General features: G+C 41.1%; 2 protein-coding genes across 4 annotated transcripts in view; one reads left to right on the forward strand and one right to left on the reverse strand.

Moving 5' to 3' along the window:
* Positions 1–2603: 2603 nt before the first annotated feature.
* LOC143022256 (dnaJ homolog subfamily C member 17-like) lies at positions 2604–62847 on the reverse strand. 3 transcript variants are annotated; one of them, XM_076180394.1, is made up of 7 exons: positions 62662–62805; positions 55249–55396; positions 39244–39364; positions 26334–26487; positions 23871–23971; positions 16453–16583; positions 2604–2831 (listed from the first exon to the last, which is right to left on the reverse strand). In XM_076180394.1, the coding sequence occupies exons 2-7, from the start codon at positions 55345–55347 to the stop codon at positions 2619–2621; spliced, it is 819 nt and encodes a 272-aa protein (XP_076036509.1). In that variant the 5' UTR covers positions 55348–55396; positions 62662–62805; the 3' UTR covers positions 2604–2618. The 3 variants fall into 3 exon arrangements, with proteins under 3 accessions (XP_076036509.1, XP_076036510.1, XP_076036511.1); XM_076180396.1 differs by lacking the exon at positions 2604–2831 and adding an exon at positions 16100–16203 and having other exon boundaries at positions 62662–62804; XM_076180395.1 differs by lacking the exon at positions 55249–55396 and having other exon boundaries at positions 62662–62847.
* A 44211-nt stretch (positions 62848–107058) lies between these two features.
* LOC143022415 (uncharacterized) overlaps positions 107059–130000 on the forward strand; it is a 24880-nt gene continuing 1938 nt past the window's right edge. Inside the window, exons 1-5 of the mRNA XM_076180594.1 lie at positions 107059–109310; positions 114204–114282; positions 118293–118471; positions 126467–126653; positions 126890–126982. Coding sequence (XP_076036709.1) covers positions 107261–109310; positions 114204–114282; positions 118293–118471; positions 126467–126653; positions 126890–126982 — 2588 coding nt within the window. The 5' untranslated portion in view covers positions 107059–107260. The remainder of the gene's footprint in view (positions 109311–114203; positions 114283–118292; positions 118472–126466; positions 126654–126889; positions 126983–130000) is intronic.

The raw sequence follows: 130000 nt of genomic DNA on the forward strand, positions 1-130000 counted from the left end.
GATAGTTGGTATCAGCGCAGTTTGGTTTCAAGCACCTTTTGCACCAGATAGATAGAGCAAGTTCTTAGGGACACCATAAACGCGCAGAAAAAATTATTTGGTGGATTTGGCAATGAGGAAGAGTGGTTGAAGGTGTATGAGTCTTTCTGTGCATGGCTGATTTTGTACACGCTATTGTGTAATGTGTTGCTTTTGCGCAACCACGCCCACACATACAAAAGCTTCCTCTTAGTTCCTTGAGGCATGTTTACACTAATATCACACTGATTGAGGTGGATAATCCCGATAAATAAGATGCAAAAAGCACTCCCGAATCACCATGTGTATCAACGCTCTACTGCATGTATGAAAGCACTAACTGGCATTGTAGCATTCTCTGGGCAGTGTTGACGACAAACTTCCCTAAAAGTATGAAAGCGCTACCAAATTTAGCGCAATTTCTGTAAGGGGTTGAATATCGTACCGCCCAGGCAGCATATCGGTTCTTCCCAGTGCTGCCTCCCGGGCAGCATATTGGAGTTAATGGGTTAAGGATAATACTCCTGCCCATCCTCCAGGTCTAGAAGATGACCTCCTTGAATTTCAGTTCATTAAGACCTTGTTCCTGCCTCCCAACACCACTCCTTTACTCCAGCCCATGGATAAGCAGGTCATCTCCAACTTTAAGAATCTTTACACAAAAGCACTCTTTGAGTGTTGTTTTGAGGTGACTGAGGGAATCAATCTCACACTCAGAGAGTTTTGGAAATGACCACTTCCACATTGTTGCCTGCCTCAAGATGATTGACAAGGCATGGGAGGGTCACCAAGAGAACCCATATTTCGGCTTGGAAGAAGCTTTGGCTGGACAGCATTGTTGAACACGACTTTGAGGGGTTTGAATAAGCCTGTGGAGCCTTATTTACCTAGTTGTATTGCATCAAGTTTGTTCTTAAATTCCTGAATAGTGTTTGCACACACTGTTGCCTTATCTAATTTATTCCAGGTATCCACCACTCTGTGTGGGAACCTATTCTTTTTCAGATCTCTTCTATAATTATCCTTTTTGAGTTTCTTTTCATGTCCTCTTGTTTTTATGTTGTCCCATTTTAATAAATCATCTCTATCTAGGTTTTCCATTCCTTTCATGATTCTATAAATAGTCAGTTGATCTCCTCTTTCTCTTCTTTGTTCCAGAGTTGGTAGTTCCAATTTGGACAATCTTTGTTTGTATGTCAATTTGGAGAGTGTTGGTGCTATCTTTGTCATTGCTCTTTGTATTCTTTCTGATATGGTTTAACGTCACAAACTCCTCCCTATCGGAAGGTTAGGATGATGCCCCTCACAGAGGACTTTGTAGTGTGGAATTTAATGAACCATGCCTTTGGTTCAGCTTCACCGGTGGTAGGCTTCAAACCGACATCCCCTTGACCTCCGCTGCACGTAATGACGCCCTAACCCACTCATTTCTTTATATTCTTTTTAGTAATGAGTATCCATATTGTTGCAGCATACTCCAATTTTGGTCTTACCAGTGTAACTAATATTTTCTTGACCATTTCCTCATCCAAATAGTCAAATGTCACTTTCAACCTTAGTAGGTTGAAGGTTTCTTTGGCCAAGGACATGGGGCTGGAAGTGGATAACAATAACATTGACAAGCTTGTGGAAGAGCATAGACAGGAGCTGACCACCAAAGAGCTTGTGGAGTTACATTCTGTTTCACAGCAACAGGTTGTGGAGGAAATTTCGCCATTGGAGGAGGAGGTAACAGCCTCAGCAGAGCAACAACCTTTCAGTGCAATAAGGGAGATGCTTAAAGCATGGGAAATTGTTTCATCATACATTGAGAAGTATCATCCTAATAAGGCAGTGACTATGCACACTACAAATTTATTTAGCAACGACACTGCTGAATTTTTGCCAAATTTTGAAGTGTACACAAAAACAAATGTCTCTAGACAGCTTTCTAGTATTTACCTAGTTGTGTTATACAGGAAGAGAGCTAAGCTGATGGTGACCTGTCTTTGTATCTCTCAGCATCAATTTTTTTTCTTAAAATCTTGAATAGTGTTTGCATACACTGTTTCATTGTCTAATCTATTCCAGGTGAAAGAGAATTCTAAAAAAAGTGCCAGTTGTGCCAATGTTTCTAAAAGATTCAAAGATAGTGAATCAGTCAAGACTATTGTAGCAGTAAGTGAAGAGGGATCTCCCTTGGTGGAAGATTCTCTTCTTTCACCTTAATAATCCTCCCACTGTCTCTGTCTCCCTTGCGCCAGGAGCTACCTTCTTTTTTTCATAAATTGCAACAGTATTTATATTTATTTCTATTTCATTTTAATAATTATTTATTTTTTCCCAGGTTCATTTACTGTACATTAAAACATTTCTATTCTATGTATTAATAATTTAAAAACTATTTTAGATATTATTACAAATGATTTTGGCTATTTTTTCCTCAGTATGAGCCGCATTATCGTGTCTTACATTGATTACTATGGGAATTTTTTTTCACTTGATGAGTATTTCGCATTACAAGTAAGATTTGGAATGAATTATTCTCATTAAGTTCCAATGTATATATATTTACAGTATATATGCATACATAAATATACATACACACCAAACACACACAATCACATGTATTTAGCTTTGGGGATGCTATCCAAAAGAACTAACTCTTTCAATGTATGTACAACTATTATGGGTTTGTTCTGAACACTGGGCCTTAAATTGAGAGGTTTCAAAATGCACACACTACTTACCGCTCCCAGTTTAGTGTCGTAGTCTAGAAGTGCAGTTCCTTTCTTCCCTTTCTGACTCACAACCAAGGCATTAATCTTACCCCACTGAAAAAGAATAACTTACAATTACTTTTAAGAGGATTAAAAAATATATAGAATAAAATTAAATAAATACATACATACATATACCAGGTTTATGAATACATTCAAAGCAATAACTTGTTCTATGATTTACAATCAGGCTTTCGAAAATCATATTCTACTGATGCATGTTTGATCAATTTAACTGATTACATCAAAGGTGAAATTGACAGAGGTAATTACTGTGGAATGGTTATGCTAGATCTCCAGAAAGCCTTTGATACTGTAAATCATGATATTCTATCAAACTACAAGCGTTAGGCTTCAAATCAGATGTTGTTAATTGGATGAGGTCTTATCTAACAGGTCGAGAACAGATTGTGAATGTAAATGGTTCAACATCAAAAGCAGCAAAAATAACATGTGGTGTCCCACAGGGTAGCATTTTAGGTCCACTGTTGTTTCTTTTGTATGTGAATGACATGAAAGCTGCTGTGAACTGTAAACTGCTGTTGTATGCCGATGATTCAGCCTTACTAGTTTCTGGCAAAGATGTAAATAGGATTGAGACGTTACTCAGTGAAGAGTTATTTAATGTAAGCAAGTGGTTGTTGGATAACAACTTGTCTCTACATCTAGGTAAAACAGAATCCATTCTCTTTGGCTCCAATCAAAAACTCAAAAATGCTCCCAACTTCAATATCCAATGTAATGATACTAGTATTCAACCTAGGTCTGTTGTCAAATATCTTGGAACAGAAATTGATCAAAATGTGTCGGGAGAAGTTATGGCACAAAAAATAATTAAAAGGGTCAGCTCCAGAACAAAATTTGAGGCAAGAATACAAAAATACCTAGATGTAGAGACAATGAAGTTACTAGCTTCGGCCCTGGTTCAGTGTCATATTAACTATACTTGTTCTTTCTGGTATAGCAACCTATCTAAAAAAATCTAAAAGTAATCTTCAAATATGTCAAAACAAACTAATCAAGACCGTTTTGAAAATTCATCCACGTACTCATCTAGATTATACGCATTTTAAATTGTTAAATTGGTTACCTGTTGAGAAACGTGTTGTTCAGTTAAAGCTTAATCATGTTCACCAAATTGTGAACGACTCTTGTCCCAGTTATTTGTCAGATATGTTTACACTTGTTAGAATTGCTCTTTCCCTGAGAACTCGTTCTAGTAGGTCATCTGTCATTGTACCTAGGTTTAATAGTTAGGGAAAAGTACTTTCAAATACACTGGTGCTATTGCTTGGAACTCTTTACCGACCAACATTCAATCAATTGTATCTAAAAGTAGTTTTAAAAAATCAGTTAAATGTTATCTTTTAGACACTGTTCTCTCTGAAGAAAATAGTTTATATGTTTAATTTACACTTCTTTTAATCCTAATTTACACTTCATATAACCTAGCTTTTCTATGATAATCCTTTCCTAATTGTAATATGAGGACCACAGTGGAAATAAGTCTTTTGACTTTCTGTGCCATCCTCGGATGTACAATTATATATACTGTGTATAATATTGAGTCTTGTATGTATTGTACTTATTGTATGTATGATTGTATCCGAATAAAATTCAATTAAATTCAATTCAGGCTTTTTCCCCCTAACAAGGGAAGTAACCAAAAAACAAAGGCATAAAATCCACTCCCACCCATTCCATTCCCACATACTCCACTCCCATCTACCCCCCTCCCTTCCTCTTATCTTGGCTCCTCCTGGATGACAGGTCATCCCTGCATCTCGCCCACTGTCCTGGGTCAGAAGCAGTGTTGCATAAGGTCTGGGTCTTTTAAATGTGCAAGGATGTGGTACAGATAAGAGTATAAAGTAAGAGAAAGGTAGTATGTTTGTGAGAAGATGGATGTGTTGGCACTGAGTGAAATTAAGTTGAAAGGGAGGGGCGAGTTTGAGCTTGGGAGTGTAGTTGGGAGGATCTCAGGAGTGAAGAGAGGACAAAGGGGAGAAGGGATGGCTATACTAGTAAGTGAAGGGATAGGTATGCGAGTGGTGGAGTGAAAGGTTTCTTCAAGGTTAATGTGGATGAAGGTGAAACTGGGAAGGGAGACGTGGATTTTTGTAAGTGCAATGGCCTGGTAGTGAGAAGAGTGTAGAAGAAAGGGAGGCTTTTTGGATAGATTTAAATGAGTGCATAGAGGGATTGGGGAGAAATGTCAATGAAGTGGTATAGGGAGACTTTAATGCTAGGGTAGGAAATGAACCAATAGACGGAGTGGTTGGGAAGTGTGGAGTTTCAGGAAAAAATTGTAGTGGGGAGTTGATGGTGAAGATGTGTCTAGAATGAGAGTTGAGGATAGCAAATACAGTGTTTAAGAAGTCAAGCATAAGTACAGATGGGAGAGGGTAATGGATGGAAGGGTGGTAGATAGAGCATTAATGGACTATATAGTGGTAAACCAGGAGTATAGAAGGAAGAGATAAGGATGTACATGTTCTAAGGGGAGAGAGTGGGGGAATATCAGATAAATTTTTGGTGGAAGTTGAGAGTGGAGGATAGATGGAGAAAGGAAAAGGAAGAAGGTAGGGAGGTACTTAAAGTGAACTGCTTAAATGAGAAAGAAAAGGAGTACAATAAGAAGCAGAGAGAAAAGTGTGAGTGAAGAATAGAGTAGAACTAGGAATGGATGACGAATGGGGATGATCCAAGGAGGGAGTCACAAGGTGTGCAAAGATGGTGTGTGGAACAAGGAGGATGGGAAGAAATAGAGGGAAGGGTAGTGAGTGGTGGGATGAGGAAGCAAAGAAGGTTGTAGAAGTGAGCTTTCACAGATTGGTTACAAAATAGGATAAGAGAATCATATGAGAGGTACAAAGAAAAGAGAAGAGAAGTAAAGCAGCATAAGATAAAGGAGGCAAAGAGGAGAGCAGATGTGAAATGGGGTAAGAGTACAAAAAAAGATTGAAAGGAATAAGATGTTTTGGAAGGAAATTAAGAGAGGAAGAGGAAGCAAATCAAGTAGAGAAGAAAAGGTAAAAGGTGCAGATTACATACATACATATACCAAGGCTTTTTCCCCCTTACAAGGGAGGTAGCCAAAAGGGAAAAAGCATAAAATCATTCCCACCCATTCCATCCCTGAATACACTCCACAACCCCCACCCTCCCTCTTATTGGCACCTCCTGGATGACGGGTCATCCCTGCACCTTGTCCACTGCCCTGGGTCAGAAGCAGTGTCACAAGACACAGCACATCCACAGCAAGGCCGCTTCATTAAATCGGCGACCCCCCCTCCGTCCCCCCATGCATAAAAGGAGAAGACGGGGAGAAATCCCTTTGGGCTGCATAAAAATTTTGCTCACACATACTACCTCACACCCATCCTCCCACCCATTCCACCTCATCCATATACAACCCATTCTCCATTCACCCCTGTCTTCTGTTCTCTCCCGTCATTCCTCAACAGACATTCCCCTCTTCCCCAAAGCCCCCTTCACCCCATCCATCCACCTCATCCTAGGATGTCCCCTCATGTTCACTCCCTTCACATCTGCCTTCCATACCTCTTTTACTAGTCTTTCTTCACTCATTCTTTCCATGTGTCCAAACCATCCTAATACTCTTTCATCAACCCTATCTCCCAACTCCCTTTCCACCCATTCTTCTCCTCACCTCCTCATTTCTCACTCTATCTAGCCTAGTAACCCACATCATACTTCTCAGACACCTCATCTCAAACACATTCAAACTCCTTCTCTCTTCCTCTCTTATGTTCCATGTTTCTGCTCCATACAGTGCTGTTGGCTTAATCACTCCTTCATATAGTCTCCTCTTAGCATCCATTCCCAAATGTCTATTCCTCATTACACTTTTTAATCCACCAAGGCATTTACTCGCTTCTCTCAATTTACATTCTACCTCCACCTCCACTTCCTCCAGTCACTCTCCCTTAATGCTCACTTCCAGTCTACTGCCATTTTCACCCTTTGTACATCTCATACCTTACTTTTACCCACATTTATCTTTAGCTTTCTTCTATCACATACTCTCCCAAACTCTGTCACCAACTTCCTCAATCCCTCCTCCGATCCTGCCACAAGCGCAGTGTTGTCCGCAAACAACAGCTGGCTCACCTCCCACTTTTCTCCATTTTCTTTAACCATCTCCAATCTCTGACCCACTACCCTTGCATTTACCTCTCGCATTACCCCATCCATGTATAAGTTGAACAGCCAGGGTGACATGACGCATCCTTGACGAAGTCCCACCTTTACCTCGAACCACTCACTCTCTCCATTTCTAATCCTGACACAAGCTCTACCACTCTCATAAAAACTCTTGACAGCTCCTAGAAGCTTTCCTCCTATCCTGTATATCTGCATAACCTCCTACAGTGCCTTTCTGTCTACACTATCATAAGATTGAGAGATGATAATGGAAGAGAAGGCTGTATGAGGAAAATGGACACAGTATTTTAGGGAGTTGCTATATGTGAAGGAGGATAGTGAGGAAGAGGTAGCTGCAGTGGGAAGTGCTAAGATAATGACAGTGATGAGTGAGGAAAATGGAGGAGAAATAAGGAAAGATGAGGTGAAGGCAGTTAAGTTGATGAGAGCAGGTAAGGCACCTGGGTTGGATGGGTGTCATGCAGAATGTCTAAAAATGGAGGTACAGTGATGGACTGGCTGGTGAGGTCATTTAATGTTTGTTTATGAGAGGTTAGAGTGCCAGAGGACTGGAGCAATGCCTGTATAGTTCTACTTTACAAGGGAAAAGGGGACAAGTGTGAGTGTAGTAACTTCAGAGGGCAGGTTGTTAAGTGTAGCTGGGAAGGCTTATGGGAGGGTCTTGATTGAAAGTATTAGGAGAGGAACAGAGGGAGTAATTGGTGAGAAACAGTGTGGGTTTAGGACGGGTAGGGGTTGCGTGGATCAGATTTTTGTGGTAAGACAGATATGTGAGAATTTTTTAGGAAAAGCTAAGGATGTTTTTTGGGCCTTTGTGGATTAGGAAAAGGCTTATGACAGGGGAGACACAAAAGAACTGTGGGAAGTATTGCATGTAGGATGGGAGGAAAGCTGTTAAGAGTGGTCAAGAGTTTTTATGAGAGTAGTAGAGCTTGTGTTAGAATCAGAAATGGAGAGAGTGAGTGGTTTGAAGTTAAGGTGGGACTTTGCCAGGGATATGTTATGTTGCCTTGGCTGTTCAATTTATACATGGATGGGGTGGTGCGAGAGGTAAATGAAGGGGCAATGTGTTGGGGATTGGAGATAGTTAAAGAAAACGGAGAAAAGTGGGAGATAAGTCAGTTGTTGTTTGCTGACAACACTGTGCTTATAGCAGGATCAGAGGAGGGATTGAAGAAGTTAAGTGTCAGAGTCTGGGAAGGTGTGTGAAAGAAAGAAGTTGAAGATAAATGTGGGTAAAAGTAAGGTGATGAAAAGTACAAGGGGAGAAAGTGGCAACAGACTGGAAGTGAATATTAAGGGAGAGATACTGGAGGATGTGGATAGTTTTATAGATACTTGGGTGTGAATGTGGCAGGTGGAAGAGTGGAAGTAGAAGTAAAATGTTTACTGAGAGAAGCAAGTAAATGTCTTGGTGGATTAAAAAGTGTAATGAGAAATAGACATTTGGCAATGGATGCTAAGAGGAGATTGTATGAGGGAGTGATTGTGCCAAGAGCACTGTATGGGGCAGAAACATGGAACATAAGAGAGGAAGAGAGGAGGAGTTTGAATGTATTTGAGATGAGGTGCTTGAGAAGTATGATAAGGGTTACTAGGCTGGATAGAGTGAAAAACAAGGAGGTGAGGAGGAGAAAGGGGATGGAAAGGGAGTTGTTGTTGTTGTTGTCGTTCCCTAGACTGTCTGTCCGAGCAGTCCAGTCTCCCCAAGGAATGCTACAGCCGAAACTGGGTTTTTCCACAAATCCTATATAGAGTGTATGCTGTGTTGTTTGTGTGCATGATTGTGTATAATGCAGTCTTCCATTATGTGTTGTATGGTATGGGGTGAAGTGTTACATCCTGGGCAGCTGTTCACAATGCGGTCATCCAGGCTCTTCTGGTAGCTTAGAAGTGCTGGGTGGTGGCTGCACCGTAGTCTGGCCAAGTGGACTCTGTCCTTTTGTGGGAGAGAGGATTCAGAAGGGTGGATATCAGGGGGTCTGGCATGCAGCAGTGTGTTGTCTTTCAGTGTGTTAATGGAGTCGTGAGTGATATGAATATGTTTCCGGAGGCTGGTATTTGGTGGTTGCGGAGGAAGAGAAGAGAGTATTTGTGCGTAATAAAGGTCTTTGGGTGTTGTTTTAATGTTTCTTGGTGTGTGTGAGTGTTCTGCTATGTAGTGTAGCGGGTGTGATGTGTTTGTGGTGGCTGTGGCAAGTGTTTGTGTGCCTCTCATGTCGAGGTGGTCCTTGACTTTGAGGACTTTTGTTTCATGGTGTAAATGGTCTGTTGGTGTTGTATTTGTGCAGCCTGTAATTGTTTTTAGGGCTTTGTTTTGTATGATTTGAAGGGTGTTGTGAGATATGGGAGTTGTTGTTGTTGTTGTTGTCGTTCCCTAGACTGTCTGTCCGAGCAGTCCCGTCTCCCCAAGGAAGGCCACAGCCGAGACTGGGTTTTCCCACAAATCCTTTATAGAGTGTATGTTGTGTTGTTTGCGTGCATGATTGTGTATAATGCAGTCTTCCATTATGTGTTGTATGGTATGGGTGAAGTGTTACATCCTGGGCAGCTGTTCACAACACGGTCGTCCAGCCTCCTCTGGTAGCTTAGAAGTGCTGGGTGGTGACCGCATCGCAGTCTGGCCAAGTGGACTCTGTCCTTACGTGGGAGAGAGGATTCAGAAGGGTGGATATCAGGGGGTCTGGCATGCAGCAGTGTGTTGTCTTTCAGTGTGTTAATGGAGCGGTGAGTGATATGATTATGAATATGTTTCCGGAGGCTGGTATTTGGTGGTTGTGGAGGAAGAGAAGAGAGTATCTTTGTGTAATAAAGGTCTTTGGGTGTAGTTTTAATGTTTCTTGGTGTGTGTGGGTGTTCTGCTATGTAGTGTAACGGGTGTGATGTGTTTGTGGTGGCTGCAGCAAGTGTTTGTGTGCCTCTCATGTCGAGGTGTTCCTTGACTTTGAGGACTTTTGTTTCATGGTGTAAATGGTCTGTAGGTGATGTATTTGTGCAGCCTGTAATTGTTTTTAGGGCTTTGTTTTGTATGATTTGAAGGGTGTTGTGGTGTGTCTCACTGAGATTAGGAGCCCATGCAGGACTCGCATAATTCATCACTGAGCGTATACATTGTTTGTATATTGTTATATTAGTTTCTTTGTTTTGTCCAAATGTTGTTCCAGTGATTGACTTAAGTGCGTTAAGTCTAGGTGTGCATTTGTTTTTTATGTTTGTGAGGTGTTGTTTGAAAGACATGGATGTATCGTATGTTACACCAAGAATTTTCGGTGTGTTTGTGTGTGGTATTAGAGTGTTGTTGATGTAGAGATGAGGTATGTATTTGTGTTCTTTTGTCCAGTTGGTGAGAAGTGTTGCTGTAGATTTGGTTGGAGCTATTTTGAGTCTGTTTGTGATGAACCATGTGTTGAGTGTGTCAAGGTAAGGCTGGATTATTTCTGCAGCTTTGTCTGTGTTTACAATGTGTGCATGTGATTGTTATGTCGTCTGCGTAAGAAGAGATTTGTATTTCTGAGGTGTCTGGCGTGGGTAAGTCATGCATGTATAGATTAAATAATGTGGGGGATAGAACTGAGCCCTGCGGTACTCCGTTCTTAATGTTTCTGATGTGCGATGATTGGCCATTATATGACACATGAGCATTCCTGCCTGCCAGATAATTGGCCAGCCATCTTTTGGTGTTATTGTGCATGTCTGTGTTATATATTTTATTTGTTAGGTTGTGGCGGGGGATAGCATCAAAAGCTTTACTAATGTCCAATGTTATAAGAAGTGTTCTGTGGTGGGGCCTATCTGAATTGATGCCATCAAAAATTCTTTGTGTGAGGTTTGTCAGAAGAGTGTTTGTGGAGTGTAGTGGCCTAAAACCGTGTTGTGAGTCAGCAAGGGGAATATATGGTGTGACAAGTTTAAGTATTAGGCGTTCAATGACTTTAGAGGGGGTGCAGAGAAGTGTGATTGGGCGGTGCGATGATGGGATTGTTGGGTCTTTGTTCGGTTTTGGGATGGTGATTATTTTACCATGCTTCCAGATGTCGGGTATAGTGTTGTGTGAATAGCTGTAGTTTGCAATGTTTGTGAGTGCGTGTATACCTTGTGGTCCAATGTGTTTTAGGTGGATGTTGCTTATGTTATCAGGGCCACAGGCAGATGAGTGCTTGAGACTATGCATTATGAGTTTTGTCTGACTGTCTATGAAGGGTGTATAGTCTGAGTCTGTGGGAAAGTCTTTCTTACGTCGAATGGTGCGTCGGTCGTCAGGGTGAGATGTAAGATGGCTCGTCTGTGCAAAATGACGTATGAGTGCGTTTGCTTGTTGTCTGTTTGAGGGTAGATTATCTGTTGTTGTGATTATTGCTGCGTGAGAGCGTGTAGTGTTAGTGTTGGATAGTGTGATGCTGTTGAGTGTTTTGTACAATTTGCTGGTGTTTGTTTTGTGATCAAGTGTATTGATAAAGTTTTGCCAATTTTGTGTTTTTTTGTTCATGTATTTTATTGGCAATCACAGTGTTTAGTGTTTGTATTTGGTCTGCTATGTTTTGAGGGATAGGTGTGGGGGTATCGTGTTTAAGTGTGTCACGTTGTCTGATGAGGCCTTGGATTTCTGGTGTGAAGTTGGGGTTGTGTGATTTTCTGTTGCCTCTAGGGATGTATCTCTTGTCTGCGTTTTGTATGATTGTATTAAAAGCGTGCACAGCATTGTTTATGTTTGTGATTGGTGTACTGTTAAGTGTTTCAAAATGGTCCTGGAGCTGCAACGTCTACGTCGTGGGACCACCCCCCAACCCCAAGAGTTGGGGGCCAAACAGCAGCATTTACCCCTGGCCATCAGCTCTACGCAGATGGCACCGATCCCCAAGGAGGAGCTACGCCTACCTGGGGGAGTACCACAATCCTTTTTTTCCAACACACAATGTTACGTTTTTTCTGCACTGAGGGGTCATTTTCCGGCGATCACCCCTCTTCTTCTACTTTTAGCCGGAGATGTAGAGAGCAATCCTGGGCCCACCACAAAATACACATGCCCAACATGCTCTAAACCCATTACTTCGAGCAAACAGACAAAGGGCTCAGTTCAGTGCAATATGTGCAAAAACTGGGCCCACCTCACTTGTACAACACTTGCTGACACAAACCAATACACAAACACTTGGACATGTTCTACCTGCCCTCCAGTAACCCCAATCCCACCTCCCCAACCACAGCCAACACCCTTACCCACTCCCAATTTCCCCTTGCCCTTACCCTTACCCCCGATTAGTACTCCCCTTCCTTTGTCCCCGATCTCTCCTTTCCCCCCCTCTGACCCAGATCCTACACCTTCCCCACTACCACCCCAACCTCAACCCCAAACGGCAACATACAACACATACAAAACACACAACATCAACATATTACAACACAACATTGACGGTATTAACACTAAAAAACATGAACTTGAACACTTTCTTAAACAACACAACATACACATTGCAATTCTACAAGAAACAAAATTAAGACACTCACACAAAACACCATCATTTCATAATTACACCACCATCAGACAAGACCGGACTGACGGCAATGGCGGTGGACTCGTCACCCTGATCCACCATTCCATCTGTTTTGTGGACACAAGTGCCACAACCAAAATTCTCCTCCCTACCACAGATAACACAACAGAAACCCAATCCATTCGTATCCGCACAGGCAACAATTCAACACTAACAATAGTTAACATGTACATTCCCCCCCAATCATCCCCCACAGTTCCAAACACCTTCAGACCTCAGCTCAGCCAACTAACCTCAATCCCCAACCTGATCATGGGTGGTGACTTCAACGCCAAGTCGTCTGCCTGGTTTGTCGACAACCCCGACACAGACAGAGGGCTTGATATACAGACTCAACTCGACTCATTGACTATCATGAACAACACGCATAATCATACACATATCCCATACCAAGCCCTCTACACTCCCTCCTCTCCTGATATCACCTTTTGCTCCCCCTGCCTAACCCCAACAACATCATGGAGAGTGGTCGGAGCCCTTGGTTCTGACCACCTTCCAATCATCATCACCACCAAAACAAGATGCACCCCAGCTGGCCACAGACACACTTACACCAATTACAAGAGAGCTAACTGGGAAGCCTTTAATGAAGATATGGGAGTTGGGAGATATGGCTGATGAAAGAGTATTGGGATGGTGTGGATACATGGAAAGAATGAGTGAAAAAAGATTAGTAAAAGAGGTGTGGAAGGCAGAGGTGGAAAGAGTGAACATGAGGGGGTGACCAAGGATGAGAGGGATGGATGGGGTAAAAGGGGCATTGGGAAAGAGGGGATTGTCTGTTAAGGAAGGATGGGAGAGGACAGAAGATAGAGGTGAATGGAGAATGGTTGTGTATGGATGATGCTGTGATGCATGAGGGGGAGTGGGTGGGGGATGGGGGGTGAGGGAGTATGTGAGAAAAATAAATTGATGCAGCCCAAAGGGATTTCTCCCTGGCTTCTCCTTTTCTGCAGAGGGGACGGAGAGGGAGGGGTCGCCAATTTAATGAAGCAGCCTTGCTCTAGATGTGCTGTATCTTGCGACACTGTTTCTGACCCAAGGCAATGGGCGAGATGCAGGGATGACATCATCCAGGAGGAGCCAAGATAAGAGGGAGGGTGGGCATGGATGGGAGTGGAATATGTGGGGATGGAATGGGTGGGAGTGGATTTCATGCCTTTGTTTTTTGGCTACCTCCCTTGTAAAGGTGAAAAAACCTTTGGTATATGTATGCATACACACACACACACAGATATATATATATATATATATATATATATATATATATATATATACAGTCGAATCTCGAAAGCCCAGACCCTTGTATGACCGGTCGAAATGAACAAAGGGCGTACTTTTCAAGCAAAGTTCCCTATTTGCCCGGTAGGTGGCAGTGACGGCCGTACACGTGTACTCAAACCCGATCCAGTCAAGCCGCCACCAGGGTGCCGTTTTGTAGAATTTTGTACCAAAACGTAGTAAAATAGCGGCATGTGGCAACTGCACAAGGACATGAGGAATTTTTTCTACATATCAGCGGGCTGTTAAAAACATTCAAAAACTCAAACTTTTGTTTAAAAATCATAGAACTATTTATCAAATAATAAAGGGTACATGAAAATATGACTTTTATTGGTAATTGTGTTACTTATAAAATATCATACCCCAAAAGAAACGTTTTTACGGTGTAGAAAAAAATTCTACGCTAAAGTTTCAGCTTTCTTTTAGCACCAGGGCTGCCGTTTCGTAGAATTTTGTACCAAAACGTAGTAAAATAGCGGCTTGTGGCAAATACACAAGGACATGAGGAATTTTTTTCTACATATCAGCGGGCTGTTAAAATAATTCAAAAACTCAAACTTTTTTTTTTAAAAATCATAGAACAAGTTATCAAATAATAAATGGTACATCAAAATATGACTTTTATTGGTAATTGTGTTATACAATATTATACCCCAAAAGATACGTTTTTACCGTGTAGAAAAAAATTCTACGCTAAAGATTCAGCTTTCTTTTAGCGATAATAATATAAAAAATAAATAATTTATATATCTTACTGAATATGTTAGGGCATGGGGGTCTTATATACATTCAAGAATAAAAAAACTAGAACCAACATTTTGTCAAGGTTTGACAAGTATATCTTGCTATGAAAGTCTGCAGACGCCCGAGAAAAATGTATGCCCCGGTATGGCAACACTCCCATTCTACACGGTAGTGTAGAAAATGCGGCAATCCTGGCCGCCACCGCTGTCCCGCGTGCATACCTTCCGATATTTACAGTGTACGTAATAAAAAATACAGTACAGTACACTGTATATACAGTACATTTACATGCCTGTATTACAGTTATTATTACAGAATTATTAGTATTATAGTATTGATATGACAGTATTGTTATTATTACAGTGTTAGAGTATTATTCTTATGTGTTTCTATGCCATATCATACATTATACGTATACATACATACATACATATACCAAGGCTTTTTCCCCCTTCCAAGGGAGGTAGCCAAAAAGGGAAAGGCATAAAAATACTCCCACCCATTTCATCCCTAAATACACTCCACACCCCTCCCACCCTTCCTCTCATCTGAGCATTATACGTATACCGCTACAAAAATCTACAGGTGTTAGGGCGACATTTTCAATGACCGGACCGCCCTTCCCCCCAATTAGCAACACACATCTATACAAAAACACACTCAGATCATAGAGCGAGCAATCTGAGGCTGACCACCAAATTCCTTATGCCACCAAATTCCTTCAGGCTAACTTTACACTGAAGCAAAAGCCATACTATAACCATCTAGGTTTTAAACATTACAAACACAGAATAGGCCTGGCTACAGATGCAATCAGTAGATGCAGGGGTGAGTGGAGAATGGCAGTGTATGGATGATACTTCGACGCAGCCCAAAGGGATTTCTCCCTATCTTCTCTATTTTGCACATGAGAGGACGGAGAGGGAGGTCACCAATTAAGTGAAGTGGTGTTGTTGTATATGTACAGTGAGACCTCTCATTCATGGACGTTAATTAGCTGTGTTTGTGGTGTTTTTGCTGTGTTTTCAGTGTTTTGGTGCTGTTGTTTAGTGCATGCAATCACTATGCCACCCAAAAACCACTCCAAATCAACAGATTATTCACATCAACGGACACCCCCTTTTAGTCTGTTAATGAGAGGTAGTACTATACTGTTTTGCTGCATTGCTTCTGACCGAGGCAGAGGGTAGGAATGGTATGGGTGAGAGTGGAATGGGTATTTACCTAGTTGTAATATATGGGAGGGGAGCTATGCTCGTGGTGACCCATCTTTGTATCTCTCTGCATCAAGTTTTATCTTAAAATCTTGTATAGTGTTTGCACATACTGTTTTGTTGTCTAATTTGTTCCATGTATTTATCGCTCTGTGTGGGAAACTGTTGCTTTTCAAGTTTTTTCTATAACTATCTTTTTTCAGTGGGAGTGGGAGTGAGTGCATGCTTTCGACTTGGCTACCTTCCTTCAGGAAGAAAAAGCCCTTGGTATATAGAAAGACAGGTGCAATCACCACACAAATGACACAAAACACCTCATTTGATACTGTCCTACTCTAACCTTAACCATACAACAACACAATATCTCTTTCATGAGTCACTTGTGGGTCAATCTGGTGTCTGCTGCTAGATATCTGGAAGTTATGGGTCTCTTGCTGAAGAGGCCTGGGGCAGTGAATTGAGTGAATTTTCTTCAGAAAAAACATGATAATCAAAGTGATTTCTTTTTCCACACATAAACATTATGTATGGAGTTCTGGCAACACATTAAAAGAATAAATTCACCCAAAAATTCACATGTATGAAATTTTGAGGCCCTTCTATAGCTATTGCAGTGATAAAGTAATATATATGTTCTGATTAACTTATGGTTTAAGTTTTATTCTTTTGTGGAAGAAACTTTTTTCATCTTACCTTGAAAAATAACTGATTTATTTCTTCTTCTGTATACCCTGGCCAGTCATCTGTAGCTATCCATTTAACACGTACTTTGTGGCTTCCTGGATCAGCTGGCTTAGCACTCTCTTCTTTTGGCTGGGTTTTCCCTAGAGAATAAATATATCATAAGTACTGGGGTAACATGCAGTAGTGACTGCATGGTAAAATATAGCTAATGCTTCAAAGACTGTTTTTGGGATCCCTACAGACTAGAGCCATACATCATTTGTCTGTTATAAATAAAATCTCTATCTATAGAGGAATGATGTTGTTTTTATACCACAACTGTCCCTCATTTATGCTGTCTCCTTGAAATTGGCCTTTACCATTTCTATGACTATCTCTTCTGGATCACCCAGTGGTGGGGGGCAAAAAGAGTCCAGCCATAGCAATTCCCTCATGTGTTGTAAAAGGTGTCTAAGTAGAATGGAGTGATGAGACTTGGGATCCCTCTCTGTATGCTCATCCTACAATAAGTGAAGGTATAAGAGGATCTAGGCCGCGGGTGGGTAACCACTGACATGCTTGCACCTACCATACTTCTCAAACACATTCAAATTTCTACTTCCTACCTCCTTCAAATTTCAAGTCTCTGTCCCACATAGTGTCATAGACACAATCATCTCTTCGTACAGTCTTCACATCCATCCCCAGATACCTATTTCTCATGACACAAAAACACACTACAGATATACATCAACAGAATCTTAAACAAACAAACGGAGCTCTTTCACTTCTTACACAAATACAATATTCACAGAACATTAATCCAAGCTACAAAGCTGATACCACATAAAATACTACCCACATTCACTGATAACACAACACTTGAAGAAGACAACAAACAACAAAATTGAATTTGTAGCACTAATACATGACAGCATACATAATAAGTGAAAAAGGAAAAAATAAAATAAAAATAAAATAAGATGAAGAAGAAGAGGAAGAAGAAGAAGAAGGAAAAAAAAAAAAAAAAAAAAATCAGGAACACCACAACAGAACTTATTAAAAATCCATATACTGGAAGGTGACCTCAAGTTCAAACTGGTTTAACACACATACATCAGACCAAAGAGGATGCAAAATACTTGAAAAACTCCCCAACTTCAGTTTTTGTCCTCAAAAAAATGCAAGCAAGCAAAAAAGTACTTGCCTAAATTTTCTCTGTGACTGCTAGGTGAGCCCTTTTTTTCATATTGTTGGAATTGAATCATGACACACTAAAAAGAGATGTCTTTTTTCTTTAACATGCGAATATTATTACGTGAGGTAGGCTTACTCAATGAATATACTGCAATGTTTGGCTTCATTGAGGCACATGAAATTTGAACTTTGATTTTTTGTAGGTGTGTGTTAATTTTTAGCACTCCTCATTTCAAATTTAGGCGCATTTTGGCACAGGCATGAAAAAGCACCCTTAAAAGACAAGCCCTGAACTTAAATATAATAAACTCTTGCAACAACCCCACTAGACAGCACCTTCTACAAACTAACATACAACATCACGACATAACTATGTGGTCAACCTTCCTAAACACATTATTGAGAACATTATAAGACCTCCCTTCAGACCACTTACGAAAAGGAAATACAACCTATATCCAAGAGAACATTCATAAATACATACATATACCAAGGGCTTTTTCCCCCTTACAAGGGAGGTAGCCAAAGTCAAAGGCATAAATCCACTCCCACCCATTTCATCCCCACATACTTCACTCCCATTCACCACCCCTCCCTCCCTCTTTTCTTGGTTCCTCCTGGATGACAGGTCATCCCTGTATCTTGCCCACTGCCCTGGGTCAGAACCAATGCAGCAAGAGAGTACATCCACAACAAGGTGGCTTCATTTAATTGGCAAACCCCCCTTCTGTACCCTCATGCAGAAAACGAGAAGACGGGGAGAAATCCCTTTGAGCTCCATAAAAATATCATTCACACATACTCACTCATGCCCCCATCCACCACCCACTCCCTTTCATGCATCACAACATCATTCTTCTGTCCTTCTTCGACAGACTTCCCCTCTTTCCCAATGCCACTCTTACCCCATCCATCCATCTTATCCATGGTCTCCCCCTCATGTTCACTCCATCCACCTCTGCCTTCCACACCTCATTTACCAACCTTTCTTCACTTATTCTTTCCATGTCTTCAAACCATCCCAATACTCTTTCATCAACCCTGTCTCCCAACTCACTTTTCACCTCCACTCTCCTTTCTCACTCTATCCAACCTAGTAACCCCTACCATACTTCTCAGGCATTTCATCTCAAACGCTTTTAAACTCTTTCTTATGTTCCATGTTCCTGCCCCATACAGTGTTGTCGGCATAATCACCCCTTCATACTATCTCCTATCCATTCCCAAATGTATATTTCTTATTACACTTTGCAATCCCCCAAAGCATTTAATTACTTCTCTCATTCTACATTCTACCTCCACCTCCATTCCTCCCTTTCCCGCAACATTCGCACCCAAGTATCTAAATCTATACACTTCCTCCAGTCTCTCTCCATTAATTTATTTACTGGGCTGGATAGAGTGAGAAACAAGGAGGTGAGGAGGAGAGCAGGTGTGGAAAGAGTTGGGAGATAGGGTCGATGAAAAAGTACTGGGATGGTTTGGATATATGGAAAGAATGAGTGGGGAGAGATTAGTAAAAGAGATGTGGAAGGCAGAGGTGGAGGGAGGGAACATGAGGGGGTGACCAGGGATGAGATGGATGGATGGGGTAAAAGGGGTATTAGGAAAAAGGGGAATGTCTGTTGAGGAATGAAGGGAAAAGACAGAAGATAAGGGTGAGTGGAAAATGGTTGTGTATGGGTGATACTGTGATGTATGGAAGGAAGTGTGTAGGAGATGGGGATGAGGAAGTACGTGTGAATGATATTTTGAAACAGCCTGAAGGGATTTCTACCCATCTTCGCTTTTTTGGCATGAGGGAACAGAGATTAAATGAAGTGGTCTTGCTGTGAACATGAGGGGACGTCCTAGGATGAGGTGGATGGATGGGGTGAAGGGGGCTTTGGGGAAGAGGGGAATGTCTGTTGAGGAAGGAAGGGAGAGGACAGAAGACAGAGGTGAGTGGAGAATGGTTGTATATGGATGATGTTGTGATTGCATGAGGAGGAATGGGCGGGGGGGTGGGGGGTGGGGTAGTATGTGTGAGTAAATTTTGACGCAGCCCGAAGGGATTTCTCCCTGTCCTCTCCTTATATGCAAGGGGGGACGGAGAGGGGGGGGTCGCCGATTAAATGAAGCGGCCTTGCTGTGGATGTGCTGTGTCTTGCGACACTGCTTCTGACCCAGGGCGGTGGGCAGGGTGCAGGGATGACCCGTCATCCAGGAGGTGCTCAGATGAGAGGGAGGGTGTGGAGTGTATTTAGGGATGAAATGGGTGGGAGTGTTTTTATGCCTTTCCCTTTTTGGCTACCTCCCTTGGAAGGGTGAAAAAGCCTTCGTATATGTATGTATGTATGTCTTGCTGTGGATGTACTGTGTCTTGCTACATTGATTCTGACCCAGAGCAGTGGGTGAGATGCAGGGATAACCAGTCATCCAAGAGGAGCCATGCTAAGAGGGAGTGAAGGGGGGGAGTGGGAAAAGAGTACGTGAAAATGGAATGGGCAGGAGTGGATTTTAAGCCTTTGTTTTTGGCTACCTCCCTTGTAAGGGGGTAAACACCATTGGTATATGAATGGATATATATATATATATATATATATATATATATATATTTGCCTTTTTTTCCAATAGATGGCATTGGGATTGGTTGATAATTATAACGTAATTATTATATAATTTATGACATCATCCATTACAGTATTACATAAATAATTGATGCCCTGATTTACCGGCATGTTTGGAATGTCTTCATGCCATGGGTATTATATTGCCCTTCGTTGTTTTTCCACAAACTTAACAGAAAAATAGTGCATAATTTGCACTTTCATAGAAAAAATATACTCATTTTCAGAATCTTATGGTTTATAGCAAAGACTAATATGAACACCAAGGAAGCATTTCTCTTCTCTACAAAGGCAAAACTATTTATCACACAAATTCAAAAAGAACAATACTTATCAAATGCATAAATTTGATCAAGTTCATAAAACGCAAATATCTGCAAAATTTATAATATTCCTGCAAAATCAACACACCTGTCTGCACTCAGGCATGCCTCATCTGAAAATTATCAGCTGTGAGGACTGACACTAAGCCTACCATATTCTGTTAATGTAGCCACCAACAGGCAGAAATGTACAATTTGAATTGGGGGTAGAGGAATGTGGTATGGGATGCCAGCATCTCTAGCATCAATACTTCTGGCCACAGTATTGGCTGGCAAGTTGAGAGGAGCCAATTAGGGCATATGATTCAATCAATCTTTTCTTGCTGGTGAGTACAGGTCTATTTTATTACAATTTTATGAGTTTATCATTATATTTCAAAAATAGTTGTTTAAAATTGGAGTATGAAAATTTATCTACATCACAAAATAACATAAGAGTGTTAAAACAAGTTTGCACAATTAAAAAGGGTATTCTAAGGCATTTTTAAAGGGTTCTTCCACTATCCGTGATTTTTCACTATTTCCAAGGGGTCTTGGAACCTAACCTTGGTGAACACAGGGGGATCACTGTACTAATAATCAAAAGGATGAGAAAGAATGCAGTTTTTCATACAATTGTGTAGACTCCTGGAACAATCTAGATCATATGACCCAAGCTGGCACCATAAACAAACTTAACCCCTACAGCATCAGCAGCACACATCGTATGCCACAAATTAAATTCATCAAAAATAGGCCCTATCCATTGGCTATAAAAATCACTCAAGTTTTCTTATTTATTGACAAAATGGCAACCCTGGCAGCAATTTTTTGGGGGTGACTTAGGGTATAAAATCAGCCTTTAGGACATAATTTAGGTGATTCTGGTGTACAAAACGAAGTATGAGGAGGTGAAGTTGTACTTTGACAGTTAGGCAGGCACTATTACATATTCAGGTGTATAGAACTGGCAATTTTGCACTGGCAATTTTCATAATAAATGTATAATACAAAAAGTGGCCAGGCAATACTGGTGTGATGGATGCTTACTAAAATATTTACCAAAACATAAGAAACACCACAATCACCTATCCTCCATGAAGAAGAAGAAGAAGAAGGAAAAAAAAAAAAAAAAAAAAAAATCGGCTTACTACATAACAGTGATAAATATATGCCAAAAAAATCCACAAAAACTATTTATAAACACGTTTTCCGTAAGTGCCAGACTATTATGGGCGACTGTACATTGACTTGAAACATCATAAATGTCAAATTCCTTCACTCTCTGAAATTCTAACGAAGCTTCCCCGAAAACATACGACGGACGTTCTTGTTCAACCCGCGTGAGGATCGAAAGAAAGTCTACGGGTTTTCTACAAAGCTTTCAGACACATATCTCAACAAAATCTCCACTTCTAGGTTATGGTGCGTCAAAATAAGCAAGATTTGTTGGCTTTACATAATTTTGAGTTGATTAAAAAAAAAAAAAAAAAAAAAATTGCTAGGGGGGGTTTATATACACCATTTACTAGGGGGGGGGGGGTTTATACACACCATTTGCCCAATGATGTACAGGTTAAAGCTAGATATTCTGAACAGAGAATAAGAGACAGGACCTATGAGCACAGCTCCTTTCCCGTATACTACAATTAAGTAAATACCACAATATTTCGCTATTTGCAAGGGGTCTTGGAACCTAGCCCTCAAGAATACTGGAGGATAACTGAATTAAAATCTAGAAAGATGTACAAAAATGCAGTTTTTCATATAAATGTGTAAACCCCTGGAATAATCTAGATCATATTGCCCTAGTTGGGACATTAAATCTGAAGCTAGGTATGATACATACATACATATACCAAGGCTTTTTCCCCCTTTCAAGGGTATAGCCAAAAAGGGAAAGGCATAAAAACACTCCCACCCATTTCATCCCTAAATACACTCCACACCCCTCCCACCCTCCCTCTCATCTGAGCACCTCCTGGATGACGGGTCATCCCTGCACCTTGCCCTTGAATGGAGAATAAAAGACAAGGACCCATGACCAGAACTCTTCCTGTGTACTACAATTAGATTAATATTAAGACTAGGAACCTTAATATAACCCAGTTTCTCCTTAGGCTGTGCACTACACTATACACTCAAACCTTGTTTTTCTGGATTAATTGGTGCAGCTACCTGTCCGGATAATGAAAAAATTCGGATATTGAAAATATTTTTATTTTAGTCCAAAATACAAAGTTATAAATCCAAATTCACCCTTCAACTAACCTGTTCAACTGTTAGAGCAACTCGCTTTCGTTTCACGACTTTATCAGGCATGATGACACAGGTGTATTTGTAGTACTGTATAGGGTAAATTTTTAGTTTCGACCATGGGCGCAATATAGCAATAGAAAATTAATTGTCAATTTTGTAAATTATAATGTATCAACGTAATATGCAATTTTTTGTGAGCGGAAATAAAAAACAAAAAAGGTGCTAAAACAGATTTCGTAAGTAACGAAGTCATGTCAGACGAATGGTACGCCATGTTTGTTATGATAGATGCTGATGTCGAAGAAATTAAAGGATGAGTTCGTCTAACCTAAACTAAACTAACCTAATCTGTGTTTAATAAATCATTACCTGCAAATTAAATGTCATCCGGCTCGTCCTCGTTGTTGTCGTCGTGAGAGACGTTGGCTGGCTTTTCAACCACTCTCTCAGCTTGCAGGGTATACAAAGTTCTTGCAGCTTGAAGGAATGCATGTATCTCCGCTCCATAACATTTCTTCATGAAAATGTACCTGGCGAGGTACTGTCAGAAGTATTGAGGCCGTCAATTGACAGCCGACAAGATGGCGTCCTGATCCTATGCTACCGACTTCGTTCATTAGCATATTTGCTTGTAGCAAGGTATTTTTTATTTTCATTTCTGCCCACAAAATTGCATATTACGTTGATACATTTTAAATTACAAAATCAACAATTAATTTTCTATTGCTATATTCCGCCCATGGTCGAAACTAAAAAAATACCCTGTATAGTAGTGTACTGTAAATAGGTGCTGTATGGCCTTCACCCCGTGACTAGCGTCGTTTATAAACCCCACTGCACGGCATCTGATGTTTACATTTCAAACTACTGTAACCCGGTATCGTTCGCCTCGCGTACATGGCGGTTTTTCGGTTTTTCGGGGAGCTAAATATTATTTTCCAAAATAATATTCAGCTGCCCAGCTGCTTCAAAACGTCCGGATAAACCGAAATCTGGATATGTGAAAGCCGGATAAACGAGGTTTGAGTGTATATTGCAAAATATCATCTATGCTAACAAGAAAAGAACTAATTTTACTTACCTCTTCTTAGTTCATCCTTGACTTCATTATTGACTCTTTTCAACTCTTCCTCAATGAGGCGCTCCCCTTCCTCCTCTAAACGTTTGAGTTCTCTACGCAATCTGTTGTCCAAATAATGGAAAAAATAAGAAACGAGATAAAATACTGGGTCTAACTATACAATTAAATCTTCAAGCAAATTTATGAGTGCCCAGACTTAGCGATTTGATCTGATGAAATAGTTTCCCATAATATTTATATTTGAAAGTCTTTATATTATTTTCATAATTAGTTTTTGTTGCTTGCAATGACTTACTATTTCTAATTATCTATATACCAAGGGATTCTTCCCTCTTATAAGGGAGGCAGGCAAGTCAATGGCATGCACCCACTCCCACCCACCACCCTTGTTTTCCTCTTATCTTCACTCCTTGTGGATGAAGGGTAATCCCCATCTCCTACCCACTGCCCAGGTCAGAAAGCAATGCAGTAAGACATAGTACATCCACAGCAGGGCTGCTTCACTTACACAGAGACCCCCCCTCCCCATCCTCTCATGGGGAAATTAGAGAAGATGAGGAGAAATCCCTTTGAGCTGCACCAAAATATCATCCATACACAACCATCCTCCACTCACCCCTATCCCATGCATCCTCCCTCCCTTGCTCAACAGACATTCCCCTCTTGATCAAAGCAATGATTTACAGTTTATCTAAAATAAATAATGGCTTTACAATGGCAATTTTGACTACATAAGCTGTTGTGGTAAACTTGAACAACCTTAATTTTCTGCCTTCACACAACATTCCTCATCAATTAATCAATCATCTGTTCCATGCCCCTCTTACAGGAGACCCACAGCTCCCAAGTAACCGGCACCAGCCATGAGACAGGTCCAAAGGTCACTCAAGGAAGAAATATTGTGTTTTCATGAAAGTGGCAGTTGCCGACAAGACTGACGAGTTAAACACCATATGAGGACGGAGCCTTTATTTGTACGATGTTTCGCTTATTAAAGCTTTTTCTAGTACAAGTTGAGATACATATGCTTGAGATTAAATAAGGGGAAAGGGGGGAACGGGGAGAGAAAAGAAGTAAGGGGGAAGGAAGAGTAGGAGGAGGAGGAGGAGGAGGAGGAGGAACGAGGAGGAGGAGGAGGAGAGGAGGAGGAGGAGGAAAAGGGGGATGAACACTGGGAAAGGTTGAGAATGCTGGCCCAAACATCTGTGGGCGAAATGTTCACAAAGGGTGTGGGGCAGTGCAGGATAAGGGGGTCAGTGTTCTCTACATGATGATTGCATCTAGAGCAGTTTGATTCTGTGGCTGCCAATTCTGTATTGGTACAGTCGACCCCCATTATTCACAAAATTTATATATAAACCAACCCCCCTTCCTGCAAATAAAGAAAAATCATGAATACTGGTAATGTACATATAAAACCTTTATTTCTGTTATTTGTAACTTAGTATCCACAGACCCATCACACCATTAAAATACATTTTAAGACCCATTTATGTAGTTTTATTTACCAAAACGCAGCCCGAAGGGATTTCTCCCCGTCCTCTCCTCTTATGCAATGGGGGGACGGAGAGGGGGGGTCGCCGATTTAATGAAGCGGCCTTGCTGTGGATGTGCTGTGTCTTGCGACACTGCTTCTGACCCAGGGCAGTGGACAAAGTGCAGGGATGACCCGTCATCCAGGAGGTGCTCAGATAAGAGGGAGGGTGGAGGGGTGTGGAGTGTATTCAGGGATGGAATGGGTGGAAATGATTTTATGCCTTTCCCTTTTTTGGCTACCTCCCTTGTAAGGGGGAAAAAGCCTTGGTATATGTATGTATGTCTTTACCAAAACAGAAAAGAGTAAGCAAATAACAGTAACTTTACTTCCTGCAAGAGAATATATATCATCATCATAATTTCTACTCATCATTTTCATTCCATCCAGAAATTTATCAGCTTCCTTAACTATGTAACCCACCTCCACTCTAGACATCTTACTCTTCACACTTACATTCAATCTGCCATGATCAACATTCATTATATTTCTTATAGCTTTACCTCTACCCTCTACTCACAGATATAAAGTACAGGTTGAAGCTCCCAAACTCAGCACCCTCAGGACCAGCGCAGAGCCGAGTCATAGAATTTTCCAACTTTTAGAAAATATGTATTTCTTGATGTTTTGGAGCCATAATAGTAATAACTGGGCTAAAGAGATACTTAAGATAAATGAAATAACAGTGGACTCCACACCACTGTACTATCCAAACAAACCACCATACCTACACTCATGGCAGGAAACAATCATGGCGGCACTAAGCGGACACACTGGGAAATACAATTCTATGTTTTGGGTGTTCTACCGGGTTTTAGAAGGCATGTAATTATAGCTGAGTTTTAGGTGTTGCTGGGTCTTAGACTGCCGAGTTTGGGAGTTATGACCTGTAATACCCAAAAGAGAATTAGAAGTAGTAACAACATTACCTCTCTTCTTCAGATATTTGTGGCTGTGCTTTTGCTAATTTTTCTCTCTCCTCTAATTTGCTGCGTAGCTTTTGTGTCTTGGCATCAGTTTCTCGAGCTCTGATTGCTGCTGCTTTACGTGCCTTCAGTAATTTATCATATGCTGATCGTGCTCCTGAAATGCAATACTATGATAAACAGTGATGGTAAAGAATCAACTGCTGAAAATATTACATAATGAATCTACCTATCTATTGCCCCAGGCCTCTCCTGTAGGCATTGGCCACTGGATAGGCCCATAGGGAAGAAATATTATGTTGTTGTGCAGGGATTATTTATGTGGGGCACTATAAGATGAGGTGTTTAGTTTTTGGGTATGTCGGTTGCATCTCTGGCAGTTTGATTCTGTGGCCAGACTTATTCTCTGTTGGTACTGTCTTAATGTTGAATGGTGCCCTAAAAGTTAGTGTACTAGTGTGGTTCTTAGTACTCTAATGAGGTAATTTTCTGTAAGGCTGATGTAAGTGCATTTAGGGTGTAATCAGAAGTATACTGGTCTTACATTCAATTAGCCCCATCTGGGGTATTGGCTGCTTGTTATTGTGGCAAAGTAGCATGCAGTTGATACTTTAGGGTCTATATGGGGCGCCCCTACGGACCAGAGCCACACATCATTTTGTCTATGATAGAGGAAAACTCTGGTCATAGAGAAATGATGACACTTTTATACTACGACTGTCCCTCCGTTATGCTGTCCCCCAACCCCTTGTTGCTGTCCTGTACCATTTCTCTGAGTATTCTTTTTCTGTGATGGGGGAATTCCCTGTGGTGGGGGAAAAGAATACTGCCACCAAGTATTCCCACTTGGATCGTAAGAGGCGAGAAGAAAGGGACGGGGATTGGGACTAGGCATCCTTCTCCTTGTAGCCCCACAGGGGACTTTCCTAAAAAAAAAAAAGAGAAGGCATAAGAGGGTCTGGAAGTTCTCGGACCAGCACCCTAAGGTTTGGGTCTTTTAATGTGCGTGGATGTGGTACAGATGAGAGTAAAAGGGAAGAGATAGGTAGTATGTTTGTGAGAAGAAAGATGGGTGCGTTGGCTTTGAGTGAAACTAAGTTGAAAGGGAAGGGTGAGTGTAAGTTTGGGAGTGTAAGTGGGAGGTTATCAGGAGTGAAGAGAGGGCGAGGGAGGGAAGGGGTGGCTATTCTAGTAAGTGAAGAGATAGGTAAACAGGAAGTGGAGTGGAAGGAGGTTTCCTCAAGGATAATGTGGATGAAGGTGAAACTGGGAAAGGAGATGTGGGTCTTTGTAAGTGCATATGGGCCTGGCAGTGAGAAGAGTGTAGAAGAAAGGGAGGCCTTTTGGATAGATTTAAATGAGTGCATAGAGGGTTTAGGAAGAAATGTCAATGTAATAGTACTGGGAGACCTTAATGCTAGGGTAGGAAATGGTCCAATCAATGGAGTGGTTGGGAAATGTGGAGTTCCAGGAAAGAATCGTAGTGGAGAGTTGATGGTGGAAATGTGTCTAGAAAGAGAGTTGATGATAGCAAATACAGTGTTTCGGAAGAAAGTCAAGCATAGGTGCACATGGGAGAGGGTGGTGGAGGGAAGGGTGGTAGAGCGCTAATGGATTATGTAGTGGTAAATAGGATTATGATAGGAAGAGTTAAGGATGTACATGTGCTAAGGGGAGAGGGTGGGGGAATATCAGATCATTTTTTGGTGGAAGGTAAGTTGAGAGTGGAGGATAGATGGAAAAAGAGGAAAGGGACAAAAGGTAGGGAGGTTCTTAGAGTGAACTCTTTGAATGAAAAGGAAAAGGAGAAGGAGTACGGAAAGAAGCTGAAGGAGGAGTGGGAGGGAGTAAAGGATAGAGTAGAGCTGGGTGTGGAGGAGGAATGGGGATGGTTCAAGGAGGGAGTCATAAAGTGTGCAAGGATGGTGTGTGGAACAAGAAGGACAGGGGGAAATAGAAGAAAGGGTAGTGAATGGTGGGATGAGGAAACAAAGAAGGTTGTAGAAGAGAAGAAGCGAGCTTTCACACATTGGTTATAAAATAGGACGAGGGAGTCATATGAGAGGTACAAAGAAAAGAAAAGAGAAGTAAAGCAAAAGGTAAAGGTTGCAAAGAGGAGAGCAGATGTGAAATGGGGTAAGAGTATGTCAGAAAATTTTGAAAGTAATAAAAAGATGTTTTGGAAAGAAATTAAGAGAGGAAGAGGAGGCGAATCAAGTAGAGAAGAAAAGGTAAAAGGTGCAGATGGAGAGATGATAATGGAAAAGAAGGCAGTAAGGGGAAGATGGGCAGAATATTTTAGGGAGTTGCTAAATGTGAAGGACAGGGAGGGAAAGATAGCTGCAGTGGGAAATGCGAAGAAAATGAGAGTGAGGAGAATGGAGGAGAAATAAGGAAGGATGAGGTGAAGGCAGTTGTTAAGATGATGAAAGCAGGTAAGGCACCTGGTCTGGATGGATGCCATGCAGAATGTCTGAAAAAGGGAGGTACAGTGATGGTGGACTGGTTGGTTAGGTTATTTAATGTTTGCTGGAGAGAGGGTAGAGTGCCGGAGGACTGGAGGAGTGCCTGTATAGTTCCTCTTTACAAGGGAAAAGGGGACAAGTGTGAATGTAGTAGTTTCAGAGGGATTAGCTTGTTAACCTCTTCAGTACGGGCCAAAATCTCGCGGGCAGCATTAGCTGCCAGACGTACGATGTGTCGTAATAATACTCGCATCATAAAATATAGTCACCGCTTATATCGATCGTTCTCTCTTTCACCCGTGAATTTTGATAACCATAGAAAATGTGATGACAGTTTAGAGAGTATGTCATTACACAGGGGCAACTACAATAAATATAATCAAGACGCCGATATGGCAGCCTCGCGTATCCACTTGCTCCTCATGCCGCCTACGTATGCGGCACCGTATGGAAGGGGTTAAGTGTAGTTGGGAAGGCTTATGGGAGGATCTTGATTGAGAGGATTAGGAGAGGAACAGAAGGAGTAATTGGTGAGGAACAGTGTGGATTTAGGACAGGTAGAAGTTGTGTAGATCAGATCTTTGTGGTAAGACAGATATGTGAGAAAGCTATAGGAAAGGGGAAGGATGTTTTTTGGGCTTTTATGAATCTGGAAAAGGCTTATGATAGGGTAGACAGAAAGGCACTGTGGGAGGTTATGCAGATATACGGGATAGGAGGAAAGCTTTTGGGAGCTTTCAAGAGTTTTTATGAGAGTAGTAGAGCTTGTGTCAGGATTGGAAATGGAGAGAGTGAGTGGTTCGAGGTAAAGGTGGGACTTCGTCAAGGATGCGTTATGTCGCCCTGGCTGTTCAACTTATACATGGATGGGGTGGTGCGAGAAGTAAATGCAAGGGTAGTGGGAAAGGGATTGGAGATGGTTAAAGAAAATGGAGAAAAGTGGGAGGTGAGCCAGCTGTTGTTTGCGGACGACACTGTGCTTGTGGCAGGATCGGAGGAGGGATTGAGGAAGTGGTGGCAGAGTTTGGGAGAGTATGTGATAGAAGAAAGCTAAAGATAAATGTGGGCAAAAGTAAGGTGTGAGATGTACAAGGGGTGAAAGTGGCAGTAGACTGGAAGTGAGCATTAAGGGAGAGCGACTGGAAGAAGTGGATAGTTTTAGATACTTGGGTGCAAATGTGGCAGGAAAAGGTGGAGTGAAGGTGGAGGTAGAATGTAGATTGAGAGAAGCGAGTAAATGCCTTGGTGGATTAAAGAGTGTAATGAGGAATAGACATTTGGGAATGGATGCAAAGAGGAGACTATATGAAGGAGTGATTGTGCCAACAGCACTGTATGGGGCAGAAACATGGAACATAAGAGAGGAAGAGAGAAGGAGTTTGAATGTGTTTGAGATGAGGTGTCTGAGAAGTATGGTGGGGGTTACTAGGCTAGATAGAGTGAGAAATGAGGAGGTGAGGAGGAGAACAGGGGTGGAAAAGGAGCTGGGAGATAGGGTTGATGAAAGAGTATTAGGATGGTTTGGACACATGGAAAGAATGAGTGAAGAAAGACTAGTAAAAGAGATATGGAAGGCAGATGTGGAGGGAGTGAACATGAGGGGACGTCCTAGGATGAGGTGGATGGATGGGGTGAAGGGGGCTTTGGGGAAGAGGGGAATGTCTGTTGAGGAAGGACGGGAGAGGACAGAAGACAGGAGTGAATGGAGAATGGTTGTATATGGATGATGTTGTGATTGCATGAGGTGGAATGGGCAGGAGGGTGGGGGGTGAGGTAGTATGTGTGAGCAAAAGTTGACGCAGCCCGAAGGGATTTCTCCCCGTCCTCTCCTTTTATGCAAGGGGGGACGGAGAGGGGGGGGTCGCCGATTTAATGAAGCGGCCTTGCTGTGGATGTACTGTGTCTTGCGACACTGCTTCTGACCCAGGGCAGTGGGCAAGGTGCAGGGATGATCCGTCATCCAGGAGGTGCTCAGATAAGAGGGAGGGTAGGAGGGGTGTGGAGTGTATTCAGGGATGAAATGGGTGGGAATGATTTTATGCCTTTCCCTTTTTGGCTACCTCCCTTGTAAGGGGGAAAAAGCCTTGGTATATGTATGTATGTATGTGCAGGGATTATTTATGTGGGGCACTATAAGATGAGGTGTTTAGTTTTTGGGTATGTTGGTTGCATCTCTGGCAGTTTGATTCTGTGGCCAGACTTATTCTCTGTTGGTACTGTCTTAATGTTGAATGGTGCCCTAAAAGTTAGTGTACTAGTGTGGTTCTTAGTACTCTAATGAGGTAATTTTCTGTAAGGCTGATGTAAGTGCATTTGGGGTGTAATCAGAAGTATACTGGTCTAACATTCAATGACCTGAGGGTTCAAATCCTGCACTTCTCTAATTATCAATGGTGAATGTTACCTGCCCAAACAGTCCAAGCACATAAGGCAATGGTGATGGCTTCAGCTATAGCTACATACCTCCAGGCATAGGCTCCTCACCTTGATGTCTGGGCAGCTTTGGTGGTGTACTCAGTTCGATCGAAGAGCTTGTTTAGTGATCTGGGTGTGTATGTGTTTTTGTATTTCTACTAATTGTAGTATACAGGAAAAAAGCAATATTTGTTGGGTCCCATCTCCTATTCTCTAATTCTTTACTATACCTAACCTCAAATTCATGTACAGTTCCAAGTTAATTTATTTCCTTGATTTCCAATTATTATATTTAGATTTCAATTCATGTATTGTTTGAGCTTGAGCTATATCACCTTCTAAGCTATTCCATCTACTTATGCATCTATATGAAAAACTGTATTTCTTCACATCCTTTCGACATGTGATGTTTCTCAATTTGTTACCATGACTTCTTAAAGCCCTCTCATCTTTAATCAGATATCTTTTGTCAATGCAATATATCCCCTTTATTGACTTGAATACTGTAATTGCATCACCTCTTTCTTTTCAATCTTTTAAAGTTGGTAGACCCAGTGCTTTTAGTCTTTCCCGATATGATTTATCTGCCAGGATGATGAAGACCAGTTTGGTTGCTGCCCTTTGTATTCTCTTAATCTTATTTGCATTCTTCACTCTGTATGGGGACCATACTACTGATGCATATTCCAGTCTTGACAGATCAGAGTTTCAATGAGTTTTTCTTCTCTTCAACCATATAGTGAAACGCCATTTTAATCTTCTGCAGAAGTCAGTATGTCTTTCCCACAATCATGCTGACATGTTTGTCAGATGACAGGTTGTCTTTTATGAACACTCCCAAATCTTCTCATCTTTTGCTTTTGTAATGGGTTCACTCCCCAAGGAATATTCTAAGGATGGTCTTTTGTCACTATTGCCCATTTCCAATACTTTGCATTTTTTTTATATTGAACTTCATTTCCTGTTCTTGGCTCCATGCATAAATAATCTAGATCTTTTTATAATAGTCTACTGTCCTTCTCATTTTTCACTCTTCTCATGATTTTTGCATCATCTGCAGACATATTGGCATAGCTTGTTTCTTCCATCATGTCACTGACATAGACAAGATACATTATTGGTGCAAGCACTGAATCTTGTGGAACTACGCTCATTACTGCTTACCATTTTGACATCTCATCCTTTATTGCTGTCCTCATGTATCTTTCCTTCAGAAAATCTTTCATCCATTCTAGTAGTTTACCTCTCAATCCTCTAATGTGCTCCAATTTCCATATAAATCAACTGTGATATACTTAATCAAATGGCTTCTAGGCTGAAGTACCCACAGTCCACCCACCCCTTTCTCTCTTGCAGCTCATCAATCACTCTTGAGTAAAAGCTTAAAAGGTGCAACATGCATGACCTTCCAGATCTAAAGCCAAAATGACTCTCTAAGAATGTTCACCTCTTCAAGATATTTGATCTATTGATCTTTCACAATCCTTTCACATAATTTCACTATTGTGCTGGTCTGAGATATTAGCCTCTAATTTAGTGTGTGGATATATGGAGTGGTACAGGTGGTAGGTTGCTGTGCATGTTTGAGTAGTAAGCCACTAGTGTTTTTTTAAATTCAGTTGGTTGTGCTTGTGTTGTTGTTTGTTGTCGTTCCCTAGACTGTCTGTCCGAGCAGTCCCGTCTCCCCAAGGAATGCCACAGCCAAAACTGGGTTTTCCCACAAACCCTTTATAGAGTGTATGTTGTGTTGTTTGCGTGCATGATTGTGTATAATGCAGTCTTCCATTATGTGTTGTATAGTATGGGGTGAAGTGTTACATCCTGGGCAGCTGTCCACAATGCAGTCATCCAGCCTCTTCTGGTAGCTTAGAAGTGCTGGGTGGTGGCCGCACCGCAGTCTGGCCAAGTGGACTCTGTCCTTTCATGGGAGAGAGGATTCAGAAGGGTGGATATCAGGGGGTCTGGCATGCAGCAGTGTGTTGTCTTTCAGTGTGTTAATGGAGCGGTGAGTAATATGATTATGAATATGTTTCCGGAGGCTGGTATTTGGTGGTTGTGGAGGAAGAGAAGAGAGTATCTGTGCGTGATAAAGGTCTTTGGTTGTTGTTTTAATGCTTCTTGGTGTGTGTGTGTGTTCTGCTATGTAGTGTAGCGGTGTGTGATGTGTTTGTGGTGACTGCGGCAAGTGTTTGTGTGCCTCTCATGTCCAGGTGGTCCTTGACTTTGAGGACTTTTGTTTCATGGTGTAAATGGTCTGTAGGTGTTGTATTTGTGTAATATAGTGAGATGGGTGAGTGGGGCTAAGGACTCTATTATAGAACTGTGTGCCTAACATTTTTATATGATATCCTATGAAGAGGAGATTCTGTGCACAAGTGTTTTATTGGGGTGGTTTGGTGTATCTTAATATTACTCTCAGTGCTGTATTAGGTAAACTTTGTAATTGTAAAGTGTCTGTTTTGTTGATTGCTCAGAACCATGCTGAAAATGCATAATTAAATATGGTTCATGTATTTGTAAACAGTAATTTTCAATTACATTACAAAAATGGATAATCAAGAGAATATATGCAAAGCTACAGATGAATGGGAAATTCACATAGTTTCACTTAGATTCAATATTTCTATCCTTGGATATTACATGAGCTCCCTGTTTACTTGTAATTTTGTCTATCTGTTCATTATTTTGATGCAGCCACATACGCTCTACAAAGGATTTGTGGGAAAACCCAGTTTCGGCTATGGCATTCCTTGGGGAGACGGGACTGCTCGGACAGACAGTCTAGGGAACGACAACGACAACAACAACAATGCAATCTAACCTCACCTCACTGCACACCACAAGGATGGCTCAGTCACATGGATGGTGCTACCTAACCTCACCTCATTGCAGGTCCTGGTGTGGTGGCTTCTATCTACATCATAGGATCAACCCCCTAACCCCAAGAGCAGCTTCGGTTACCTGAGCAAGTATCACAACTCTTATACAATAATCCACATTCACATTTTTTCTGCACTGAGAGGTTTCTCTGGCGATCATTCTTTTTCTACTATTAGCTGGAGATGTAGAGGGCATCCCTGGACCCATCACAAACTACACATATCCAACATGCTTCAAACTCATCACCTCGAGTTGTCAAAGGGCTCAGTTCAACGCAATTTAAGCCAAAACTGGGTACACCTCACTTGCAAATCACTTGCTGACATAAACCAATACACAAACACCTGAGCCTGTACCACCTGACCACCCATAGCCACCCTGAGCCTATATCCTTACCCAAACTTGCCACTCCCTTTCCCCCCACCCACATCCCCAACCACTCCGCTTCATCCTACAATTTATGATCCTAATCCTCACCCACCAATATCCCAACACCAAAAAATAACAAACAACATGTGAAGAACACTGAAGGACACACAACATCTTACAATATAACATTAATGGCATCAACACAAAAAGCATGAACTCAAACAACACAACATAGAATTTGCCATCATACAAGAAACAAAACTATGACACTCACAAAAAATACCCTAATTTCATAATTTCACCACCATCAGAAAAGATCAGATTGACAGCAATGGTGGTGGTGGACATGTCACCCTAATCCTTCAATCCATCTGTTTTTTGGATACAAGCACCATCACTAAATCCCTCCTTCTTCCCACAGACAACACCACCAAAACCCAATCAATCAAAATCTGAACAGGTAACAAATCCACAATTACACTAGTTAGCATGTACACCCTAATCATCCCCCACAGTTCTAAACAAATTTTGGCCTAACCTCAACCAACTCACCACCATCCCCAACCATATCTTAGGTGATGACTTCAATGCAAAATTGTCATCCTGGTATGTCAACAACCCTGACATAGACAGAGGGTTTGATTTGTAGTCACAACTTGACTCACTGACTATCGTGAACAACACCCATGATCATACACATATCCCCGTCATGCCCCCTACACCCTCTCCTCTCCTGACATCACCTTCTGTTCCCCCTGCCTAACCCAAACAACTTATTGGAAAGTGGTTGGAACCCTTGGATCCAACAACCTTCCAATCATCTTTACCACAAAAACACGCTACAACCCAGTTGGCCAGACACAAATACGCCAATTACAAGAGAACAAACTAGGAATCTTTCACCAGAGACAGAACAACACTTCAAGATACTGAACAGTACACCAATCACATAGACACTACTGTGCACACCATCAACACAACCATACAAAATCCAGACAAGAAATGCATCCCCAGAGGCAACAGATAATCACACAAACCAAACTTCACATCAGATTTTCATACCACACACACATAAACCCATGACTCTTGGTGTAACATATGACATCCATGTCACTCAAACAACACATCATAAACATAAGGACAAAATGTACACATGGGCATAACACACTTAAATCAATTGCAGGAACAACATTTGGACAAAACAAAGAAACTATTACTACAGTATACAAAGCATACACTCAGTGATGAATTATGTGAGCGCTGCATGTGCCCCTAATCTCACTAAGACATACCACAACACCCTACAGACCATACAAAACAAAGCCCTAAAGACAATTACAGGCTGCACAAATACAACACCTACAGACCATTTACACCATGAAACGAAAGTCCTCAAAGTCAAGGATCACCTTGACATGAGAGGCACACAAACACTTGCTGCAGGTCCAAAATCACAGCACACCCATTACACTACATGGCAGAACATCCCCACATGACATGTCAAGAAACATCAAAACAACACCCAAATACATATATCGCACATAAATACTCCCTTCTCTTCCTCTACAACTGCCAGACACCAGCTTACACAAGCATATCCATAAACATATCACTCACTGCTCCATCTACAAAGTTAAAGACAATACATTGCTGCATTCCAGACTCCTGATAACCATCCCTTTGAATCCTCTCTCTTCCCAAAAGGACAGAGTCCACCTGGCCAGACTGTGGTGTGACCACCATCCAGCCCTCCAAGCTACCAGAAGAGGCTGGATGACCGCATCCCAGATAACTGTCCAGGATACAATACTTCACCCCATACTGTACAGCACTTTATGGAAGACTGCATTGTAGACAATCATAAATGCCAACAACACTCTATTAGGGGTTTGTGAGGAAACTCCATTCCAGCCATGGCATTCCTCAGGGAGGCAGGACTGCTTGGGCAGTCTAGGGAATGACAACAATAATATGAAAAAACACTAAATTGGCAAACCTTTGTCAATACATTTAATCATGAAACAAACACCAAAAAACTGTACAGACACTCAAAAACATTGCATTATCAAACAGATAATAATCACAACAGTCAACTTACCCTCAAACAGCCAACAACCAAACACACTCATAAATAATTTTGCAGACAAGCCATCTCATCCCTCACCCTGACAACTGACACATCATCTGATATAAGAAAGACTTCCCCACAGACCCAGATTACACACCCTTCACAGATAGCCAAACAAAGCATATAATCCACAATCTCAAATACTCATCCATCTGTGATCCTGACAACATTAGTAACATCCACCTAAAACACCTTGGATCACGTGACATACATGCTCTCACTAACATTGCAAACTACAGCTATTCACACAACACCATACCCAACATATAGAAGCATGGCAAAATCCTCACAATCTTCACAAAACCAACAAAGGCCCAACAATTCCAGCATCACACTTCTCTGCACCCCCTCCAAATTCATAGAATGCCTCATACTACAACACATTACACCACACATTCACCTTGCCAAAACACAACACATTTTTAGACCACTACACTCCACAAATGCTTTTCTAATAGATTTCACACAAAGTTTTTGATAGCATCTGTTCAGATAAGCCCTAACACAGAACACTTCTTATAACACTAGCCTTTCAATGCCATCATTTGACACAATCTCACAAACAAAATACACATCAGACATGAATAATATGACCAAAAGATGGCTAGCCAGAAACTTTAGGAATGGAGTACCACATGGGTCAGTCCTATCCCCCATACTCTAATATACACATGCATGATATACCTACACCCTACACCTCAGAAATACAAATATCTTCTTACACAGACAACATAACAATTACATGCACACATTAATACAGACAGCTGCAGAAATACTACAGCCATACCTTCACACTCAACACCTGATTCACTACAAATAGAATCAAAATAGCCCCAACCGAAGCCACAGCCATGTAGAAAAAATACCACTATAGTATACAATGTGTACTCTCAGTGATGAATTGTGCAAGCCCTGCATGGGCCTCTAATTTCACTGAGACATACCACAACACCCCACAGACCATACAAAACAAAGCCCTAAAGACAATTATGGGCTGCACAAATACAACACCCAGACCATCTACATCATGAAATGAAAGTCCTCAGTCAAGGATCACCTTGATATGAGAGGTATACAAACACTCACCACAGCCTCCACAAACACAGCCCACATATTACACTACATGGCAGAACACCCACACATTAAGAAACATCAAAATAATACCCAAATACCTATATCACACACACTTGCTTCCCTTCTTCCATAACCACCGGACACCAGTCTCCAGAAGCATATCTATCATCATATCACTCACTGCTCCATCAACAAACTGAAAGACAATATACTGATGTATGCCACACCCCCTGATATCCATCCCTCTCAATCCTCTCTCCCCTGCAAGGAAGAATCCAACTGGACACACTGGAATACAGCCACCATCCAGTCCTAAGCTACCATAAAAGGGTGGGTGACCACATCACAGATAACTGTCTAGGATGCAACACTTCACCCCATACCACATTATGGAAGACTGTATTGTATACAATCACTCACACCAACAACACAATATACACTTTATAAGGAATTTGTGGGAAAACCCTGTTTCAGCCATGGTGTTCCTCAGGGAGACAAGACTGCTCTGCCAGACACTCTAGGGAATGACAACAACCTCACTGCACACCACATGGATGGCACTACCTAACCTCACGATCTCCCACATCCTCCCTTGGACGTTGCTAATTGCCCCATCACTGGCTGACCTGACCCAACCCATTACACTTGTACACCACAGATAGTTCACTTACATGTGGTTTAAATACAGGCCTTGGGCCACATGTAAGTCATTTTTTTTTATGTTTTAACGTCACACACTCCCCCTATCAGGAGGCTAGGACAGTGCCCCTCACAGAGGGCCTTGTAGCGTGGAATTTAATGAACCATGCCTATGTCAGTAAGTCAGTTCTAGTTTAACAAATAAAAGATTCACTAGTCTCTCCTATCTCCATTTTTTTTTTAGTTAAGGTACAGGGTAGAGAGTGGTTTAGGGGAGAGAAAATCTTGAAAGGAATGACAGGAGAACTACAACTACATATTTATAGCACCTTTCTTTATATTACAGTTAGGCATACATAATACAAAAGGAAATTTAATAAAAAGATCTTCAGATTGATAACAATATTGCATATATAGTAAACTATGTAGGGTGTTTGGTTCCATTACATTAATCTTCACAAATATTATATCAAACAAAAAAGGGTGGTAAAGGTATTATAAAAAGTTTCAAGGGACACCTTCCAATATTCTTTTCTTAAAGGTAACTTGGTTTACTAGCCCAGTGACTCCTAATCAATTACAATTCTTAATCTATTTGATGTGGACACATGGAAAACTTTTCATCTGGAGCATGACAATCTATCACAAACAAATTATCTTTAAATGCTGATAGACAATCTATCACGAGCAAATTATCTTTAAATGCTGATAGACAATCTATCATGAACAAATTATCTTTAAATGCTGATAGACATAAGAAGCTATTGGATGTTATTAAAAGCATCTGTCAAGATTATGAAAAAAAAAAAATCTGTTTTTTAAAGGGTTCAAATGACTGATCGGCAAGATGATATTCGCATAGCTGAAAAATATCACTGTCAAGAACCACACTAGAAGTTCATTCAACCTGTTAACAGTTTAAATGAATGCTTCAACAACTCACCTGGATCCAAGAGGATTTCAAGAATCTTTTTAAGACGATCAAACTCTTCCGCTGCACTTGGGTTGTCTGGGTTTTTATCAGGATGACATTTCAAGGCTTTCTTCCTGTACACCTTTTTAATCTGTAAAAGTTGAACAATGGTAATTATGCCATTATTGTGAACAAGTAGTAAAAAAGATTCACATTTTCTCATCCTTTACTACATGATATGAGATTTTGTATGTGACTTTATGCATTTAAGTGTAATGAAAGCTTCAGTAGGATATAAGTGATCTGTATCTAGTCTACCGCATTTTAGTATGTGCTAGAGGCTATGTATATAACCAATAAAATTCATTAAGCCAGAGATATAAAAATCTATAGATAGGTGCTGGTAACCCTCATTTAAGAAACCATTTTGTACCCTTGATTTAAATAGGAGACATATTAAAAGTGGAAGAGATAAGATATCTGTTGTGTCTTGTTTACTGTATCCTATCTTAAGAATGTAGAACTACAAAAAAAAAATTGTAATTGTTGGCATATTAGTAATGAATTCATTTGTTGAAATGTGTGATATATTATGGAGTTTGAGTAATTATTGTATTGTTTTGCAGTTTATTGAGCTTGTCATGTATTTAAGTTCAACAAGTTTAACTTGAAAGCTCAAAAGTTTACTACAATGTGTTTTTAATTCTCAAGAGTTTGTGTTTGCACATAGAGGTAAGACTTTAGGATCTAATGTAAAGCTGTAAATATGATATATGTAACACAACTTGAAACACTGCCCAAGGGCAAATTCAAGAAATACTAAGATCTTAAAATCTAAATAACTAATAAACTCTGGCAAAGATTTGAAGGTTTCATCAACCACATCCCCACACTTTATCTCTACCCCCCACCATAGCCATATCTTATTCCTATGTAATCTTTTATGTTGTGAATAAACCAAAAGATGTACCAATTATCTCCAGAACTCCCAAAAAGCATCTCTGACAGTGAGTGATGCCAAATGACCTACAGTGTACAGTGACAGCAATGACATTCTCCATTTTTAGATTTATGTAGGTGTTCAACACGTGCTCATCTGTTCAGGCATGTGAATGGGGTATGTATATATATATATATATATATATATATATATATATATATATATATATATATAAAGGCAGTGGAGTAACCAGGCAGGGGTTGGGTGTTGGAGTGGGGTGTCCCCCTCCTACACTAGGGTGCTTTTGCATTCTTTTTTTTTTCAGCTTCAAATAGTGAAATCTTGTGAATCTTATGCATTGAATATCAATCCAGATTGGCACAAAATTATTACAAGTAAAAGTTACAAGTCTATACATGTCAAAGATTTTTTTTCAGTTTGGGCAGTGGGTGAGATGCAGGGATGACCTGTCATCCAGGAGGTGCCAAGATGAGAGGGAGGGAAGAGGGTGGAGGGGAGTGGAGTATGATAGGGATGGCATGGGTGGGAGTGGTTTTTATGCCTTTGTTTTTTGGCTACCTCCCTTATAAGGGGAAAAAAAGCCTTTGGTATATGTATGTAAAAAAGTTCTTTAATATGTGTAATTTTATGGAAACATGGAAATTTCACATGCTTGTGTGTTTCAAGTGTGCTTGAATAAAATAAAAGTGCCATTCCAATCTTTTTTAAGCCTCCAAGCACTTTTACATTACACAAGAAGGTATTTTCTGCAGCAGTAAAACAAGGTAAATGATTTGAAACAACTTATTTTAGCTACAAATAGGGTTATGATAGTTATGACTCATAAATCAGTAGATCTTGTAAGTCAGCATGGACTGTGGCCCTATTAATTATGCCAACTTATGGGAGGTGTTACTGTATACTACAATTAGGTAAATACAGTCCTCTCTTTGCCTCCATCCCCAAATATAATTTCTCATGACCACTTTTCATTCCTCTACGCAATTTATTTGGTTCCAACACTCAACAAATTACCTCCACCCTTACTCCTCCTATCCACTTCCTCCAACCTCCTTTAAGACATACCTCCAGCTTACTGCCACTTGTACATTTCATCACCTTGCATGTACCCACATTTATTTTCAACTTCTCCTTATTGCCTATCTTCCCAAACACTGTAACCAACTGCCTCAGACCCTCTGACCTAGCCACAAACACAATGTCATCAGCTAACAACAACTGACTCATCTCCCCACTTCCCTTTTTATTACACATATCATATTGGTCATTCTAACTAATGCTAACTGCCAACAATTACAATGATATTGTTTTTAGTTAACCACTTCAGTACGAGTCAAATTCTTGCGTGCAGTATCGGCTGCCATATGTACGATTCATCACACTATTCACATTATAAAATATAAAGTCACAGAGTTGATGGTAGTTGTTGGTAACTAGCACGACCCTAACACATTAACTTTAAATGATTTTACATCTCTATAAATAATTTTAGCAACTTGCACCTTACATTATGAATTAGAGCCTAAAGTCTTACCTCTAACTCCATTGTACTAATTACCGACAACTGCCAACAACTCCAATGACATTCATTGTTTTTAATTGATATTAGCATATATAAATGTGTTTTATTTTGTTATGTCTTCAATTTTCAAAGTATTTTGTCCCATCAGTTGAGATAATCAAGACGTGATACGCAACCAACAACTCAGAGCTCGAACACAAGTTTCAACACGCCATGAACTGCCTTGTAGTTCAAGTTGTCTGTCAAGTCAACATATCCAGGGCATTTCAGAAACGTTAATCAATATCTTAATATTGATGTGGCCACATACTTTCAAACTTGCAGATGTGATAAAATATGGTACACTATTAAATACAGGTAGTTCTCGTTATATGCGGGGGTTCCGTTCCGCGGACCCCCCGCATATAACGAATTCGCATATATCGAACTATTGAACCTATGGGAAAAAGGGGGATACGTTCTCAACTCGGATTGATTTTTTTTTTTTTTTTTTTTTCATATTTTATTTTGGCAAAGGGCTTACATACTGCAGGTTATAGAACAGAGTGAGTGAGCAAAGCGAGCATGATATTCTGCAACATTAACACTCTCTGACATGTAAGTATTAACCTCGGGAAAAGACGCTACCGTAAACATCACTTATTTCGCCAAGCGTATTTTCTTCAGCTGTTTGAAAAATCAGTCTGTTTACAATTCACATTTCAGACTGCTTGCTATGCTTAAACTGACTGTTGATGTGCTCTGGAGATACACAGGCAGGCTTACTGCTTAGAGTTTATCCAGTGCGGAGAATAAACGATAATTCTTGCAGAGAGTGAAAATTGACGAAATTAATTGGGGCAGTAATAAGTATCAAAAATTAATTTGTTTGTGAAAAAACAATTAATTTGTGTATCAAAAAAGCTTAATTACCTGCAGAAAGACAATGGTTTGGCCTATGAAACAGGAAGGATGCCTAAGACGATGTACAGCTGCCGGTGTTGTTGTTGTGATAACGCCGCAGTGATGCCAGCTCTACCTAGCTGATGCAGCCAGTGTTACCACACGGCTTTATGCGCACCAACTTCAAATATATAATAGGTATTTTGAAAAAAATAATCGGCCGCGAATATTTTTTTTTATGTCAAATCGCATATCTTCGAATATATCCCCGCACATGTCGAAAAGTGGTGCAAATTCTTGAATCGCATATACGCGAATTCGCATATATCGAAGTCGCATATTTCGAGAACTACCTGTATAATAAAAAAAGCCTCATAGTTCAATTTTTTTTAGTAAGATTAAAATGCACTTTTATAAGAAAATTCATTCTTAGTCCTACTCCTACTACTCAACATTCAAGATGGGTCTATCCTCAGACTTTTATTAATTTGTCTTCCACAACAAACAAAAACAAACATGGGATCTTGAAGCTTGCTTTGAGCTCTGAATTGTTGGTAGTGTATCACATCTTGAATCTCAATATTGATGTGGCCAAATGCTTAAAAACTTAGATACAATGAAATACAGGGGGTCACCGCAATTCGACAGGGATGGGGCGGTCTATCATCGGTTGAACCTGGGTTTTGTCGAATCATGATGCAGTTTTTCCCATAATAATACATTGTAATTAGGGGGGATAGGGACCGACCTCCAGCCCAGACCCCCAAAATATTACTATGACCTCTAAAAAACACTAACTTAGACTAAATCAGTAATATCAAAGGGGAGGGGGGGTGAGGTAGTATGTGTGAGCAAAATTTGAAGCAGCCCTAAGGGATTTCTCCCCGTCCTCTCCTTTTATGCAATGGGGGGACGGAGAGGGGGGGTCGCCGATTTAATGAAGTGGTCTTGCTGTGGATGCGCTGTGTCTGGCGACACTGCTTCTGACCCAGGGCAGTGGACAAGGTGCAGGGATGACCCGTCATCCAGGAGGTGCTCAGATAAGAGGAAGGGTGGAGGGGTGTGGAGTGTGTTCGGAGATGGAATGGGTGGAGGTGATTTTGTGCCTTTCCCTTTTTAGCTACCTCCCTTGTAAGGGGGAAAAAGCCTTGGTATATGTATGTATGTACATTAAGCTGCTGTACAGTACATTTTTGGTGGTGGATGTTGAGGCCTGCACGAGCCCCATGCTGATCGGCATCTTGCGTTGTGTCCTATCCTCTATCCACTTGATCAACATGTCCTCCATCGTGTCGAGATGGGAGTCCCTTGAGCCACGGAAAACAAGGGAAGTCGTGGAAGATGTTGATGCAGCGGCCTGGTGGTACTTGTCCCTGTTCTTCCAAATCATTGATACTGTTGATCTCGGGACACCCATTTCTGCTGCAATGGCAGAATGAGCCATACCTGCCTCACACTTATAAGCTCAAGCTTATCTTTGAAAGGCAGGAAAGTGTGTTTCGTAGGGGTGGGGCCAGAGGTGGAACAGCGGAGCGTGGCTTGCCTTGATAATGGCTGGGGCGAGAGTGAGACAGAGTGGCGCATCGGGTGGGTGGTGCACGAGATTTGAATGTCAAATTGTCGAGTCTGGCTGTCGAACCTTGAGGGTTGGGTATAAATTAGCTACTGTCGAATTTGAGATAATTCGAATTGCGGTGACCCCCTGTATAGCACAAATACTCTATATATGCCAATATTAACTAAAAACAATTAATATCATTACTGTTGATGGTACAGTACATACATACATATACCAAGGCTTTTTCCCCCTTACAAGGGAGGTAGCCAAAAAGGAAAAGGCATAAAATCATTCCCAGCCATTCCATCCCTGAATACACTCCACACCCCTCCACCCTCCCTCTTATCTTAGCACCTCCTGGATGACGGGTCATCCCTGCACCTTGTCCACTGCCCTGGGTCACAAGCAGTGTCGCAAGACACAGCACATCCACAGCAAGGCCGCTTCATTAAATCGGCGACTCCCCCCTCTCCATCCCCCCATGCATAAAAGGAGAAGACGGGGAGAAATCCCTTCGGGCAGTGTCAGAATTTGCTCACACATACTACCTCACCCCCATCCCCCCACCCATTCCACCTCATGCAATCACAACATTACCCATATACAACCATTCTCCATTCACCCGTTTTCTGTCCTCTCCTGTCCTTCCTCAACAGACATTCCCCTCTTCCCCAAAGCCCCCTTCACCCCATCCATCCACCTCATCTTAGGACGTCCCTTCATGTTCACTCCCTCCACATCTGCCTTCCACACCTCTTTTACTAGTCTTTCTTCACTCATTCTTTCCATGTGTCCAAACCATCCTAATACTCTTTCATCAACCCTATCTCCCAACTCCCTTTCCACCCCTGTTCTCCTCCTCACCTCCTCATTTCTCACTCTATCTAGCCTAGTAACTCCCATCATGCTTCTCAGACACCTCATCTCAAACACATTCAAACCCCTTCTCTCTTCCTCTCTTATGTTCCATGTTTCTGCCCCATACAGTGCTGTTGGCACAATCACTCCTTCATACAGTCTCCTCTTAGCATCCATTACCAAATGTCTATTCCTCATTACACTTTTTAATCCACCAAGGCATTTACTCACTTCTCTCAATCTACATTCTTCTTCCACCTTCACTCCACCTTTTCCTGCCACATTTGCACCCAAGTATCTAAAACTATCCACTTCCTCCAGCCGCTCTCCCTTAACCCTTCATAGGTAAAGTGGGGTCAGACAGACCCCATGCTTTTTTGTTTTTTACTTTTAATATACTAATATATTTCATATAGATATGTTCTCCCCTATACCTTCTTGACGAGTGGAGTAGTTTAAGGGGGTGATAGGGTCATTCCTGAATCTTGCTCTATGTAAGCTTTATAGAACTTTTGGGCCTGTCAGACCCCACTTTACCTTAGGTGTGAGTAGCGTGGGGTTTGTTAGACCCCACTTTACCTGAGTTTTTTTCATGTCATATAAATGTTTTATCATTTATACTTATGGGTAAATAAGAATTTCTTCTTTTTTATCATTTTTTATGACTGATATCTTGAATTTTGTTTGTTTTCGATGGTGATGATATTATTTGGAATGCATCGTAATTGTGTTGACTAGGGAATCATAGTTTTATGTTCATTATCATTTTTTTTTTATCTGTTTGTCGTTATTCTGGGTAACTATTGCCTACACTGCAAAAGACCAGTGTGTCAGGAACATTCAACCCCCATCTGCAATGACTGCAATTAGATTCTTCAGTATCACAAAGTCAAAATAATTACCTCCAATTTTTTTCAGATTTTATGGTTTATGAAACACACTTATTATTCATTTGTTGTGGCTCTACTTTTCCTAAGATAGTTGGGACATTAGTCTCTACAAAATGATGATGACCAACCACTTCATGTTTCCTGTTTTCAGTCAAGTACCCTCTAAAGTCAGCAATACCTTACTTTTCATCATTTTTTTGTAATTTTCATAAAAAAGAATATTTCTAACAATTATAGTCACTTTCAAGCATGTAAATAGAAGTAGATAAGTTGAAATACATATATTTTGATTTCTATGTCACTAAATGCAGTGGAAATATTTTTTTGTATTTTTTGTGTTTGGGGTAAAAAAAATAGATTTTATGTTTTTTTGAAACACATTTATCATTCATTTATTGTCGCTCTGTTTTTCCTTAAAGATGGTTGGGACGTTGGTGTCTACAAAATGATGATGACCAACCGCTTCACATTTCCTGTTTTCAGTCAAGTACCCTCTTAAGTCAGCAATACCTTATTTTTTATAATTCTTTCATAATTTTCATTAAAAAATATTTCTTACTATTATAGTCACTTTCAAGCATGTAAATAGAAGAAGATAAGTTGAAGTACATATGTTTTGATTTCTATGTCAATAAACGCAGTGGAAGTATTTCTTTTTGTATTTTTTGTGTTTGGGGTCTGTCAGACCCCACTTTACCTGAGGTGTTTCCCAAAAAGACCTTTACCTGTTAAGGGTTAATGCTCACTTCCAGTCTACTGCCACTTTCACCCCTTGTACATCTCATCACCTTACTTTTACCCACATTTATCTTCAGCTTTCTTCTATCACACACTCTCCCAAACTCCATCACCAACTTCCTCAATCCCTCCTCCGATCCTGCCACAAGTGAAGTGTTGTCAGCAAACAACAGCTGGCTCACCTTCCACTTTTCTCCATTTTCTTTAACCATCTCCAATCCCTGACCCACTACCCTTGCATTTACCTCTCACACTACCCCATCCATGTATAAGCTGATGGTAGCTGTCACTAATTAGTACGACCCCCTCTAACCTAACATATCTATTCAACCCAAGCCTAACCTGACATAACTTTTTCTATTTTGATCTTGGGATTTTATTCTTAATGTAAATCATTAAAAGACAATCTGAAGTATTAGGATTTCTTTTTATTAATTTCTACCCAAACTGATATATTCTAATTAAAAAAATTAATACTAACTATATTATATTCATATATAGCTTAAATTGCACAAGCTAGCCATCGCCATTGTCAAACTGACAATGACTGGCCTGGACAGATGACACAATCATGGTGTCAGGAAACTCTTATTGCAGCTCTGTTTGGTAGTGTACAGTATTTACTTATATTAAGGTTCTTTATTACTGATTTCCGGGAAAAAATATATATATATATATATATATATATATACATATATATATATATATATATATATATATACATACATTGATATATTAAAATTTACCGATGTAAAGGACCAATTAGGTCCTTTAGTTCTGAAACTAGGTGCGGACCACCACTGCCTGCTTCAGAACTCTCGGTTCATTTCTAGACTCGTAGGACAAGTAAGAAAACACAGGATTGCACTGGAAGTTTATAATTCTGGTCCTTCCACAATGCACTATCAAATCAATTTCAGGAAAAGGGAAAAAACAACACCAACTGTTTCACCTTAGGTCAGTTCGGCTGTAGCTCACTCGAATTGACTCCACAGTAAACACTTAAATTACTCATAGAAAGCTTTGGTAGACGATCAGGGTTTTGGAGCTGAGCGATGACGACTCTGGCAGAGCGGAAGGCGAAGTTGGAGACAAACGATGTCCAGTCGATGTATCACGCCAGTTTTAAAGTGGAGAGAGAGGAGGGGGAGTAGTGGACTAGGTGCAGTCACCAAGTTCTCTCTGATAAAACCATGTCTGTCCGGGATGCACGTAACCTCGGTCGTCATACGTGGCAGCTCGTTTCGAGTAAGACTTCGAAGCGCACTCGAATTGTGCGTAATTTAAGAGGGCTGGTTGTTTAGAAGATTAAGTGGCAATTTTCCCTTACACAACTCCCCCCTTAAAGAGTCTTCCTTTGGAAGACTAAGTGGGGAAACGCCACCTGAAATTGAGAAGAAAAGTTTATGCTCGACTAAGCAGGTCAGCCCCAATATTGTCAACTCCGGCCACATGTACAATCCTGAACTTGTAAGCTTGCAGACTCAGAGCCCATCGTAACAGTCTGCCATTCTTACCCTTGAACGTGTGAAGGTAGGTGAGGGGTTTGTGATTGACTTTGAGAACAAATTCTCGCCCTCTTGAGATAATAATCAAGCCTTTGGATCCCAAATACAATCGCAAAACATTCTCTCTTAATAGTGGGGTACTTGCTCTCTCAGTCGAGAAGTTTCCGGCTGGTGATTGCAACTGGATGGAAGTAGTCAAGATGGTATTGTAGTAGGACGGTGCCGAGACCATGATTAGAAGCGTCCATATGGAGGACGAATGTTAGACTAGTGTCAGGGAGTCTGAGGACAGGGTTAGAAGATAATACATGCTTAAGGTGATTAAACAGGGACTGGAACTCTTCAGTCCACGGTAGAGGTTCTCTGACGGTCTTCATGAGTAGATCGGATAGAGGGCTAGTGTACTCAGTGGCCTGGTGGATAAACATCTTTTAGAAACCTACCATACCCAAGAACGAGCGTAGAAGCTTCTTTGTGCATGGAGGTGGTACGCGACACAAAGGTACCTTGTCTGGTTGAGGTTGTAGACAATCTCCACTCTATATGTAGCCAAAATACTGGATGGTCGAGAATCCGTAGTGGCACTTTGAAGTCTTTAGGTTGAGATGATGGTTCCTGAGCCTATCGAAAACAGCTCTAAGTTCCGTACAGTGTTGAGACCAGTCTGAAGAATAAACAAATTCTCTCTTTTTTTCTCACACTACGCCTGGTAAAAACAATCCTGTCAGCAGCAGCTCTTCACTAGTCTTCTCCATGCGTCTCTATCCTCGTAGGTCTCTCTTGCACTTGTGGTAAATTTGCTTCCTCAATACCTTTAAATCCATCTGGTCCTGGGTCTCCCTACTGGTCTTCTTCCTGTGTGTACCCATTCCAGCATTTGTTTTGGGTACTTCCAATCCTCCATCCTCATAAAGTGTCCGTACCAGCTCATCTTCCACTCTTCTATTGAATCCAGCATTGACATCACTCCTATTTCCTGTCTAATTCGCTCATTTCTTAATCTATCGCGTCTTGTCACTCCTCTTATTATCCTAAGGGCTCTCATTTCGGCTGCTTGAATGCGACATTTTAATTTGGTGTTTAGGGACCAGGCTTCACTGCCGTATGTTAACACCGGTCTTAACACTGAGACATAAATTGTCTTCTTGCATTGAAGTGGGATGCTTTTTTCTTTTAATAGTGGGTACAAAATATTTAGGGTGTTGTTATATTTTGTAATCCTGCTGTTTATTTCAGTCTCCTGCTGGTTATTATCACTGAATTCCACTCCCAAATACTTAAAATGTTTGACCTGTTTTAATTGTTGTCCATCAACTTCGATTCTTCCCTCAACTCGCCTTCTGTCGACACACATTACTTCCGTTTTTGTAACATTCATCTGCATCCTGTATTGTTTTAGCACATCATTCCATTTGTCCATTTCAGTTTGTAGATCTTCCCAACTGTTTGCAGCTATAGCTATATCGTCAGCATATGCAAGCACCAGTGGGTTCATATTTCTCTCTCCTTCAATATCCTTAATTATCCTGTCCATGTACATTATAAACAATAATGGAGATAGCACTCTGCCTTGTCTTACTCCACACTTGACCCTAAACCACTTACCGTCTCTTTTCTCAGTCTTTACTCTACTTTCACTATTTTCATATAAACTCTTAATAGCTTTTATTAGACTCACTGGTACCTCATATTCATCGTGTTCAATAGCTTGCCATAACTGATCTCTTGGTACTCTATCGAAAGCCCTTTGAAGGTCAATAAACCCAAGGCATTTAAGTCTGTCCCACTCCCAACATTTTTCCATTAATATTTTTAGAGTAAAGATATTGTCGATTGTTCCTCATCCTGGTCTAAAACCACTCTGAGATTCTTTTATTCTGTGTTCAACTATGCTTCTTAAACGTTTTTCCAAAATTCTTTCATAGATCTTTCCTGTGTGTGATAGTAGAGAGATGCCTCTATAGTTTTCACAATTTGTTTTGTCACCTTTTTTGTGTATTGGACATATCATCGCTTTTGTCCAATCATCTGGGACTTGTTTATTTCTCCATGCTATATTTATCACTTCTAACATCCACTCTAGTCCGGTGTTTCCCATTTTCTTTATAATTTCTGTTGAAATTTCATACTCTCCTAGTGCTTTCCAATTTTTTATCCTTTCTATGGCTACTCTCAATTCTGCTTTTGTTATTTTCCATTCATTTCTTCCTGTGTCTTCCACTTCACTTTCTCTCATATATTCTGGGTTGTACTCTCTTTCATCTTCATCTTGTCCTGTGATGTTCAACAGATCCTCAAAATACTCTGTCCATCTTTGACTAATTTCTTGTGATTCTATTAATAGATTATCATCCTTGTCTCTTATAGAATGGGTTGGTACTGTATTTCCTTTCCTATACGACTTTGCAAGACTAAATATTAGTTTCCTTGCCCCATTCATATATCTTTCAAGATCTTCTCCAATCTTTAACCAGCTGTTTTCCTTTGCTTTTCTTTTTATAGTCTCTGCTTCATTTATCCTTAAGACATGTTCTTGCCTATCCTGAGGCAAATTCTAAAGGCTTTATTTTTCCGTCTTACCGCCTCATTTACTTCTTCATTCCACCAAGGGGTATTCTTTTTCTTTCTTCTTCCTGTTGTTTTCGTTTGTAAAACATCTTCACATACTTTCTTTATGCCATCTCTAAACTTATTCCATTCAACTTTTATATCCCGTGTATCAGGATCTATGTAATTCTCTTTCACTTTTTGGGCAAGTTGTAATGCAACTTCTGGGTCGCTCAACTTTTCAGTTGAAAAACGTTTTCGTATTGGTCCTTTGACACTTTTAGGTCGTATGAAGTTTATTTTTCCTATTACCATTCTATGGTCGGAGTCGCATGAAAGTGAAGGTATTGCCTTGACATCGTTGAAAATAATTTTATTATTGATTATTATCTTGTCAATCATTAATCTATAAGTATATTCCTGCCTCTCATAATTCCAGCGATACCATGTCCACTTGTGCTCATCTTTTGTGTTTAAAATATGTGTTCATTATAGTGAGATTGTTCAATATCAAAATAGAGCGAGACTTAAAAGTATTGAAAGTAATATATTCCCAATGTCTGAGAAGAGAGTGACCGTGAAGCCAATAATTAAAGGAAATCTTGATGCACAGTGTTTGAATTCTTTTAGACCAGTCTCTAATTTGACATTTTTATCTAAAGTGATGGAAAATGTTATTTTGAATCAACTGCTCGAGCATATGCAACGAGTGAATGTGTTACCTGATAACCATTCTGCCTATAGGAGACTTTACTCTACTGAAACGGCAATGTGCTCAGTGATCAACGATTTACTTGTGGTAATGGATGAGGGAAAGTGTGGTATTCTGATTTTATTAGATTTGAGTGCTGCATTTGACACTGTTGTGCATAAATTGCTATTGAGAGACTGCAGATCAATTGGTGTAGATGGGGATGCATTGGAATACTTAAGAAGTTACCTGAGTGATAGGACATACTGTGTTCAAATAGGTAAATCTTACTCAGAGGAAAAAACCTTAGAAAGAGGTGTCCCCCAGGGAAGTGTGCTGGGTCCTGTTTTGTTCTGCATATATACAATTGCACTATCTCATACACTTGAGAAACATAGCGCGAGTTTCAAGTTGTTTGCAGACGACACTCAATTTTACATGACAGTGACAAATATTGATAATATTGAAGAAAAGTTGAGTGTAATTATGGTAGATATAAATAGATGGATGAAGTCCAAACAACTGAAACTAAATGAAAATAAGACTGATTGTGTAATTGTTGGAAAACAACAAGATATCATGAGACTGAACATTCCCCACTTGACAATTAATGATACTGTATTGGAAGTAAAAGATGTTGTGAAGGACCTAGGAGTGATGGTGGATTGTAACTTAAGTTTTAAGTGTCAGATAAATCAGATGGTGAGAGCAGCGGGCTATCACTTACGAAATACAGTATAGCCTTTGTAAGAAAGTATCTTGACGAGAATATTACCAAAATGCTCGTTCATAATTATGTAATCAGTAAACTCGACTATTGTAATTGTTTGTACTATGGCCTCCCTAACTATCTACTGAGAAAGCTGCAACTTGTCATGAATAGAGCCGCAAGGTTAATTAAAGGGTTATCTTCACATGAGAGAATAACACCAACTTTAATTGACCTGCATTGGTTACCAATTAAGGCCAGACTTGTGTATAAAATATGTGTGATGGCCTATCAGGCATTAAATTCTGGTAGACTTTCATATAGACTCAGATATGTTGTTAAGACACAGTGTGATGCCACATAGATTACATGAGCCATGGTATAATTTGGAAATTGGATTTAGAGCCTTTGAAAATTGTGCTCCAAGACTCTATAACAAATTACCTTTGAACCTTAAGATGGCCGAAAATGTTGAAATATTCAAGAAAAGACTGAAGACATACTTGTTTACCGAGTGTTATGATCTGGATGATATGACTATGAACCAAGAATACAAGTGTTAGTTTGTATGAGGGTGGCTGTAATGAGCGCCGTGTAAGCGGCGGAATACGGCCGAGAAACTCCAACTACGTAAGAACATTAGGTAAGCCGGCAAGAACAATACGCATTAGGCGGATGTATATTGCGCATGCAGTGGCAAGACCAAATGGTAAGAGACAGAATTCCATGAAGCCGAGATGAGTTGGGAAAGCGGTCAGGGGTTTGGCTCTTTCAGAAAGAGGCACTTGGTAATAGGCCTTGCACAAGTCCAGTTCAGAGAAGTATTTCGAGCCGGAAAACTTGTACAAATCCTCTTCAATGTTACATACAGGTTTGGCGTGGAAGACTGTTACAGCATTCAGCTGGTGGTAGTCTATCACCATGCGATACGAGCCGTCAGACATTCGAACCATTACGACTGATGAACAATGTGGTGACGACGATCTCTGGATGATACCTTGTTGGAACAGGTGCTCTACCTCTGATTCAAAGTGCGGTTTAAGGTGGACAGGCACAGGGTATACCTTCATATGAATCCTATCGGTAGTGGTAAGGATTATATCATGTTCGACAGTTGAGGTACAACCTGGATTATCTGAGAAAACTTCTTTGTATTCACTTACCAATTCTTCCAAGGAAGTCTGCTGATATTCCTCCAAATTAGGGTTAACGTTTGGCCTTGAATCTGTTTCGTCGGTTTGACCATCAGGGGTCACGGGTAGTCGGGAATCTTCTGGTTCACTAAGGCAGATCTCTTTGTGTAAAGGGCTATCATCTATAGTGGAGGGTTCATCCAAAAGCTCGGCAAATGCAACTGAAGGACGTCGATAATACTTTTTTAGCAAGTTGGCGTGGTACAACTTGGGGCCTGTGGGGCTATCAATGACATAGTCCACCTTACCTCTCTTTTCCAGTACTTCGTAGGGGCCCTTCCGGGCGACCAGAAGTTTACTTTTATCGCTGGGTAACAAAATTAGTACTTCATCACCGGGTTGAAATTTGCGATCTTGGGGCCTGACGTCGAAATAAGCTTTGTATCGGGCAGTACTAATGTCGGCGTTTTGGGCAGCAATCTTAGCCGATTCTGCCAGTTTATCTTGGAGTTCGATGACGTAGCTGAAGGTGGAGTGGTCGTCATCCTCAATACTGTGGTCCTCCCACAAGTCCCGAAGTACCGAGAGGGGCCCTCTTACAGTTCTTCCATACAAAAGTTCAAAAGCAGAAAATCCGGTCCGATCGCTGGGGATCTCTCTGAGGGCAAAGTAGGGACAAGATACCGATGCCAATCTCGGGGTTTTTCAGTACACATTTTGCGTAGTGCAGCTTTCAAGGGACCGTGGAGTCTTCCGACGCGGCTGTTCCCACTCGGATGGAAAAGCGTGGTAAATGATGGCTTGACACCCAGGAGCTTATGCAATTCTGCCATTAGTTGTGAAGTAAACTGTGTTCCCTGGTCAGACAATATTTCTTGGGGAATGCCAACTCTGGAGAAGATGGTGAGGAGTGCTTCGGCTACAGAGATGGAATCGACCTCCTTCAATGGAACTGCCTCTGGGAAGCCCGTGGCGAAGTCAATGAGGGCGAGAATGTAATGATGTCCCTCTGCAGAAGGTGGGGATAGTGGACCGACCAAGTCAATGGCTACCCTGGAGAAAGGTTCAGTAATAATAGGTAGAGGGTGTAGAGGTACAGGTCTGACTCTACCCTTACTCGACATTCGTTGGCAGATGTCACACGAGCGGCAGAAATCACGAATATCTACTGCCATCCCAGGCCAGAAAAACTTGTCTGCTATCTTCATAGCAGTTTTTCTTTGAGAAAAGTGTCCCGCTAATGAATTTTCATGGCCAACAGACAAAATGATAGGTCGGCACTCTTTCAGGACAACAAGGGCGAGTTTTCCCACCTTTTCAACATGCGTAGATAATATGCATTTTCGGTACAGCAAACCATCTATCTTGAGATACTGGAAGGAGGAACCATTCTTCGTCTGATCCATCTCCTCAGATTTTGTTTATCCCACAATCTAGCCAGAGTGGGACAGGATTCCTGTAGACTACAGAACTCTTCAGGGGTAACGAACAGGGGTTGAAGGGCAGGCATCTGAAGAGGATGAACTCTCTTCATCTTGGACCTGTGAGTCTCAACAGCGTTGATCTGGAAAGTGGACTCTTGAGTTAATGTAGGAGGTGGGACCATCTTCGTGATAGGGGCAGTGGCGGCAATGGATGTTTGCATGCCTGTAGGAAGAGTTGAATGTGTAGTAGTGTCTAAAGAGCTAGCATGGGGTTTGAAAGGAAAGGGGTCAGGTTTACTAGGATCCCGTGCCCCAGGAACGTTGCCGATCAAGACGCTTGCGCACTTCATAGGGGCTCTGACTGTGTCAACCTATCCCTCGCAGTATGGACAGCGTATATAGCAGCGGACAACAGGAAACTCGTTAACTCGTCCCAAAAAGTCTGCTACAGATACCTTTGGGCACAGGGACACATCTGCGTCTGGGACAGCTTCTTCAGAAACCAGGACACAGTTGCACCCAGTGTCCCTGACTATGGTAGAAGTCCAAGAGCCATTGACAGTTCCTGCAACGGTGAAACATGGGGTGGTCCTGTTACTCATGCAAAATCCTACCTTGAATTGTGATTGGGCTTCTTTGTCTTTGAATGCACAGGGATTCTTTGGACAACGAGATCGATGATGTCCTTCTTCACCGTAGATGAAACACCTCATGGGCGTACGGAAGGCACCGCCTTTTGTATCTTGATGGGTTGAGCCATGGCTAGGGGGAGGTAAAGATTCGACCACATTAGTTTTCCTACGAGGAAAAGAAGTCTTACCAGAAGCATAGTTAGTATTCGGCTTTGGATAGACCTTATGGGCGGAGGCCCAATCATCCGCCTTTACCACCGCCGATTCTAGTTAAGTTACACTCTGTTCCTTGATGAAGAGGCATATATCTGGAATTAGAGAAGCAAGGAACTGATCTAAGACAACAAATTGTCTTAGAGCTTTGAATATCTGGGGGACCTTGCACGCCTCCAGCCAGTTGTCGAATAGCTGTCGTAGACGGATAGCAAATTGTCGGTAATTTTCCCCGACGCGAATCTTGTCGTTCCTGAAGTCCAATCTATAGCGTTCGGGAGTCTTGTCAAATCCTGTGAGCAATGCATGCTTAAGGAGGGTAAAATTGCTTATTGTTGCCAAATCAAACGTAGAATACAATTCAGCAGCCTTAACTGTTAATGTGCTGCCCAAACTGGTGGCAAGCGAATCTTCCTCAAATTGGAGCAGGTTTGCCACCCTTTCGAACCTGGAGAGGTACGAGGCTATGTCTTCTCCTTCTTGGTATGTGGGGAGGTTGGGCCGTTTGACAAAGATGTCCTGGCTAGAAGGCTGGTTACGGGAGTCGGGTGCAAGTTTGGCAAGCTCAATTTCCTTTTCATGTCGTAATTTAGCCATCTTTTCTTCATGTTCTCGCTGTTCCCTCTTTTCTTTCTCTTCGTGTTCTCGCTGTTCCCTTTCGTGTTCTCGCTGTTCTCTCTTTTCTTTCTCTTCGTGTTCTCGCTGTTCCCTTTCGTGTTCTCGCTATTCCTTATCCCGTTCTTGCTCGCGTTCTTTGCTTCTTTCATCCCTTTCAAATGCCTATTGATTTAAAACAAAGCGGCCAACATCGTCACCCTTTAAACCGATGGATTCGGCCTGGGCCTTGAGTTCTTTGATAGAAGTAAACTTAGACATTCTTGGGAGTATGGCTACAATTAACAAAATACTAAGACAATAAATAAATAAACAGCACAAATTAAGGTCAAGTACAGAGGAAAAGTTGTGTAACTAAAGTTAACGAAAAATATAAATACACCAAAATTTCAATACGGAACAAACTATGGTCGTCCAGCTGACGAAAGGACTAGTTGTCCTAAACAACACCCTACTGACTAAACAAAAAATGACGTAGTAACTGGAGCTTTTTGCTTCCGTTGCTACAGTGCTACATAGTCTGACCAAGTGGGGGGGGGGGGTACCGCACCAACCCACGGTTACACGACCACAGTCGAGCGAAGTGCCAAGGTGGCTAGAATCACTCTGAAAGACAAACAACTTAAATGGATAGTTTGCACGCTCAAAGTGCCACAACCATAGTCGAGCAAAATGCCAAAATGGCATAAACCACTAGAAACGACAATTTAAATGGACAATTTGCACGCTCAAGGTGCCTCGACCACAGTTGAGCAAGTGTCAAGACGACAGAAATCACTCTAAACAAATTCAAATGAACGGTTTGTACGCTCAAGGTGCCAACAGACAAATCACCAACCTTACGAGTCGTTACGAGTCTACAGTCCTGTCACGGTCGCCACATGTAAAGGACCAATTAGGTCCTTTAGGTCTGAAACTAGGTGCGGACCACCACTGCCCGCTTCAGAACTCTCGGTTCGTGTATAGACTCGTAGGACAAGTAAGAAAACACAGGATTGCACTGGAAGTTTATAATTCTGGTCCTTCCACAATGCAGTACTACCAAATAAATTTCAGGAAAAGGGAAAAACAACACCAACTGTTTCACTTTAGGTCAGTTCGGTCATAGCTCACTCGAACTGACTCCACAGTAAACACTTAAATTACTCGTAGAAAGCTTCGGTAGAAGATCAGGGTTTTGGAGCTGAGCGATGACGACTCTGGCAGAGCGGAAGGCGAAGTTGGAGACAAATGACGTCCAGTCGATGTATCACGCCAGTTTTAGAGTGGAGAGAGGGGAAGGGAATAGTGGACTAGGTGCAGTCACCATGTTCTCTCTGATAAAAGCATGTCTGTCCGGGATGCACATAACCTTGGTCGTCATACGTGGCAGCTCGTTTCAAGTAAGACTTTGAAGCGCACTTGAATTGTGCGTAATTTAAGAGGGCTGGTTCTTTAGAAGATTAAGTGGCGATTTTCCCTTACAGGGTCTATCTGCAAAAACCTATAAGTAGTTCGTGAATAATCACTCACCTAACCATACCCACCTAACTTTAACCCTTAACCCTAACCAAAATAATTCTTTTTTTGCAAATGAAATATAATTATCCAAGTACCTTAATATATGGTTACGGGGGTCGATCTGCAAAAGCCTAGGAGGATTTTATGATCAAACAAACAAACAGACAGACATAGGCTACTACTTTATTATAGTAGATTACTAACACCTATCATGTTGCCATGAAAACTATTGTCAATTTTGAGATAATCATCCATAAAATCCAAACACCTGGCCCAACTGACATACAACTTGGCATGTGAAGATTTTATGGGTCAACAAATCATCTGAGCATGTCAAAAACAATGCAGGACCTTCCTTTGATACTATTTTTACTAACACCTATCATGTTGCCATGAAAACCATTGTCAATTTAGAGATAATCATCCATAAAATCCAAACCCCTGGCCCAATTGACATGCAACTTGGCATGTGAAGGTTTTATGGGTCAACAAATCACCTGAGCATGTCAAAAACAATGCAGGACCTTCCTTTTGTACTATTCTTACTAACACCTATCATGTTGCCATGGCAACTATTGTCAATTTAGAGATAATCATCCATAAAATCCAAACCCCTGGCCCAATTGACATGCAACTTGGCATGTGAAGGTTTTATGGGTCAACAAATCACCTGAGCATGTCAAAAACAATGTAGGACCTTCCTTTTATACTATTCTTACTCTCTTCTCTTCCTCCACAACCACCAAATACCAGCCTCCGGAAACATATTCATAATCATATCACTCACCGCTCCATTAACACACTGAAAGACAACACACTGCTGCATGCCAGACCCCCTGATATCCACCCTTCTGAATCCTCTCTCCCACGAAAGGACAGAGTCCACTTGGCCAGACTGCGATGCGGTCACCACCCAGCACTTCTAAGCTACCAGAAGAGGCTGGACGACCGTGTTGTGAACAGCTGCCCAGGATGTAACACTTCACCCCATACCATACAACACATAATGGAAGACTGCATTATACACAATCATGCACGCAAACAACACAACATACACTCTATAAAGGATTTGTGGGAAAACCCAGTTTCGGCTGTGGCCTTCCTTGGGGAGACGGGACTGCTCAGACAGACAGTCTAGGGAACGACAACAACAACAACAACAACTATTCTTACTAACACCTATCATGTTGCCATGGCAATTATTGTCAATTTAGAGATAATCATCCATAAAATCCAAACCCCTGTCCAATTGACATACAACTTGGCACATGAAGGTTTTATGGGTCAATAAATCACCTGAGCATATCAAAAACAATGTAGGACCTTCCTTTTGTAGTATTCTTACTAATACCTTTCATGTTGCCATGGAAACTATTGTTAACCCCCTCGATACGATGATGCCTACGTAAGCGTCATGAGGAGCAAGTGGGTACGCGAGGATGCCGATGTCGGCATCTTGATTATATTTTTTGTAGTCGTACCTGCGTGACCCCCATACTCTGTAAACTGGCTTCATCATATTTTCTATGGTTATCAAAATTCACGGGTGAATGAGAACGAGCTATATAAGCGGTAACTTTATTCTTTACAATGCGAGTATTATGACACAACATCGCACGTCTGGCAGCTAATGCTGCCCGCGAGATTTTGACCCGTAGTGAAGGGGTTAATTTAGAGATAATCATCTGTAAAATCCAAACCCATGGTCCAATTGACATGCAACTTGGCATGTGAAGGTTTTATGGGTCAACAAATCACCTGAGTATATAAAAAAACAATGTAAGACCTTCCTTTTATACTATTCTTACTAACACCTTTCCTGTTGCCATGGTAACTATTGTCAATTTTGAGATAATCACCTGAAAAATCCAAACCCCTGGCCCAATTGACATGCAACTTGGCATATGAAAGTTTTATGGGTCAACAAATCACCTGAGCATGTCAAAAACAATGTAGGACCTTCCTTTTATATTATTCATACTAACACCTACCATCAATGTAATGTATGCGCAATGTAATGTATACGCAGCTAAAAGAACTCTACTATCACATTAAAAAGTGCATATATAGGTGCCTTAGATTACCTCTCAGTACACTAACCAGTCAGTACGGCAACTATCCTTAGACCTAACTTAAATTTATGTTGAAATAGGTGAATCATTTTTTACACTAATTTACTGAAATAGAAAAATGAATAAAGTCTTTTTACTTTCAAAGGAGTTATTTTGTTTAATCATGTTATCTATAAACATGACAATCTGAATAAACAGCCTTATTTCAACAGCTCATATCCGTTATCATCATGAAACGAAGAGGAAAATTTAAGTCTAGCCTCTAGACCTCTACTAGTCTTGAGACTTCTCATGGTCATGGACATGGTCCATGACATGGAATACTGACCATATTATTAATAGTTATTTCATGTACTTGCTATCATAGCCATAGCCGGCTAAGTAATAGGTATAGCATAGCCTGTCCATCTTAAAATTCATACCATAACAATGTAAGTATTACTTGTGAGCAACACCCTCAATGACTACTATGTGTAGTATCCCCGACATGCCATGTGTTACCAAACACAACTAAGTACTGGAGAACATGCCTACATGTTGACAATTTAGGCACAACTATCTTATTAGCAACGATCTGAACATTTTTCGTTTCAGAGTGAAAATAGGCTAAAAAAATATGAATATTACATTAAAATATTCATATGTAAGTGCCATATTTTTAAATTCTTACTCAAAAAACTAATTTGCAATGGCTAATAGCCAAATCTGCATTTATATGTTAGTTTTTTTTTTTTTAAGAAATGGGCATACACTTGCAGAAAAGCAAGACAATTTAATAATTCTGCATATGGGCTGAATGCTACAAGCATTCAAATTGACGTGTACCCATTCGAACGGGTCATAAAAAGATGGCAATTGAAACATTACACCTGCGATGGTGGTGATGATCGTGGATTTGTGCATACGTTCCTACATGTAACACGTTCAGGCTCAGTTGTACAAAGTTCCAATAATCTTGAATTGGTAATTTCCGAGTTAAAATAGACTAAAAAACATGAATATAACATTAATCTTTTTTTATATAGAAGCCTTACCTTTAGATTTTTACACGGAAAACTAATTTGCCATGGTTAATAACCAAATTTGTGTTTAAATCGGTGAAAACTTGTTTGCTTTTGAAGAATTGGGCATACACTTGCAGAACAATAAGACAATTTAAATATCATGCACATGCGGTAAATGCTCCTAACATTCAAACTAAGCCAAACAAAATCCAATGGCCCACAAAAGATGGCGATGTAAACAGTACATGGTGGCGCCATGTGTGGATTCGCACGTACCTATGAATAAATAAAATTATAAAATTTCTTCACAAAAACCCATGGCTCAAACTTTAACTATATATACACTCAATTAATTTGCTAAGTAGGGGGTTCCTTTAGTTAAATGAAGATGTCTGACGGCAACCTGAACAAATATGTAAGTTGTGAATAGCCTGTAAAAGTGTAATTTACCTGGCTTAGCCTAGTGCCGAGATAGATTAACTCTTGCAGTATAGAAAAACAGTGCTACCCTTTTGCTTCCGTGGGGGGGGGGGGTTCCCACAAATGTATTCTACTCCATTGGGTCCCCTTCTCCTGAATAAACTGATTCCCAGCAACAAAATTAAATATATACCCGTCAATAATTGCAGCTACAGTAGGTAGGTCAAACACCACCAGAGGCGCCACCGTCGATGACGAGCACAATAGCGCGTCATTTTATGCGACACCATGCAAACGGCCAAATTTACATACCGCGGGAAATTTCATTCATACAAATGTTATGCGAGTGCATTTACTACCATCGTAGTAAATTTCAAGCACTTACATCATCAGTTACATGTCGGTACATAAAAACATAAGAGAAACATGGTGGCTTGCATTCAGCAGTGAATCGAATATTTGGTTTATGTTTCAGCATAAAAAATGAGCTAAATAAATTCAGTGTATTGGCAACTGACCAAAATGAACAAAAACTACTAGTCTCGCGGGTTATTCTAATACCAAAATAAAGGCAGCGTGTTACGGAAGAGCTGAGAAATCGGTGGTACTAATTAGTTTTTTTCTATCGGGTTGGATTATCGGATAACAACAATATCAACATCCATCCTGCCATCTTATCTATCACTGGTGGTATGGATCAAACTTCACTCTATTAATTTTCTTACTATTATGTTATTAGTGTAATAGACTTATAGTTGAATTATTTGAACTATTTTCTTTAAAATGTGTGATTTTCATGTAATTTGATCAAAGAGAAGTTAAGTTTTTATCCTCCGTAAGATTATGGACCACAGCTACGATTCGTAGTTGAATTATTTGAACTATTTTCTTTAAAATGTGTGATTTTCATGTAATTTGATCAAAGAGAAGTTACGTTTTTATCCTCCGTAATATTACGAACCACAGCTACGATTCGTCCTGCCTGCTATCTATGATCACTGGTGGTATGGATCAAACTACACTATTAAGTTTGTTACTATTGTGTTATTAGTGTAATAGATTGCATGTAGTTGAATTATTCAAACTATTTTCATTCAGATGTGTGATTTTCATGTAATTTGATGGTATTCGTTGCTGTGGTGGGTAATTTTACAGAGGATAAAAACGTAATTCTTTGATCAAATTATATGGAAATCACACATCTTAAAGAAAATAGGTCAAATAATGCAACCATATGCTAAATTTTTATACAAAATTGTGCCTGTCAGTAAAAACCGTCATTGTTTACGTTTGATCGGCGATTAGTCAGACCGCACGTTTCGGCCCGATTTCCTGGGACAAAATATGCCCGATTTAATTCCATTCAAAATGCAATATCTCGAGAACTAGGACAGCTAGATGGATAATTCAAATTGCATTGTACTCATAGCGACATTTTGCATCCCATGAGAACTACTTCAGCTCAAATATCAGAAATTCCATTTTTATGTTGACCTAGCTAGCTAGCTACAGGCTTAAACCTGTTGCAGACACTACACGATTTTTACTTATACAGTATAATGTTTGCTCACCTCAGTTTCTGATGCCTCTATTGATAATCCTAGAAGCTCGTAGATATCGAGCTTCATTAGCTCTTCGGATTTCTTCTTTGACATTTTTGTGTGTATTGTGTAACAGAAAAAATGAGACCGGAGGCTGACTACTGTCTAATGTTTACATTGGTTTGTTTACAACGGTCATAAACAAATGACAAACTAGATAAAATGATGCGACGGATGTTTCATGACTACTTGACTAATACAATTTTTTTCAACGTCAAAACGTGTCGAAGATACTCCAGGTAGATGGAGATGAGTAAATGTCATATTCCCGACGTTACGTCAATTTTGTCTTACAATTTGTCTTACAATTTTGTCTTACAATTTGTTTCCCGGCTGTATCCCGAACTGTGAGGACCACAGTGGAAATAAGTCTTTTGACTTTCTGTGCCACCCTCGGATATACAATTGTATTTACTATTGTAATATGAGTCTTACATGCATTGTATTTTATTGTATATATGATTGAATCCGAATCAAATCATATCAAATCAAATCAAATCTGTTACAGATGTATCTATGGCTGGCAAAGCAGCCAATCATCGCTTTCTTGAACATGACATATTTCATTACGTCACTATTTAGTCTTCTATTTAAGATGAGAAGCCTACGCCAGAAGGCATATAGCTGCGGCCAAAACCGATAGCTTTTCCCCATTGAAATAAGGTACCGGTATATGCCAACAGCAACCCTGCGACGGTCCTTGAATTTACCTTGAAGCGCTTGTAGCCAAGCCCTTCCCTTACATTATTGTATATATTTATTGTATATGTATCTCCTTTATTGTATAAGTAACATTTCTTTATTATACATGAGTACTTAATATCAACATATATTTATTGTAAATGTTTTTGTATAAATAAGCCTATGTAATCATTACATTATATAAGTGCCCTATACATAATTATATAACCGATTATATATACGTCATTAGGCGTACGCTAAACGCGTATGCGTCTTGCCAATTGTACGTCTCATAGCATTAAGGTATTAAATATGTTATATTTAATCATTTTGCATGCATATTCATCATTGTATGTAATTGTTCTCTTGTTTCTGTATATTCTTTTGTATATACCTAGATATGTTTGTATGTATTGTTTTGCCTAATCTTTTTCCCGCATGGCAACAATGTATCAGAAAATAGGGCACGGGCGCGTCCTGATGCCCCCAAGGATTCGCTTGTGACAGATCACTTCCTGCCATACTTGTGTGTAGACCTACGCAATAAACTCCTACCAAAAAATACTGCGTGTTTGGCACTTACCACACGCTTTTGCCTCATGGGGGGCGTTGCTCCCCCGATGGAACTTGAGGCAAGGCCACGGCGTAGCCGCCACCTTTCAATTTGTTGTTTGTAGTCCAGCTGGTCAATAATGGAGTTGGAATTCACTGGACGTGATGCTGCATAACATGAGATGCCCGGCTGATCTGGTAGGGTTGACAGGAATTTGTCAAGTTCCCTTTTGAAAACTTCCATGTTAACACCTGTAATGTTCCGTAAGTGTTTAGGTAAGTGATTGAACAGTCGGGCCCCCTTTCTTGAGATGCTGTTGTGTTGGACCGTCTTGACTTTTAGCGGGCACTCTGTTGGAAGGGCCAATTGGGTGCATTTTCTTCTGGGGTGATATGGGGCTTTACTGGTTTAATAGGTTCTGTTTTGGGTGGAGTGATCTGACCTAGGATTTTCCATGTATATTTTAAACTTAGAACCCACTGTCGGTGGAAAAAGATAAAAAGTGAGATGATTTTTCCTGTATATTTCGACCACTCTGTGGTCCTCTTCAGCAGAATGGTCGAAATATTCAGGAACAATCATCTCACTTTTTATCTTTTTCCACCGACAATGTTTTCTAAGTTAAATTTTTACCAATGTGTTGCGACATTAGTGCAATCTAATTCCATGTATATATTAGCCACAGTGGAAATAAGTCTTTTGACTTTCTGTGCCATCTGACGCAAATTCCTGGACAGTGGAAGAAGGTGGTGGATGAGGTGGTGTGGGTAACACGTACCTTAAGTGATTGGTGAAGGGAGGGGGAAGATAGCTGCAGTTGGGGAACCGAAGTCCAGGAGATTTGTATCACATCTCGGGACCACTCGCCTTCCCTCCAAGGCAAGCGTGAGAGTAGATCAAAGAGGGGGGGGGGGGTATGATGGGACAACTCATTAAGTGAACCGTCCTAGGCTAATGAAACCCAGAACTCCTATTGTGAGTTTTAATGAATTAAATAATTAAACACTAGAAATATGCTACTTGACATTAAATAAGGGTTTTAACAGTTGGCTTTCACTCATACATCCTATCTATTCCCTGCGCGCGTTTCCTAGCTAATGAAATTATTGTTAAAGTATCTGTACTTAATAGGTGTCTTGCTTGTGGAGACGTCTTCAATTAGCGCGGTCTCCTGCTGAGCTCCGACCGGCGCTGCTCCGCTTTTGGTGGGGGCGGGGGGTGACGGCCTGGGCGGGCGCTGAGATGGGCTTGCAAGTAATACACTTCACCGACGTAGTCCCGGTCAATCGCACTGCACTCTTAGAGTTCTTGCGGGAGGGGTTTGTACCCAAATAATCGACACTCGATTGGCTCTCAAGGATGAAAATCCCCAACAGTCACATGAGGGAGGAAAGGACACGATTGGACTTCCGAGAATGAGCGGTCCGACCTCCTTTGATGAACTCGATGTTTAGACTGACCTGTGTCCTGCGGCATGTCAGGTCAAAATGCCCGCTAGCCGGCTTCCGACGTTGCAAATAGTTCTACGTCTCCGTCCCTAGTTGTGAAGGGTACTACGAATAGGGTTCATGTGGGAGGTGACACAGTTCCAATTGTTCCATGAGGTAGACACTGTTCACGAGCGTGTTAGATACAATCCTAATTATTCTAATTGCCTAGCTTAAAACAAATATGTGGCACGCGCAGGGGGGGGGGGGAGGGTGTGTGTTTGGGCGCTTTGTTTGGGCGCGAAAACCGTTGAGCTTGGCTATGGGAACACGAATCTAAAGGGGGGGGGTGTGTTTCTAGATAATTAGAAGTCTCTCACTTCGTTAAGGCACTTTAAATGATTGCCAAAATGGCACAACAGTTGATGAGGATAAAGAGAAGGAGAAAGGACAGGATGTAGCTACTAGAAGTCTTAAGGACTCTGGTAATTCCCCCGAGTACAGGAAATGAAGGGCCGAAGCGGTGAGAAATCGGACGTGAGAAAATGGTAAGGGGAGACAGCGAGCCGGGTGTCACAATTTCAAAAATTGTGACACCATCCTCGGATGTATAATTATATTTACTATGTATAATACGAGTCTTACCTGTATTGTATTTTATTGTATGTATGATTGAATCCTAATCAAATAAAATCAAATCAAATCAAATCAAATCAAATTTCTAGTCTCCTCTCTATGGAGTAGAGTTCATTTTCAGCCAGTCTTTCCCAGTGTTGTGATATGGTTCGGGCAAGCCAGGGGAATGAAACTCACGGTAACACTACGCACTCGGTTTTTATTTAACTCTAAACTCGTAAAGGGATGAGCTTAAGAGCAGAGAACTTGAAGCTTGGAGATGACTGTTGCTTAGAGAGGAGTACTGCTTCAAAAGGAGAGCTGCTTGTAGAGAAGAGCTGCTTGAAGGGAAGAGTTGCTTGAGGATGTCGTGTCCTGGAGTGAACTGATCTCTCGGCTTTCTCTTTTTTTTATTATTATTGATTGCAAGTATATACAAGAGAAAACTTGCGCGGGTCACAACCCGCTACCTCCTAGGAAGTCTGAGGGACTTTTACAATAAATTACAGTACTAAGAGTGTATGCTGTCAGTCATTTCTCCGGTGTTCTTCTGCCTCCCGGTCTGATGTGTGTCTTGCCTCAGTCCATGCCCTCCGGGATCCCAGGTAAGGATGACCAGTCGTCTTTGCTGTGAAAAAAAAGGTCGTGGTGAGCGGATATGCTTTGTGGTATATAGGTTATATACTCAGTGTATATTCATCAAGGAAAGTGAGAAAAGTATGGGGGATATTATCTAGGAGATGGCACTTCCATTAGGCGCCGAAGCTGGTATGGGTTGAGCGCGCCCAACAGCCTCCTCACTAGACCCTCCGGTGAAGTGGCGGGACCCGCTCGAAGAAATCCAGACGCTGGACTAGTCAGATAGTGGACCAGAGTATTGGCCCCCACCGCGTCGCACTGTTGGCAGTCGTCTTGGCGTCCCGCAATCTCCCAGAAACACCGATACCCTAGACAAAGGCGATGTAGGACCACTTCTTGCGTCCTGGAGAGGCGCATTCCCGTGGCAATCTTCTCATAGTTGGAAGTCCTCTAGACCACAGGCCTGACGGCCTCATGGGTGCCACCAGCTTGTGCTTCTCTACCTTTCACCGGGTCAGTGTTCTCGCAGCGATGGTCAAGATCTCTGTCCGACTCGGGAGCATACCAATACCGCCGTCCATATGGTGACTGGCCGCTACCTTCCTTGCCTCACTGTCTGCCTCTTCGTTCCCCGGCAGGCCGATGTGTCCGGGAATCCAGTTAAGGACGACTAACCGTCCTTGCTCATGGAGCGACCTTATCTGAAACAGCAAAGATGACATTAGTTGCACATAGTCTTGATGTATGTCATTATGGATAATTTGTATCAATGATAGGTGAAGAAGGAAAGTTAGCGAGAGACGGAGCAAGGGAATGGATTGGGGGATAGGAGTAGAGATGAGTACAAGGAGGACGCGGGAGGAAGTAAGGAGGGAGGGGGTGAGGAAGAGGGAGAGGATGAGGAAGAGGGGGGTGAGGGAGAGTGGACTGTCTAGGACAGGGAGATCGGGGTGGGTTAGTGGAAGAGAGTAGGAGGGGAGACAGGAGGGGGGATGATGAGTACCAGGGGGAGCGGGTGGGAAGGAGGGGGTGAGGGGATGGAGGAGGAAGGAGGAGGATTTGAGGTGAGAAAGAGGATGATGATGAGGGTTAGGCGGGATAGAGGAGGGGACGGACAGAAAGTAGATAGAGGGGGAGAGAGGGGGAAGGGGTGAGGAGGAGGGAGAGGGTGACGAAGAGGCGGGGGAGAGAAGTAGGAAGAGGGGAAGAAGGGAGAGTGGGATGTTTAGGAAAGGGGGGATTGGGGTGGATTAGGAGGGAGAGGGTAGGAGGGGAGAGAATGAGTACCAGGGGAAGCGGGAGGAGGCAGGAGGAAGGGTTAAAGCTTGTCGCACATTGATTCAGAACGGAACCGCCACCGAAGTTTCCGAAGCCTCAGAACAGAACAGAAACGACGTTCAGCAAGCACACTAGCGCAGAAGACATCAGAACGGAACCGACATGGCCAGCCTTCAGTTAGCCTTGGCAGAAGAAAGTCGTGCTTTGTGTTACATCAAAACCATAGAAAATAATTAAAGCAGATACCTCGTTAAAGTGATATTCTATCTACCTAAGATGAGCGACTCACCGCTTAGCAGTGATGAAGAAGTCTTAGTGCTGTGTCTTGCATTAAAAGCTGAAGAGGAGGAGAAAGAAGAAAAAGGAGCGAAAAGAACAATGTGGGTGCACGATATATGCGCTTCAAGAGAGGAAGAAGGAGAATATAGAACATTGTTTCCGCATTTAAAGAACACACTGACCTCCCAACTCCTCGGCAACCCCCTCCAACACCACACATCAGCCGTTCTGCGCATGCGCAGCCTCTCAGACGCTTCAGAACCTTCAAGAAAAATATCTTTCCAAGAATTCTGAGGCAGTTCGGTTCTGATCTGAAGCTTCGCTTCGATTCTGATCTGAGGCAGTGAGCGTTGTCAGGTTCAAATGTTTGTTTTTGATTTCCTTCAGACATTTCGTTTCTGATCTGACACGTCGTTTCTGAGATTGTGTGCGGCATGCTTAAGGAGGAGACTTAAAGTGAGAGAGGAGGGAGGGATTTTACACGATTTCCACTGCACCCTACATAACGCACACTAACTGGGTAATGCACTGAATTCCACAGTGAATTATGTCACTATGATACCAGCACGATTTTACACTTCTCTGCACAACGAGGCGGAACACTCAGCGGACGGGTCAAACGACGCTGAGCGACTGCCGGTCCACGGTGGCCGGGAGTGGAGTACCCACTGTTATACCAGCACAATTTTACACTTCACTACACACTTCTCACACGGAACACTTCACTATACTATTATACCAGCACGATTGTACACTTCACTATACACTTTCCACAAGAGATTCACTACATGATTTCCACTGCACCCTACATAACGCACACTAACTGGGTAACGCACTGAAATCCACAAGGAACACTTCACTATACGGTTTCACTGCCCCTTCACACGCTAATTTTAAAACCACAAACTCTTCATGATTTCCCCTGCACTATGTCAAGGTATCGTAAGTTAATGTCACTACAATACCAGCACGATTTTACACTTTACTACGCAACGAGGCGGAGCACTCAGCGGACGGGCTAAACGACGTTGAGCGACTGCCGGTCCACGGTGGCCGGTGGAGTGCCCACTATTATACCAGCACAATTTTACATTTCACAACGCACTTTTCACACGGAACACTTCACTACACTTCACTACAAGCAGAACAATAGAAACAATAAACACACATGAACAACAATGGAAAATACAAACAAACACAACAAAGTTCCAATTACTAAACATATCAACACAGAAACCAGCAGAAATATGGATAGGAGACACACATATACAAACAAAAAACATAAAAATACTAGGACTAACACTTGGAAACAAAGGTCTACAAACACACACAAACAACAGGAAAAAAATATTACAGACACTAAGACGATTCAGAAACCTAGACACCAAACTGATATTAAGACTATACAAAGTACTCGTACGACCACAACTAGAATACATACCAATAACAACTATCACATTAAAACCAAGCCAACTCCAAAAACTACAATCAGTGCAAAACAAAACACTTCGATTCGCCACACACTCCATACTCCCATACCTTAACACAATAGAAGAACTACACACACAACATAAACTCGAACCACTTAACACGAGACTCTATAGACTAGCTTACAGAACATGGAACAAACTTACAATCACAAACCCAGAATTAGTACAAAACAGTGAAAACATAGACTCAGAAGATGGACATGATCACAACTGGTGGCCTAGAGTGTCCCCTGTCATCAACGGTCCACCACCTGAACCTAAATACACACTATAAACACTCAATACGCCACTACCTTCATTGTTCTACTAACCATACTAACCCAACTAACACTAACTACTATTATTACTAACATTGTCATTATTATTGTTATTGTATAATAAAAAATGATAACACGTGCGAACAATCGCACGTGATATCATCATAAAAAAAAACAATGAGTATGACAATAGGAATCACTATCCCCCCTAACATTATAAAAAAAGAAAAAAAAATCACTAATCGTCATCCCCATGGGAAAAAAAATCATATTCATTGAAAAAAAAAATGTATACGACATATAGAAATCAAAACCCTTCCCCACCATCACGAACACACAAAAACAAAAATCATATAGATAAGTAATCAAATAAAAGTTACCCCCTTAAAAATTCAACACCTAAAAAATAGGCGAAGAATAGTCGTATATATATATATATAAAACTAACAACCAACCAAAAACATAATGACAACAACAATAAAAAAAAACAACTCAAGTAAGAAGATGAGAAGACCGATCCGATAGAAGATGGACCAACCTCCAACCCAAAACACCAATGAATAAGTAGGCAGAAGCTTCACGGCAACAACATTTGTAACAAAACAAATGTAATCACAGTAGCAAGTGGGTCTGCCCCACACCCATCACAACTCTAACTTCCTTCCATTTCATTCTTTCCTTACACTAACCTCCCAAATCCCCCCTCCCCCCTCTCCCCCATCTTACCTATGCTATCCAGTAGTAGTAGTCATATCAGAGATTAGATAGATTCTGTATGGAGAGGACACCCCCGCTGCGTTTCTTCGCCACGTCAGATACGCCTTTTGTGCCGTCATTCACCCTAGACTAGCTCTGTTTGACGTGCTACAACCGCTTCACCGAAACAAAAGTACTGCTACCCGAGGTATTTCCCCCTTCTTTGTGGAATCTCGCTCTGGTAGGATTATGCCCCACATAACTCTCCCTGTACGATCGGCATAGCCCGTGTGGTTCTGTAAAATTGGCTTTACGACGGGAGAGGGGGGAACCCCTTCAAGAAGACAAGCCCGGTCTCGCGCGTCTAGGCGCACTCGGGCATCGTATTCGATTGACTGCTTGCGAGGTAGACAGGTTTCGTTAAGCGACTTAGCACCACCCCCTTAGATATACGTGTTTTTTCACGAGTCAGTGATTATAGAGACTTAGTTGCATACGTACCGAAACTTATTTTTTTCGTTACCTGTACCGCCCTGGCAGCTGATACCGTGACTGGCGTGCCAAAAAGACGTCGCTGCGCTCCAGGATCAGCGCCTCCATCGGACGATGAAGCTGCTGTCGTGGTGGTTCCTCCAAGTGGAAAGGGTGGCAAGCTCCCCACCTTTAAGGTCGTACCCTCAGCGGGGTATGACACAACTTTTGAGGTGGTAAGAGCTCTGGAGAAAGGCCCCCTCCGTGGCAAGCTTTTATCGCTCCGGCCCCTTGGCCATGGTAACGTGCTACTGTTACCGAGCAGCTATCAACTCGTCAAGGAACTGGACACGATTAAGTCGCTCGATGGCAAGCCTGTGATCCTGGAGCGCTTAAACCATGAGGACAAGTAACATAGATTCGTGGTACACGATTACCCGACCACTTACATGACTGAGGCCATCGAAGACCACAGTTAGGTAATCGCGGCCACGAGGATGTGCCGATGGGATAAGACGCCCACACGCCAAGTATTAATAACTATCAAAGGGGAACCTTTTGATAAGATTGACCTGGGATGGTATGGCAGGTATGATGTACGAACGTACATCCCTGATCCTCTCCGTTGCTTCAGATGTCAGCGTTATGGTCATCACCAGGCGCGGTGCACTTCGAAGCAACCCAAATGCGGCATTTGCAGCATGTCTCATGCCACTGAGACTTGTCTAAACAAGTTCAAGGCTGGCACTGAGACTGTTGCCAAGTGCCCCAATTGTAGCAAGAAGCACCACGCCTGGAATACCTCGTGCGCAGTGCGTAAAGTCCAGGCCATTGCCTGTAAGGAGAGGACAGAGAAGCAACAGGACTTCATACCTGCCCCCTCCAGGAACATTTGTATGGGGCAGCAGGAAGCACTCTCCCACCACCGTAACACAGCCACCTACACCCAGTGCTCCTGATATGAACAATCAGGAGCACTTTCCCACACTTAAACCAGCTCCCACACAGACAACCACAAGAACACAACCAGCTCCCAAAAAAGCAAGCGCACCTAAACCCACGCCCACCTCCAAACCCACGCCTGCCTCCAATCCCACCCCAAAACCCAAACCCAACCCGAAACCCAGGCCCACGCCCCCAGTACCAACCCCACGAGCACAGGAACGGCAGCCCCCTCCACCTCAGTATCCGTCTGATGTCATCCCCCTGAGGGAGGATGATATCGACCTGATTGTGACTGGTGTCGTCTCTGCAGTCGCAACTACCCTAGGGGAAAGCGATCCAGAGAAGATGCTAGTCATGGTGGATAGGGCCGTCAAGAATGTGCTCAAACTTCTAAAAGAGAAGAGAAACCCTAGGCGAAAGGAGAGGACTCCCTCCCCCTCTACCTCCTCATCTCCCGCCTCCTCCCCTGCCTCCTCCCCTGCCTCCTCCCCTGCCTCCTCCCCTGCTTCTTCCCACGCCTCCTCCTCTGCCTCCTCCTCCTCCCTTGCCACTTCCCCCAATCCCGCCACACCCACTTTTACGATTGGCAAGGCGCCCACAACACCAAAGACGAGGAAAGTGCCTTCTGCCAAGCCCCAACACCGTCAATGTACCCTGCGGCTTGAAGACTCCTCTTTTGATGACCCTTCTTGTCTTCTGGCCGGGGAGGACAAGATGAGGACGTAATGGAACTCGACAGGGAAGAAAGTTGCCCTGTTCAATAGTCAATTAAGGTTGCTACAGTGGAACATAGACGGGTTCCGCAGTAAAAGCTCGTATCTCCTTGCGCTTGCGCAAGAGTATGACTACGATGTCATATTTCTCCAAGAGACATTGGTGAGTGACGAGGTGTGATTTCCGGGATATCGCATCTTCTCCCTCCCTCGCATACCCACCACTAGGGGGTGCATGATCTTAGTCAAATCATCCATCCCCTGTAGTGGGATCATGGACCCTGTATCAAATTCTTGCGGTTCGACTCCATCGAGCCCACGAAACGTACACCATCTATAACATATACAGGGGCCATAGTGCGGAACTGGACCTTGGAAAAGTGTGTGCTCTTGCTGCGGACAGGCTCCTCATCATAGGAGGGGACTTCAGCGCCCATCATAATATCTTAATGTCGCCCCAAGGGCCCAATGTCGCTGGGCGCCACTTAAATTACGTATTAGATGAATGCCCTGACATTGCGTTGTTGAATGATGGTAATCCGACCCACGTGCAAGGTGGACGACTTGATCTGACCTTGGCGACGGCCGCTCTCCTCCCTAGGGTAACCTGGAAGGTGCATCCTAATGTCACTAGTGATCACTTCGGTGTCTATGTACACACACGGGATGCACCACCCATACCGGCTGTATTACCTGTTCCCAGGTGGAAGACTGCTCTGGCAAACTGGCCGGCCTTTGAGAGATCTGTTGAAGAATGGGCAGCGTCCTACGTTCCACCACAGGACGTGGAAACGTTAGAAGCTGACTTTTCTGCAGCCCTTCAGGTGGCTGCCAACAGAGCCATCACAAAGACTCACCAGTCCCCCAGAGAACACAAGAACAGTTGGTATTATACCCCCGAGGTGAGAGAGGCCAGCCATCGGGTGAACATGCTTAGGCGTGTTTTTCGACGGCGCCGAACTCAGACCAATTTGGCCAACTTGCACGCTGCAGTCCTTGACGCACATGTCACGGCTGCAGATGCCAGACGAGCAAAGTTTCTTGAATGGTGTGAAGGCTTTAACGCTCACACCTCCCCAGCAGAGCTGTGGTCCAAGTTCCGTAGAGCAACTGGCAGGACTCAACCGCGACGCAATCATCATGGCCATGATGCTGAGGCGCAGCGGCTGGTGCAGGAGTTTGTCTCTCGCTCCAACAGCGCCTCACTCCCGCAATGTGTTCAAGACACACTGCAGGACCTCCATGGAGTGAGGCGCCATAGTGTTGAGGACATGATGAGTCGATCGGATGATACTGACACTAGCTTTACGCTTCAGGAGCTACGGGTCACACACAAGAGCAGCTCAGACACGGCACCTGGAGAGGACCTTGTCACCTATTCCATGCTGACCCATCTTGGGCCAGCGGGTGACGAGGCACTTCTAAGGGTGATAAACGCGTCTTGGAGGACTGGCAAGCTACCAACAGCAAATTCCAAAGCCAAAAGAACCTGGTGCCTATCGCCCCATCAGCCTGACAAGCTGCATGGGGAAGACAGCGGAGAGGATGGTGCTAAACAGGCTGCTGTGGAAACTGGGCCCAATGCATGAGCATATACATGCTTACTGCAAGGGCACTGGCACAGCAAACAGTATAGCAACACTCCTCAATGCTGCCAGTGGCACTCCGTCCATCGTGGTCTTTTTGGATTTGGAAAAGGCGTTCGAGCTGGCCAGTCCACTTGTGATATTAGACACCCTTGCTCGCAAGGGTGTAAAAGGCAAGCTGCTTTCTTGGATTGCTGACTATCTCAGTCACCGGTCTGCGAAAGTAAGATTTCAGGGTCACATATCAGAGGCCAGAATGCTGGAGAGTGGCACTCCACAGGGGGGGGGGGGGTGTTCCTCAGCCCCACTCTGTTCAATGTGCTCGTCTCCAACATTCTGGAACTACCTCTACCCAATGGGTGCAAGGTTATCTGTTATGCAGATGACCTTGCGCTTATGATTACTGGGAGGCGGCAGTGCTTCAACAGAGCCCAGCGTTGTTTAAGCACTGTGGCACCGGAGTGTTGCAGGTTAGGGTTAAAGATCTCCCCTACCAAGTCGAAAGCCATGGCGATAGGACTCTGGAGTGAGGGGGAGCACCTTTCCATCCAGGGCCTCAGGCTGGATCGGGTCCACCAGTTTGAGTACCTGGGGGGTCTGGATTGATAGGGGGGCTCACCATTCAGAAGGAACAGGCCTATCTCAAGGAGAGGCTGAAGGCGAGAACCACAGTTATGAAAGCGATGACGGGGAAGGCACTTGGTGCCGCGCACCAGGTTTTTCGCACATTCTGTGTGCAAGCAGTCAGCAGTTTGGTGGACTACGCTGCCCCAGCTCTCATAAATGTGGCGACTGCCAAGCTTGAAGACCTGGAGCCTTGTAGGAGAGAGGCCAAACGGAGTATGAGTTCCAATATATTTGACGTTTCGCCCAGCAGGGCTTCTTCAGAAAGTTTCCGTGGTATTGATAAGAGATTATTAGAACATAAATATGGTATGGAAATATACAATATGAATAATGCCATTGTTAAACATAGATTCGATACAGGCCACTATGCTGACTGGAATAATTCCAAGATTATAAAATATGAAAACCATACAATGAAACGCAAATGTTTTGAATCTGCGTTTATATCCCTCATTGACAATATAAATCAGAACAGTGGATTTTTTGCAATAAATAAACCATTGGCAATTTTAATAACCAAGTAACAAGCAATTTACGAAAATTGTGTATACACCATTTTTATGTTTGTTTCTCCCCGCAAGCTCGGGCTATATAAGGAGTAAAATGTTTCTCAACTGTGTTATTTCTGAAGAAGCCCTGCTGGGCGAAACGTCAAATATATTGGAACCCATACTCTGCGTTTGGCCTCTCTCCTACAGTGCTGTTGCAGTCGTTGCTGCTTTTACTCACCTGGAGCCTTGCCAAAATGCCGCAGCGAGGATTATCCTAGGAGCTCAACCTTGGACCAAAATTGTTAACCTCCAGATGGAGGCTTCATTGCCTTCATTAACATCACGGTTTAGAAGGCTGGAGGTCGACTTTCTTGCCAAGATAGCCCAGAGCCCCAGGATAACTGAGCTGAGTCAGAGCCTTGTGATAGCTCTGGGACGGGTGGATAACCTTATCCACTCCGGTACCTGGCTATCTCAGGCGGCTGGGCTCCTGGACTCCTTCAGGCTCACCAGTGCTCTCCTTGAGAAGGGTAGGGACTCTCCTCATCCAGAGTTCAAGTCCCCACCACCATGGCTGTCGATACCTGCAACCTTCGTTGTCACAAAGCTTCCCAGTAAGAAGAAATTATGTGATCAGGAAAGAGTACGAGCGCAGGCCCTACAAGGCATCCGCGCACTGTCGGAACCTGGAATGGTGGTCTATTATACGGATGGCTCCGTAGACCCCAACAGGCCCCGTAGTGCGGGGGGTGCTTTCGTGACGGATGGAGAGTATCTGATCATGCGTCCACTCTCCAAGCTGAGGCCATAGCGGTCCAAGGAGCGTTAGAGCATGCTCTAATATCTCGAGCTGGTCCTGTAGTGATCCACACGGATTCACAGTCTCTGCTAGGCAGCTTAGAATCGACACAGCCCAGCGACAATGTACGCCTTCTGACCTCCATCCTAGCACTCCTGCTGAAGCTACATCAGCAAGGCAGGAGTGTTACGCTCAACTGGGTGCCGAGCCATGTGGGCGTCCCAGGAAACGAGCTAGCCGACGCCGCAGCAGAAGCGGCGCGCCAAAGACCCGAAGTCGATGTTGTCGTCCCTCTCAGCAGAAATCAGTTGCGCATACGCACCAGATAAAACGGTTCTTTCAGCACAGACTGGAGGCAGAGGTATCAGAAAGGGCGAGGTGGTACAGGGCAGTCACAGACTACGAGCCCCTTGTACTTCCTCGCTCCACACCTAGAAAAGTGGAAACTCTGCTCTTCCGTCTGCCGCTGGAGGACCGTTGTTTCTGGCAAATCAACAGAAATTCCACGTCAGAAGAGAGAAGATGCCGACATTGTAGCCACCCGGAAGCCACCCTGAAGCATTACCTCCAGCATTGCCTCGCAACTGCTTTTCTGAGGAGAGGGCCCCCGTCAACATCTGAGGGTCTTGTGCGCCGCCTATGCAGCCACCTTAGCGCATTTGAATTGCGTCGGCTGGTGGAGTGTCAGTCCCCCCTTTAATTATTTTCATATATGTATAATTTGTATTCACACCGGTTTTATAGCAAGGGTGCATTCACCAGGATGTGCATACGTATATCACATACATATGTACATCTTGTGAATGTATGAGTGGGTGTGGTCAAACCCACACACACTCATACATTAAACCCCCCTCCAAACGGGCTAGCTACAAAAACCCATGGGAACTTAATTCCCAAACTTAATAGAATAGAATAGAATAGAATAGAATAGAATAGAATAGAATAGAATAGAATGCGTCATATCGATATATGATAGGCTTATCATAGAGCGCTTATCGATAGAGAGAAATATAGAGATACGTGACGCAGGAGCTCCCGACGCCATCAGCCGTGAACAAGCCATCGACGTGGAAGAATTAAGCCATCACCCGAGCTAAGGCACTTCTCTCGCCTCTCTTTCTGTTGGCGAATGCCCTTATACCCCCCCCCCCACTCTCGACTAGGCATAGCCCTTGCTGGTCTAAAAACTTGCTTGGTTGAGTGGCGGGGGAGGGAATAACCCCCCTCCCGGTCTCCCGCTTCTTCAGCGGAACCGGCATAGACGTCGTAGGTCCCGGTAGCCAAGGAAACCGTAAAGGATGAAACGCACGAGAGGCTGTTTAGCCGCTCAACCGCTGCGGCTGTTTAGCCGTTTTTATAGAACACACTACATTCAATGGAATTGCACGCATTAGTTACTTAACCGCTAATACGCGCAATTCCATTAAAAGTAGTGTGTTCTATAAAAAACGGCTAAACAGCCGCAGCGGTTGAGCGGCTAAACAGCCTCTCGTGCGTCCGTAGCCTTAGAGCTGCAGATAAACAGTAGGGTACCAGCAGAGACGTTAGCTTTCCCTTAACCGCCATCAGTCATTACCATCGCCACATTCGAACCCAGACTGTTATTCCTTTTTTGCTTCCTAACTTTCTTTGTTATTAACATAAATTCCTTCATAGCTACTAATGGAAACACTATTACATCTTCCTACATAACCCTATTATGTAACAATTCAACATGGGGAAATTAAGAATTAAAGACCCCAATAATTACCCATACAAGTCAGAAAATAAAAGAAGAGAGGAACTGTGGAAAACTATAAGAGATGCAGGCTTACAAGCATACAAGTTGATCAGAGCGGGTAATGGTTTCAACGTAATCACATCGGACGAACAGCTAGAGAAATTCACGGAAACTTAAGTAAAAGCAAAGTTCAACAAACTCAACTTTGAAATCATCGATCCCCCAGAACTAAACGCAAGCAGGACCTTAGTAATTACAAATGTAGACAAATACATCGCCTCCTTCACAGATGAAGAAATCAAAGAAGATATTAAACTCTTGTATGAAGACACCTTGATCAAGGAAATAATAAGAATTCCCAGTAACCCTCACATTCTGAAAATCAAAATGGAACACTCCAGTATGGTCACCAGATTTGTCAAGAATGGTATTTTGATACTCAGTCAGTCATTCCCCACACACGCACTTTCTAAAGACATCTACATACACATCCCACAATGTAACAAATGCTACAGGTACGAGCACACACGTAGGCAATGCACTCTTCCAGACAACTACACAATTTGTAACAAATGCACATCTACACAACACAGAGGAAATCAATGCAACACCAAAACATTCAAATGCATTGCTTGTGAAGGAAATCACCCCACAAATGTAGCCAGCTGCCCTATAAGAAAAGCTCTTCATAAACAACTTCTCAAGAACGCACGAAACAAAACAAACAATACATACGCACAAGCCACACGCACTAGCAATACGCCATCACCAATCACACAAAAAAACACAAACAGTAATCATCAACTCAGCCATAATTTACGCAAACATGAGCGAAGGAACTTCTCCTGGCACTTTCCAAAACACACTAGACAAAATCTACAAAGCAAACGGCCTCCCAACAGTCACCATTCCAGAGGAAATCAGAAACACTCAAAACATGCTCAACATTATCACACACACCCCTACAACAGAAACTCCAGTGGAAAACACAGAAACAAGCAATATTGAACATCAAGAAGAAGAACCTCAAGCATCTACCTCCTCATACACAAAACACACACCAAACACCTACAGACAATATTACAGTGACAGATACACAGAATCTCAAGATCACTCAAACACAGACAACATTCAGAATAACTCTCACGAAGATCAAACAAACAGAAGACACAAAAGAAACCCACAATCAAAACAAAAACGATCAAAAACTAATAAAAGATCATAAAGCACATAAGATAGAACAAGTAACCATAATACAACATAACGTACTAAGATGGACATTCCACAGAAGAAACGAACTGAGTAACTATTATCTAAAGGTATCACAGGGAAACACAACATAAAAATTTGAAACTATAACACACACTAAACACATACAATGAAGACAACGCTGGCATAGCAATTGTAATAAGAAAAGGAATATAATATAAATTGATGGACTCATTTCAGGAGGAAGTTCTAGCAATAGAACTATAAACCCAAAAAGGACCTATAATTATTGCCACCACATACATTCCACACTTCCCGACACAAGACATTCTCAGTCTCATGCGCAAACAAATACCAGTTTATCTAATAGGAGATTTAAACGGACATCACAACTCATTCGGACACAGTTACAACCACGCTCTTGGCACAACCATTTACAAATACATGCAACAAAATTACATGATTTACCTAGGCCCTGATTTTCACACATACATTTCACAACAACGTGTAGGAAAACCCGACATAATACTCGCCACCGCCTAATACACAGTATAAGACAAGGCGACCTAACGTCCTCAGACCATATACCAATAGAAATTAAACTTTCCACTAAACCCATTCTCATACCAATAACACCGAAGCACAATTTCTCAAAAGCAAATTGGAAAGACTTCAAAAACACATTAGAAAACACCATCAATACACCTAACATTAATAAACAAAACCACCCATTACCCTACAAATAAAAGACACACAATACATAGACGAAAAACTAAACATATTCTACAATTGGATACAGACAGCCACCCGCTTACACATACCAATCACCACTTACCGTAAACTTCCTTCACCCAAAACAACAGACAAAATCAAACTACTACAATGGAGATACCAAACAATATTAACAAACACAAGACATGGAATATGGACTCTAAACACCAAAACACATATCAGTGAAATCCAACAAGACCTCATAGAAGAAAGCAAAAAACTATACAACGAAACTTGGAACAATCTAATGAACAAAATAAATATAAACACCAAAAACCCAAAACTATTCTGGAATGACATAAAAAGACTAACCGGTACCAACACAAATAACATACCATACATAATAGAAAACAACATAAAATACCACAATGACAAAGAAAAAGAAACAGCATTCCGCAAACACTGGGAAAACACATTCAAAATCACACCGGAAGAAAACATACAATTTGATCAAATACACGAACAAAAAATACTAACTCACTTACAACAACATTCACAAGAACTCATCCCACATGACATGGTAGATCTAAACAGTGAGAATCAACACTCAGACTAGACCCAGAAAACACAATAACACAACCAATAATAACACAAGACATCAAAACCACAATAAAAAACATGAAAATAAAACACCAGGACAATCAGGAATAAACAAAATAATTTTAAAACATCTATCAGACAACATGTTAGGCTACTTAACAACAATGCTAAACGAAACACTGAGCCTAGGATACTTCCCAAACATATTCAAACTCTCCACACTTATATTCATTCCAAAACAGAACAAACAGACAACAAACGTAGGGAACTACAGACCAATTTCACTTCTAGAAGTACCAGTCAAAATATTCAAAATAATTATTACAAACAGATTATATACTCACTTGGTGATCAACAACCAAATCAACTCCACTAGTCCGACCACATTTAGAATACGCTAATCAAGTATGGTGTCATACAAGAAAAAGGACATTGAGACTGTGGAAGCAGTTCGAAGAAGAGCAACAAAGTTGGTCCCTAGTTTGAAGGATTTGCCTTAACCTGAACGATTGAGGAAATTAGACCTTCCTACACTATCATGCCGTAGATCAAGAGGGGACATGATAGAAACCTTTAAAATTGTGAACAGAGGGTTATTTATTGAATTTGCCGGTTCAGTGACTCGAGGACACGCCAAGAAGATCTACAGGCGGCGCCCAAGATTGGACATCAGGAAATTCACTTTCTGCAGTCGTGCTGTGAACAACTGGAATAGTCTTCCTGATCATGTTGTGAATGCAAATTCAGTTGTAAGTTTTGAAAAGAGATTGGATAGTGTATGGAAACATCAAGATCAAATATTCGATTACACAGCACAAATAAATAACAAACACCTAGACCACAGTGACCACTAGACCACAGATGACCTAAGTATTAGTCATTTAGAGCCGGAGTCACAGGCTCAATAGCCTCTTCCGGGACCCTTCTGTGAGTATCTGTGTGAGTAACAGATTCACTCCAGGACAAGGCACACATACAGCACTTGCAACACTTTATGAACACATCGCCAACAGCCAAAAACAAAAACAAGGATGCATTTGATAAAGTATGGCACGAAGGACACAAATACAAAATACAACAGATAAACTTACCAGATCCCATAAACAAACTTATATGCAACTACTTAGACAATAGAACATCAAACATAAAAATAAATACATTTACAGGACCAACATTCAAATTACACAGTGGAGTACCACAAGGAAGCATCATATCACCGACATTATTCAACCTTTACACAAGTGACATACCAAGACCCTCACCACAATGTTTCCAAATACAACACGCAGACGACCTTACACAAATTATCACCTACCCACAAACAAAAGTAGAAAAATGTTAGCAAAAAAGACAGAAACAGAAATACAAATATTAGACACATACGAAAAGAAATGGAAAATAGCCACAAATAAAACAAAATTCCAAGTACTCTCCATTTCCACACGCAAACCAACACCAATCACAATAGAAGGAAATAGCATAACAAACAAACAAACAAATAATCATACTAGGAGCACGCATAGGAACAAGGCATAAGACCACACATAAACACACGTACACATAATAAATTATAGCCAACAACACAAATAAAAGACTAAAAAGATTTAAAAATCTAAACACAAAAATCCAATTAAAACTATACAAGACCACAATTAGAATACCCACCAATACTCAATACCACACTAAACAAAACTACATATAAAATATTACAAGCTACACAAAACAAGATCGTAAGTAAAGCACACAAACGTACACCTCCCTACCACACTACAGTGGAACAACTACACGAACAAGATAAAATAGAACCACTTAACACAAGATGTCACAGACTAGGAAAGAAAACATGGGACAGCCTAACAACCGTCAATCAAGACTTAATAACCCATTGCAGCAACTTAGTCACAGACAACATTCCTGACCACCATTGGTGGCCAAGAATTTCTCCTAAAATAAACACCAATCCACCCACATCATATTACAGCTAATTTCACTCTACACACACATCCAAACAACAATTTCAAACTTCATTTATAACTAATTATATATATTTAATATGTCAATTTCAATATCTAAATAGTGAGGAAACGTTAATACACATGTGTCGTCACTCTAATGATATGTACGACACATCTTGCTATAAATCTAAACTTCCTTGTATTTTGTAATACTAAGATAAGCATTACTTCAAATCAATGCACCCTTGCATTTTGTCGTACATATCATCATGTATATATTTGTGATTGCATGCATGCATACATGTGGATGAAGGTGTTTTAATACACTGAATACACATGTGTGTATGCAAAAAAAAAGTGAGATATAATTAAATCAATAACTACCATCAAATAAATATCCAAAGGAGAACACCAAAGCAATAACAATAACCAAATAAAAATAAATTGGAAAAATTAAATAACATCAAAACTCCCAGAGGAGCCGGTTACAAATCGCACTTATTATCAACCAATATGCATGTAAAGACTGAGGAACTCCAACCCTCCCCTAGTAAGTGGATAAACCACTAATACCCCTTCAAATTCAATAACCTATATAAAGGTAAAAACAAAACATACATATTATTAAAAAATAAAAAGAAAAAATCGAATGCACCCCCTGGTCAACCTCAATAAGTCCTACTAACCAATGGGCATAAAACAATGCAAGTGGGTCTGCCCCACTCTGTTCCGCTTATCTTCCTTCATTTTCTATACTGTCGTCTTTTACTAACACCCCCCTCCCTCCTCCTCACACCCAGCTTAAAACTATCTATACCCCCTATATTGTACGCGGTCAGAGATAAGATAGATTCTACAGAGAGGAGACCCACGCTGGATCGCTTCAACATTGAAGATACGCCTTTTGTGCCGTCATTCACCCTAGTCTCTAGCTCTGTTTGACGTGCCAAACCATATCAATTTAATCGAAAGTACTGCTACCTGAGTTAATTCCCCCTTCTTGTGGAATCTCGCTCTGGCAGGATTATGTCCCGGATAACTCTCCGTGTACGATCGGCATAGCCCATGTGGTTCTGTTAAGAATTGCCTTTACGACGGGAGAGGGGGAACCCCTTCGTCAAGAAAAGCCCGGTCTCGCGCGTCTAGGCGAACTCGGGCTTCGCTTTCTCGATTCGTTGACTGCTTGCGAGGTAGACGGAATTCGTACGTTAAGCGACTCAGTGCCAACGCGCTCGTGAGCGCCCGCGTCCCCTGCCCCCTTAGAATTACGTATATTTTTTTCACACGTTAACACCGTATAGCGAATACAGTTCATCGTTATCAGTACCGCCATGGCGGCTACTGATAACTTGGCTGGCGTGTCGAAACGACGGCGCTGTGCTCCAGGTTCTGAGCCTTCATCTGATGATGAAGCTGCCGTTGTGATGGCCCCTCCTCGTAGTAAGGGTGGCAAGCTCCCCATATTCAAGGTCGTACCCTCGGCAGGATACGACAATGCGTTCGAGGTGGTGAGAGCTCTGGAGAAAGGTCCCCTCCATGGCAAGCTGATATCCCTCCGACCCCTTGGCGATGGTAACTTACTTCTGTTACCAAGCAGTTATCAACTCGTTGAGGAGCTGGAGGCGATCACGTCGTTAGATGGTAAGTCTCTGAACCTGGAGCGTCTCAATCCTGAGGACAGAAAACACAGACTCGTGGTCCATGATTACCCGACCTCTTATATGACCGAGGCCATTGAAGACCATGTTCAAGTAATCGTGGCCACGAGGATGCGCCGTTGGGACAAAACGCCCACACGTCAGGTTCTGATTACTATCAAAGCGCGTGAACCTTTTAATAAAATCGACCTGGGGATGTATGGCAGATATGATGTACGAACGTACATCCCTGATCCTCTCCGTTGCTTTAAATGTCAACTCAATGGTCATCACCAGGCGCGGTGCACAGCGAAACAACTCAAATGCGGCATTTGCAGCATGTCTCATGCCACTGAGACTTGCCTTAACAAGTTTAAGGCTGGCACTGAGACTGTTGCCAAGTGCCCCAATTGTGGCAAGAAGCACCACGCATGGAATACCTCTTGCTCAGTACGTAAAGTCCAGGCCGTTGCCTGTAAGGAGAGGACAGAGAAGCGACAGGACTTCATACCTGCCCCCCCAGGAACATTTGTATGGGGCAGCAGGAAGCACTCTCCTACCGTACCACAGCCACCGGCACCTAGTGCTCCTGATCTTAACAATCAAGAACACTTCCCCGCACTCAACTCCGATGCAACACTCACACACACTCGAACACAGCCAGCTCCCAAGAAAGTCCTCACGCCTAAACCTACGCCCAAACCCACGCCTAAACCTACGCCCAAACCCACGCCTAAATCTACGCCCAAACCCACGCCCACGCCCCCAGCACCAATCCCACGAGCACAAGAACGGCAGCCCCCTCCACCTCAATATCCGTCTGATATCATCCCCCTGCGGGAAGATCATATCAGTCTAATTGTGACTGGTGTCGTCGCTGGGATCGCAAGTACCCTAGGAGAAAACGATACAGAGAAGACACTAGACATGGTGAATAAGGCTGTCACGACTGTGCTCAAGCTATTAAAAGAGGAACCCCTCCAGAAATCCTGGGCAAAAGGAGAGGACTCCCTCCCCCTCCACTTCTTCATCTTCCACCTCCTCCTCCTCTTCCTCCTCCCCCGCCTCTGCCTCCTCCTCCTCCCCTTCCACTTCCCCCAAGCCAGCCACACCCACTTTTACCATTGGGAAAGCGACACCCACATCATCTAAGACGAGGAAAGTGCTTGCTGCCAAGCCCCAACGCCAATGTGCTCTTCGGCTTGAAGACTCCTCTTCTGATGAGGAGGAAAATGTTACCACCGTTAGATAATAAACAGGTTAATAGTAGATAATAATAAATTGACATAACTAATAATGAATGAGAATCAAACAAATAATAATAAACTAACGGACAAATGATAACAAAACAAATAATATAAAATAAATCATATTTATTACAGCATCTTGCTTAGGTGTTTATCGAAATGATTCTTAAAGCTTCGAACTGAACTACATTGCACTGCCTCTACAGGAAGTTTATTCCATTTATTAACTACACGGTTGGCGAGGTTGTTTCTACCCACTTCCAAATTAAATCTATTTCCGGACAGTTTGAGACCATTGCTTCTTGTCTGATTCTCATTCAATGTAAAAATTTGGTCACTTTTGATGTTGTCAATTCCCTTTAGAATTTTAAAGACCTGTATCAAGTCACCTCTGAGTCTACGCTTTTTTAGGGAAAACAGATTCATATGTTTTAGTCGATTTTCGTATGATTTATTTTTGATATTTGGAATGAGTTTTGTGGCTCGCCGTTGTACTTTTTCCAATCTGTCAATGTCTTTAATGAGATTCGGTGACCATACGGAAACAGCATATTCCAAATGTGGACGAACTAACGATTTATATAGCTTGTTAATGAGTGATGGACTTTTGAAATCAAAAGATCGCGCAATCAGTCCTAGAATCTTATTTGCTTTCTCAGAGGCTGAAATACACTGCTTGGATGATTTGAGGTCGTTACTGATAATTACGCCGAGATCTTTTTCACTATCCACTTTTGTTAACGAATTTCCAAATAACTTGTAATCGTACTTACTGTTATTTTTACCTATGTGCATTACCTTGCATTTACTTGTGTTAAATTTCATTAGCCACTTTTCAGACTATTGCTGTAATTTATCTAAATCTTCTTGAATATCTAATTGGTTTGAGTGATCATTTGCCACTCCGCACAGTTTTGTATCATCAGCAAATTTGGAAACAGTAGATTTTAGTCCATGGTCTATATCATTTATATATACTATGAATAGAAGTGGCCCAAGAACGGAACCCTGAGGAACTCCACTTGCAACACTTTTCCATCCAGAAGTTTTTCCATTTAAAACAACTCTCTGTTTTCGATCATTGAACCAATTACTAGTCCAACCTAATAGGCTACCACTTATTCCATGCAAAGCTAATTTAGTAAGTAGTCTTTCGTGTGGGACGGTATCAAAAGCTTTTGCAAAGTCTAGATATATTAAATCTATATTGTTTCTTTTGTCATAATTCGAGATAACTGTGTTGTAGAATTCGAGTAAGTTAGTCACGCAAGAACGTTTCCGTCTGAAACCATGCTGGCTATCATTTATCAAACGGTTACTTTCTAAATGATGTTCGATAGCATCTCTGATGATAGTTTCCATTATTTTTCCTACGATTGAAGTCAAACTTATAGGCCTATAGTTATTTGATTTCTTTTTGTCACCTTTTTTGAATATGGGAGTAACGTTAGCTAGCTTCCATTCTCTTGGGACATCTCCGGATATGATGGATTTCTTGAAAATAATTTCTAATGGAACAACAATCTCATTTTTCATTTCCTTTAAGATTCTTGGATGCCAACCGTCAGGCCCTGGTGTTTTATTAACTTTGAGTTTGTCTATACACCTTTTAATTTTTTCTTTTGTTATATTTACCGTACCGAGTAAGTTTACCCTAGACTTTTCACAGGTTTCAGTTTGGAGTTCACTTTGAGGTGTTTCGTTTACGAATACCGAGCTAAAATAATTGTTTAAGATATTACACATTCCTTTATTTGAATATTCAAGTTGACCGTCAGCAGATAATAGTGGACCAATGTGATTCCTAACAACCTTTTTATCTCTAATGTAACTATAGAATTCTTTGGGATTCTCTTTGGATTTCTCAGCGATGTTCATTTCGTATTGTCGTTTTCTTTTTCTTATTGTCTTTTTTAAATCTCTCTGTATTGATACATAACTTTCATAGTCATTAGATACACCCGAGTATTTATATTTCTTATAAGCCTGTCTCTTTTTAGCAATACTTTTTTCAGTTTCTTTGTCGAGCCACTTTGGGCGAGCCTGATTTGGGGGACGTCTGATTTGGGGGACGTCTTATAGGCCTGTAGTTATTTGGATTCTTTTTGTTACCTTTTTTGAATATGGGAGTAAGGTTAGCTAGCTTGCATTCTCTTGGGACATCTCCGGATATGATAGATTTCTTGAAAATAATTTCTAATGGAACAACCATCTCATTTTTCATTTCCTTTAAGATTCTTGTATGCCAACCGTCAGGCCCTGGTGTTTTATTAACTTTGAGTTTGTCTATACACCTTTTAATTTTTTCTATTGTTATATTTACCGTAGTAAGTTTACCCTAGACTTTTCACATGTTTCAGTTTGGAGTTCACTTTGAGGTGTTTCGTTTACGAATACTGAGCCAAAATAATTGTTTAAAATATCACACATTCCTTCATTTGAATGTTCAAGTTGACCGTCAGCAGATAATAGTGGACCAATGTGATTCCTAACAACCTTTTCATCTCTAATGTAACTAGAATTCTTTGGGGTTCTCTTTGGATTTATCATTTCGTATTGTCATTTCGTTTTTTTATTGTCTTTTCTAAATCTCTCTGTATTAATACATAACTTTAGTGTGGAGTTCTTTTTTGCATAACTAAAGAAAAATCTGGTATTGTTTTTTTTATTGTTTTTATGGCTTTTCTTTCACTGTCCATCCTTTCGGTTTCGTGAGATGTTTTTATTTTATTTTCCAGATCACGTAGTTCTCTTTCAGCTCTATCTCTTTCTCTTATAGTGCGTGGACTTTCCTTTTTGTGGTTGTTGGAAAGTGATTTTCCAATTTTGGTTCTCCTCCTCATTAATGTCTTTCTGTATCTATGTTCTTTTCATATCTTTCTCCTTCTTGGTTGCTTCTTGGGTGCGTTGGAGTAAATGACATTCCTTAGGTGTTTTTCTATTATATTCCAGCATTTCTTTATGCCTTGGTTCTTGAGTTCTTCGTTCCCATTTATCCTCTCAAGGGTTTCATTGACTTTTACCCAATTAGCCTTGTTTATGTTAATATTTGAGAATAGCATCCTTCTCTGTTTATGAGTCACTGGGTTTAGTAGTGATATATTTGTTTCTGTTATGATTATATTCTGATCCGAGTGTATAGTTGGGGATATGTTTAAATCATTTGGGTTATTGGTTAGTATGAGGTCGAGGATGTTGTTTCGTGTTGGAGTATGAACTTCTTGGGTTAAGAGAAGCGTTTCCATCATTTTGTTTAGCATTTCTCTTTTGTTATGGTATTTTCCAGACTCCATGGACTCCGGGACTGTTCATACACAAAGTAAGGAGGTCTAAGTCATGCCACTGTTAAGATATGCGATACCCAAAGGAGATCAGGAAGGAAGGGCACCTTCGACCTTAAACATCGCCAAAGGTAGAATGCCTTCAGGAAGCTGGAAGTTGCCACAATGAGGTGAAACACCGGTCCTTCCGAGGCGAGTGGTGGACTGAGAAATAGACGAAGAATGGCAAGGGTTCTTTATATACATACATATATATATATATATATATATATATATATATATATATATATATATATATATTTATTTTTATTTTTACGTGGTTCGTGGGGCTTGGTACCCGCTCGGACCGCAACCTTGCCGGTGTACCGGTACTGTTCATAAATGAGGGATGGAGACGGTGTCCATGGTAGGCCACTGCAGTGACCATACCCGGAGGAAGCTGATGTATCACATAGTGACGTCCAAGACTGCTCTGGTCCGAGGTGAGTAGCGGTCGGGGGCCATTAGTCAGAGTGGATGCCCCTTCTAACCTCTGCGCCGCGACCAGGATTCGAACAGACGCCGATGTCACCGCGCGGTTACCAAGCGCGCGCATTACCGACCAAGCCACGAAGCAGCCCCCCCCCCCCCACACCAAATGTGGAGGGGCTGTTGCACCACAGCCCCGCAAAGTTTGCAGAGCTCATGGTTGCCTCTCCTTGCGTTTAACACTTGCAACCCACAACGATATCCAAGTTGGATCATGTGAAAGATAGATCTCGCCCTTCTACTTGGATGCAGGAGGATGGTCTCGTACCTAATGACGAGGAAGTATCACCGTAGTGAGGCCGTAGTAGCAATAACGTTGCTATGGTTGGTCCTGGCTATAAATCTGGCCTTCTCGATGGTGAACCCCTTGATCTGTGTAATCGTAGGCGGAAGGGGCAGCGTGATCTTGTTGAACTTTGTCGCTGCCTTGGCAGCCTTTTCCGCAATAGTGTCCCCTGGTATTCCAGTACGATTGGGGTACCAATTGAATCTTGCAGACTTCTCTTGCCGGTGCAAGAGATTCAGCGAGTGCCGGACTGATGTCGTTAGGTAGGCGCCATACATTGTTTTCCCCGACGGGAAGACGTCAATAGCATTCCTCGAGGCTGTTAGATTCTAGTAGACTCTATTAGATCACCCCGCATTCTACGTCTTTCCAAAGAGTTTATGTTAAGGTGCCTGAGCCTGTCCTCGTAGGGTAAATTTCTAAACCTTGTCATGGCTCCCAGGAGATTTAATCTCGTCTTTGAGGCTTCACTGAGGTACCTGACCTCCGAAGCGAAGGAGAGCCTGAAGTCGATTCAGATGCCCGAGTATTGATAGGCGGACAACCAGGTGAGTACGTCGTCTTGAAGAGTAAGAGGGTAACATTGTGTCCACGTCCTCACTGGAGACACACTCTGGTAATCCTGTCCATGAGGGAGTCTGTAAACCAGGACAGGAGTCTGCTTTGGACCCCTTTGGTAGTTAAGGATGAAAGAATGGCAGAAGCATTCGTTAACTCGAATGTTCTTTTCCAAATCTAGAAACACCACAATGGCAGGCTGACTACCAAAGGGTTGCTACGCAGTCAGTTGCTGCCACTCCTTTTCAAAACCATACATATTGTAATGGAAGGGTCTCATTCACCACAGGAGGCGATTGAGGACCATCCACTCAGCGGTCTTACCATTGCAGGACGTGGGGGGAAGATGGGCCTTTAGCTGTGCGAGTCCTTGGGCTTGGGAATCGGCACCACACTCACTTTTTTCCAGTCCTCAGGGAGTCGCCCCGTCTCCCAAGAAGCATTGACGAGTGCCTGTGTTGCCAGCTCCCCAGGTGGCCCCAATTACCTCAAGAAAGTATAAGGAATACCGTTACTAACCGGAGCAGTATCCTTACTCTTTCTTACGAGCCCAACGGAACTCGTCAAGTGTGATGGGACAGTGTGTCGGGGCGACTTGTGCCATGCCAGTGTGGACTACGTCTTCTCTACCCTGTATAAGCAGGTGCAGCTCCTACTTAACAGGGAGTGGGGTGGGGTTAGGGAGTAAAGGAATGGTTCGCAGATTGCTGTACCAGCAGCTCTACCTGTTATTGGGGCTCTGGATGAGCGGGGAAGGGGGTTGGGACTGCACCTGATGCTGGCCGCAGTTTCCTCCAGAGGGCGCTAACGATGTTTTGGGTAGAGAAAGTGGTATACTATTCCAACCCCTGCATGTGACCTACCGCGCATGCCTGATGGTAGAGCGCAGAAGAGCCCTTGCCTCGAGGGATGGATGGCGTCGCGGGAATCTACGGAACACGTTGACTCGGTGATTCTGTTCCCGTGCGTTGTCGTTATAGTACTGTAGCAAGGTCACGCCTTAAAGAATTCGTTTTCTATAATGTACGCGCACCATTGATTTCCTGTAATGTCACTCCGGGGTCACCATATGTAGTGGTATGTTACCACCACATTAGTGAAGGAAGTCTGCTACAGTACCACCGGTCAGCATGACGATTGAAGCCTGGGTTCATCCTGGGGATAGCTTGGTCTGCAGCGTCTTGGACGGCGACGACAAAGTCCCAATGGAAGTCTTTTGTGTCTTGTGGGTGGGAGGACATAGGACTAGTACCAGCGGCGCCACAAACACCACCATGGTCATTGGGCAAAGTGTGCACGGGCCATTTACTTGAAGTGGAGGTGCGAGCGAGGATGGCAAGACCGAGTGACCTACCGTCCCGAATTGTATGGTATACTTAGTAATTAATGACTCGGAGTGGCCGGTGGTCTGTCCAGTTGGTCTCCTGAAGGAGAGCTATGTCGACGTTTCTGGTCCCCAGGGTAGCCTGTAGAACGTGGATCTTACCAACAAGGCTGTTGACGTTCCACTACAGGAACTTAAGAACATAAGAACATAAGAATAAAGGAGACTGCAAGAGACCATAAGGCCTACACTAGGCAGCTCTGTATCCATCACCACCTGTCATCCCCATCCATAAAATTGTCTAATCGTTTTTTAAAACAACTGATAGTTTCAGCGCTTACTACGTGGTTACTAAGTTTATTCCATTCATCGACCACCCTATTAGTAAACGAATTCTTGCCTATTTCCTTCTTAAATCTAAATTTGTTCAGTTTATACCCATTACTGCGAGTCCTGCCCTGTTGTTTTATTATGATGACCTTGTTTGCATCACCCTTGTTATAGCCTGTGATCCACTTGAACACTTCTATTAGATCACCCCGGTGAACTGTAAGTTACTGCTATTTGCAGACGACTTCGCTCTAATTGTCTCAGGTAGGGACCCAGTTGAAGTAGAAGAAAAACTGAGTGTCGAACTGTCATTGGTCTAGGACTGGCTCATAGAAAATAGGCTGTCTTTACACCTCGGTAAAACGGAAAGTATTGTCTTCGCATCAAAACCCAACCTCAGGAAACAGCGATGTACAGGTCAGATGTGGGGTTAATGTCTTGGAATCAAAACAAGAGGTAACCTATCTTGGAATACCCTTAGATCAGTCCCTCTCAGGGAATGCCATAACGGATAAGATTGTATCCAAGTGTTCACATAAAGTCAAATTTTTGTACAGAAAAGCCAGAAATTTTTATCTGGAAACAAAGAAACTTCTGGTCTCAGCCTTGTTACAACATCACTTTGATTACGCTTGTAGCTCTTGGTACAGTAGTCTGAGCAGAAAAAACCGGTCCCGGCTACAGGTTACACAAAATAAGATAATTAGATTCATACTAAATTTACCTCAACGTAGTCATATTGGTATTGAAGAATTTAGCAAGGTAGGAATGTTACCTGTAAAATATCGTGTCCAGCAGTTGAAACTAAACCAGGTTTACAATGTCGTTCATAATTCTGCTCCCTCATATGTGAGCTGTAATTTTACATTATCGGCTGAGAACCGAACCCGGAACAGTCAAGAGTCTCTTATTGTACCTCATGCAGGTCACTTCGCCAAAAACAGTTTTCACTTCACAGGTGCTCAACTATGGAACTCATTACCTGTGTCCATTAAGAAGTCAAATAGCAAGGTTACCTTCAAGAAAAAAGTCAAGGGTTACTATATGTCTCAGCTATGGGCAGAGAACAGCCTTGATTTTGTGTACTACTAGCTTAGTGAGGGATACCTGATTCCATGAGTAATACCATCCAAATCTGTGTTCTTTCATAACTGTTTTGACCTCCCCCCTTTTTTTTGTTCTTCAGAAGTTTAGTTAAGTATAACAATGATTGATGTTTACAAATTGGTTTCCACCTGTTTTGCCAGTCATAATATGGTATATGTCTCAGGTAGGGTCCGAGAACAGTTATGATCTGACCTTTTTCCTCGTTCTCCTTGTTGTTTTACTCATTCGAGTACTGGTCCCCTGTACCCTACCCCTGATGCTTCAGGTTAAATGTACTACTCCCTAGTGCTCATACTAATTGCCCACTCCGTCCTGTGTTTCAGGTTAAATGTACTACTCCCTAGTGCTCATACTAATTGCCCACTCCGTCCTGTTTTTCAGGTTAAATGTTAGATTTATTTAATAGGTGATCCTAGCTGCAGTGTAGCATTCACTATAACTACATGTTGTTACAGATGTAGAATATTGTAGTATATCATTAAAGGTACTACTGTATTCTGATATAGTACTCACTCATACATGTTGATACAGCTGTAGAATAATGCAGTATATCATTAATGGTACTACTCTGATATAGTACTCACTCATACTGTTTTGTTACAGTTTAATATTATTTTGTTGTTCCTTTGCTTATTGCAATGTTCCTTTTTGTGATGGTGCTCAAATTTTTGGTCTCAATATTCCTATGTGTACAAACATTTTAGTAATATTAGCTAAACTATAACAATGTTTATGTGTCATATGTGTTCTGACTGGTATTACTCATGATTGTCTCTGGTCCCCTTAACCCCCTACGTATGTTGTCAGTGTGACTTAGTGTAGAATAACAATCTGATGAGGACCACAATGGAAATAAGCGTACATGCTTTTTGTGTTATCCTCGGCAATTTGCATTTATTATTCCGAACTATGTGTTCTTGTCATTATTTGCACTTCATGTACATTGATTCATTGCCAAATAAAGTCTATCTATCTATCTATCTATCTATCTAACTGCCCGCAGGTTGACGAGGCATTGGCCTCGGGGAGTGTGACTTGGTCGAAGACTGTCTATAACCTTCACAAGAATTACAGTTGCCATGGAAGTGATAAACACCTGCATGTTCTCTTTCGTCATAGGGTGGCCAGATAGGGGCTGGAGGTGCCTGGGATCGGACTCTCGATTGTCTGGTGGAGGGGACTGGGAGAGAGCAGGAGCACTTGTTTTCTTGTTTGTTTTCTTTTCATCTTCCTCTTTTCTTTTTACATTAATCCTTTATGCGCTTAACCAGGGCGCTCCTCTGCACAGCGGGGTACATGGTGTGTCGTGGCTATTGGCTAATGTCAGACGACTTTACGAAGCTGCGTGTCCCTTCGAGAGCAGAAGGGTCATACTAATTTCGATAAACTATCTTCACACCGAGGGCTACTTGATTTATTATGTAACTCCGTGCAGTTTCACTTTACTGCGTGGTACCCTCTTCGTTAGCGATGGGCGGAGCGCCCTGGCACCTGTGCCTGAAGGGCGTGTGGCCCCTCCCCTCGGAAGTGAGGATATCAACAGGAAGTGGGCCTCAGTCGTGATCCGCGTCACTGCGAAATCGTAGTTACTATTACCGCGTGTTGGTGTTATCTTGTTATTCCTGCTGCTATTCACGATGAGATAATGTCATAAGTTAACAAATAGCAAGAACAGTGATGTTTTGATATTTGTTCTCGCTTGGTGTGCTGTGAAAGAGTTTAGTGCTATTCATGAGCATCCCGAACTGTTGTAATTTGAGCAGAACAAATGCAAGTAGAACCGACACGATCTTTGGTGGTCGACCAGGATATATATACAATATATATGTATATATAAATATATATATATATATATATACATGTATATATATTTATATGCATATATTTATATATATATACATATATATATATATATACATATATATAGACACATATATATGTATATATAAATATATTTATATATACATATATATATATATATATATATATATATATATATATATATACATATTCAGATATATTGGCTTCGAAGTTGTGTTTATTTTCCCAGGATTTATCATAGATGTGTAAATCTTGTATATGGAGTGCAAACCATGAAATACGGAGCATAACCGGAAAGTTTGGTATTTCCATTAAACTGACTGGAATGATCTGGTTACTCGACATCTATGATAAATAATTCTCATAATCGGTCAAACTTCTTGTCTGTTCGATTATACAAACACCTATGCTAAGAATGCATGTCACCAGTTATTATCCTGTGAGCAACATGAAGACTGATAAAACATTCATTTGCATGCAAACATAGCCTTATGATCAAGGATTTTTCTTTGTGTTTGACGTACTAAAACTTGTTAAAAATGAACTTGTTGGTCATCAATGCGTAATGTATAAGTCATCCAAACATGGGAAGTTTTGCTTACGTAAGTACACTCGAGAATAGGATAGTGGTATACTATATCGTTAGCATAATCAGTTCCAGCACTTGATTTGCCTTGGAAAGGCGAGAAAAGAGGAAACAAGAAAAGGAAGGACCTCTGATAAGGGGAGGACTCAATACTGCCATAATGCTAAAACATGTTGGAAGTATGATTAATCTTTTCCTCACCTCCATAGAAAAATCAAAACAGAAAGCTAGTCAAGATAACGTCTTCCATGTAAAGTGAAATTACACACACACACACACACACACACACACACACACACACACACACACACACACACACACACACACACACACACACACACACACACACACACACACACACACACACACACACACACACACACACACACACACACACACACACACACACACACACACACATATATATATATATATATATATATATATATATATGTATGTTGCAATAAGTAGGAGGTCCTGTTTCAGGCATATCTTATTAGACTTTGCAGTAGCTTCTGGATTCAGGAGTTTTTGCTAATATTATATATATATATATATATATATATATATATATATATATATATATATACATATATATATATATATATATATGTGTGTGTGTGTGTGTGTGTGTGTGTGTGTGTGTGCGCTACCTGTTAGAAATAAATACGAAGAGTTTAAGGGTACAAGCATCTAAGATAAGTTGTCACACCTTGCATGGTCTGTCTTGTCCAGTGGGTTTTCCTGACCTGTGGCTGGATGGTAAAACAAACAAACAAACAAACACAAACAAACAAACAAACAAACAATATGTAAAAAATAAGATAAAACAAATAAATAAATGAATAGATAAATAAATAAATGAATGAATAAATAAATAAATAGATGAATAAATAAATAAAAGGGGAACTTCTTTAGTTAAAGTACTGGAATGACAACTTTCATTTAATTATCATCAGATAATTGTAACAGCCACACAAACACTATACAACACGATTCAAAGAAAATATGATATATTAATGTAAATAACAGGCAATGAAGGGGTTCCATTCTTTTCGATTGATTCCAGTTGTGAATAATTTGATACTTTTGTCTGGCTTATACCGGACGATTTTATTCAGCCGCGCTGAACCCCTGGATCAGGGGACATGTGTGGGGTCAGGAAGAAGATAATTGATGACAAAGAGACTCACCGCTAAATGTGAAATAATGTCCATCATAAATTCAAGAACCATTTAATCACTCACTGTCATTATATAGGTACCGTGAATTCAATGATCCAGTCGCCTTGGATTCCTTGGTTAAAATACCAATTCAATCTTGCAAGCGTATCCTTGCCTCTATATCGTGTTGGTTCCTTCACCCATTCTGTGTGTAGTGTGTGTGTGTGTGTGTGTGTGTGTGTGTGTGTGTGTGTGTGTGTGTGTGTGTGTGTGTGTGTGTGTGTGTGTGTGTGTGTGTGTGTGTGATTCACCATGGTCTTGGATCACGTGTTGGACTCGTGATTGACAGTTATTAACTTCCCGGATGAGAGCTCAGAGCTCGTATGACCGATCTATGGGTAATACTGTGACCTTACACGCTCACACACACCCAACTCCCCGCCCACGAGAGTTGAAGTAACACCCCGCAGCACAGTGATACTGAAATTATTTCAGCCCTGGGCGGGATTTGAACCCGGACCGCCGTAGTGGCAGGCGAGAACTCTAACCACAGCGCCACGAGGTGTATGCGCGCGCGTGTGTGTGAGTGTGTGCGTGTGTGTGTGTTTGTGTGTGTGTGTGTGTGTGTGTGTGTGTGTGTAAGTGTGTGCGTGCGTGTGCGCGTGTGTGTGTATTTACCTAGTTGTATCTTACGGGAAGGGGAGCTACGCTCGTGGTGTCCCGTTTCGCCATGTCTAATTTGCCCTTAAATTCGTCTATGGTTTTTGTACATACCATTGTTTTGTCTAGTGCAGTGGTTCTTAACCTGTGGGGAATTCCCCACTGGTGGGGAATGGCGGAGTTGCCAAGTGGGGAATGACCGGTCGGACAGAAGAACCACTGTCTTTTCATATGTATTTTATTTCCATGTGATAACTGTCAGTAAAAAATCTTATATATGCAAACAAAAATTAAGGGCCGTAAAATGGCACAAAAAAGCAAAGCGTATATTTACGTACTAAACACTGCATGGGTTAAAATCGAATTTGTCAAAGACCGATGCTGTGGTGGGAAATGGAGAGTTGGCTCAATAAAAAGTGGGGAATTGGAGAAAAAAGGTTAAGAACCCCTGGTCTAGTGTGTTCCATACATCCACCACTCTGTGAGGAAATCTATTCTTTCTTCAGGTCTCTTCTATAACTGTCCTTTTTGATCTTCCATGTCCCCTTGTATTTCTCTTACACCAAGTTAGTAAATCTTCTCTATCAAGGACTTCCATACCTCTCATGCTTCTGTAGATAGTCAATAAGTCACCTCTTTCTCTTCTTTGTTCCAGAGTTGGTAATTATAGTTTTGACAATCTCTCTTCATATGACAGATTTGATAGTGTTGAGGCCGTCTTCGTAGTTGCTCTCTGGATTCTCTCAATTTTCCTTATATTCTTTTGGTACTGGGTGACCATAGTGTCGCTGTGTACTCCAATTTTGGCCTTATCAGTGTGACTAGTATTTTCTTTACCATTTCTTCATCCAAGTAAGTAAAAGCCACCTTTATTGGTCTTGCAAGTTGTAGAATTCTTCGACAATTTTGTTTATCTGTTTATCAAGGGACATGTTCTTTGTGTGATTCACCATTCACCATGGTCTTGGATCACGTGTTGGAGTCATGATCGACAGTTATTAACCTCCCGGATGAGATCTCAGAGCTCGTATGACCGATCTATGGGTAATACTATGACCTTACACGCTCACACGCACCCAACTCCCCACCCACGAGAGATGGAGTAACAACCCGCAGCGCAGCGATACTTAAATTATTTCAGGCCTGGGCGGGATTCGAACCTGCCGTAGTGGCAGGCAATAACTCTAACTATTGCACCATGAGTATGTGTGTGTGTGTGTGTGTGTGTGTGTGTGTGTGTGTGTGTGTGTGTGTGTGTGTGTGTGTGTGTGTGTGTGTGTGTGTGTATGTGTGTGTGTGTGTGTGTGTGTGTGTGTTAGTGTGTGTGTGTGTGTGTGTGTGTGTGTGTGTGTTAGTGTTAGTGTGTGTGTGTATGTGTGTGTGTGTGTATGTGTGTGTGTGTTTGTGTTTGTGTTTGTGTGTGTACTTACCTAATTGTACTTAATTGTATCTACCTAATTGTAGTATACAGGAAAAGATCGACGCGTGTTGGATCCCGTCTCCTATTCTTTATTTTTTCTATCATACCTACCCTCAAATTCATATACAGTTCCAACTTTATCTATATCCTTGATTTTCAGTTATCATATTTAGATTTGAACTCATGTATTGTATGAACTTGGGCTATATCATCATCTGAGTTATTCCAAGTATTTATGCATCTATATAGAAAAAAACATTTCTTGACATCATTTAGACACGTGATCTTTCTTAATTTGCTCCCATAACCTCTTAAAGCCCTCCCATTTTTAATCAGGAAATCTCTTCTGTCAACGCAATCTATCCCCGCTTGTGACCTGAATACTGTAATCACATCACCTCTTTCCCTTCGATCTTTCAAAGTTGGTAGACCCACTGCTTATAGTCTCCCCTTGTATGGTTTATCTGCCAGGCTGGGGACCAGTTTGGTTGCTGCACTTTGTATTCTCTCCATCTTGCTTATATCCTTCACTCTGAGTGGGGACCATACTAGTAACGTATATTCCAGTCTTGACAGACCTGAGTTTCGATGAAGTTTTTCATCATCTCTTCATCTATATAGTGAAGCGGCTCTTTAATCTTTACCACAATCCTGCTGATATGTTTATCAAGTGACAGGTTGTCTTTTACGAACACTTCCAAACCTTTCTCCTCTCTTGCTTTTGTAATGGGTTAAATTCCCAAGAAATAGTTTAAGGATGGTCTTTTGGCATTATTGCCCATTTCCAGTATTTTTCATTTTTTGGTATTGAACTTAATTTCCCATTCTTGGCTCCATGTGAAAATAGAACCTAGATATTTTTGCCATAGTCTACTATCCTTCTCGTTTTTCATTTTCCTCATTATTTTTGCGTCATCTGCAAACATGTTGGCATAGCTTGTTGTTCCTTCCATTATGTTATTGACATAGTCAAGAAACATTATTGGTGCAATCACTGAACCTTGTGGAACTCCGCTCGTTACAAAAGATTACAAAGGCGGAGCATGCCGACAGGAGACCTTTTGGTCCATATCTAGGTCGGATGCGAAAAAATCATAATAATGATAAATAAATGAATAAATAAAAACTATAATAATGTAAATAATAAATAGAATACATAAATAAATGCATAGGTATAGTTAGATAATAAACAAACAGGTAGATAGCAAATAATAATAAATTGGCATATAGCTAATAATAAATGAGAATCAAGCAAATAATAATAAACAAACAGACAAATGATAACAAAACAAATAATATAAAATAAATGATAATCATTACAGCATCTTGGTTAGGTGTTTATCTAAATGATTCTTGAAGCTTCGAACTGAACTACGTTGCTACTCTTGTCCTTTACTACTGCCCTCATGTATCTTTCTTTAAAAAAAAATTACCCTTCTTTTAGTTTGCCCCTCAGTCCTCCAAATTGCTCCAACTTCCACATAAATCAACTGTGAGGTACTTTATCAAATGCCTTCTTTAGGTCGAGGTACACAGTCTACTCACCCCTCTCTTGCAGCTCATCAATCACTCTTGAGTAAAAGCTTACAAGGTTTGACACGCATGACCTTCCAGATCTGTCTTCCAGATCTGTCTGTCAGAATCTTCATCTCAAGATATTTGATCCATCGATCTTTCACAATCCTTATAGTGCTGGTCAGCGATACCGGTCTACGATTTAGTGGTGTCTCTTTGTTTCCACCTTTGTGAACTGACACCACATTTGTCCTATTGTAATCAAGCGGCACGATGTATTCTTTTAATGAACATGTACTGTGAATCTTGCCCTTTAGCTGTTCCCTACATTTTTTAAATATCCAGTTTTTGTCACATCCAATGATCCCAAGAGCTTGACCCCTTCCCTCACTTCTACATTTATATCTTCTAAAAAAAAAAATTCTCTCATCACTTTCGTAAAAAAATAAAAGTAAATAAACAAATAAATATATAAACAAATAAGTAAATAGATAAATAAATAGATACAAAATATAAACAAACAGATAAATAGATAGATAAATAAATAAACAAATAAACAAATAAATAAATGATTTTTGTTCTCTTTTGTGAAGATCGACCGGAAACTTTCATTCGTTATTTTTGCAAGAGCTGAGGCTTCTTCAAAGACCTCACCATCCATTATTAATTTTTTAATTACTTCCCTATGTCTTAATTTACCCTTTATAAAAAAACAGCTTCGGTTCGTCTTTGCTGTGATTTTACACACACACACACACACACACACACACACACACACACACACACACACACACACACACACACACACACACACACACACACACACACACACGCACGCACACACACACACACACACACACACACACACACACACACACACACACACACACACACACACACACACACGCACACACACACACACACACACACACACACACACACACATACACACACACACACGCACACACACACACACACACACACACACACACACACACACACACACACACACACACACACACACACACACACACACACACACACACACACATGACACGACTCGGTGGCGCGGTTGATAGAGTGCTGGACTGCTAGTACGTAGATGCGGCAGTACCTGGTTCGAATCCTGCCCAGGGCCGAAATCATTTCGGTGCCGCTGCGCTTCGGGTTGTTACTCCGACTTTCGTGGGCGGGGAGATGGATGTGTGTGTGTGTGTGTGTGTGAGGTTAGCATTACCCATAGATAGGTCATACGATCTCTGAGCTCTCTTCCGGGAGGGAAATAACTGTCGATTACAAGTCCAACACGTGATCCAAAGACCAAGGTGAATACACACACACACACACACACACACACACACACACACACACACACACACACACACACACGCACACACGCACACACACACACACACACACACACACACACACACACACACACACACACACACACACACACACACACACACACAATGACACGACTCGGTGACGCGGTTGATAGAGTGCTGGACTGCTAGTACGTAGGTGCGGCAGTACCTGGTTCGAATACTGCCCAGGGCCGAAATAATTTCGGTGTCGCTGCGCTTCGGGTCGTTACTCCGACTTTCGTGGGCGGGGAGATGGGTGTGTGTGTGTGTGTGTATGTGTGTGTGTGTGTGTGTGTAAGGTTAGCATTACCCATAGAACGGTCATAAGAGCTCTGAGCTCTCTTTCGGGTGGGAAATAACTGTCGATCACAAGTCCAACACGTGATCCGAAGACTAAGGTGAATACACACACACACACACACACACACACACACACGCACACACGCACACACACACACACACACACACACACACACACACACACACACACACACACACACACACACACACACACACACACACACACACACACACGACTCGACGGCGCAGTGGTAGCGTTCGCGACTGCTGCCACAGCGGCCCAAGTTCGAATCCCGCCCAGGGCTGAAATAATTTTAGTATCGCTACGCTGCGATTCGTTACTCCAGCTCTCGTGGGCGGTGAGTTGTGTGTGTGTGCGTCACAGCATTACCCATAAATTGGTCATACATGAGCTATGAGCTCTCTTCTGGGAGGGGAATAGCTGTCGATCACGAGTCCAATAAGTGATCCAAGACCATGGTGAATCACACACATTACAACTTGTTAGTTTATGTGCATTTGCGTTTGTTTATATATGTGTTTGTGTATGTGTGCATTTGCGTGTCTGTGCATGTTTGTGTATATGGGGGTGTTTGTGTGCAAATGAGTACTCGTGTTGCCTATGTTTGTTTGTTTGTGTGTGTATGTATGTGTGTGTGTGTGTGTGTGTGTGTGTGTGTGTGTGTGTGTGTGTGTGTGTGTGTGTGTGATCCACCATTCACCATGGTCTTGGATCACGTGTTGGACTCGCGATCGACAGTTATTTCCCTCTCGGAAGAGAGCTCAGAGCTCATATATGACCGATCTATGAGTAATGCTGTGACCTTTACACGCACACACCCACCCAACTCCCCGCCCACGAGAATTGGAGTAACGACTCGCAGCGCAGCGATACTGAAATTCTTTCATCTCTGGGCGGGACATAAACCGGGACCGCCGTATTGACGACCAGGAACTCTAACCGCTGCGTTTATGTGTGTATGTGTGCTTGTGTGTGCGTGTGTGTGTGTATGTATTACCTGACAGTTTAATTGTTACCTAGAAGAGATTATGAAGACTGCACAATCTAAAGTTGTACTCTATACCAATAGTTTGCATTTGCACTGCCATAGCATTAAAACGAATTCCAAATGTCTCACTTCCGGCGGCCATGGGCAAACAATAGGGTTATGGGGAGGATCTTTTGGGGGTCTGGGGATGGGAGGGGGGGGGGCTGCGGGGGAGTAGACAATAGGGCATTTGGGTGACGTCACGTGACAAACAATAAGGTCCACTGCTGACGGAAGACCTCTGTGTGTGCACGCACCACACTGTCCATGGCCTCGAATTGGTTTGAGTGGTTCTCACCTTCGCATCTGTCAGTCATTGATGTTTTGTCCGCGACATATTCTCCAGCTGTCCATGTCCATGTATATATCTGGTCATTCCATTTTCTTCGTCCTCTCCACTCCTTTCCTCACATCTTTCATTTATCGCTTTTATTGGTCTTCCTTTTGGTCATCTTCCTTGTTGCACTCGATCCAGTTCCTGGCTTGGAAGTCTTTTTGCCTACGTATATATATACGTACTTATACCATCTCAAATTACTTTTTTTTAGACTACTTTTATTTTGTCTATTTCTAGTTCTCTTATTATATATGTATATGTATGTATATATATATATATATATATATATATATATATATATATATATATATATATATATATACATATTAATATTTCTCTTTTGGTTTCTAATCAACGGTAACGTTTCAATTTCTTGTTTGGTCTTTTGTGTCAAAGACAAAGCCTCCGAGCCAGGTACTAATATGGGTCGAAGATGAGTTGTATAGATTTTAATTTTACATTTCCTTGGCGCATTATCATATTTTGATATGGGATACAACACCCAACGCACTTATGTTGTTATAATATCTTATTTTTTCTAGAATTCAAATTTTCTACGGGTTATTTTCACCATTAGATAGTACTCACAGGTACTGGAAGGTGTATTACTATAGCCCAGGGGTTCTCATTAGGGGTGAAATTCACCCCCAGGGAGGAATTTTGGATTTTCTGGGGGTGAATTGTAACCACAATAAGTTTACAGGGTATGGAAAGCAATTATAGGTTTTGGCCGATCTGGCCTGTCACCTGGGCTGGAATTATACCAGTGCTGACCCAAGTTAATCTTAGGATTAGGAAAAATAAAAGGATTTTAGTAATATTTGCATATTATTTATAATGCACATTTTGAAACAAACTATCTTGGAAAGGGGGGGGGGATGACATTCTGACAAATGGTGAGAGGGGTGCATGGGCCAAGCAAGGCTGAGAACCTCTGCTATAGTCGCTTTATCATCCCTCATATTGTTATATTTAGGTCTTCACCTCTTCCACTGCTTTCCGTTATTTCTGTCTCCTAAGTACTAATTTTCACTTCATTTTTCATCATTATGAAAGGTTAGCTACAATGTTCACCGGAAACTTATATATTTCTTTCTCATCACATATGACTGCTGTATCGCTTTCATAAACTAATACCATTTCTAATTTCACTTATGCCTTAACCCAAAGATATAGCAGACAAGACTGGAGAAATAATTCCATCTTGCCTAACTTCACTATTGATTTCAAACCAATGCACATTCCCATCCCTAAGTTCAACTTTATTTTCACCTTTACTATGCAGACTCCTTGGTCTTGGCGTTATTTTGTACTTTTCGTGGTTTAGTATATTTCATATCCTTTCCCTTTGCGCTGTCGAAGACTTTTCGTATATACTTTTTATCTTACGGATTCCCATATTTTACTCCATTGCAACACTTTAGCGTAAAGTGGAGTTCACACAAGCACATTCCCGTTTTCTTGGCAGCCTTTTCCCGCTTTGCTGGATCAACGCAATCTCGTTGTTCACACCATACATGAGTTCCTGCGAGTTACAGCACACCTTACGGTCAGTCTCGCACTAAACTATCCTACGTAGACTGGTATTATTAGCAGTTAAAAAAAATTTCGAGTTAGTTTTATCTTATCCTGGCATACTATACAAAGGAAAATGCCTCTCAAAACAGTAATTTTGTCTGTATTAATGATGCAATTTACCTACAATTAATCAACTACTTGGCTGCATACATGTCTACTTTTATTGGTTTACCATTGTATATAATTGGCTGCACAGGTACCTACACGTCTCATATGAAGAAAGAAAGTCTTACCTCCAGTCAAACTGCTCTTTGTTGGGTACCGAGTCTTGATTTCCAGGTCTATATCGGTGAGGAAATTTGCATGAGGCTTGTACTTGAGGCAGTCAGCGTCTCTCGTGTCCCAGATGTATCTCTGCTCCTCTGCCAATTCCCAAAGGGATTTTATCACATTTTTAGACGACACCAACTCGACAGACATTATATATTAACGAAATTTCAATGTGAGAAGGCCACAAAAGTTTCCTATTTCGAGAGCGAGATGACTATCTTCACGGTACTACGGGATCACGGAACTTGTTTAAAAAATGTTGCCAGAACACAATTTCGGCACCACATGGTGCCGAAACATTGCTCATGTGAACCGCGCTTAAGCACGAAGTCCCTCGTACCTCTTTTTTTAACTAGATTTACCCTGCCATTCTCCAAGTTTATTTTCTGCTTGTATTCTCAGCCTTTTCTGAAGATTCTCTCATATATTTTTCCAGCATGTGGCAACAAGGAAATACCACTGTAGTTATCACATGATCCAAGACCAAGGTGATGATAAATCTCTCTCTCTCTCTCTCTCTCTCTCTCTCTCTCTCTCTCTCTCTCTCGCACATACTAACGCGCGCGCAAAATCCTCGCCCACTAGTTGGCTTGTTGGGTTGTTTGCAGTGCAGCGATATATATATATATATATATATATATATATATATATATATATATAAAGACATATATATATATATGTATATATATATAATATATATATACATATACAGTATATAAATACATACATATATGTGTGTACATACATACATATATGTATATATATATATATATATATATATATATATATGTATATAAATATATATATATATATACACACATATATATATATATATATATATATACATCTTTATTTTATTCCATTTTTTTTAGTCCGCGCGAGCTTTGTTCCTGCATTCAAGGGGGCCTGGTGACGGATTTCCTCCACTTCCCTGTGTTTTCCTAGTCACCATTTTCGACTCAGGTTGCAAACACAGTTTGTCGTATGTGTTTTGGACCTTAGAGCGTGGAATTCGATTCTCTTCTATAAGACCTGCAACATCTCTAAGGCTACAATTCTATCATATAGAGATGATAGTACTTCGGTACTAATCACTGTATCACAACCACTCACCCTCTCTCTGTTTGGAGCAGCTGCCCCAGCTTGACCTGACCTTATTGATACCTTCTGCCCAACTGACGCCCTCTACCCAAATGGTGCCTTCTGCTCCACTGACGTCATACATACATGCATGCATACATACATACGTACATACTGTACATATAGATAAACTCTAAGTAATCTGCTGGAATTTTTGTCCTTAGGATATTTTGTTTATTTGTTTGCCTGTTTGTGTGTATTTTATCATTAGTTTATCTGTTTGCATCTAACCTCCTTGTGGGCCGGAATTTTTTTTTCCCGACATGATTTGCCGTTGTAACCATTATATACTGTGGTATAGATGCATATCAAAGGTGATGTTTGCGTGGCTTGAACTGCGTAAAGTGAGGATGAATACTTAAATAAAGGATCGGCATAGACTAAAAGTCGTTGGTAAGTTCCCGTTCCGATAGATCTGACCCAACCTGATCTGACCCAACCTGATCCTACAATGGTACCAGGATGGACTGGATCAAACTGGAATTGGTTTGTACGACCTGGATCGGACAGGATATCACCCGTCCGTGCCGGATCTGACCGGACTGTGTATGGCCATACACAGTCCAGGTCGTACAAACCGATTCCAGTTTGATCCCGTCCATCCTGGTACCGAAATCCGTCTGGATTCTGGATTCTGGATTCCAAGGAAAGACCACCTCGCTTGCGCGGGATCGGGTTTTGTGGGAGGGGAAGAATGTCTGTAGGAAAATGAAAAGATAGTAGTGTATAAAAGAGGGCTATTGCCACCGGGCGAATTGCGAGCGATTAGGGGCTTATTTGTTGTCGTGGCTTAGGAGAAATGGACCGGGAGCTTGGAGGGCAGTGCTTGACGCCGTCTCGAAGACTGTGAGGTTTGTGGATGGAGTAAAGGTAAGGTCACATTCAGGTCAGATTTGGCTGAGCCGGGGTTGGGTTGGGTCAAGCTAGGTTGAATCGGGTCGGGTTGGATATGTTAGTAAGATCCAGCTTATGCTATGTATACGATGTAGAACCAAATAATGTAATCATAAGACTCTATTTTAGAAAGTATATTATCATAATTGTCTACTGCTATGGAGCATTAGCACGCGATCTTTTCTCGTAACTGTGTATAGATGGTTTCGCTCCCCGATCTACCTGTAACTGCTACTTGTGGCTGTTCGAGCGCAATAGAGAGAGATAACAGGTTTGGCGGAATCTATATGCTCCTTGAAATAAACTTCTCATTGTCAGTTGCATAATCACAATTTCTTCAGGCACCCAGTAACATAACATTTTTCTTTTCACATACAGGTAGCTTTTGCAGAACATACTGAACAGATCTTCAAATCAATATAGAATCGTCATCTGAGAAATAATCATTGTGGAATACTTATTTTTATTTTTCGAATATTTTTCAACATGGAAACACTGAAGAAGAGTTCGAAAAGAGTATTGTATACGTTACCAAACTTTAAATTGACTGCTGTAATGTTGTTGTGTTTTTGTGACGTGGCATTTGTCGGATCAGAAAACTCTGAACTTTCTCAGGCCAACCTTTTTCAGTGGCAGAAAATTTCTTCGATCATCAAAGCAACTCTGGGAGTACAAGAAGAGAGTGCACAGGGGCCTGAGTTCGAGGAATCATCTGAGAAAGCCACAGAACTGTTGGACAAAGCCGAAGAAAAAAAAGCAAAAGAACATAAAATCGAAATAAGGTTGGGTCTTCAAACCAAAGATTCTGACGTAGAACTTGAAAGTAACCTGGGTATTCATGCATCAGATAGTAATATAGATATCCATAAAGGAGAAATAAACTTTGAAGCCGATGAAAGACTAAAGAAATATGTAACTGGCGAAGAACAGGAAAAAGGGGTGAGGGTGGGTGTGGATGTGGAAGGTGAGGTCATGCAGAGCGACGGCGGGAACAAGCTCAAAGACATCAAATCAATAACCACTGAGGGAACTGAATATGATGAAGTAGAAATGTGGCATGGAAAAGAGCAAGACGACATAACTAGTGTAGAAAAGGATATCAAGAAAACAGAAGGTGAACGATTGACTATCCGTATAAATCCACGTGATGAAGAGGGCTACACCCTCATACATGGTTTTCCTGGGATGGGAGGAACAGAATTCGTAGGAATAACAAATCATAAAAATTTGTACAAGTTTGATAAATTGCCATGGCCAAGTTGGTGTAGATTTATTCCGTTGAGAGACTGCATGAGTCATGAAAGTCCTCCACAGGTAGAGATACAAGAAAACACTGAGAAGGAAATGATAGAATTGGAGACAAATTCTTCAAGAAACGACGATATTGAGTCAGAAGGAGGTGGACCTTCAGGAGAACAAGCCCTCTGCGAAAGCAGTCCATGCAGTTCGAGAACTATGAATAACGAGTCCAAACCTTTAGGATTACCCGAAGAGCAGACGATGAAGACACCTGGGAGCAACGGTGAGGATTTAAAACTAGATAACTCGAGCACAGACAGTAGCTACCAGTCGAACGGAGTCTCTACCTTAGCACCGTATGAACATCTCTTTCCAAATACAAGTGAGACTACAACAAACTCCACCCTCATAAAAACTACTACTATTCCATCGATCTCTTCTCCTTCCTCCATCTCTTCCGTGTCCGTTTTCCCCACCATCCGGTGGTGCGGTCCACCGGGCCACTTTTTCAAAAACAATGAGATAAATGTAACTTGTAACTCCAGCAGCATTCTGACTCAAACGACTGTTCAAGGCGACATAGAATCGGTGTTCTTCGTCAGAAGAGGGTCAAAGGTTATACTGAAGGAAGAGGAGTGGTTGCTGGAGGTGCCATCAGACGAATACTGTTTGGATGATACTGGCGATACTGGCAACTTCACTGCCTACTATTGCACCCTCCCTACTATCCTGTTTCAACTTGATTGTGGACGTTATTCCGGATCACCTTGTGCACGAAAGTGTTGTCCACATGGAGAAATTATGAAAGAGAATGAATGTGTAAGTCTTCGGGAGGAGGACGGTATGATAAAACGGGGGAAGTCGCTGTGGCAGCATACCGAACTGGTGCCTATACCAGGCCTACCAGTGTGCCAACAACCACTTCCACAAGCTCGCAAGCATATACCGAAGGAAGATGGGACACTGCAAATGCCCAAATATAGTTACCCATTCCAAAATTATTGTGTCGAATATGTGCTGGATCAGGCCTCTGACAAACTCGACCAGCAAGTTTTTATCTGTGAGGAGAGCTTTCCAGCTCTCTTAACAAAGAATTATTTCATAGTAATTGGTTTATTGATCTCCTGTGTCTTTCTGGCTGCCACTTTGTTCTTCCATGCGGCGATTCCGGAACTGAGGAATCTACAGGGTCTCACTTTGATGTCTTACGTCGCTTCCCTCTTGATGGCGGATGCCACTCTCCTTGCCACCAAGATATATGCGCTGCACATAGCTCGAGCCACATGCATTGCCATTGGTGAGTCTTTTACAATTCCTCTTTGTATCACTTCTAAGTAACTGCATTTTTACTAAGTACAGTAGAAAATGAGGTCTTTGACACATAAGAAACTTTGGTCGTGAGTGAAAGAAATTCTTTCTTAAACTTTGTAACCAAGGGTATTATCTGCTTGTAGTATTCGAATAATCTATGATATAAAAAACAATTAAAATGTTGATACACGTACGCAGTGTCTAGGGACTTATGCCCCCAATTTTATATCCTATTAAGCAATATAAATAAGGAAGCATTAATTCTCACTTCCAGTCCACAATGTTTAGTACAGTTTACTATTGTTCAGCATTTGAAACTGTACAGTCGAGTGGAAAAAATGATAGGAAAACATAGGTTGTATCAGGAACTTTAATATAATCTGACATTTGGGAAGCAAAAATTCTTCAATGTCAGGCCTGTGCAGATCAACTGAATATACCGTATACCCTTTCAGTGGATCATCCTGCCGGACGTCTCAGAACGTCACCCAAAGTCAGCGCCGGGCGAAAAAATAAAGGACAGCATAAACAGAGAGAGAGAGAGAGAGAGAGAGAGAGAGAGAGAGAGAGAGAGATAGATAGATAGATAGATAGATAGATAGATAGATAGATAGATAGAGAGAGAGAGAGAGAGAGAGAGAGAGAGACATGAGGCTCATAGACTTTGTCCAACTAAGAAGCGTAGCCTGTCCGTACGGGTCTTGAGAGGAAACTGAAGGGGGTTGGTGTAGACATTATTCATCAACCTGGGAAGGCTACAAATAATAGAGAGTGACTTTCTAATATCTTATTGGCTGCTGCTAATCTACTTTTAAGCAAGAGCGCGAAATAGCCATCGTGCTCCATTCTGGGACATCCGGCTCCGGCGGAAAGACCTACTGATAGTGGACATATATTCTACTGAAATCCACATGTCTTACCTGGACCCCACACTTCTGTAGACAGGGTGCGAGAGCTAAAGCTGTGTTGGGTAGGCCTAAGTGTTTTAAAACCGCTACACTTTCCATCAATCATCGATTGTACTTAGCTTTAGTCAGGCCGCTCCTATGCCAGTCCCTGGGATTGGGCCAGATTACATGTCCCACAAACAACCACGACCATCAGAATGTTCAGAATACCGCAGTCAGATTAATCACGGGTTCGCGATGGGCGACTTCAGAACCTCTGAGTTTCTACACATAGCTGCCAACATCCGTCCACTCAGCCAACACAAACTATACATGAGACACCTAGAAAGACTGAACGCCAATATTAGCTCCGTTGCTACTAACAGTTTCAGTTCCCTTCTGTGATATTGTAATTCTTCATTTACTTTAAACTTTCTTCACTTTTTTTCTATCATTGTAAGTCACTCATCTGTAGGTCCCATGCCTCTTTCGTTGTGTATGTTTTTAGTCAAGTTCCATTACTCAGTAAACGAAGGGGAATTAAATTGAACTTAAACTTGTCTTAATTTTCTTCACGAATTCTTGTACAATGTTTTGTCTTAGGTATACCAGAGGATTCCCACCTGGGATCCTCTTACACCCACCAAGCCAAGTCTGCTTCGACGTCACTATTTAATTCATCCAATAATTTTGAACGTTATAAATAAGTCCCTTTAAGGCCGTGAATTTACCTCCGTGCAACAATAATTTTCCTCCTCCTCCTCCACCCTTTTCTCCATTCAGAAAGGCTGATATACTGTCTCAAGCAATACTGCTTACGCAAGCAATCTTGTCACAAAGCGAAGTGGCTTAGCGTTAACATTCACAACATCAACACCTCTATCGACACCCTAGCATGTCTACCTCAATCTACCAGCCTTTTACACACAAAAGAAAAAAAAAAAAAATCACCCATCATATTCTCTAGGGATCTTTTTCCTTTCGTGTCCTCTCCCCTTCTCGATGTCTGTCGTGCACGGTGGGGAGAATGCAGGTCCCAGCGGCTAGTAAGTTTGACTTGCTTCTTGTAGAAAACACACACACACTTCCCTTGAACAAAATCTCGTCCACATGCACAAATATTTACATATTTTTCGGTTAAGATTCATTCCTTTTTAACATTATCTTATACTACGTCTTCTCATTTCAATTTACCTCTCACGAATTTTTTTCTTATTCCTACCTTTCTCTGCACTATGTTTCCGACCATTTCCCCTTCTTTTTTGTTGATATTGATGTAAGTCTTTAAGTCCAAGTCTCCTGCTCATGCCTCCTGAACCGCGACACAAGCCCAAATAATTATCCCTAAAAAGTGCTTAGTGGCAATAGCCCCCTTCCATACACAACAGCCATTTAATTTTCCTGCAGACTTTTCTTCCCTTAAACATACATATACCAAGGGCTTTTTCCCCCTTACACGGGGGGTAGCCAAAAAGAAAAAGGCATAGAAATCACTCCCACCCATTTCATTTCCCATATATTCCACTCCCCTCCACCCTCCTCCCTCCCTCCTATCTTGGCACCTCCTGGATGACGGGTCATCCCTGCATCCTGTCCACTGCCCTGGGTCAGAAGCAGTGTCGCAAGACACAGCATATCGACAGCAAGGCCACTTCATATATTTGGTGACCCCCCTCTCCGTCCCCTCATGCAGGAAAAGAGAAGACGGGGAGAAATTCCTTCGCGCTGCGTCAATTTTTTTCTCATACATACTTCCTCACACCCCATCCCCCACCCACTCCCCCTCATGTATCACAGCCTCATCTATACATAACCCTTCTCCATTCACCCCTATCTTCTGTCCTCTCCCGTCCTTCCTCTACAGACATTCCTCTCTTTTGTAAAGCCCCTTTCACCCCATCCATCCATCTCATCCTAGGACGCCCCCTCATATTCACCCCTTCCACCTCTGCCTTCCACACTTCTTTTACTAATCTTTCTTCACTCATTCTTTCCATGTGTCCAAACCATCCTAATACTCTTTCATCAACCCTATCTCCCAGTTCCCTTTCCACCCCAGTTCTCCTCCTCACCTCCTCATTTCTCACTCTATCTAGCTCTATCTAGCCTAGTAACCCCTATCATACTTCTCAGACATTTCATCTCAAACACATTCAAACTCCTTCTCTCTTCCTCTCTCATGTTTTATGTTTTTGCCCCGAACATTGCTGTTGGCACAATCACTCTTTCATATAACCTCCTTTTAGCATCCATTCCCAGATGTCTATTTCTCATTACACTTTTTAATCCACCAAGACATTTACTCGCTTCTCTCAATCTACATTCTACCTCCACCCCCACTCCTCCCTTTCCTGTCACATTCGCACCCAAGTATCTGAAACTATCCACTTCCTCCAGTTTCTCACCCTTAATGCTCACTTCCAGCCTACTGTCACTCTCTCCCCTTGTACATCTCATCACCTTACTTTTGCTCACATTTATCTTCAGCTTCCTTCTTTCACACACCTTCTCAAACTCTGTCACTAACTTCCTCAATCCCTCCTCTGATCCTGCTACAAGCGCAGTGTCGTCAGCAAACAACAGCTGGCTCATCTCCCACTTTTCTCCATTTTCTTTAACCATCTCCAACCCCTGACCCACTACCCTTGCATTCACCTCTCGCACCACCCCATCCATGTAAAGATTGAACAGCCAGGGCGACATAACACATCCCTGACGAAGTCCCACCTTTACCTCAAACCATTCACTCTCTCCATTTAATCCTAACGCAAGCTCTACTGCTCTCATAAAAAATCTTGACTGCTCTTAACAGCTTTCCTCCTATCCCATATATCTGCAATACCTCCCACAGTGCCTTTCTGTCTACCCTGTCATAAGCCTTTTCCAGATCCATAAAAGCCCAAAATACATCCTTAACTTTTCGTATTGCTTTTTCACCTATCTGTCTTACCACAAAAATCTGATCTACGAAATCCCTACTTGTTATAAAACCACACTGTTCCTCACCAATTACTCCCTCTGTTCCTCTCCTAATCCTCTCAATCAAGACCCTCCCATAAGCCTTCCTAACTACACTCAACAAGCTGATCCCTCTGTAACTACTACACTCACACTTGTCCCCCTTTCCTTTGTAAAGCGGAACTATACAGGCACTCCTCCAGTCCTCCGGTACTCTACCCTCTCTTAAACAAACATTAAATAACCTCACCAGCCAGTCCACCATAACTGTACCTCCTTTCTTCAGACATTCTGCATGGCATCCATCCAGACCAGGTGCCTTACCTGCTCTCATCATCTTAACAGCTGCTTTCACTTCATCCTTCCCTATTTCTCCTCCATTTTCCTCACTCATCATTCTCATTTTCTTAGCACTTCCCACTGCAACTACCTTTCCCTCCCTATCCTCCTTCACATTTAGCAACTCCCTAAAATACTCTGCCCACCTTCCTCTCACTGCCCTCTCTTCCATTATCATCTCTCCATCTGCACCTTTTACCTTTTCTTCTCTACTTGATTCGCCTCCTCTTCCTCTTTTAACTTCCTTCCAAAACATCTTTTTATTACTTTCAAAATTTTCTGTCATACTCTTTCCCCATTTTACATCTGCTCTCCTCTTTGCTTCCTTTATCTTATGCTTAACTTCCTTTCTCTTTACTTTGTACCTCTCATACGATTCCCTCGTACTATTTGTAGCCAATCCTTAAAAAAAAAAAAAAAAAAAAAAAAAAAAAAAAAAAACGATCCCGCGTGAGTGGGTAGTCTGTTTTAGGTAGTTTATAATCCACTTTGAAGAAGACTTGAAGTTGTAACATCAGATTACATTAGTGCTCCCGGTACAACCCGTGTTTTCCTACCACCTTTTCCACTCACTTGAAAATACCTTTTGTCAACTCACCTGTTGCAATTGTGCGAAAACAAATCTATGCGAAGTGTTTGTTCTTGCCACTCTAATGGGTAAAGAACATGCTTGAACTTATTCCCTTTCTTCACAGCATTTGTGTTGCAGTTATCCTTCCTAGCATCCTTCTTTTGGCTCAACGTGATGTGCTTCGACATCTGGTGTTATGTCGGGTAAGTTATGGACACTGAAAACAAAGCTCCTAGCTGTAGTTTCACAAATAATATTATCTGTGAAATACCACACATTCTTCACCAATTATAAATTATATTTGGTGAAGAATATGTGGTGTTTAGTCCTGGCATTTTGTTTTCCTTCTACCCTTCAAATGTGGAACGTTCCAATTCAGTAGTTTATCCTCTAAAGTTGGATATGTAAACAAACTCGACCACATAGTATTAATTTTAAATGTAGGACTCTCACTTTTTTCAAGTATCAGCACTACTGTCAACTTATAATGTTTTCATTTTATTTATATTTTGCAATCGTACACTAGTATATTTGAACTACAGTATTGGTCGGGTAATTTTTTTGGGTGTTACCTAAAAGGAATTTGTAGTAAAATGAATTTACCCCACACTTTGAAGTAATCTGGGGGACAAATCAATTTACTTATAGAATTTATGGATGATAAACAAACAAAAATGTATATTGGGAAAATGTTTAATTGTTAATTTCATCTATCGTTAGGAAATAAAAGTCTGTCTTTTTGGCATGGGAATAGCACCCAAGAAAAAATCGTAGGAAATCATATATTTAAAAACAGAAATAAAACACTCTTTTTAGCCATGGCACACAAGCAAAACTATTGACCATCATGTATTTCAATTTCGTACAAAAACAAAATAAGAATATGCTATTGAATTTACTATTATGGTGAAAACTGTTTATCCTTTTTGGCATAAGAATGGCACACAAAGAAAAACAATGAAATTTTTTTTTGAAAACTTTAATATTTTAATATCAGATTGAAATCTTTAATATTTTCATATCAAGATCCTTAGGCTTTGGAAAAATGATACTGTTTCATCTTTGATACAACAAACTCAGTATCAGGGATTTTTTATATTACTGCTACTAGGATGCTGTCTTCAGGATCCAACCGGTTTCTGTATTTTGTTTTTAGATTTACAAGGGTAGAAAAACCTTGTTCGCAAAGGTAGATTGTTGCGAAAGGTAGTAGCATTTTATTTGCTTCCTAATGTGCAGTTTTATAAGCCTTTGCAGTTTTTGACATCCAAAATCTTGAGAGGTCATCCTTGGTCTTAAATTCCATTCTTGTTTCACAGTTGGAACGAATTTCAATAAGCTCTTCTGCCAATCCTTCAGGCTCTTCAAGCAAATCAGCCAGTTCACATTTGAAGGCATTTACAACCCAGCTGACATTATGTGAATCAAGTTCTGGAAAATAGTCACAGAACCTATTCCTAAGTTTGGTCAGGTGCCTTGTGACTCAACGCGGTTCGACAGACACGTGTTTAAAGTGATGTGTGAACGTGTGAACGGGGTATTTGGTTGTCGAACACGTTGGTTAAACTCCAAATACCCCGTTCACACGTTCACACATCACTGTCTGTCGAACCGCGTTCGACGAACCGTATAAACCCCCTCTAAGACTGCAGTCTTGTGAGTCTTCCAAAAACTCTCCCAGGTTTGGAAAGGCAGCACTCTTTTTTACATTGGCTTCCTGGTTCCAATACTGAAGCTTTGATACAAATGCTGAGTTTTTTTCCCTTGCTAACATGAGATTGATTTTCTTCTCTTGCTATTCCTTGTTCAGTTCATTTACGTGCCCAATAATGTCAGCTAAGTATGCAAGAAGAGCTACCCAGGTTGTTTTTCTGAACTTCTCTGCAAATGTGTGTTTTTGATCAGTCAAACATTTCTAGTTCTGTTTTAAGAGCCCACACTCTATTCAGGACATTTCCACGTGAAAGCCACCTCACTTCCGTATGGAAAAGATAGGTTGAATATTCAGCCTCTCCATCCTCACATAAATCACGAAACATCCTCGTGTTTAGTGCATGCCCTTTTACAACATTGACAATCTTAACTACATCATTTAACACATCTTCCACTTCTGTTTCCAAATTCTTCACAACTAATGTTTGGCGATGCATCATACAATGGGTGGCTAGAATATCTGGATTCTGTTGCTTGGCCAAAGCCACAAAGCCATTGACGTGACCAAACATGGCAGGAGCTCCATCAACTGATACTGCAATACAATCTTCCCACTGCAAATCAACACTTGTTTTTTTTTTTTTTTTTGAAGCATGCATCAATCTTATTGAACACATCAATACCACGAGTTCTCAACTCGTGAGGAGAACATAGCAACATTTCCTCTTCAATTTCACCAGAGCCCCTATATCGAACGCATACCATCAATTGTGAATTGCTACTGACATCTGTAATCTTGTCAAGTTGAATGGCAAACTCTTTACTCTTTTTTACTGAAGAAATCACTTATTCTCTCACATTTTCTACCAAGATGAAAATTCTTTCTTTAATAAATCTAGCATACAAAGGCGCTGTATTCAGTTGTTTAGCTACTTTCTGGTCACACGTTATTTCTGCCATTTTCACAGCCGCAGGCTTGATTAAGTCTTCACCAATAGTGTGGGGTTTCTTGTTTTGAGCAACCAACCATACCACTTTAAAACTAGCTATTGCTGCTGAACGTTGGTCAAATGTTGCACTCTTGTCATTTTCCAATCTCTGCCTTTTCATTGTTTTTTTTTTTCAGATTCTTAAAGTATTCCCGTGGTTTGGAAGACAGATGTGAATGAACCTTGTCAAGTGTCTCTTCAGTTGATTCTTTTTGAAAGACTCGGCAGTCAGTACTTTCATACAAACGACAAATTGAGGCTTCATTTGTACTTTGTCCTCTATTTCTGTGAAGCCATAATTAAGGAACTCTGCCTGATATGTTCTTTTCCTTGCTGATGCCATCTGAAAATGAAAAACAAATCTATCACGTTTTTATGTATGAATGTGTTTTGATTTTCTTGCTGGTAGATTTCGTCGCAAATCCATAGTTTTTTTTTTATTGGGGTAAGGTGAAGTAAAAACAGATTTGCGACGAAAACGGTCAGCAAAATAATTCAAAACAAATAAATATATCAGAAAAATATTATCTTCATAAATTGTGAGATGGGGGAACAATTTGAAATTTTAACCACATAACCAAGGCTACCAACACCTGCACCTCACGCTTATTTACACCACACATCTGCAGCAATTACACGTGCGATGCAACATGAACTTATTTACCACACTAAACGTTAACCATAATCACTGTCAGTCAACAGACTCCCTCCACCAATGTGAACTGCTAGTTAAAATCAATCATAATCGTCCAGCCAGCCATTCCATGACGTCATCCCAAGACTATCCAAGCTGCCATCACCACAACTACCACCTTTCACTCCTGCTCTTCTTCCCCTTATCCAGGACTCCCTTGCCTATGATCGTGGTTGTTCCTCCCTTAACACGCCAGGACTAGGTCAAAAATCCACCAGGTAGATGACGAGGGGCTAAATAAAGACTGATAAGTCAAGGAGCAAATGCCACCACCAAGACAACACAAAAGCGGTTTCACTGAGGGTGAAAGACAGTTTCAATACTGATTCAATACTGATGAAACAGTTTCAATACTGATATTTCTCCGTTTCTGTAGTTTTAAAGATCATGGGATCCTCGGTGCATTCTTTTTCTCCAACTTTCATATTTTCCCTCACTTAGCACATCCACATCCGTATCCATAGCACGTCCATTACCCCCCCAAAATTCTAAATCACTCCATTTGGGGTAATTTACCATTGTTCCCCGACCACTGAAGTACAGGGTCGATTTGTCCAAAAAAGAAAGTTGGAAGGATTTATTTATTTATTGTGTGGATGGGGTTCTCAGTAATTATGTGCATCTAGATCACACTAACACGTCTGCATAATTTTATGCTTTCTGTCTTTCACACCACCCTCCTCATGATTTGGGCAGTTTGTTTGCACTGGACTGTTCATTATGAATATGTAGATTTAGGGACTGGAAATTTTAAAATTAAATTAGAATATTTACATGTTCCTATTATTGAAAAAAAAAAAAAAAAAAAAAAACGTTTACAGTATTTATATTTCTGATTATTATAATGTAACTTTCACTACCAATTCCAATATCACAGGAAAACGATCCAAATGGTTCCTATGACTACTAACATGAGAGATGCCGAGGAAGATCATGTGAGGTACATTCGCTACGCGTTATACGCCTGGGGCACGCCCGTCGTTATTGTCGCCATCACGTCGGCGTTCACCACCGCCATAAATTCCACCTTCCGTCAAGGGGTATGTTGGTTTCACGGTGAGTATAGTTCTATCGTTATGGTTTGAAAATAATTCTTTGGAACGGAGAGTCTACTCAAAACATGCCCTGCAAAATACTGAAAGGAGCTTTTACACGTAATCCAGAAGAAACTTAACAGGGCACATGCATTGAAAAAACAGTTACATATTCAGAACAATGCATTAAAACGTATAATTGTCTACTTCTAGTTCAGCAGCAAAACAGAACAATCAAAGAAATTTCCTTTAAGATAAACAGCATAGACAACTCAATAAAAAAAAAAAAAAAAAAAAATCACGCCAAACTGTTGAGTAGCATACTGGATGTTGGCCTGACCTGGACTCTACATTTTCCCATACAAAGAGCGAGGGCTAAAACTCCTCTGAGCAGGCTGAGGCGTTTCAAAGCCACTGTCGATTGCATCTAGTGCAAGTCAAATCAATACAGTGTCAATATCCGAGGCCAGGGTTAAATCAGATGACATACATATATAATACATACATACATACATACATACATACATACATACCTGTACATACATACATACATACATACATACATACATACATACATATACCAAAGGCTTTTTCCCCCTTATACCGGAGGTAACCAAAAAACAGACATAAAAACCACTCCTACCCACTCCATCCCTAACATACTCCACTCCTCTCCACCATCTTCCCTCCTTATCTTGGCACCTCCTGGATGACGGGTCATCCCTGCATCTTGTCCACTGTCCTGGATCAGAAGCAGTGCCGCAAGACACAGCACATCCACAGCAAAGCCGCTTCATTAAATCGGCGCCCCCCCCTCTCCGTCCCTTCATGTAGAAAAGGAGAAGACGGGTAGAAATCCCTTCGGGCTGCGTCAATCTATTTCTCATACATACTTCCTCACCCCCCATCCCCCACCCATTCCCCCTCATGCATCACAGCATCATCCATACACAACCATTCTCCATTCATCCCCATTCTCTGTCCTCTCCCATCCTTCCTCAACCTAGGTCGACCCTCATGTTCACTCCTTCCACCTCTTCCTTCCATACCTCTTTTACTAGTCTTTCTTCACTCATTCTTTCCATGTGTCCAAACCATCCCAATACTCTCTCATCAACCCTATCTCCCAACTCCCTTTCTACCCCTGTTGTCCTCCTCACCTCCTCATTTCTCACTCTATCCAACCTAGTAATCCCTATCACACTTCTCAGACACACACCAAATGACACACACCAAAAACAACTATTCCCATCAGATGGATTAGAACGTTGTCGTCCGTTTGATTATGGGTTCAAAATGGAGTCAGGCGAGACAGCTGTCTTTATACTAGAATCATGTAACCCATTGTCACCTGCCACGGGAGGAGGGCGTTTTTGACATAGAGATGGACATAAAAAGAAAACTATCGAAAAGGCAAATTAACTCTTTGGTTCAATGGCCATCCAATCCCGTTATGGGTCAGTGACCCACGTATTTGTTCTGCTATGCAGGGCCTGATGACAGGCGTCCTGAATGATGAGTTATGTCTCAGTAACGTAGCAGTAACGAGGTGACCCCTTAAAACAGTGGTTCTCAAACTATGGGTCGCGAGATCAATTTTGATGGGTCACAGGGACACGGAAAACTCTCAAGTTTTCAGAGTATTTCAAATACTTGACTAATTATTTTTTTCTTTTAACCGCACATTAATTTTCTGAAGGAAAGGATGCAGTGCTATGGATTCTGTTAATTTAGTTTTGTTAAAGAAGAACTGTACACATAATTTTTTCCCCCCAAAGTAAAGGGTATATATCTCTCTGTCCATTTTCTTTCTCTTTACTTTATTCTGTGTCGCGAAGGAACTGAAATGTTCCAAATAGGGCCGCTCACGAACCAAAGCTGCAGAACCAAATCATTTCCACCGTTCCGTTTCCTTCCGTTCCGTTCCGTTCGTTTCCATTGCCGCTTCCGTGCGGGGTACGATCATTGTTCTCAAGTAGACTTCGTCATTATGCCTTTGGGGGGAAACGCCCCTTCCAGCCTCGATCAATCGCCCTCCTCGTTCCATTTCCATTCATGATGAGGATTTTACTCGCTCCGTTTTACGTCGAGTCACTTCGCATCGCCTTGCTTCGCTTTGTATCGCTTTGCTTCGCTTTGTATCGCCTCGCGTTGTATGACCTTACTTTGCCATGTACGAGTATAGCCTCGCCTTGTATCACTTCAGTTTGCCTTGTATCGCCTCGCCTCGCGTGGTCTCGTTTCGTTTCGCTTCTTGCCTCGCTCATTTTGTCTCGCTTGACCTATCTTCGCTTCTCGCCCATCCTCGCCCTTCTTCGCCTAGCATCGCCCCGCTTTCTCTTTCACAGCGGCTCTCAAATCTCTCCACCGCTAACTTACCCACTACGCACAGTCAGATTCCAAAGTTCGACGACAGAGTTTGTATTAGGTCGACAGAAACCGTAATGTAACTTCTCCACCCACCGCCACCACCGAGAGGCTGCCACAGAGGTGAATAAAATCACCTGACGACAGGTGCAATAAGGGGAGTGCCATCTAGTGGTAGAAAGTAAAGGGACCATCAGGTACGGAGGGAGATTAATTTAACCCTTCTGCCAAGTGTTCCACGAACTACGGGAAAAGTGACAGGTGAGTATGGGAAGAGTGTCATCAACTATAGGAAGAGTAACACGGGCTGTAGGTATAGTGTCACCGACTGTAGGAAGGGTCTCACGAACTATAGAAAGAGTGCCACGGACTATAGAAAGATTGACACTGATTATAGGAAGGCTGTCACGGACTATAGGAAGAGTTTCATGGATCATAGGAAGAGTGTCACCGACTGTAGGAAGGGTTCCACGAACTATAGAAAGAATGCCACGGACTATAGAAAGATTGACACTGACTATAGGAAGGCTGTCACGGACTATAGGAAGAGTTCTATGGATCATAGGAAGAGTGTCACCGACTGTAGGAAGGGTTCCACGAACTATAGAAAGAATGCCACGGACTATAGAAAGATTGACACTGATTATAGGAAGGCTGTCACGGACTATAGGAAGAGTTTCATGGATCATAGGAAGAGTGTCACCGACTGTAGGAAGGGTTCCACGAACTATAGAAAGAATGCCACGGACTACAGGAAGAGTGTCACGGACTGTAGGAAGGGTTCCACGAACTAATATTACATAACACCACCACCACCTTTCCGGGCCTTTTAAGGTTATTGCCCGCCTTGAGTAGTCGGTGAGGTAATTTCATCCCAAAAAATGGTTTCTTAATTGTCTTCGTTCGTTCTCCGGCATTTCGAAAAACAAAAGTTATACAGATGAAAAGAAGGAAAAGAAATAGATGATCTTAGAGATAATGGAAAATAAAACGAGGGAGCTCAGGGAATCTAAATTGTATCTTAATATCAGGTCTTCGTATCTCTCTCTCTCTTTATATATATATATATATATATATATATATATATATATATATATATATATGTATATATATACATATGTATATATATGTACATATATATATATACTTTCCTTAGTAGCCTTACCCAGGTATTTCCAGTGACCTCACCCAAGAGCTCCTACTGACCTCTCCTGCTTCTTCCGATGACCTCACCCAACAACTTCTACTGACCTCTCCTACTTCTCCCAGTGATTTCACCCAAGGATTCCGATGACCTATCTATATCTCCCAATCACCTAACTTTATAAGTAGTACAGGTCAGTCCACAGACATTCTTCACCAGATCTTCACCTACAGTAGCCCTTCAAGATATTTATAGTTCTTCGCACCCTGAAGAAGCCTCTGAGAGAGGCGGAAAAAAAAGTTTTCGGTGTTTGTGTCAACATTTCTATTGTACTGTTAAATAGATTTATTATAATCGTTGGCATCCATCAGCTCCTATCACTACCCCCTTTCACATGATATTGAAATCATGAATGATGTTCAAACCTTGAACTATGGGAAAAGTTATTCTTGAAACTGAAGATATTTAATATCAAAATAGCCAAAGCTTTTAGCGCAGTTGACTTCAATAATATATATATATATATATATATATATATGCTAATAAGAACACGGGTACGTGTGTTCACTTATGCAAAGTAGACCACTTGGAAAAAGAAACTAACGAAGCAGAGCGCTTTCGTATATTACATCTTCAGTGCAACAAGTACATAGTGATAGGAATACATAGACATTATACATGATACAAAGGAACCAGGACAGTTTGAATAAGCATACCGACCAATTACCCCCTAGAGAGCGGAAGGTCATTGTCAATTATCTTACGATGGTCGGGCGACATCAGGTCACAGTCGCCAAGGAGAGCGGAAGGTCATTGTCAATTATCTTACGATGGTCGGGCGACATCAGGTCACAGTCGCCAAAGAGAGCGGAAGGTCATTGTCAATTATCTTACGATGGTCGGGCGACATCAGGTCACAGTCGCCAAGGGTCACTGTTTCTACTACTTATATAGGGCGACATTAAGTCAATTTGTTGGATTACATTTTACCTGATATTATCTTACTAATTTCTTGACAAATGAAATTATCAAGTTTGTACAAGCCTTTATGTAGGTTGGTATTTTGATTACTAGTGGTATGAATCAAACTGCACTCTATTAAATTTCTTGCTATTATGTTGTTGGTATAATAGATTGCCTGGGCATTACCCCAATCAACTGGATGATTATTTAATTCAATATGCTTGAATATACCACTAGAATGATTGCCATCCCTGACATTTTTCTTGTGTTGTTCAATTCTAATGTTTAAGGGTTTGGCAGTTTGACCTATGTAAAATTGATTACACATTTTGCAAGGAATTTTATAAATGCATCCTTTTTTATAAAATTCCTTGCAAAATGTGTAATCAATTTTACATAGGTCAAACTGCCAAACCCTTAAACATTAGAATTGAACAACACAAGAAAAATGTCAGGGATGGCAATCATTCTAGTGGTATATTCAAGCATATTGAATTAAATAATCATCCAGTTGATTGGGGTAATGCCCAGGCAATCTATTATACCAACAACATAATAGCAAGAAATTTAATAGAGTGCAGTTTGATTCATACCACTAGTAATCAAAATACCAACCTACATAAAGGCTTGTACAAACTTGATAATTTCATTTGTCAAGAAATTAGTAAGATAATATCAGGTAAAATGTAATCCAACAAATTGACTTAATGTCGCCCTATATAAGTAGTAGAAACAGTGACCCTTGGCGACTGTGACCTGATGTCGCCCGACCATCGTAAGATAATTGACAATGACCTTCCGCTCTCTTTGGCGACTGTGACCTGATGTCGCCCGACCATCGTAAGATAATTGACAATGACCTTCCGTTCTCCTTGGCGACTGTGACCTGATGTCGCCCGACCATCGTAAGATAATTGACAATGACCTTCCGCTCTCTAGGGGGTAATTGGTCGGTATGCTTATTCAAACTGTCCTGGTTCCTTTGTATCATGTATATATTGTCTATGTATTCCTATCACTATGTACTTGTTGCACTGAAGATGTAATATACGTAAGCGCTCTGCTTCGTTAGTTTCTTTTTCCAAGTGGTCTACTTTGCATATATATATATACATATATATATATATATATATATATATATATTATATATAAATATATTATATATATATAAATATATATATATGTATGTATGTATATATATATATATTAGTGATGGGACGAGTATTCGGAATCGGAATCGAGAATCGAAAATATCGGAACTTTTTCTGGTATCGGAATCGGAAAATTTTAATTGAATTTCCGATTCTGAAAACGATTCTTTGGAATTCGTATGTTTGCAACTTCAATTTTTATTACAAGTAATAATAAAAGATAAATATTTTGTTTGACGACTTTAAAGTATCAGTATAAACTATAGATCCAAAGTATCATTATTTCTAAAGAAGTTGAGAACGTTTAGAGAAGAAAGAAATTACAACGATAAATGGTTGTGATGGAATGAATAAGAACATCATGAGTTTGATACTTGATAACAGACATCAGCCTCATGTAGAGTTGCCAACTTGGCTTTTGTCCCGCTGAATTTTATGTTTTTATTATTTTATAGCTACCTTTGTAATTTTAACGTAATGCACGAGAATTAGTTTATAAGAACTATAACATGTAAGAAATATCCATACAACATTTACCGCTTCATTCGCCAAAAAATAGATACGCCAATTATTATAAATTCGGCCGCTGGCGGCTCCTCATCTTATCCTAACTGGCAATCCCTCTCAGTAGCAAGTGACAAGTGTTCTTCCGTGCAAACTCTATGACTGACGAGTGTTTTTACATTTGTTATTGCTAACAGGTAACTTTTAGCACTTATTACATTTTGTAATACCAGAAACCAATCGCTAATGCAAATACAGGATACATATTTCAGCCAAACTGTTTTATCCAGAAAATTATGGCTCTTGTTCGTAATCAGGAAACGTAATGTTCTTGTTCGTAATCATAAGATTATAATTTTGAGTCCATGACATTTTAGTGAATAAGTGAAGGCGGGTTTGTCCGTATTGCTAGATATTTAGAATACTGTAGATCCTTGTTGATTGTACGAATTTATTAGATAATAGAGAAGCGACTGCCTCTCTTATCATAACACACATTAAAGTCATTTCTCACTTTTTTAATATGGGAGAAGAAAAGGGACTGTTTGATGGGCTGGGTTCAACACTGACAGCATGGAAAGCCTCTTTCATTGCTAGATTTTGCAGTTACCTAAAGGACAAGAACTTAATACTGGCAACATATCTTGATCCAAGATTCAAGACTACTTTCTTAGAAAGTAACTACCAAGGAATGCCTAATGAAGAGGCTATTGCGGTTTAGTTCACCGAAGAAAGTCAAAATATTTGTACTATAACTGAAGGAAATTTTGACGCCTCTCCTGAAATACCACAAGGCATAGACTCATTTGATGTGTCTGAAGAGAAAAGTGATAATGAAAGAAAAAGGGACAAGAGAAAATGGAGCTAACGCCTACCAAAAGATGTGATAATGCAAGTAGCGAAACTAGGAACAAAAGAATTTTGATAGAACATGAAATGTCCAAATATATATATATTTTTTGAAGAATATAGAAAATGATGAGAATCCTTTGCAGTGGTGGAGATTGAATGAAAATTAATTTCCTATCATGGCATTTTTTGGCAGAAAATATTTGTCTGCACCTCCCTCTTCTGTTGAAAGCGTTTAATGTTGGAAGGGCTATTTACTCGCCGAAAAGAAATCGACTTAAAGGTGAAACCGGTGAGATGCTAATGTTCTTACATTACCATCTAAGAATATTGGGACTTGGATATGAATAAGTACCTTCAAGGAATTTATTTGATTTTTTTTTCTAAACTTTTACCCTTTTCGTTTAATTTAATAAGAAACTTTTTTATTTTTTTTTGCACTAACAAAACCATTTATGTTCCTTCTGAATGCACAATTAATAAAAGTACTTTGTCCAAAAAGTATTTGTTTCTTAAACCAGCTTCAGAGTCTGAAAATAATCATGAATTCATTGCAGGTATCGGAATCGGAATCGGAATTTTAGTGAAGTATCGGGACTCGTATCGGAATCGTTATGAAATTTGGTATCGTCCCGTCACTAATATATATATATATATATATATATATATATATGTATATATATACATATATATATATATATATATATATATATATATATGTATGTATGTATGCATGTATGATCTAGAATATATGGGATATTTATTCTACCCTGGACTTTTCTTATATTTCTCTTCTTAACCACCGCCTCCAATTAATCCAGTGAACCTATCATTTATTTCTTATTATATAAACAATATCATATAGATGCTCAGATCCTTTTGCATGGGGATTTCTAACATAATATCTATTCCTCTAACATAATATCTATTCCATAATATCTATTCCTCCTCATTTGAATAGGTGCAATGGGAGAAATGGTGTTTTACGAGCGATGTCTAATATGTATCTCCCCAATTTTTTTTTTCTTCATTCTAACAGGTGATGAGGTAAAACTGGTTTTCTTCTATGCCCCATCCGGTATTCTTTTCATTGCAAACCTGGTGCTCATCCTTCACACGGTCGTGCGGTTGTACCGGAGTGGCGACGCCGTTCGAAGTCTACTAACGCGCACCCAGTCCGCAACTCCTTCTAAAATTCAGTATTACAACCGAGCTCATCTTAGAGAGTAAGTGATGGGCACGTGTGTGTTTGTTTATACTCTTATTCTTCCTGCGTTCTATCTACCTTTCTCTATTCTTTCCATGTCACATATCTTTCATTTTCGCTAACTCACATCTTCTGTTGACCTATTCCCTTTTATCATTTGAAAGTAACCTATAGAGTATCTTAGTTTTCCATACACTATCCAGCATTCCATATAACTTCATTTACAGTCATGTGTGAATAATTTCTTAATTTCAGGTTCTGGTATCGGTTCAGCTTCTACTCCATCATGGCCATGTGCTGGGCTGCCGAAGTGCTCTCCTGGTGGCTTGTAACTCCTAAGGAAGTCTGGTAAAGACGCTTGAATTCGCTAAAACTTTGGTTTCATGAAACAAAAATAGTGTTTTCAGAGCTAGGACACTTGTGTAACAAATATGACATATTCATTCATACATTCTATTTGACAATAACTTTTTTTGACATAACGGCTATGAACGACAGTTACTAAGTGATTGTTATAACCAGAACTGACATATATCAGTGGTCATACGCAGGATCTTTGGCAAGGTCTAGCCTCACATATTGCAGTGAATAATCATTTTCGTAATGTATCATAACTAGGCAGCGGTAGACATTCAATCTTTGTTGTTCAGCTCTCTAGATCGTTTGAGGTAAAGGCGGGTGTAAAAATGAAATTATTCGTTCAAAATGAATATACGAGTCGAGTATTATAGCCATAAAATTATCTAAAATAGGTTTCAGAAGTCTCCGAGATATGTTACTACCTTCACGATTGATGCAAATGACACGCGCTCTTCGGTCAGTTGATCATACGGACACTCGATGATGATTTTCTTTCATGGGAGAACCTGTATGATGTACATGAGATCAACCATGGTGGACCACTAAGAGACGGCTTAGGTGGGAGAGTCACTTAGAGTGGTGGCAGCAAGGGAAAAAAAAAAAAAAAAAAAAAAGTGGTGTTAACAAAGAAATAGTAATAATAATAATAATAATAATAATGATGATAATAATAATAATAATAATAATAATAATAATAATAATAATAATAATGATAATAATAATAATAATGATAATAATAATAATAATAATAATAATAATAATAATAATAATAATAATAATGATAATAATAATAATAATAATAATAGTAATAATAGTAATAATGGTAATGATAGTAATAATAATAGTAATGATAATAATAATAGTAATAGTAATAATAGTAATAATAGTAATGATAGTAATAATAGTAATAATAATAATAATAATAATAATAATAATAATAATAATAATATTAATAATTAATAATTAATAATTAATAATTAATAATTAATAATTAATAATTAATAATTAATAATTAATAATTAATAATTAATAATTAATAATAATAATAAAAGAACCGGTAGCAAGATTTCGCTACAGGGGAGGGGAGCAGGTAGATGGGCTAGAACATAAGTACTGCAGTAGCTGAAGAGTCATCGAATGTTACCTTCTGGTGTGGTCGATAATCCTCTCCGCAGGCATTCTGTGACTTGTGACGTAGGGTTGATTCTGCTCGCTGTCACAGTGGGGGCAGCAGGTGTCGTCTTGAGGACAAACAGGGGCAATCTTCTATGAGCATCTGTAGGCTAGACTAGAGGTGGGGAACCTGCGGCCTTCTGCGGCCTTTTGATATACATATTATAATTTTTTTTAAAGACATGTAATTTTTATTTAGTCTGAAATCATTATAAACCTGAACCGTACACCACACACATAGACGAAAGCAAAGTTAACCGTGTTCAGTGATGTCACTCCCAGAAATTGGAACGATTTTTATACATATGTATATTTTTGAAATTAAAAAAATATTTTTAAACTGAATTTTTAGGGAGGGGGGTGGAAAACTTACAGTCCCCTAAAAAGGGATAAATGATTAGAAAAAAAAATAAATAAAAAAAAATCAGTGCGGCCTCTATGTGGGACGATGAATTGTAAGGTGGCCTTCATGCACAAAAAGGTTCCCCACCCCTGGTCTAAACGAAAGAAGAAAATATGGGCTTCATCCCCTCTCGAAGAAGGACCCGATAGAGTTGCCGTTTCACACCTTGTCGTAAGCTGTACCATCTCGTCAACGGAGCGCCCTGTTTCCTCGACCTGAAATTTGTGTCCTCGCCTCGATCCTCACGGCTTGTATTGGGTTGGCTCAGCTGCCTCTGTTTTTGCTGATCGTTCTGCTGCTTCGTTTCTTGATACTCCGACATTACAAAGGATTACAAAGGCGGAGCATGCCGACAGGAGACCTTTTGGTCCATATCTAGGTCGGATGCGAAAAAAAATCATATTAATAATAAAATTATAAATAAAAACTATGATAATGTAAATAACAAATAAAATACATGAATAAATGCATAGGTATAGTTAAATAATAAACAAACAGGTAAATAGTAAATAATAATAAATTGACATATAACTAATAATAAATGAAAATCAGACAGACAAATGATAACAAAACAAAAACAAATAATATAAGATAAATTATAATCATTACAGCATCTTACTTTGGTATTTATCTAAATGATTCTTAAAGCTTCGAACTGAACTACATTGCACTACCTGTGCAGGAAGTTTATTCCATTCATTAACTACACGGTTGGCAAAGTTGTTTCTACCTACTTCTTAATTGAATCTATTTCCGGACAGTTTGAGACCATTGTTTCTTGTCGGATTCTCATTCAATGTAAAAATTTGGTCACTTTTGATGTTGTCAATTCCCTTTAAGATTTTAAAGACCTGTATCAAGTCACCTCTGAGTCTACGCTTTTTTTAGGGAAAACAGATTCATATGTTTTAGTCGATTTTCGTATGATTTATTTTTGATATTTGGAATCAGTTTTGTGGCTCGCCGTTGTACTTTTTCCAGTCTGTCAATGTCTTTAATGAGATTCGGTGACCATACGGAAACAGCATATTCCAAATGTGGACGAACTAACGATTTATATAGCTTGTTAATGAGTGATGGACTTTTGAAATCAAAAGATCGCGCAATCAGTCCTAGAATCTTATTTGCTTTCTCAGAGGCTGAAATACACTGCTTGGATGATTTTGAGAGTCACTAGCCTCCCTACACTCGGAGTAGCTGAATAAGATATTGGGTCATCGTGAGTAGCCGTGTCCTTTGGGTCTCCAGACCTGATGGCTCGAAGCCTGGAAAATGAATCAGTGTATACAAACACATCACGCTAATGGGTGCGTAATGTGTGGTGCATAGACCGATGAGTGCCCATGATCATCACTCTCCAGCTTTATCCTTGGATCATGAAGGTTGCTCTTGCCGTGTTGTCGGCGGAGTCAAGGGAGCAATCCATGATA

Source organism: Oratosquilla oratoria, chromosome 44, assembly GCF_046742065.1.
Source record: "Oratosquilla oratoria isolate Oo_2021 chromosome 44, ASM4674206v1, whole genome shotgun sequence".
Lineage (NCBI taxonomy): Eukaryota > Metazoa > Arthropoda > Malacostraca > Stomatopoda > Squillidae > Oratosquilla > Oratosquilla oratoria.

Excerpts from the sequence above, each read along its gene's own strand:
- LOC143022256 (XM_076180394.1), bottom strand. The coding sequence starts at position 55,347 with ATGAGGTGTTTCATCTACGGTGAAGAAGGACATCATCGATCTCGTTGT. Across the intron at positions 23,972-26,333 it reads CAAATATCTGAAGAAGAGAG|ATTGCGTAGAGAACTCAAAC; the intron begins GTAATGTTGTTA and ends TTTGGACAACAG. Across the intron at positions 2,832-16,452 it reads TAAATCAGTTATTTTTCAAG|TGGGGTAAGATTAATGCCTT; the intron begins GTAAGATGAAAA and ends ATTCTTTTTCAG.